We start from the raw sequence: 130,007 nt of genomic DNA, 5'->3' as shown, positions 1-130,007 counted from the left end.
TTTTTCTGTTTATAGATTTTGCCTAATTATATGACACTTTTTGTTAAAAGTTTTGCTTCTGCATTTTTGGGTCCACCTGCTCCTTAAAACCTGACAACAATGACGACAATAATGTCAACTATCGCAATTAATTGTAGGACAATATATCGTCCAACATAATTTGTTATTGTGAAGGCCTACCTTAATATTTTTAAGAATGCACCAGGTTAGAGGTTTCCTTTCACAGTTTACAGATTTCGTTCTCTAAGAATTTCTTTCATATCCAGGCAAAATTGTTATTGTACAATGAAATATCCCTAACTTAATCAATATTCGAACAAATCCAATGGAATCAAACCCAGCCCTAGTTAAGAAATAACCAAAGCATGTGGGAACTGTCAAGAAAAGGTTTAATAGGTGTATTACTCCGGTGTGGAAAGGCGCAGTGAAAGATTAAGGTGCACCTAAATGAAAAAGTCAGGTGCCCTGATACAAAAAACTATGAATAGGGCATAGGGCTATCTTAAAAAAGCCCACAATTAAAGACCCACCAGCTCACGTTTCAAACAGATTCTCTCCACTCAACGACTCACCCGTTGAGAAGCAAACTACAACTCGGCAGCAACAACTCCCGGCTTCGTATTTTGGAGGTCACTAAAGTTAATGTGGAGTCGGTGTGTGCTTTTGCAAAAACGATGTTGGACACTGTAGTTTTCTCTGGCCCTCTCCCTAACACAACAGGTGACGACATGTTTAGCCGCATGTTGTCTTTTAACCGCTGGCTGTCGAGGTGGTGTCCTGTAAACGGTGTGGGCTTTGTAGATAATTGGCAAATAATAATTGGAGGAAACCTGGTCTTGTTAGGAGAGACGGCGTTCATCCCACTTGGGATGGAGCAGCTCTCTTATCTAGGAATATTACCCAGTCTATTAAATGACAACCCAGAGTTGGGACCAGGACGCAGAGCTGCAGTGCTACACACTTCTCTGCGCTCCCTCTGGATCAGTCACACAACGACAACCCCATAGAGACGGTGTCTGCCCCCCGTCCCATTAATTATTTAAATCAAACAATAACAGAGGGACAATTCTACACAAAAAAATAATACAAATTAACACAACCTCTGCAACAACACAACAAACAAATACTTTTAAATGTGGACTTTTAAACATAAAATCACTAATATTGAAGGCTGTTTTAGTACATGAACTAGTCTCAAATCAAAAAATAGATTTATTGTCCCTCACTGAGACCTGGCTGCATCCCGATGAATATGTCAGCCTAAATGAATCTACTCCCCCCAGTCATATAAATTCACACATTCCCCGAGAATTTGGCCGAGGAGGTGGAGTTGCTGCTATTTTTAACTCCAGTCTATCAATTAATCCTAAACCTAAACTAAGCTACAACTCATTTGAAAGTCTTGTTCTTAGTCTTCCACACCCATCCAAGAAATACCAACAGCCAATCATATTTGCTGTGGTTGACCGTGCTCCTGGGGCTTATTCTGCATTGTTTTAGCTGAGAAAACTATCAATTATTTAGACAGCTTCTCTCTGATCACACTTGATCAGCTGACAAAAATAATCTCATGTTCTAAACCAACAACTTGTATCTTAGATCCCATTCCTCCAAAATTACTTAAAGAAATTCTGACTCTAATTGATAGTAAGTTACTGAACACAATCAATCTGTCATTATCATCAGGATATGTACCACAGTCCTTTAAACTAGCTGTAATCAAACCCCTTCTCAAAAAATCCACCCTGGAACCAGAGGTTTTAGCCAACTACAGACCAATATCCAACCTCCCCTTCCTGTCTTAAATCCTTGAAAAAGTTGTAGCCAATCAGCTGTGTGAGTTTCTCCAGGAAAGTAATGTATATGAAGACTTTCAGTCGGGGTTTAGAGCCAATCACAGGACGGAGACAGCCTTGGCAAAAGTCACTAATGACCTTCTAATAGCTTCAGATCAGGGATTTGTGTCTGTCTAAGATCTAACAGAAGTTAGATCTTAGTGCAGCATTCAACACTATTGACCATCAAATTTGATTACAGAGACTAGAACAGTTAATTAGCATTAAAGGAACCGCCCTAAACTGGTTTAAATCCTATTTTTCAGATCAATTCCAATTCGTGCAAATTAATGATGATTTATCTGTGCGCACCAAAGTTAATAAAAAGTTCAATAAAACCTGAAAAGTGTAATCAATTAACGAAACTCAAAGCCTGTCTCAAGGACATAAAAACCTGGATGATCTGCAATTTTCTCTTATTAAACTCAGATAAAACAGAGGTTCTAATACTTGGCCCTAAACAGCTTAGAGATACATTATCTAACGATATAGCTGCGCTAGACGACATTGCCCTTGCTTCCAATGAAACAGTCAGGAACTTGGGAGTGATCTTCGATCCCGATTTTTCCTTTAATTCTTATTTAAAATTAATTTCCAGGACCGCCTTCTTCCACTTGCCTAATATCTCAAAAATCAGACATGTCCTTTCTTAAAAAGATGCAGAAAAATGTGTCCATGCCTTTGTTACATCCAGACTTGATTATTGTAATTCCTTATTATCAGGCTCCAGCAGCAAGTCGTTAAAGACTCTGCAGCTTGTCCAAAATGCTGCAGCACGTGTCCTGACAAGAACCAAGAAAAGAGACCACATTTCTCCTGTGTTAGCTTCGCTACACTGGCTTCTGGTTAAATCTAGAATAGAATTTAAAATTGTCCTCCTCACCTTCAAGGCCCTTAATAATATATTATACCTCAAAGAGCTGATAGTACCATATCAACCCACTAGAGCACTGCGCTCCCAGAATTCAGGCTTCCTGTAACGTGTTGGCATCTGATCTTGATGGTGTATCCTGATCTTGCTGGCTGCTGACCATGGACTATGATTACAACAAGCTTGATATACAATATTTCTCCTCAGATACTCGACCATTACTGACAATAATCCATCAATTCATTGACCTTCCATTATGCTACAAAGTGTTTATTCTAATCAATGCTGCAAATACCCTTATGTTTCTGATGTTCTCCATTACACGTGGCATCTATTGCACTTCTGTCCGTCCTGGGAGAGGGATCCCTCACATGTGGCTCTCTCTGAGGTTTCTACGTTCTTTTTACCCTGTTAAAAGGTTTTTGTAATAGTTTAATTTCTTACTCTTGTTGATGGTTAAGGACAGAGGGTGTCACACCTTGTTAAAGCCCTATGAGACAAATTGTGATTTGTGAATATGGGCTATACAAATAAAATTTGATTGATTGATTGAAGTCTCCAAAGGTGAAGAAAAAGATCCAGCATGTAACATAGCCCTGACCTCTGACCCCTCTTCTCACAGACCTGATTAAAGCTCAGGCTCTGGAGGACAGATTGCTCCCCTCCCGTCACTCAACACCCAAATGAGGTTGCTCACTACCTTCTTGTTGCATGGTGTGGTGCAAGAAGCAGGTGGATGTTGGCGTGCAAAGATGTGGCTCTGATGTTGTAATGTAATGTTTTACACAATAAAACACTGGGTGCAAATAATTCAGCTCTAAATCAAGAAATGTACATTTCCTTCTCTCTACAGGGAACAGGGAGGAGTACACACAGCAGTCGTCAGAGGTTCTAATACTTGGCCCTAAACACCTTAGAGATACATTATCTAACGATATAGCTGCGCTAGACGACATTGCCCTTGCTTCCAATGAAACAGTCAGGAACTTGGGAGTGATCTTCGATCCCGATTTTTCCTTTAATTCTTATTTAAAATTAATTTCCAGGACCGCCTTCTTCCACTTGCCTAATATCTAAAAAATCAGACATGTCCTTTCTTAAAAAGATGCAGAAAAATGTGTCCATGCCTTTGTTACATCCAGACTTGATTATTGTAATTCCTTATTATCAGGCTCCAGCAGCAAGTCGTTAAAGACTCTGCAGCTTGTCCAAAATGCTGCAGCACGTGTCCTGACAAGAACCAAGAAAAGAGACCACATTTCTCCAGTATTAGCTTCACCACATTTCTCGCTACACTGGCTTCCGGTTAAATCTAGAATAGAATTTAAAATTCTCCTCCTCACCTTCAAGGCCCTTTAATAATATGGCACCATTATACCTCAAAGAGCTGATAGTACCTTATCAACCCACTAGAGCACTGCGCTCCCAGAATTCAGGCTTACTTGTCGTCCCTAAAGTCTCTAAAAGTAGAGTAGGAGCCAGAGCTTTCAGCTATCAAGCTCCTCTCCTGTGGAATCATCTCCCACTTTCAGTTCAGGAGGCAGACACCATCTGTACGTTTAAGAGTAGGCGTAAAACTTTCCTTTACGATAAAGCTTCTAGTTAGAGCCGGTCCAGGCTTGTCTTAGACCTGCTCTTAGTTATGCTGCTATAGGTCTAGAAGGTCGGGGGACACATGACACACGGAGCTTCTCTTCCCAGCTTCTCCTTCCTCTTCTCCCTCCTTATCACATCAAAGAAATTAATATCTCATCAATACATGTTACTGACTTGACTTCTTCCCTGGAGTCCCTTTGCCTTATCGTCCGCAGATCCAGGGCCGCGGCTGCGGCCCCATCGTGGATTATGATGGTGGATCATGAATCAGAGATCGTGATCGTAATGGCGGATCCTGTATCATGTTGGCATCTGATAAATGGTGGTGGACCACGATCGAGGTGGCAGCTGATGGTGGATCCTGATGGCGGCAGCTGACAATGACTGTGGACTATAGTGGCATCTGATCTTGATGGTGGATCATGATCGTGGTGGCTGCTGACCATAGACTATGATTACAACAAGACTGCTTGATATACAATATTTCTCCTCAGATACTCGACCATTACTGACAATAATCCATCAATTCATTTACCTTCCATTATGCTACAAAGTGTTTATTCTAATCAATGCTGCAAATACCCTTTCTGATGTTCTCCATTACACATGTCATCTATTCCACTTCTGTCCGTCCTGGGAGAGGGATCCCTCACATGTGGCTCTCTGAGGTTTCTACGTTCTTTTTACCCTGTTAAAAGGTTTTTTAGTAGTTTTTCCTTACTCTTGTTGAGGGTTAAGGGCAGAGGATGTCACACCTTGTTAAAGCCCTATGAGACAAATTGTGATTTGTAAATATGGGCTATACAAATAAAATTTGATTGATTGATTGATTGATTTTTAATGCACTAATTTCTTAATACAAAGGTAAATTCTTTACTCTAAAAAGCACCCTCAGGGAACCCCGATTTTTTGTCAGTTGGTCGGAATTATTAGTGTGTGACACATCGAAGACCTTGATTGACAACCAGTGTCAAAAGAGAGAAACGCAGGTGAAAATGGATGATAACAAGGGTTTTGCATGAATGAGAATACAGGTGTGCCTTGTGATTTTGGCTTGCCCTACGTTGTGCCTTAGGCAGAAAAAGTTTTAAAACCACTGATTTAGATGATGAGCTTGTATTGTTATAGAACCTAAAGTCTCCCTATTCTTTGTCAATGTCTGATTAGGCAGACAGATGAGGTCCTAGTGTGTCTTTAATTACATTTTGTTTTGTACTGTTGGGACCTGGTATTTGTGAACTACAGTTCGGCCTACATGTTTACTCAAATCCTGACCACATGTTCTTTGTTCTGGAGACAAACCAGAGCCTCCAGAACTCAGTCCCCCAGGGTGCTTCAACGTCACACAGAGGTGTGAAAACATGCCCTGAACACAACTTTCAACCACTATTGGTCACTCTGGGCCCCATGACCCATGAGGTCACCAGGCCAATATAAGCCAAGTCCCCCCCTGTCTTCTGTCTCGACTCCTCTTTCGACTCTTCTACTCAACTCTCCAAGAGGAGAAGTGTGGATTCTCCAGCTTACCTCTCTTTCTGCTCAACTTCAATGGAGGAGAGGTGCATCTTTCCACTCACCCAGCAAGGGAATCTTCCTCCCTACCCAAGCTCTACCAAACTTCAAGCAGGCCTGCCTGATGCAGACTGCAAAAACCTTCCAAAAGGCAGCGACGCGAGAGCCTGCCTAAGAACCAGCACAAGAGCTGCATCGCACAGCAGAACCACAAAGACAGGAGCCACAAACCAGCAAGACGACTTCACTGGACTTCGAACAGCACATCAACCTTTTTTCCCTTTTCATAGACGGGTAATACAACTGGGCTTAATAATTACACTAGGCTAAGCAAAGACTGTTTATTTGATTCCATGTGATGTTTATAAGTTTGATTTGTGTTGCTGTGATAATTTGGTTATAAGTTATTTGAAAGTTAATGTTAGTGATGTTATGCTCTTCACAGTCTTTCTTTGCATGCAACTAGCTGCTTTCTCTAACTTGGCACCAACACACACACACACACACATATCTCCCCACACATCTCTCTGACCCCCGCCACATGTCGTAAACATACCAGGGGGGATGGTTTATTGCCCTCATAGTGGCCAGCCGTCATTTTGAAAGCACACTCCATCACACAGACACACACGCATACTCACATACACATATTTATATAGTAAGTACACCTTTAATTTGTGTTTTTATACTTTATTATCTTCATAATAGATGTTTTTCTTTCACAAATGTTGTTTTCATTAATGTTGCATAAGTGTGAATTTTGCCAACCTCTACATTGTCAAGAACTCTGTATCCTTCAACTTTGCTAACTATCTATATGGTAATTTTGGTTATAGTTATTAATTGAATTGTTAATCAGAGTTCCAAATTTGTAGTTAGTACTTTCATGAGACTTAATCAATAAATTGGCTATCTTTTCCCTTCCTTTGAAGGGTGGTGCCCCGAGGTAACTTTAATCAATTCAAGTTATGATTTAATATTAATATTTTTAATATTAATATTCAATATTTTTTCTGATAACCAAATTTATTGAATTCTGAAAGGCACACCATTTAATGGTGTCACAGTTAATGTATCAATTGCACAACAGTACATTTGGATTTTATTTTCAAATACTGTCAGCGTCTGAGTTTAACAGCAAAACTTACAATAATCTGAAGCTATGCTAAGGACACAATGGCATATAAAGTACCCTGTGTTTTGTTTGGACAGTGTTGTTTGGGCTGTGAAAGTATAGTAACTGACAAGACGTTTTGAACAAGAAAATATATTTTTGTGTTTGGTTCGGTCATGTTTGTATTGGTTAATAAAAGCTGTCAATCAAATTGCTTTGCAGACTGAAGAAGTGGATGTAAATGCACCATTTGGTTTGGATGAGAAAACATTGTAACTATCACACCTGTAATATTACAATACAAGACATCATTCTGTTTCCTACTCTAAAATCATTTTCATGACTGATAAAAATAATAATATTGCGACACCAAAGCAAAATAAACACATAAGCAGCAGTGACGTCAAAAGAATTGAATGTCTTCACATGGCCCCAACTACGTGGTGCTGATGATACACGATGACATCACCCAAACAGTCCAACCAAATCAAGTGTAGTCTCAGTAAATCTGAGGCAATAAATAATTAATTCTTGTGTAAAATCTATGATGATGAATCAAATTAAATATGACTAGTAGTGATTCTTTGTGCTGAGATTTTGAACAATACAGCCTCCCCCAGGCCAGATGAATTAATGGAAGGAACATATAACTTCTGTGCCATCCTGTCATTTTCTGAAAAACAGAATGCGTTTGAAATTAATCATCACATTTTTTATCTTCTGCAGTATCTCATTCAGCCGAGCCTGCTCTTTCTACCTCTGACATCATGTGAAGACTGAGTCCCGGTCAGTGAGCCCCGAGGCCAGCAGAGATCCAGACTCGCAGTGTGACATAATACGACTTAATGACCACAGCCCACTCATGATGCTACGCAGGCATCACTGCTTTGCCATGTTCTCCTCCCGTTTCATCAGCCTGCCCTGACCCAGTTTGGGATGAACACTGTTAATGTGTCTCTGTGATTTGCTATGTGGACTCTGGCCCTGCAGAAGCTGAGGTGAATCCTCTGTCCTTGACTGGGACTGTTTCAGAGGATCTCCTGCCTCGTCCTTGTAGATTTGTGTGTCTCTCTGTTCGCTGCATGGATCCACAGTCAGGAGCGTTGCCATTTAACAAGATAAGTGAGTGTGTGTAGATTGGACGAGGATGAGTGCAACTGCTGCTCATTGAAATCGATACACAGCCAGTGACTCATCAGCCACAGAACTCTGGAGGCCAAAGGAGCTCACTGACAATTTAGATTAGCAGACAGAAAAAAAGGATTACATCAATCTTCTTCACAATGATACAGCCCTGTTAGGACAGTAATATTAAAACAGAGTTAGCTATATCCTTTCAAGGCTTTAGAATATTAATCAAACTAGTGCAGTGCCCATTCTGCACTTGCCTGTATGCCTGTGTTAAGTTATTCCTTGTCCTCCTCAGTTCTACAGTATACCATCACTTTTTATTGTCTGTGTGCTGGATGTTGTGTGAAGAGATTTTTATGTGCAGTCTATGGTGTAGATTCAATTTAGAAAACTTTGCGTTCATCATACATAATAAACTGTAATAAAATGAATTTATAGTCAACGTTTCTCATAAAGGAAACTATTAGTTTTATTATTGTTCATGTGTGTGGTTTATAAATAAGTATGGATGATTTACTGAGCAGGTATTATTTTTTCATACATTGCATGTCCTCTAATTCAGAGGTTTGTTACACAATCTTTAGACCCAACTTCACAACCTTTCAAAATTAAAACTTGAACATGACAGAGACAGCTGCTCTAGTCCGAGAGGGTAGAAGAAGGCATGATGCCTATCCCCCTCCCCCCTGAGGTAATAAAACAAATACAGTATATATAAGGAATCCTCTATCACCTCTATCATATTCACTTTTCCCAATCCTGGCAGCCTATTTAAGCTGCAAAGATTTGCCAACTTGGTTTGTCAATTTCTGTGCTGCCCTAAATCAGTGTTGCTGCCTGTTGATTTAGGCACCTCCACCTGCCCAGCATCCACCCATAGGCTCCGACAGGGAGGTTAAAGATATTTGCTCATCACTCCCTGATATTTTAATGTAATCACATCCCGGGAAGTGGTGAAGTCAGAGCCTTGTTTCCAAACACTAACAATATACTGCTGCAGCGATAAACATTTCAGACGTGAGTTCAAGAGAGGAAAGAGAGACCAGGAACACTTGTGCACCATCAGGTATCAGCTTTGACTAGTTATAATTAAAACAATAAGGGCTTTGTATGTGTGGAGCAGGATCTTAAATTCTATTCAGAATTTTACAGGGAGCCAATGCAGAAAAGCTAAGACAGGAGTAATCTGATCTCTTGTTTAGGGTTAAGGGCAGAGGATGTCCCACCTTGTTAAAGCCCTATGAGACAAATTGTGATTTGTGAATATGGGCTATACAAATAAAATTTGATTGATTGATTGATCTCTTCTTTTAGTTCCTGTCAGCACTCGTGCTGCAGCATGTTGGACCAACTGGAGGCTTTTCACAGACTTACTGGGACATCCTGATAATAAAGTTGTCTCACTGATCTATACGTATTATAAAGCGTGATGTATCAGATTTTGATGGAAGCTGATGTTGAGTAAACGGGTTGAAGTGAAGATTTGTCTGGGAGGATGCACTGGAATCTGGACAGAGGGAGGCTCAGCATGGGGGGTTCAGGCATCATTCCACCCAAGCTGATTATAACCCCCCAGGCAGTACCTAGAATGTAACGTAAGAGGTATCCATCAAAATGAATAAGAAGGGATGAGGGAGGGAGGAAAAGAGGATGAAAGAATATATAGGCAGGGGAGGAGGAAAGAGAAGATGAGGGTTTGTCTGAATCAGGAGAGTTGATTTCCTCTTTGGGATCCATGAGGAGTTTACTATTGTTTTAGGTGATTGGTATCGTTTTAGAATATACAAATGTGCATATATGTTTGAACCAGAGTTTGTCTGAGACAAACACAGCATGATGGGTTCAGCAGGTATGGGCTTCAGTGACGAGAGGTATGGTTGAGGTGTAGCCCTGCTCCTGAACTTAAGTTGACAATATATAGACTGAACACATATGACTCATCAAATTATATCTAAAAATAACAGTTAATGAATACAAAATTGTGGTGTTATTCCCTCATCATGTCAAGATATAGTACAAAAGTTGAAACTTGATAACTTGAAACAGTTATGGATGGTGTCGGTCTCCAATATGCACTCATGCTACTCACTCATCATATAGAAATAGTTTTTACAAAATTCTACTTGAATGCGACTTGCGTTTACTAGAATGATTTCAACCAAAGATTTGAACAGGATTTACCGAGCTGTGTCTTCAGATAATGCCACTGAGTGTATTGTCAACATGTGTCTGTGTCCTCTGAGAAGAGGGGCTTTTGATAATAATACTTGATTCTCTATGTATCACACCACAATTCCTGCTGTCATCATCTGACAAGAGCGACAAAACGTTTGCCTCATTAAAAGTGTCTCCACTGGGCTGCTTGTCAGTCATCTCCACCTGTTGCATTCAGCCTAACCCCCTGCAGATGCTGCTTTCACCATAATTGACAGGGCAGGGGATTTAGCCCACAGAAATGGGAATGCACACTTCTAAAGCCTAATTCCCAATCTTCATACCAACCCGCCAATACGCACACATCGCTCTAAGTCTCTCTTCATTCTCGGGGAAGAGAAAGGGATGAAAGTGGCAAACCTGGTCAGAGCCGGAAGGTCTCAGGAGGTAGATTACTGACACCGCAGTCAGTAATCAAGCTACCATTCAGCTTGGGAGCTGAAAAAGCTCCCTCGAATCTGCTGAAGGAAAAGAACACTGGGCAGCTGGATGGAAGGATGGTGAAAAAAATCATACACAATATGATTAAACCATTGACCTTGATTTGGGGCTCCGATGCAAATGACAATGAAAGTAATGTGAGACACACTGACAGACATGTCTTGTTCCTCTGCAGGTGTTTTTAAGTGCCTGAAATGAATGAATCCCTCTTGATGTCCTCTCAATTCTGCCATCCTCTCACAGTCATCCCCCATCCCGTATGAGAGAGAGGGCTGTGTGTGCAGATAGAAGAGTTGAGGGTGAACATCCTAAGTTAGTGCTGCTAACTAAAATGTGGGATACGCAGTTTAAAAACTGGAGAACAGAGCTCTTGGACTCACTCTCGCACACAATCACTATGACTATCTGTTACAGTCAGATTGACCACCAGCAACACTGGGAGAAATCATACCCATATCGTTGACTGTTAAAACATCCATGAGGATTTTACCATCTTTTGCAGATATAACTTTGGTAGATACTTCTTTCGATACTTCATACTTGACTGCAGGGAAGTCGTCCCTTACACCTCCACACTTCCGACCCATCAGCTGCAAAAGTCAATCATCTGGAGGTAACAAGTTCGGTGTAAATCCGTGCCTGAATTGTTGACTTATTTTTACCTGCACACGCACACAGGGTAATGAAGCAAAATAAGAAATATTTAGAATCAACAAACTATTATCCCAGTTTAAAAATGTATCCATAGATCTATTAGAATCCCATTACAATGGAAAATCATGACAACTGACTTAAACTTACTATTTAAGGCTATATATTCTCTGTTACTTTGCCCGATGTTCATTGTGTCAGAATTTATATGGCAACATATGGTAATGGAGTGGCGGTGGCTAAGGGGTAGAGCGGTCGTCCTCCATCCAAAAGGTCGGCAGTTCGATCCCAGTCTTCTCCATCTGCATGCAGAAGTGTCCTTGGGCAAGATGCTGAACCCTGAATTGCCCCTCTTAGAAAAAAAGTGCTGCTAACAGATGCACTGTATGAATGTGTGTGAATGGGTGAATGGCAAACTGTAATGTAAAGCGCTTTGAGTGGTCATTAAGACTAGAAAAGCTCTATATAAATACAGACCATTTACCATTTTACCATTTAAATTCATAAAACTAAAGATGTATTAAAAGGTCTAACTATTCTTTACTCTCACAAACAGATATATCAAAAAACACTAGTTCAGTTGGGAGGGAAGGGTTAAAATTGAATTATAAAATTTGAAATGTAACATTTCTGATGTTGTCCTGCAGTGTCCTGCATCCCTGTAGGTGTCCTTTGGGTGGCATGGATTTTACATTTGTGTTGGATGGTGTTGGTGGAGTGCCATCTTTACCACTGGTAAAAATTAACAAATCACCTACCTCCTACAAACCTAAACTGTGGAGTATACACTGTAGAATAGAGGCTAGTGGGACAGAAGAACAGAAAGTGGAACAGGACTATTTTTACTTTAATGCTCTCAAAAAAAGAAGGTGCTCGAAAATAACTTAAGTCATAAAATTCTTAAGTCTATATCACAAAAACAGAATTACCAAAAACTAAAAAGCCTCTTGAATTATATGACAGACACAAGTCAGGCCAGAAAGTCAGTCTGAATAGAAATCCAAGGCATCATCGCCATCAGACTCAAGCACAACATTAATTAAAAGTAAACATCAAACACTTTTATGAGGACATCATATTTTAATTTTAGTACTTCAGCTCATGCATTTGATTTGTGTTTTTGGTCACATTCATTAAATCAATTTTGGGGTTAAAAGCATGTTGGCGGACTGTTGGCAGTTGTGCTGATGAAGATGTAATTATGAATGAAAACATACATTGATGATGGAGGTGCAAGTGTGATGGCCTTGTAGTTCGATGTGGCTGTAACATCAACATCATCAACATCAATTCAAACCCTAAGTTATTTGGCCTTGACTAATTTGAGAATTGGCATTTGTAATCACTTAACTAAACTTCAAGCATGTTTCAAGGACATGAAACCAGCAGTTCTCCTTCATTAAACTCAGATAAAACAGTGGTTCTAATACTCGGCCCTAAACACCTCAGAGATGCAGTATCTAATGTTATACAGTAGCTGCTCTAGATGGCATAGCCCTGCTTCCAGAGAAACTATCAGGAATTCATCCATCGATGATCTTTGATCCTGATTCGTCCTTGGATTCTGTGGAATCATCTCTTTCAGTTCGAGAGGTAGACAACCCAGGTCTAGAATGTCAGGGATTGTGGGTTGTGACCATGGACCATGAACGGTGGATTGTGAATCAAAGATCGTGGTGGTGGATTGTGATGGTGCATCATGGATCGTGATTGTGGATCGTAAATAAAAAATCATGGTGTTGGATCATGATTGTAGATTGTGGTGGCAGTTGATTGTGGATTATGATTACAACTAGATTGCTTACATATACTCAGTTATACTACCATTACTGGCATGACTCTTCCATTACAATTGCTGCTCCCTTCATCCCTATCAGACATTTCTTACGGACAGAGGATGTTAAGCCCTTGAGACAAACTGTTATTTGTGAATATGGGCTATACAAATACAATTAGATTCAATAACTGACTAGTTTTAGAGGTCAAAACATCACATTAACTACCTAAACAATCAGGCCCACACAAATTTTGATATACTGTCTACTCTGTTGTCATTCCCAAGGTGCAATTTCCAAATTGGCTGTCATCACAAACTGTGTAGAGCTTGTTTTATATTACAGCAGTATTTTACATGTACTGTTGCCTTGACGAGTCATATTCTCTTTATTTTCCATTTCCATTCTTCTACCATATTTTTCTTCTTACTTTCTATTTATAGAAAGATGTACAAAGAATTCTGCATTGTGTCTTGTTGTCATGACTGCAGAGGATGCAGTTGCCTTGTATAACAGTGAATGGGATGGTTAGTGGACCAAAGTAACTATGGGTCAGATACGTCCATGTAGTGTGAGCTGATTAAAAGGTACGAGTTGATGTCAGAGTCATGACCACCCAGGAGGGTTACGAGCCTCCACACTATAATTTACTATGATCACTGTTATATGTGACATATGACATTTGAGTTAAAAATGTATTAGATCGTAAAGTTGCATCATTATCAATATTTTCAGATATTGACTTTCAGCAGAATCTCATCACATCAATATAATTATATTACTTGAAAACTGAACAATTTGCTTTAATAACTAAGGAGTCCAAGCAAATAGTCAAGGATTTGTATTAAATTAAATGGTCTGTATTTATATAGCACTTTAACCATTAACATACATATACACAAGACAGGTGGAGTGGGTTAACCACTAACCAGAAGGTCAGTGGTTCGATCCCGGTGTTGTGCAATTGATACATTAAACGTGACACCATTAAATGGTGTACCTTTTGGCATTCAATAAATTTGGTTATCAGAAAAAATATTGAATATTAATATTAAAAATTATGAATATTAAATAATAACTTTAATTGATTAAAGTTACCTCGGGGCACCACCCTTCAAAGGAAGGGAGAAGATAGCCAATTTATTTGTTAAGTCTCATGAAAGTACTAACTTCAAATTTGGAACTCTGATTAACAATTAAATTAATAACTATAACCAAAATTTCCATTTAGATAGTTAGCAAAGTTGAAGGATATAGAGTTCTTGACAGTGCAGAGGTTGGCAAAATTCACACATATGCAACATTAATGAAAACAACATTTATGAAAGAAAAACATTTATTATGAAGATAATAAAGTATAAAAACACAAATTACTAAAGGTGTACTATATACAGATGTGTGTGTGTGTCTGTGTGAGTGAGTGTGCTTTCAAAATGGCGGCTGGCCACCCACTCTGAAAATAACGGATTCCACCCACCTTTGGAATGTTTACGACATGTAGCGGGGGTCAGCGAGATGGGTGGGTAGATATGTGTGTGTGTGTGTGTTGGTGCCAGGTTAGAGAAAGCAGCTAGTTGCATGCACAGAAAGACTGTGAAGAGCATAACATAGCTAACATTAACTTTCAAATAACGTATAACCAAAATATCACAGCAACACAAATCAAACTTATAAACATCACACGGAATCAAATAAACAGTCTTTGCTTAGCCTAGTATAATTATTAAGCCCAGTTGTATTACCCGTCCATGAAAAGGGAAAAAAGGTTGATGTGCTGTTTGAAGTCCAGTGAAGTCGTCTTGCTGGTTTGTGGCTCCTGTCTTTGTGGTTCTGCTGTGCGATGCAGCTCTTGTGCTGGTTCTTAGGCAGGCTCTCGTGTCGCTGCCTTTTGGAAGGTTTTTGCAGTCTGCATCAGGCAGGCCTGCTTGAAGTTTGGTAGAGCTTGGATTGGGAGGAGGTTTCCCTGGTGAGGTGAGCTGCTGAGCTGCACCTCTCCTCCATTGAAGTTGAGCAGAAAGAGTGGGCTCCTCTCGGAGAGTTGAGTCGAAAGGATGAGTCGAAATAGAAAGAAGGAAGGGAGAACTGGGCTTATATTTGCCTGGTGATCTCATGGGTCATGGGGCCCAGAGTGACCAATAGTGGTTGAAACTTGTGTCCCCCGTCGGTTTTCACACCTCTGTGTGACGTTGAAGCACCCTGGGAGACTGAGTTCTGGAGGCACTGGTTTGTCTCCAGAACAAAGAACATGTGCACAGGATTTGACTACACATGTAGGCCGAACTGTAGTTCACAAATACCAGGTCCCAACACCGGGCTAGTCCATTCTGAGGTGCAAACACTAGGATGTGTGATAGAAAAAGCTCTGCATATAGAAGATCTGCTTGCCTGAATGAGTGAATGTAACTTGTGCTTTAAAAGACTAGAAAAGCACAACACAAATACAGTCCTTTAATCATACAGGATATGTCTGCAGAAAAATATTACATTTATAGTTCACAGCAAGTATTCACCTTGAATCTATTCTTGCACAATTACTGAGGCCACTGTGCTTCTGGGAACAATCAAAGTTTTTTGATTAGTTTATATCTACACTACACTACTAAATGGTATGTCTGAGGCCTATAACTCCAGAATTGTCCTGACCTTCAGTTTGACTCTTCCTCCTCACACACTTCTTCTGTTCACCTCTGCTTTCAGATTTCTATCTCTCACTTTTGGATTTCTGTGAAATTAAACTGCAACATCCCTAAACAATAGAACATGTCACTGTCTCGTTGCTAATGCCATGTTAGCTCAAGTTCTTACTGAATGTCCCAAAGGCAATAACTTATTAACCAGGTGCAGCCAATCACTGGCCAGCATGGATAGTGCTTTATTTGAAGGTCCATTTACCTTCTTCAGATTTAATTGGTAAAGTCTAGGAGGCTGTCTCAAAAGTATAACCATTTACAGAAGTGCATGGGTTGAGATCACCCTATAGTCACAGTCTCATTCTCATTGCACTGCATTTGTGAGATTGGAGCAGAAATGCTTCTCTGCTCGCAGATAATCTGTAGTCATATCACATGCTCATGCGATTTGTCCACATGCGAGAGATGACATATGTTGCTAATGTATGTGTTTCCATTTATATTCACGTGTGTTGGTCCATGTCCAGCCCAGCTGGACAGGGTGTAATTATATAGCGCTGGCACATGGCTATATAATGGTAATGTATCCAGAGACTTTCCATTATGTGACGTGGGAGGACAGGAAGAGAGTAAGGGCCTTTACTGACTTGAAATTACTGTAACAGCACACAAAGTGAAAAACAGATGTATGTTTCTATTTGTTGCTTCGTGTTAGGAATGTTTTTAGTATTTCAAGGAAATTAACATTTTTCTCATGACGGCTTTGTTGAATGAATGAATGAATCAAATTTTATTTGTATAGCCCATTATCACAAATCACAATTTGTCTCATAGGGCTTGGTGTAACAGAGCACATCAACAAAACAATATTTACAACATTCATGAGAAATGACAGTGTCTAGCATAAAGGTATAAGGTATTTATACAATACATAAGAAAGGTCTGACAGTGATGAAGGGAGCATCAATAGAGGTATAGCCAATAATGGTAGTACTGTATATGTGAGTAGGCATATTTTGTAAGAAAAGATAAGATAAAATTGTATTGATCCACACACAGGGGAAATTCAGTTATTACACTAGCAGACAGGTCAGAATTAGATAGACAAGAGACACAAATATGTCAAAAAAGGCGATAGAATAAAAGTAAATTAAATTAAAAAAAACTAAGTATGTACATTAGAAGAAGGGAATATCTAAGCTATCTAGCTGGAATCATAATCTACAATCAGCTGCCACAACGATCACAATCACGCTAAAAAAAAGAAAAATGATTGAAACTGAGATCAGTCTACCAGCTGGGAGGGAGCATGCTTCTCCTGCTACACTAACACACCTCAGGCAGTGAGTTTGACCATGTCCCCAGTTGGAGACAAGAGGCTGAGTCCAATCATCCATCAGGGGGTGGGTCAGCTGGACTTTGTTTATAGACCTGGCTGAGATGGAGAGCTCAGGCTCACAAGCTTATCCAACACAGATGTGGTGAGAGAGCTCTCTGCCCTGAGTGCAGGAGAGGAGGGGGAGAGCAGGACAGAAAACCCAGAAAGACCACCTCCTACAGATGGGAACAGTAATGTGAACAGTCAGTTCAAGCTGACTGATCTGAGATCCCTATACAGAGTCCTCCAATGTATAGTTTGAATTAATTTCATACTCTGACAAGGATAATTTATATTGAATATGTGAGGTCACCCTGAAATGTCATCATCATCGTCAAATTTTATTTGCACAGCCCATATTCACAAATCACAATTTGTCTCATCAGGCTTAACAATGTGCAACATCTTCTGCCCTTAACCCGCAACAAGAATCAGAAAAACCTATAAAAAAAATAAAAATCTTAACATTTAGAAGGGAAAAATCTGTACAAACCTCAGAGAGAGACGCGTGTGAGGGATCCCTCTCCAAGGACAGACAGAAGTGCAATAGATTATTCTGGTACCAGAGCACATCAACAAAATAACATTATTTATAACATTCATAAGAATAGACAGCGTCTAGCATAAATAGAGAGCTGTATCGATGTTTAAAAGAAAGAAGTCTGACAGAGATGAAGGGAGCAGCAATAGAGGTATAGCCAAGAGTGGCAGTGTGTGTTCGAAGGCATTTTGTGTATCTAGGCAATCTAGTTTTAATCATAATCCATTATCAGCTGCCAACACGATCCACGATTCACGTTGTGGCCGCAGCTGCGATCCTGAATCTGCAAAGACAAAGCGCAAGGACTCGGGGGAAGAAGTCAAGTCAGTAACACGTATTGATGAGACATTGATGTCACGTGTCCAGCGACAATCAAGGCCTATAGCAGCATGGTTCAAGACAAACCTGAACCAGCTCTATGAGCTTTATCAAAAGAGGAAGGTTTTAAGCCTACTCTTAAATGTAGAGAGGGTGTCTGCCTCCCGAACTCAAACTGGGAGATGATTCCACAGGAGAGGAGCTTGATAGCTGAAAGCTCTGGCTCCTCCTCTACTTTTAGAGACTTTAGGGACGACAAGTAAGCCTGAATTCTGGGAGCGCAGTGCTCTAGTGGGTTGATAAGGTACTATCAGCTCTTTGAGGTATAATGGTGCCATATTATTAAGGGCCTTGAAGGTGAGGAGGAGAATTTTAAATTCTATTCTAGATTTAACGGGAAGCCAGTGTAGTGAAGCTACTACAGGAGACATGTGGTCTCTTTCCCTGGTTCTTATGAGCACCTGTACTCTCTACAGACTCTAGTGTTGGAGCCTGCTAATATGGAATAACAATTGTGAAATCTAGTGGTAAACGAAGGCATGGATTTATTTTTCTGCATCTTTTTGAGACAGGAAGTGATACCTAGCGGTTTTAACTGGACTACTTGCTACTGTGGATCGCCCTTGCGATGCCATTCAGAATAGCTATATCATGAGATATCTCTGAGGTGTTCAGAAAAAGAAAACAAACTAACTGGAAGTCGGTTACAGACAAATTCATATTTAGTTTGGAAAGAGTAATAGGACTTCATTTACTAAACATTTTAAACACCACAGACCACTGAAATAGGAAAACATGTCTTCCAATCAATATTCCTTAAACCTCCCTCTCTTTAAAGCTGGAACAAAATGTTGTTAAGCTTCATGAATCAATACTGATATATTGCAGTTAGTCAAACAACAATGTGCAAATTGACGGGTGTCGTTTGTATTCAAGTGCTTTAAAGATGAAAAGTTCTTTCTTGGGAGCAGCAGCCCAGGAAATGGAAATGTACACATTTACAATTTTATGACAACTGACAAAGATGTTGTAACATACATATTTCAATGGATTATTCACCATGACAATAGAATTAGCTTTATTTATTAGTCTGTGCGGCAGGCAGGGTATTGTTTACATCTCTTGTGAGTGTGTGTGTGTGTGTGTGTGTGTGTGTGTGTGTGTGTGTGTGTGTGTGTGTGAGTGTGCGTGTGTGTGTGTGTGTGTGCGTGTGTGTGTGTTTGGACAAAATAACTGAACAATGCTGAGGAGCTTTTTCTCCTGGTAATTAACTTTTGGAACGGATGGGTCAAGATGGTCAGAAAAAATATATTTTCCAGAGGTATCTCCTGGTGTAACCATCTCCACCACTAGAATTATGAAGTTTTGCTTGTATATTTTCAACAAACTTGATTGCAGTCACTTGTTCTCATCTTCCATTCATCCACATATCTTCACACACATTCATTGTTGAGGACTAAGGAGAGGGTTCCTTTTTTGTGTTTACAAGATAATGGCTGCTAGTTGCCTGCTACCTTGCTGTTTTGGAACAGTTTTGCCTTTAAGTATTTCTGCATTGAATTGACAAAGCAACTGCATTCACATTTGTGTTCAATGTGGTCATATTGTGTCCCAAACCAGAGATGGTCTTTCCTCGATGCTTCTTGAATTAATTTGGTCAAGATCTGATTGTAATCTTATCAAAAACACTTTCAATAGCAGGTTTATATTGAGTTACTGGGTCTGGAGCATAGAGGCATATCACCTTGAAATATCTGGGTTCATTTGCTCCTACATTCTCCAGATGAAACAAAGGCCAGCCTGATTTACACATTACTGTGTACAAATACAGTAGCAGAGCTTCCAACATGACTGACTGTGCAGGGCCTAGTGAATCCCTACACTATGAGATGTATGATGAGCATCATAGGGTGCTCTTGAAATAATTAACTTCATAATGATAGCGTTTTCTCTGAGTAAATGATCCATTTTATCTTCTGTGCTGTTGGCTATGTAATGAAATGATTCCAGCATTCACACCCACAGATAAGAAGCGGGGCCAAGTCATTCATTTCACACTGCATTCTTGCATTACTCGCCCCCCTCCCTCTGATCTCCTCGCACATGGTGGTGATGAATTTCACAGGCGCCACTGGCTCAATGGATCTCAAATGTGGATGTTTGGGATTAACAAATATGGCAGAGTGGTGGCCTTCAAAGAGCTACGCTGGGTAGGTGTGGGGGCCGAGCTGGGTTTCAGTGTCATCGGCACTGCCTGTCAGTCCATTCCTGAAAAGAGAGCCTGCTAGGCCTCCATCAACCCCCTGCTAAGAGCAATTGAATGTGTCCATCCCCAGCTGCATCCCCCTCCGTAAAGCTTCAGAGGCTTTACAGAGCTGAGGTCCACAGTCTCTGCCAGCAAGCAGAATCCAGCATCATCCTCAGCCAGTCATTCCCTCTGTGTAGTCCCCTGATAACAGTGTGCATGCAGATGAGGATGATGATGATGATGATGATGATGATGATGATGATGATGATGAAGAGGTGGCCCAGTGGCACTCTACTCCAAGTATCAGTTCTGCAAACATGGCTCTAAGCAGCAGGAAAAAGACTGTCACCACTTGACCACAATACTGTAGAACAGTAAGCTGCCTTTTTCACATTCTTTCACACAATTCTACCAGTGTTTGCAACATATACCTGCTTATGGTCCTCAGGTGGGCCAGGAACACGCTCCACCTCCTTTTGAGAGAGATTCAGGAACCTCACAGTTCCCTCACATGATAACTGGTGGTTGTATAAGGGTGGAGACGGAAACTGGGTCTCAGAGAGCAAGTAGACGTGGAGTCCCACTGAGATGTACAGGTTGTCACATCATAGTGAGCTGCTGGAAGTAGGATTTGCAGATCAGAAGTTTCTTGATGATAACATTGTGTAATGTCACCCAATCTGAAGGCTATCCTTTATAAATATCCTCACATTGACGTTACAGTGTATAAAGATGGACGACATGACAGCGCCAAAATGTGAAGCGCGATAGCTAATACTGAGTCACGATTGGTTGAGTGCATATTTCGGCAGGACACTGGAGCTCCACTCAACAATCAACTCTGCCCAAACCCTGGCTCCCAATGACATCACCAACATAAAATCATAATACCTGTAAATATTTTGGCTCCATTATTGTACTCTGGGTGAGACGCACAATCCATCTTTGCATTCAATCCTAATATATTGAATGAAGCTATGCTACCACGCTGTAGACAGTAAAATATAGGTAAGTACACTTTTACAGTGAAGGAAATGAAAGAAAATTACTTATTTGTGTGCTCTTAACTGACAGTGGAAACAGAAGCTGCATGCATATCTATAAATTCAACTCTTCATTATGTAATTCAGTTATTTTTGTATTAAGATAGAATTGGGTCGAATAGATCACAGCTCGGAAAGGCATTTTTTCTCTATTTTGATTATCACCACCTTGTTTTATTACATGTTTCATGATCATTTGGTTCTCTGTTCCATCATAACTGCAGCTTTGCTTCAATTTTATTATCACTGCAACAAGCTGGAGCTCTGCTCATGTTTGTGCTCTGTTGATGAGCGTGTGTGTGGGAAGACAACCTCTAAGTTCATGCAGAGAATGGGGCTGTTTTATGTGCTATTTTTAATGTCACTGTCTTTGCTTATCCTTAGAGATTTGGAAGAGAATACTGAAGTCAGACCCTCCCGTGGAAATGATGGAGTTCAGTGACTAAAAAGGCTTCAGTAAACTTTGCTGTCAAACATACATGAAAGGCAAAAAGAAAACTCGAAGCATTACAACATTCCAGGCTTGTTGTCAGGGCAATGCTGCTTTGTACTGTTCTTAAGCTAAATGTTCAGTTCTAATACCATGTTACTTTGCTTGATCAGAAAAAAGAAAATATGTCTCATGACACCTATTTGACATTCAAACTGCAAGCTCATTACAATGATAATGAACAAAGATGATCAGTGAAATTTGTCTCACTGACACTTTGTTATAAAAGTACTGTGATCTTGTTTCATCTCAGGAACTCAGTCACATCATGTAGCACCTTCACTTTTCTGATTCAGAAAAATATGAGCAAACAAAACCAATTGCCTCTCTTTTGAGGCCAGATCTACTTCTAGCTAATCTACAGGTGGGATCAGTGCACAGATCATATCACTGACTAAGCTATTCTTGTTTAATGAAGCATATTGGCTGTGGGTTTACTCTTCAGTTGAGTATATGTTGTCTTCACATCAAGGAGCTGCAGACCTGCACATTACGTAAGTACATAGGTCACATAATAACAATTGAGCTAACTCTATGAGAAGTATAAGCTAACTCTACTTGCTGTTGAAAATCTTGGAAAATGGCTGAAAAGTCTGGAAAATAACAATAGCTGAACGGGGATTTGAAGTCATTTCCCCCCAATTAATTAACTTGATTTTGTATTGAATCTGGTGGTTTAAATTTAATCATAAATTTTATTACTTTTTTTTATTACTTCCCCCACTCCCTGGGCTGCACTGGGAACGTAACGGTATGGTCTGGATGTATCTATATGTTGTCTTATCTTGATGGCCACTCAAAGCAAAGCTGTATTTTTTTTCATTCTCCCTGACTTTACATTACAGATTGATGGGTTTGGTCAGTGATCTGCAAAGATCCTATAATCCTGTTGATCCTGCTAGTAGTTTTGAGCGGGAGCTCTTTAAAAAGCCCCAGAGGACACAGGTTATGTCATCCGGAGTCTTTTTAGCCATTACGGCCTGCCTCACTTCACTTCCACTGACTCATTAGTAAAGGTCACTTACAAATGAGTCTTCGTCTAAGCTCTCGTCATTGACTCCTGCACACATTTATGAGATTAAGGACCCTACACTCATGCAATATACCCATAAAGGTGTTTTCTTAATTTTTTGGTCTGGTGACATTTCTTTCAGAGGCTGTGAGCACTGCTGACATTTCCCTAATCTTCCATGGAGTTGTGTGACTAATAATTAAAGGATAGACCATACTAACCAGTCAGACTGATATATCCGTTATGCTGTTGTCTTACTATTCGATATGGAAGCTGCCAGTATCTCTTTTTTCTTATGTCAGCCAAAGAATCTTGTTGATTTCAGTGTTTGTTAGGGGTTCTTGTAATTTACTGAACAACACCAGGCACCAAGGCATCCAGTTCATTTTCCTGCCACAGTGAGTTGATGGCCCTGTTCTTCCAACCAGAAAAACTGTTGTCAATGAGCACAACACCACCCCTATTTGAACTGCTGAACACATGTAAGATATGTGCAACGATTCCAAGGCTTGGAATTAATCTAGGCGTAAGGATATTTTTGGTGTTCCCACTAATTTATGGCTCAAGCATTGCTTAAACACAGTTAATCAAACCACAATCCTTATGATCTTCTTCATCATCTTCTTAGCACAGCAGAAGTCCTTTCTAAAATATATACATTTTTTCATTGGGTTTACAAATTTTTACACCTTTTCAAAACAATCAATACAGATGTCATACAAATATGCAAAACTGATGGTTTAACTGTGCTAAACAAAATAACATCTGTTCACTGCTGGTTGCAGAGTAATGATTGTAATGCACCTGTGTGAAGCTCCTTTGCACAAATCATCAATCAGTAATCAGTCTTCATCCACCTTTAAAAAGTGTCACTTCTGTATATCTCTTTGCAAGCATCAAAGAGGCCAATGAAATGACAGTAACACAAGTAATACAAATTGCACTAATGCAGAACAAAAGATGAACCCAATTCAATGACCACTTTTGTCTAGTTTAGATGCTTACTGTAGGTCTTACAGTTCATAGACCCATAAGCACCGCACACAATCATCTAATGAATAAAACCTAATGAGAAAATGTCTCTTTTTACTGTATTTCAACAGTGCAATTAAGTGTAAAAACAGCATATGCAGGGAACAGCAGGGTTCTATCTCTAGTATAATTATCTTAAATCAAAAAGAATACATTTCATGCTGTGATATACTTGTTTGACTTTCTTGCACATATTAGTCCATTATGATGTAAGAAATGGCTTAGAGATACAGCACAAATGTAAAGTACACAGAAAGGTTGAACTGGTTCATTAAGATAGCTATATTAATATTTTGTTGTTTGTTGTGTTATGATGGATTGAAATATGTTCGTTTGCGCACAAGTTGTGGTGTTTGAGGGAAATATTTGTTTTTCCTACGTGTGTTTAATATTTTGTGAGTGTTGGAGCCTTTTCAAACAAAATGTGTCAATTTGGACAGTGCCCTTGTGTTGCAGCCTGTTTGTTGACTGTTTTGACAACGCGCTGTCCTAGTCAACAAAAGTGTCAAGCGATTGAGAGGTGGGAGTTTTAAATATTAAAAAGGATTTTTACAGTATTCTCATTTGGCTGACAGAATGTATTACATTCAGACACAGCCATGTGCTGTAACTCTGTTACAAAATAAAAACCTCATGCAGTCATTAATGCATAAATCCCAGGCCAACAGTAATAAACTCCACTATTGCTGCCAAGCCACGTTATGTGGGATTTGGACATGTGAGTGTCAGTGTGTGTGTGTGTGTGTGTGTGTGTGTGTGTGTGTGTGTGTGTGTGTGTGTGTGTGGGGGGGGGGGGGGGGGGGGGGTGGGTGGTATTCTTCTACTCTGATAAACTAAAGCAGGTCTGTACTTGGATCAAAGCATGACAAAGCACACAAACAATAAAACAGTGACAGTAGAATGTACAATGGTTTGTATGAGGACTCATGAATGACAAGGAAGAATTGTGAAGTAGCTCCAGAGCATTACCACAGGCCAAGAACACTGTAAGTTCAGAACAAGCACTGCACTAGTCTGTTTAAATTCAAGGAACAAACCCTGTAAAAGCTGATCAGGTGGAAAGGAGGTAATCAGTTGATGCTATTATCGCACAAGAAAGACCCAATAGGGAGGTCTGGGTGGAGAAGTAAGTCACGAACACACTGAAACAAGATTAACATGGGATACTGCTGCTTTTTTTCCATTTCAAACTATTTCCTACCCCATAAACATCACTTAACCATAACAAAATAATAATTTTAACATGGACCCCAGCGTTTCCCAACTAAGTTATTCCTGTCGCAGAACTTAACTTTGTCTATAGAACTGTCACATTCGCTGGTTTATTTAAAAGGATGACAAATGTTCAAGTCATTTCAATGTTTTTTATTCAAAGGCTGTAAATTCTGTATTTTACAGTGTAAAAGGTCACAGTTTGAACTTAAGTTGAAAAGAACATTTGTTTTTTAAAAGAAATATGCATAATATAAAAAGAACAGGGATAGAATGAGAGAAACAACATCCATACAAAATGATCCACTAGAAGCAAAAAAATATTTATAAATATATATATAAATCACATGACAAATCACATGACAGAGTAAAGGAAACAAAGATAAAAACCACCAGTTAAGAAACATCTGTGACTTATGTCTCAGAACAAAGTCATTTCAGGAAAAATGTGAAATGTTTGGTAGGGTAAGGAACAAAATAAGAACATAACAAACATGAATGTCACTACTCACAAAACACAGTATAAAAATGTCATTGTAACTTTGAACAGTAACATGAAATCTCATTTCAGTAAAATAACATGAAGTAATAACAGCTTAAAGATATTGTGATCACTCACACAGTGCACAGTCATACGAAAATAGACAGCATTAATGTAGAATATGACACACATAAACACACACGTTTGTCTGTGTGTGTAGCATGTGAGTGTGTATGTGTGTGTTGTGTGTTTGTTAGTGTATAGAGATAGTTATACTATATATATTTATAATTTGAACATATATATTTTTACAGTTCTCTTCTCCTTTAATTAAGCCAGGACGGCTGTTGCAATGCACATTTGAGCTGACAGTCCTGAATATTCAGTCTGATGTTTGTTTTCAAGCAGCAGAGACATTGGTGGCATTTCATTAGCAATGAGAGGATTTACAGCATGATTTAAAGTGCTGCTTTTTGCATGTTCCTGCCCGGAGTCCTTATTCATAAGTGCTTTAGTGATTATTACAAAAATAGAGATTTGAAGGGGTAACAGAATTAGACCTTTACTGTGTTCCTCTCCTCTCTGCCGATGGGAAAGCAAGTCTGACAAGTTATTGCTACAGGGAAAAATGATTAGGTTCACTGCATATATACAATGTGTGTACCATTATAAGCAACATTAATATTAGTTACTACTTAATATCAAATTTAATATGTTAATATTGATAGACAATAAATAAACCAGTTAAAGCTGCATTTATTCACTTTTGGCCACTAGGGGCAGAAAGATTCATCAAAACAATCTAAAAGAGAGACAAGATCTCTCTCTCTCTTTCTCGCTCTCTCTTTCTCTCTCTCTATATATATATATAAAGAGAGAGAGGTTTTCAAAAACAAGTGAAAAGATACAAAATGATGTGACTAAAAAGATGTTTGACCCGTTTTTCCACGTTTTGACACAGTGACACAGCTGGAAAAGTTCAATAAGCATTGATGCAAGCAAAAATACACATTGGTTTGTATGAAGTGTCCTGTACAATCTAAATAATAGATAAACCAGATGGCCGGGTCTTTGATGATTCTAGAACAATGTGTAATTGGTTTTCAAAGACAGATGGTTAGCTCTGTGATGATACAGAAATGGTAGTAAATACTATTCACAAACTGATGTTAGCAGCCAGGTAGTATCCCAAAGCTTAGCATTCTGTGGTTGTTGATGACAGACACTCAGTCACTTAAACTACAGTAAAATTAAACCAATGAGTTCAAAGAGGGCAAAGAGCAGAAAAAGCCTGTTAGTTGGGTGATAAGTCTCTGTAATTCCTGACATAAAAGCGACCTGTTCACTTTATTCAGAGTGGTTCTATTAATGTTGATAACAAAAACTCTGATAATTTTCAGGCTCAAGTCAAATCCAAAAGCTAAACATTAACTGTTTCCATGTTTAAAGTGTGAATTTCTTGTTGGCTCACTGTCCCTCACATTATCATATTGTTCTATAACCCTTACCCTGGGGTGGCTGAGGGGATCGAGCGGTCGTCTTCTAAACAGAAGGTTGATCCCAGTCTTCCTCATTCTCCATCCAGGATGTCCTTGGCCAAGATAGTGAACGGCAAACACTTCACTGTGAAGCGCTTTAACTGGTCATCAAGACTACATGAATACAGACCATTTACCATTCTCCCTGGAAATATTTTTGTTATTTTGTTAAATTTTGTTGCAAATGTGTTGCTCAGAGTAACATGAGAATGTAGATATCATTTGTGTCCACATAGTCCAGCACTATAGTCTAGAGAGAATACAACTTTCGACTCCACTCTGAACTAATTTATTTCATGTATCTTTTTATCTTATATTTGACACATTAAATATAACTATATATACTATTTTCTGGCATCCAGTTTATGTGCTAAACTAGGTCCTCTTTTTTGTATTATGTGCTCTGAGATTAATCATTCTCATCTGACTCTGGAGATTAGCAAAGAGTTTCTAAAATGTGGGATAAAACCAATAATTGTGGCCATTTTCATGTCTAAAAAACTGAAAAAACCACACAAATCAAGTCTTCTAACACAATGGGTATAACAGAAATATGGCTGAATTTTCAATTGTACAAAACATTTATACATTAAAAGAAAATGTATTATGTCCACTATTGATAGTTACAATAATCAATGTGTAAATCCAACTAGATGATTTTGTCATGTTAAAAGTTATACTGAGCTACATGAGAAAAAAATTGTGCAACACAAACATTTGCAGCCTTGCCGATGATCAGAGGCCTACATGACCCAAATTGCCGTGAGATGAAAGTGGAGACAGTGTGTTAGCTCAGTGTGAAGGCAGCTCAGCAGCTCAGCATGTCTTTATGTTGTGGTTTCAGGATGCAGGTCATGAATTAATACTATTTCTGACAAAATAGGGAGAACTCAATTGTCGATTTTCAAAGGAAGTTAAAGATGAAAGAGAAACAGAGAAAAAGAAAGAGAGGGCGAGGTTGTGATTGTCTGGTTTATCTGAGAAACCCTTGACAGTTTTGTTTGAATGCAGTTAGTGTTTTCATTGGTTGGACTTGCCTGCATAAAGTATACACTGTACACACACACACTCTAAAACCCTTATAGAGATGTTCAGGAAACAAAATGACAGATGAATACAAACACAGAGAGTTAGTTCCAAATTTGCTACTTTGTTCTGAACCCATATTTATCAAAGTACTGCACTTCAAAAACTTGGAAACTTGGAAAGATATTCAACAAGGGACCTTATTCACACATTTTTTCTTTACAAAGAAACACGTGCTGCAGGAAGCTTACTGCATGATGACTGCCTGCTAGCCGGGAAAATGCTAATAATAACCCGCTAAGCTGCAGTTAGCAGGCCAATCATCTCATTAGCTAACGAGAGAAAGAAAGATAAAATATTCACATTGGTCAACAATGTGATTTTTTGTTTTCTTTGCTTGTAAACCCTGCTCAGGTTTATTTAGCCTCCACAAGGTGAATGACTTAAGACCTTTGGAGCTCACTTACATTTAGGAGCATTTTAAGTAAAAATAAATTAAGCATGTAAGTAAGGGATCTTTTCTTTTATCTTTAATTTCACCTTAACTCATTTGATAAATATGGACCCAGCATTTAATGCAAATTTCTGATATCAGTCTATAAAAGTGATAACAGCAATGAAAAAAGCTCACAGAGATGAACTTCACTTAACTGAACATAATCAAGGGTTTTTCTCTCTGTCATTGAATTTACTGACAAGATAGTTTTCCTTATAGCCATCTTTTTGTAAACACAAATAAGCAATCTAAGAGAACATATTTGACCTAGGCAGAGTTGATATAGTGACTTTAGCTCCTCACTTGTTCTTCTAGTGTCCCACAATGTGCAACAAGTTCCAGGCTTTGCCTCGCTGCAAAGCTTGATTCTGTCAAGGATTCAGAGTAAGTGCATAGATGAAGAACACGAAGCGACGTGTCCTGCTGAGTAACTGACTCTTCTTTTTTTTCCTTAAATACGAGAAGCTGCAAATGACAACAGGGACCTGGTAAAGACAACATAGAACAACATGCCGCAGACCTGACACACACAGAGAATGGGTTTAGCGTTGCACTGCATTTAATTGGATTGGACGGTGAAGAGAGTGGATGTCCAATGGGTCTGCCACACGGCGGACTCCACGTCATGTGACCTCAGCGAAGGCGATGTGATTCTGTAGGGGGGGGGAGCATGAAAGCAAAACCAGAACAACAGAAAAAAGAAAGTTAGTAAGCACGCACTTAGTTTTGGTCCATCACAGCACTTTTAATTGGCTGCCATGTAGAAAGAGGTCTTTGTGACTCTGGGTCATCCTAACTTTGCAGCTGAAGAGATGTGTAACTCCAAAAACACACCATCAAAGAACTCCAATATATTCTGCCGAAATCCAGAACATATATATCAAAGCATTTCAAATAGAAAAAGACTCGGGCCTAATTAGTAATCACCACAGCATTTAAAACAAAGCCAGTGAGAATCGGAAGCAGGGGGATGGTTGTTCATGGAGACAAGAAGCTTTGATTCTCTAATCCCAACCTCAGATTGTGTTTGGTTGTGGAGCAAGAGAAGAGGAGAAGGGGAGAAGAGGAGGAGAGGAGAAGAGGAGGAGAGGAGGAGAGGAGAAGAGGAGGAGAGGAGAAGAGGAGGAGAGGAGAAGAGGAGAAGAGGAGGAGAGGAGAAGAGGAGAAGAGGAGGAGAGGAGGAGAGGGTGTAGTAGAGCAGAGGATGTCCTGTTTAGACTGTTCAAATTTGAAAAAGCACTGCCGTTCATTCGAATGCTAAAACAATATCACAAATGCACCAGTCCATTCTTGTTTTAGTATCATGCTAATGATTCCCCCCTCCATTCCCATTACAGTGAATGGGGAAGTGTTCTCAGACTCCCCACTGTGTGTCTGTGGATGTGTACAACTGTTCAAGCTGCAGTCACAAAACCAGTGTGTAGGTGAGATCAAAATGAAGGAGATGTTTGAAGATTGTTTTGGTCCAACCCATGAGCACAGTGTATGGATGTAGCAAAATCTACTGGGTACACATGGATTGGAACATCAACATGTTGTCAGGTGTGATCCCATCACAACACGGTTTCTAACATGATTATGAAATGTGTCTGATGCTACTGCAACAGCACATGTGTACATTTTGAAGTGTAGTTAATGTAAGTCATTTGTGTAGTTGATTATCAAGGACTTAACTACCTCTGTACTTATTGTCAACATTGACATCTGCAGTGCTTCTTTGGAACAACTGCGCAACATATGACACATTCTTAGCCAGACATACATAAAAGGAACTGATGTGGATTTCCTCATCCTTTACATTTATATTGGAGTTCATTACTACTGTACGTGGTAGTTTTTTCATGTTGTTTTTGTATAAAAACAAGAAATTATACACCCTGCAAATCAAGATGGTGCATTAAAGCCAACGAGTAATCTGTTCAATTTTCCACAAAGCAGATACGACGAATGTATACAAACATGACCTTGCTTTAAGCATTTATCTTTCAGGAGAATGATACTTTGCCAGTGATAACTATATGACTGTGACATCTCCCAGCATGTGGTCGGGACATAAAACCATAAGCGTTCACTTCACTAAACCTTCACTAAAGAAGGAAAATCAAGACAATAAAAGCGCAGGATTCATTTTTTTGCTGCTCTGAGGTTCCTTCCTGCCACGACATTTTGTTCACTGTGGCTTGTTTAGCTTCCAGGCGTCTTTAGGCTGAGCTATTTTTAGAGTGGGCAATTTTCCACCAAGCCTGTCGTCACTGAGGTGAGAGTGTGAGCTTTTCTGCTCTTTGTCAGACAACCGGGAGCAGGCTCTTTCAGCAGGAGGCTGCGAATTGAATCATCAGATAGAAGTTGTGTATTTTTTGCATCTCACTGCTAAATATGTATCTTGCGAGAGGATGAGAAACGACAACACAGCAATAGAAACAGAAATAGAAACACACCACTCTAGTAAAACGAAAGTTGTATAACTGATTTCACTCAGATACAAAAGAGAAAGCCGAAAGAGGCACTTCAACCAAACATGCCAAATACTCTGGACACTGCTCGGCGGAATCTATCTCATCCTTTTTTTTAGCTTCCCTGGCCAGTGCGCCTGTGGAAAAGATGGCCAAACCAAAAGAGGGGAACTCAGTAGACCAGCGTCTGAACAATCTACATACAAATGATGAAGGGAAATTTCACCTTATTACCGTTTTGCTCTCATTTTGGTAGTTGAGGTCATCATTGTTTGAAAACACTGTATTTGCTGACAACTGGGAACATGGTGACGTCATTAAAAATAGGTCCGGCAGAGCATGATCAGACATGTTGAAAACAAAACCTTCTATCCCCAGTGTCTTACGCCGAGTTCACACAGGGCGCGGCGCGCCGTGGCGCTGCACGCAGCCGCCTGGCGGTTCACACAAGACGCGCATTTTTCCGCGCCGGTCATCCTGCGATCCCTCTCCGTGATGGAAAACGCACTGCACTTAGGAGACCCTTTGACCCAGTAGTAAAACAGCAGGCGCCCTTGGCGCTGCGCGGCGCATCGCAGCCTATGTGAACGGCACAATTGAGTAACAGGGGGGCGGAAAGGAGGCGCCTGGCTTTCCTTGGCGCGGCGCGCCATGGCGCTGCGCTTCCGCGTCCTGCGTGAACCCGGCGTAAGCCACCTCATTTGGAGATCACTATTAAATGGGAATATCACAAGTTGGGAGAAAAATAAAAAATGTAACCATTGGATACAAATAACCATATTGTTCTGTTCTCTTTTTTGTTTAGCTTGGTGTGCATTTTGTCTTTTGTGTGATAATTGACAGGAAACGACCAGGAGAGGAAACCCCAGTAAAACCTCATCAGATGTTCTGTTTTATTGTCAGCTACAGTTAGGTAGTCATCTTTTGAGCCCATGTATACCAAATTAGCAATTAACAGCACCTATTTTGAAATGTTCCCATGCATGTAACCCTAACTATTACTCTGATGCTGAAGATAAATGATGAAACCCTGAGGTTCCAAAGCATCTATTTTGAATGATTTCTAGGTGGATTTAAGGTTGTTTATTTGTGATGGACATCAGAGATGATAAAATCCTCGGGGTGTGTAAGTCATATTGAATTATACGACTAGGGCTTTCCTGTCTCTGTGTTAATATTGACTGAATCATGACTCAGAAAGACGTGCCTCTCCTTCAACTACCCAGCAGTCCAACTTTTGTCTTTGGCTTTGTTCTGTTCAATGTTTTTACATATCCTGTAGTTTCCTGATGGTTAAAATGCTGACTGGAACAATTAGTTAAATTGCCGAGGAGTAAAGTGAGTATTCATTTTTACATTGACCCTGTTAAGTTTGAAAGAACACATAATGTATGAGAACTGTGTGAGCAAAACAACACAGATAGAAACAGAAAGTGGGTCTGTATACTGCAATCTGTTTTCAACCTGTCTGATCATCTGTTTCTGTGGCCATATAAAGCAATGAAAACAACTCAGTGATTACCTGCAGAAAAATAAGCGCCATGCTGTAATAAACCAGGCTGTAATAAACCAGGCTGTAATAAACCAGGCTGTTTTTGAATGATATCACCTCAGAGGACCTAACACATCAAATGGTAGAATTGCTGATGTTCTTACTGCTGATGTCGGTGTTCACTAATTCATGTCTGCTGTCATTTTAAAATTTTAAACCGTTTTTGCAGGAGGATGATTTGGTTTTCAGTCCGCTCTGGGATGGTGTGAGCACTCGTGTATTTTCTCATAGAATAAAGCTTTTTTACTTGTTGTGTAATATCTTTGCCATGTGGTATTTAATCTTCCCTGTTTTTGTTCCCACATGGTTGTAACAGTGTAAGACAACATCACCATAAGTCCCTCTAAATGACAGCATGTGTGTGAGAAGGATGTCTTCGGGGAAAAGAACAGATACAGTGAAGTCCACTGTACATCTGTCATCCTGTGCTGCTTTGTTTAGTACGTGAGTCAATATAAACAGCTGCTGTCGCACAATTCTATTACACAGGTTAATCCAGCTCTTCGAGGGTCCCTGTCGTATACATCAAGAGTACATTAAGATGAATGGGAAATAACAGTTTTGCCGCTAAAAAAAAAGCCACAATATGGCTCCAGTCGTTTGTCCAAATATCTACATTTATTAAGTAAAACATCAGTCTAATCCAGTATATGAAGAAGCCTCTTTTGCTCTTAAGCTCAACATCCATATAAGATAAGAGCTGTATCGAGTGACAAGAGCAAGAACATTTACACTGCGGAATGTATCTGAGAAGAGCCGAGCTGCTGGGATTTCAGTCTTGCGGTGTGCACGCCTGATAAACGCATGAAAAACACAGGACAGAGGCGAGACCAGACCCTACAGCACAATATCAGCCAGTTGATCCAGTCAGAACAGCACAGCACAGTTGTGTCCAGAGATATTTGGCAGAACTCAGGTGTTAAACCAACTCGTAGTCTGTTGCCTTTTGTTTCTGAGACGCTGGATCCAATCAAGACCCCGCAGCCAGCGCAAGAAGGCTGAGAGACGCTCCTTAATGTAGGAAGACTCCTCATCTTCATCATCTGTCTCCTGCAGCAGCACGTGTGTGTAATCAAACAATTGGTCACATCCAGCATTCATATTTAGGCACTGCTACCTTTAACCAGGGTTAGACCAATGTGTGTTAAGGAAGAATCTCAAATGAGTGGACAAACAGGATGACAATCCCACCATCCACATTTTGATGGTGTTTGCTATAACTTGAAAGAATGGCAACTGTGCTAACATATATCTGAATGCTGGAAAGGATGTTTTTTTTTATTTTTGTTACATTATATATGTTTGTATAATGTATAATTAAATAGACATAATTTGGAAAGACAAGTCTTGACACCAGCCCTGTCTTTATGACCAGTCGATGAAAACGCTCCCTGGTTATTATATGAATGTGATATCTCAGTTTTTCCTTATTAATACATTTGCCAAAAGATTCTAATATTGCACTTTCACTTTATCATTAGGAGGTACTGAATGTAAATTATTTTGCATTGTTGCAACCTGGGAAAAAATGGAAAGGTCTGAATACTGAATGCTGTTTATATGATTTTATTCAATAAGTGAAGCTTCACTCTGCTGCTACTGACACTAGCATCATGTCCCATACACTGCTGAGTCACAGGTTACATTTAACTTGACTTAAGCTTTGTTGCTACAACAAAGTTTGCTTTATATTGGAGAATTTATAATCCCATGTAACACTGTCATCATATACAATACATTTATTTTCTACTCATATGAGAAGTTATTACACGTAATCGCTGCTTGGACTTTGCTCCCTGGTCACATTTAGTTTTCTGTCTGTATATGTGACAGTTTTGTCAGCTGCATCAATCTCATAAATACTCGTCATTTTTTGTTTGGAAAAAAAAAATTCAGACACAGGAAGATGATTCACCCATTTCGAATTCCAAGCTCTAATTGTGTGTTTTTTTAAAGAGGGGAAAGAGCACACCAATGTGAGATGATGTAAACTGTTAATTATTGAGGCCAAACACAAGGTGTGTGTTGTGTTTGTACCGACCTGCGAGGCGATGTACTTCTCCAGAGGACTCTCCACCCGGCCCATGCTCAGCATGGCTGTGTTGGGCCGCTGCTCCATGGGGGACTCCTCGCTCAGCAGTAGCTTGCCTTTGAAGTTATGGACCACACACACCACCTGCAACACACACACAGCAAATATGATACACACACACACACACACACACTTACACGTGGCACACACACGTGACGCCGATATAACAGATAAGGGAGATGTGAGTGTAACTGAATTTAAAGCACTGACAGAGAAGAGTGGTTCAGTTGGTTTAACAGAGTAACCCAAGTATGTAGGTCACATATGTGTGTATTGGATTTGTCCTGAGGGTACTGCTGTAGCTATGATGGATGAGGGTGTTGCATCAGCTCCTCTAATAGGGACCAAAACTTGCCTTTGAGGTTCAAAATGAAATAAGCAATTTCAAGTTGGATGAGCACAGATGAGATACATAGAAACTGTGAGGGCTGGTACAATGGAGTCCTCTGCACTCTGCAGAGCATGGTGTCCTGGGAAGTTGTTTGGAGGTTATAAAACTCCCCAAAAGTGAATCACACAGCAACTCAAGGGAAGCAGATCTACTTGTATTCTTTTTATTTTATTTTACTTAATTTTGGAATTATCATTTGAATAACACAAATATGCAAACAAGCAGGACGTGAACACAAACTTAGACTCTCTGCCCTTATCATATAACTCCAAGAGGAATCCAGGAGGTGTGACTGGACAGAATCAATAGGGAAGAGGTCGGGGGGGCTGTGAGGTGTTCTTTATGCCCTGTGTCCCACATGTTGATGGTGTAAGGTCAGTATGACTAAAACTACTTGATAAATACCTTCAGAAGTGCTGTTGCAGCACTGTGGACCTGCAACACTTTTTATTGTAATTTAAAAAGCACATCCGTTTTTATGGAACAACTCCTCACAGGCAAAATCAAAAATATTTCTACTACATTCACATCAACAACAAACCGAACGATAAGTTTGTTTTGGCTGAACACTAATGGAGAGGGGGGGGGGGGGGAAGGGGTAGAAGATGTTGATGAAACAGCTGCTCCTGTGTGGGCTCCAACAGCTGCAACAGCACATCTGTTCAAAACAAATAAAACCAGTTCCCTCTTTTAATGACTTGGCAGATTGGTGTATATCTTATCTACTAAACTGTTTAACAGGCAGTGGCACTGTCACGGCACAGCAAGAATTAAGGGGGTGAACCTGACTGCGGCCGAGACCTTTCCCTCTATAATTGCCTGGTTGTTTCCCTTTCAAAATGTTGGCCCTGGAGTAGATGGCTGACCTGCCTCTTGCCCAATGTCAGATGGATTGGCTCCTACTCAATGTTACCCTCAAAAGATAAGCAATTTAGATAATGGATGGATGTTTCCCTGTAATAGTCCTGTGCTGTTCGGAACACAAATCCTGGTGCCGTCTTTTGTCAACACTATTTAGACTAATCTCTGTCAATCACACAATGAGATGCCCAGGAAGAGCAGGGTTCATTAACTGAACCTTCATCCCTGAGATAAAACGCTGCCTGGTAAACAAGGAAATCAAATTATTAAAAATATTGAAAGTATGACAAAGATTGTGAATCTCTTTATATGCCTAAAATGTTCTCATTTCAGTTTCCTGTACTGAATCTTGCAGAGGTTGTGGTGCTTCAAACAAACACATTTGTAGAGTGAGTCGTCTCAGTGTCTGCAGGTAAAGGGGTTTTTAACTATCATGAATGACTACACTTGTGGCAGGATGAAAAACCTGCAGTCAGAGAAAAGGGCAAAGTGCAATCATCGTACAGAGATACCGGCACCTTGTTCCAGTTGCTCCTTGAACACATTCATAACAATGCACTCAGATGTCCCCCTGAGAAGAGACACAAGTGCTCAGTGTGTGAAGAATGAAGACAGAAAGCTTTTAAACATCCTCACACCTGTCACATCACTTTGTGAAGTGGCCGACATTGTCAGACTGTGTTTTGGAAATTTAGAAGACCCCCCCCCCCCCGCTCCAAAAAAGCAGTCTCTCCCATTTCAATGGCAGCAACCTGTAATTAATGGAACAATGGACACATGGCATATGAGTGTACATTGTTGTTGTCATATGAGGCTGACTAGAAAAACTTCTGGTGATGATTGGACATATCTGCATGATGCTGTATTGCAGTAGACAATTGTAAATGGTAAATGGTTTTGTACTTATATAGCGCTTTTCTAGTCTTGATGACCACTCAAAGCTCTTTACAGTACAGTTTTACATTATTAGCAGCACTTTCTCGTTCTATGAGGGGCAATTCGGGGTTCATCTTGCTCAAGGACACTTCGACTGGGGATCGAACTGCCGACCTTCAGGTTGGAGGACGACCGCTCTACACCTCAGCCACAGCCGCCCGCTGTGTATACATACATTTTATGTGCTGTTAATCTAATCCCATCAGTGTTACCGATGCATATGCAACATTACTGATTCATTTTACTGTAACGCAGCAAAATCCATATCATGAACAGAGGTGTCATTCTTTTATTGCGGTTACTAAGTTACTGTTGGGAGAAAAGTGCTGTGTTCTGCTAAAAGACTTGATCCTGAGACCTGTGTGAAATGTTAGATAAACTTGTGATTAGCTCCATGTTCTTAAAGAGTCTGCACAGTTTTGAAGGCGTGAACTTAGTGTATAGAATATTCTGAATAAATACATCATACATTTTCTTCATTTGATGGCATGGAATTTTCTTTATTATTCTTTATCTTCATTTTAAGAAACTTCCTGCATCACAGCTGATAATAACATAACCCAGATTGCAAATATAATAGTTTAATTATTGGGGAAACAAAATAATATATATATTATATTGACTGTGGTGTGTTAGCAGTTTAAGGATCCTGCGATCACCAAAATGTTGCTATATTAATCTGCCTGAATATGTATTTTCTTTTCTTTTTACTATAAGAGGCCCAATTTTAAATAAACTCCCAAGAACTAAAACCAGAGTGTTAAGCACCATAACCGCCCCTTCAAAGGATTTATTGTTCACAATGTATCAGCTGTTTCTTGGAGTTTGTTCAAATATAAAAGCATTTCAATCTGCAGTTTGGTTTGATGACGTGAGCTTTTTTCCCTCAAAAGTTGAGGATAAGTGATGCTTGAGCCACATTGCATAGGAAAACCCCAATTAGAAACAAATCCCTATTAGTCTGACATCATTTTATAGTACGTGATCTTCTGCAGCCACCAGACTCTTAAATATGCATTCAACATCTACAGATCCTGCCTCCTTCCTTCTGTTTTCCCTAGTGAGCGATATGCTCATCTTAGCTTAACTAATCAAAAGGTTAACCAGACAGATATTCCTACCCCTTGCTGCAGAGTGTCTTGGACCAGAAATAAACAGTTTATCCTCTAAGACATAAGCCTAAACCAGCAGGACACAGTCTCAGCAAAAAGAAGATAGGAGCCAGTCTGGGATATCCTAGTCACAAAGGGTCTAAGGTTTCCTCAGTAGCCACGGCCCCATGCACCACCCTCCACTGGAAATCCACACTAATATTAATATTACTTAAACAAACATCATTAAACAAAGGTTCCTCAACAATGTTGCCATATATCTTATTATAGTCTCTCTCTCTCTTAGCCTTTTAAACAGTTCTCCAGGCTCGAATGACAACAACAGGGGCTTTGTGTCATTGGACAGATTCTTCACTCTGTAAAGAGGAGCGAAGAATTGCTGTAAAAACAGTAGTAATCGGGAAGTTCTGCAACAATGAACTGGTCCCAGAGCATGGACGCAGTCAGGTTGTTAATTATTAAGGTCCTTCCCCTGTAGGATAACTGGGGCTGGACCCACATCCATCAATCATCTAAAAATCATTACTCTGGAAGTCATTGTTCCCCAGAAAGACACCTAAATATTTGAAATCCTTTTTTGCTCCACTGCTGCCCTGCTAATAATAATAACAGAGGCTGATATATGACCATCACACTTCACAGAAGACGCCTGTTCATGTAATGGTGATTTCCGTTCAAGAATTTGAACATTACTCTGTTTGGTTATAAAAACAGTGATGTCATCTGCATACTATGACAAGCTGAGTGTATTTATCTTCTGAAAACCTCAAAACTTCCTGCATGCAATGGAAGCAGAGGATTATACAGTATTCACTACTAATGGCAGTGTAGTGTTGTTCAGCAGAGCCAAACATTAATGGAAGTCTGTGGGAAGAGGCTGAGTGAGGGGTTGTCACAGACCCACTCTCTCTCCAGAAGCCCTCTAGTCACAAAGAAAGTACTGACCTTTCTCTGTCAAATGCAAGAGAGCAAGAGCGAGGATAATACGAAAAAAAGAGGGGGAGATTATCTTTTGTTGCTGCTTTCTTTCAGCTGCTGTGAGGAAACATGCTGTATCTGGGGCCCAATAATCACCACTGTGTGTCTAGTACATGATGGTGTGCAGCACAGCTGTGAGGAAGAGACAAGCCTTGATACTGAAGTCTTAATGAAAGAACATAAGCTATAAAAAGCATTAACAGCCACACAACCAAGACAGGCAATTAGGTGTGAATGTAACTATCACACTGCAGTGCGGAGTGCAGCTGAACCCTGACCCTGCCAGATGTTGTTCTCTGATACCACTGGATCTTTTCTTCATCTCTGGCTAACATCTAACTTTATTGTCAGGCCAAGAATAATCTGACTTTTGTTTTGTTCTCAGAACATGTATGAAATAATCATATATATCTTTCTGTTATAATTATCTTTAATCATTAATTTTAACTTTAAATATTAAGCTAAAACAATAGCCTCCGATTTATTTATAATAATAGCCTGGTGGTGGTCAGCATGAAGAATAATGGCTAATAAAGGCCATGCAGGTAAAAACCTGTATCTGTACTGTAACAGCCCACATTTACCAAGTGGAAGACATTTTCTAAAAATGATGCCTTGAACAATGCTGAGAAATGGTTATCTTTAACTTGCCCCAAATTTGCTTTGCTGTCTCTCCTTATGCTAATGTCTATGAATTACATTGTTACTCTTCACGATTATTTTTAAAACACAAAAATGATTCAAATCGTTATTGAGCCATGCTAACAGCATGACTGTCAGGGTAGCAATGTCTCGCAGAGTGTCTGGGCTGAAATGTTGGTTTTCTCAGTAATATTGTCATATTGGTTTTTCTGGAGCATACTCTGTTAAGGGCCGTGAGATAAGGCATGCTGTGTTGTACATGGGTGTGTTTTTTGCTTGGCAGCCACTTCAACAGCTGCCAGGAAAATATTTCATAATAATTCATTACTTGTGTTTATAAAGTGCAGCTTGGAAAAGATAGTCATGTTGCATGTGCACATGTGTCTATTGAACGAAATGAAACCTGCAAGCTGCAAAAACATTGGGGACCAGTCCAGACTATATTTAGGCATAATAACACTCCTCATCTTCTTCTTTCAGTTAAGGAGTTTTAAGATAAAAAAGCAATGGATTGGCATTGAGTCTATTAAACATTAAATTTTAAATGTTGATTGGGCATACTGTATAAGCCAGTATGGACACATACCTCTCTGTAAATAACATCATAACATCACATCACCAGAATATTCACCCGAGCCACAGGATAAAGTGTCATTTTAAAAAGGGTTTAAAGTATCTCTAAAAATATAATTTTTATATTCTGTGATTTGCAGAAACAAATAAAGATTCTTGTTAAAATCAAATTTCCCCCTGACTCCCATTAACAGCTTGGGGAGAGAAAAGAGCAATATAAAAATGAAGGAAACAATTATTGGGGGTGTCTGGAGTCCTCTTCTGGAAAGAAAATGTAATTTAACAGCCACCTGCAATAGTCTAGATGACTTAGAATGGGGCTAATATGAAAACCAAGAATGCATAAACAAATTATTAAAACCGGGAAAGGGGAGATAATCAGGAAAGACAATTATTATTATTAGAAGAATAATTTTCATATCTGAAATTATATCCATAAACAATTTGTTAGCTAAAATGGTAAACTATATGCTGCTAGGATAAGGATAAAGAAGTTACATAAATAAAATAGCCTCAGATCACATCACAATATGATTTGGATAATCAAACCTGGTTTAACTATGTTAGACCCGAGGGCTGCTTTTCTCTATTCTCACAAGACATCCTCAAATGCAACAAAATACAAAGTGTTTGGATGAATGAAATGAAAACTACAGCAATAACTGCTCTAGTTGTACAATTACACAGGAATGAATCATCATAACTTGATATGATTAAACTGATCATTTTAGCTGCATTATCTCAAATTAAAGACAAATGGAATGCGGTATCAGAAGTTCACTTTTGCTCAAGACTTAAAGGGAAAGACAGCAGCCCTTACAAGGTGCAGAGGGCTGGATGAAAGGAGAGATCATTATTGTATTCAAAGTCTTCAAGTATAAATAAGCAATTTTCATTTTCAAGATACTTTCACTATGAGTAAAAGCCCTTCTATTTGCTTCTGTGCTTAGTTGAGTCTACTTAATCAATAATGGGTTGGACGGAACTGCCTCAAAGAGAAGACTAAAACCGTGAAGTTGACATCATTTGTAATATGAATATCAAAGTATAGTAATCATTTGTTTTGCAACCAGTAAGATTGGAGACATGATCCACAGTCATCATGGTCATCATATGGTAAATCATCACATGATCATCATTAAATGGCATTATTACCAATTAATAATAATTTATTATATAATAATGCCTGATTGGGGTATATGCAGCGTGCAGGGTATACATTGTAGGGTGTTGACTAAAACTCGGTTCCAAATTAGACCCGAATCCAAAATGCCAAGTACCGGGTACCCGTAAAATAGAGTTTCAGTTCTGCTTATCGGTTCCTAAACTGCAAGGACGCTGTATGTATCTGCCAGGACCTGTCTACGTGATTACGTTCATGGCTAACGTGGCTAAGATGAGCCACGATAAACGGTCAAATGTCAGGTTGCACATCGAAGCTCACCAAACATTTAAGGCATGTCGATGTGAAAGACTGTACAGCGTTTAATGTCCTGCTGTCTCCGAGCCAGTGTGTCATCTTCAGCTAGCGCTAGTAGCACCTCGCTAGCACCTCCAGTTGAGCTAGGGAGAGCGAGCCGTGATGGCAGCAGCACACCGTTCTCGCTGACATTCAAAGGAAAGCTAACTAACATGACTTGTGTGAATTATGTCAGTAGGTTTCCTATAAAGAAGACGTACAAAAAGTAGCTCAAAACAGTATTATCCACAAATGGTTCAACTGCTACTGATTTCCACTGTGTTGTTATGGAATATATGAGAGATTCATATTCATCACAGATCTTAAACTTTCTCAGTTACTAGTGATACACAGTTGGGTTAAAGACATTGAGCATGTCTGATAAGGCTCTGAGAAGAGTTGTGTGGGTTTTCTTTTGTAATGTTGCCTGTCTACCACAAGGCGTTACCACTGCTGCTGCCCCGGTGGAACATGAAGAACAGCTACTGTGCATCGGTCCAGTTCAATAAAGAGAGTTTTGTTATCTAAACATTTGGTCTCTTTTTTTTCCATTTTGGAATCGAAATGGGGAATCGATAAGAACCGGAATCGATGAACAGAATCAGAATGGGAATCGATCAAATTGAAACGATAGCTAACCCTAATAGATTGTCCCTCTGATTTGTTACTTGTATTTGTCAGTTGCTGAACATAGTAATCATTGATACAATCCTCTGATTGTGGGGACTGTAGGATGACATACATTCAATTTTAGAAAGAAAGAAGTAGGGTGGCAAAACCATGACTTGGCTGCCCCGAATTGAATAATGGTCATTTGCTCCACTTGCTCTATGATTATTAGGTTAAATAATTTGCCAGCTACCATGTGAGAATTTGTATTATCACAGTGTTATAATTAAAATACCATCAACACAGCAACTGATGATGTCTCATATGTCTAATATCACACCATCACCGCTCAATGTTTGTGGATGCGAGGCTCACCAGGAATGCGGCAATGGCTGTGCCGATGATAAAGCCAGCGATGACGTCCGACCAGTGGTTGCGGTATTCAGCCACGCGGTTCAGACCGGTGAGGAAAGCCAGGCACATGAGCCCGAGAGACAGCACCGGTTTGGCCAGGCGAGTGCCCTTCGCCTGCACCGTACAGGTCACGTACATCTGCCAGGAGAGAGAGAAGCAGGGATTACATCACCTGAATGGTTTGAACAGTCACCTTGTGTCAGGAGCAAAGGTTGAGTCAGCATAGTGCTCTTTTAGAACATCTCCGAAGGAGGTGGATGGATGGGCAAACAAACCATGTGACTTTGACACAGGTATTTTCTTTAAACCATGACATCTATTATTTATAAACCGTAACTAGTTTTTTACCTTAAATCAAACCAAATCTTATCAATGGCAGATTAAAAAAACAGCGATCACGTAAAGGAGCAGAAGTTTAGTAAAGTAGTTCAGATCCCACAGAGCAGCAGCACCAAACTTTGCTAAAATAATAACAGCACCTCAAATTGTTTCTATCAAATGACCTTAATCTAAAATGGTAATAAATACAGATCAAGTGACTGCATCACATCTACCATCTACAATGCATTCCGTAACTCACCAAGGGAAACATTAAGTCTCTTCAGGTGGAATAACCCATCCTGTGTCTGAAACGTAACGGTTCAATGCTTTGTGAGGAGAGTGATGTATACTATCTGTGTCAGCGTGCAGACTGAGACATATTGATGAAAATAAAAGCTTCCCTACACTCATAGTGTTCCTCTGAAAATCTACTTTATTTTTACTTTGACTTTCAAGTATTCTGAATTTACCTCCTTAGCACCTAATGTTTTATTAAAAACTCTGGTGAAATGCCACCAGACAGCTGTGTCTGTGTGTAAATATGAGCCGATATGTTAAGGCTCTCCTCAGGGCATCTTTCGATTTTCTCCCCTGTATTTACAGAAGTGCTGGCAGATCTGCCACTGGAAGTACAGAATGAAAAAAACCTCTGAGGGTGAGAAAAACAAAACAACAAGAACGAAGCAGATGGAGAGTAATAGACAGACTGAATACAGATGAGTAGAGGAGACAGAGTAGAAAGACAGAAAGAAAGAAAGAAAGAAAGAAGATGGTGCCTAAAGGGAGACAGACACAATAAATAAGTTCAGTGAGGTTGAGAGAAGAAGGGAAAAGGTGACAAGCACAAAGAGGAGGTGAAAGGATAAAGCAGGTAAGAGAGGGGCAGGAGAACTGGAGAGAGAAAATTTGAGTAATTGTAAAAGAGGAGAGGAGAGGAAGCAAAAGATGAAGAGAGAGCAGAGAGCAGAGCAAAAGGGGAAACAGGAAAGATAAGACAACTTCCCCTAATCTTAACTAAGTAGTGTGAGTGCAAATATTGATTTTGTATTTTGGACACAGATACACTGTGACCGAACAATTTGTTCTTTGTCTTTTTCATTATCAAAGATCGATGAAGAAAACATTTTTTTATCTCATCCTGACTGTTTAACAGGTCATACCGGCTGTTGGTGACTAATAAACATACATGGCAAAAGACCATTTGTGAGGGAAGAAGCTCCACTCTACACCACTGTCCACCCATAGTGAACTAAGATTTTCTGTGGATCCGACACACTGAGGAGTCTTCTCTTCTAGATATCGTCAATGTCCAGATATTGGAATTGATATCGGGAAGGGAAAATGGTATCGCAACCTCTCTACTAGTGAAAAATGAGTTCAAAGTAGGACACCCTTTCATAATCATAAGAAGTGTCAATTTAGAGTCTCTATGTCTTCTCTAATGTCTAACTCAGTCTATCACTGTTTGTTTCTCAACAGACAAGAACATTGAAATTTGATGTTTCTGCTGAAACCCAGGATTACTGTACATGCCCTTGTATTTAGGGATGTCACGATATTAAATTTTGATTCCACAATTGTTGTCAGAGGAAATATCACAGTTTCACATTTTTTACGATTGTCGATACTTTAGAAGGAAAAAGACACACAACAAGCAACATATAGCTAATAATATAGCTTATGAACTAAAATATTTATTATTATCCTCAACTATATCGACTTAGATTTAATAGTGTAACGTTTGGCTATTTAAAGGTAATTTATATAAATGTTAATATTAAGAGAGAGAGTGAGCGACAGTGTGTTAGCCGCTGCTTCGGAGCTGGTCAGAAACTGAAAGTAAACAAGGATTTCTCCTCTCTCTGTGATGTCCTCCGATGGAGTTTTCTGGCCAGCGTTGGTGGAAATAAGGCTGTTACGCCAGTTCCCTCTTCTCAACTAATGTTTCAGTTAAGTGGCTCGCACACACAAACAAGCGCACCACAAACCCACAAGAAACCGTGACGTTATGAAACCGCGGTAAAATCGGTTAATCCTTACATCCCTTCTTGCAATTGCACATTTGTCAGGACAAATTCTCATAGTTATGTACCACTACCTCACTCCATAAAGAATACACTAAACACTGGCAAAGGACTTTAATCATTAGGAAACAGAATCACACAACATGGATGTGATTTGTAGGGACTCTGCACTGAAACGTCACAGGATAGAGAAGAGGAAAGAAAATGAAGGGGACAGAGAGGACGGGGCGATGATTGTAGGGTAAAGAGAGGACAAAATAGGAGGGGGTGGGGGGAGTCCACATCTGGTTCTATCTCGTCCCTAATAAAGGGAGGGGGGAGAGAGAGAGAGAGAGAGAGAGAGAGAGAGAGAGAGAGAGAGAGAGAGAGAGAGAGAGAGAGAGGGAGAGAGAGCCTGCAAGCATCATCCTCCTCTCCTGCTCCTGCTATTTCCTTCTCCTCCTCTGACCATCTGGGCCTCAGTTGAGCTGCTGTAAATAATATATCCTCATCATAAACACAACCAGAAAGCACGCCGTGAAATCACTTCATTATTTATCATTGCATCAATGTCAATTGATGAGTCTGTCATTTTCAAGTTGTCAGATTAAAAGAGTTAAAACAATCTCGCAGATAAAATTCACTGATTTTCTTTTCTTTTGTTTCTCTCTTCTTCGTTGATCTCCACTTCCCGTGCACTCGCTCACAGTATACACTGTATATAAAGATTGAAGTAGCATCTCCGCTCACTCCCACTGTCCAGAAATGACGGCAAACTCATCATCACCATCTTGTACCAAATACCTCAGGGGATCGAATGGAGCCGCGATATAAATGTAAAAAATCACTGTTACATTTCACCCAATATTGAACAAAAAATTAAGCACTTGAGCATGCATTCATTTATTTTACACATATTTAGACTTTTGTCCCATCCAGTATCATGGGGGGGGGGGGGGGGGGGGTTTATGAACTATAGTGGCAATCGGGTGGAAATCATGGCGCTTTGGCTTCGCTTTTGGTGAGCTGTCATTGTCCTTGTAAAGTCTCATGACTTGCAATGTGTTGCTTAATATTCTATATGAAAAATAGAAACAAATTATAAACAGCCACATCTTATTTGACTGACAAAATTCTTAGTCTTAGTTTTATAAAGTGTGTCACGAAAGACTTCACAAAATGTAATGGTTTGATTTCAAGTTTAAGGCTTGTTATGTGTCTTTTACTGCAAACATCTCTGATGGGTTCTTGGATAGAAACTGAAAACATTGTGCAATAAAGACTCATTATTGTCCAAGAACACAATCAGCCACACTGAAACACTGGACTCAATGCACCACACTGTGGTTTACTTTAAGCAATGCTTGCAGGCTCTCTCTCTCTCTCTCTCTCTCTCTCTCTCTCTCTCTCTCTCTCTCTCTCTCTCTCTCTCACACACACACACACACACACGTTTGTACTTCTATCTTAGTAAGGCCACTCATAGGCATAATGCATTCCCTAGCCCCTTACCCTAACCTTAACCATCCAAACTAAATGCTTAACCCTAACCCTTACCACAACCTAATTCTAACCCTAACCCTAAAAGCAAGTCTTAACCCTCAAACAGCCCATTGAAAAAGTGAAGACCAGTCAAAATGTCCTCATTTTCCAAAAATATCCTCACTCTGTAAGGTCTATGCTGAAAATGGTCCTCACAAAGAATTAAGAACAGAACACACACACACACAGTCCCGCTGCCAGATATATTCATTGTGGATTAATCCTTCTTTTTACAATAGTCCCCAGCAAATCTGAATAAAGGTCTTATAGAAGTCAAACATGAACAAATATCACACAGCCTTAACCTCCACTGGTGAGCAGTTTTTTGAACAATAACTATAATGTGATACATGCATCCTAATATCACATCTAGCCTTGTTGTAGTGTTGAGATATAAACCCCCAGAGTAATTGGAAGAAGGGGGGGCAGAGAGCGAGAGAGAGAGAGAGACAAATATAGACCAGAGAAAACATCTATGTTTGGGTCTAATCAGTAATGCGGCTTGTTAAGGCAGCAGACAGCCTCTAGGGCCTAATTGTATCTTTTCATTAATTCACAATCTCCTTTTAGGCCAGATCAAATGTTTCCATTTCTATCCCGACACTTAATTTATTCCTCATTTCTTTTGATTACTAAAAATATCATGCCACTTGCAGAGATGTATGAGAGGTGCTGTCAATGGTTAAGGGTCTGTATTTTCATATCACTTTTCTAGTCTTGATGACCAATCAAAGCGCTTTACAGTGCAGTTTTTGCCTTTCACCCAATGTGCAGCACTTTCTCCGTCATACATCACACAGCCATCAGGGGCAATCTGGGGTTCAACATCTTGCCCAAGTACATATCAGGGGGAACAGGGGGATCACACCGCCGACCTTCTCGATGATGGATGACCCACCTCCTGAGCCACAGTGTGAGACCTGCTTATGAATATACTCAGTTATTAGTTCATGACTTCAGTTTTTATTCAAACTGTTTCAAAGAGGTTAAATACCAATGTAAAGAGAAAAAAATGGATCAAAAAGATCTAGTGTTTAGTAATTATTATTATTTTGATTCTGCTCCATCTCATTTACACTTCAGCTTTTCTTTACATCCCAGAATACTGTCAATTTAGGATTTCTGGGGGAATTTCCGGGGACAAAACTGCAGAACTTAACCTGAACAAACATGTGTCTGAAAGAAATTAAAAGTACAGATTTCCAGGCAGTACAGGCTTGGAAGGGATGGATGGTCCAGTTTGACGGTGCACAATTAATCGTGTAGGTGTTGATCTGTTATCAGTACATTTAGGGGGTCAGGGGTCCATATATCGATGTAGTCACATCTGTCATATTAAAGTGATATTCTTTATAATATCATAATGACAAAATCGGCCCAGCGATTTCATCAGTTTCAGTTGAAGAATAGCATTTTGTGTAGGTGTGTGTGTACATGTGTGTGTGTGCATGTTGTATGTTGATCTTCTCAGTAGTCACTGGTTTACATGTGTGGATACACTGTACACTACAGGTACTGGCAGTACCCTACGAGATGTTAGATCTGTATTATAGTGGTCAGTGTGTATCTGTGGCCTTTGGCTTTCAAAATATATTCTGTGCATGTCCCTGCTCTGCGGCCATGATTCACATTATTCTCACAACTGTCAGGTCTGACTGGTCATACTGTGTGTGTGTGTGTGTGTGTGTGTGTGTGTGTGTGTGTGTGTGTGTGTGTGTGTGTGTGTGTGTGTGTGTGCACCCTTCCTTCCACGGGTCAAGGTGATATCTCCCTGTGAAGCTTGTGGCTTGTAAGAGCTGTCACATACTATCAATGTAATACTTTGATGCACAGAACAACCACAACTAGTTGACCTCTGTAACACACACACACACACACACACACACACACACACACACACACACACACACACACACACACACACACACACCCCCCCCCCACCATTAATAGTATATATTAATGTTTCTCGATTGGACCTCATTTCACCTGAGACTGCTCTGGTCAACTTCATTTGTCTTAACAGCCTTTGCCGGCGTCACAGGACGCGTGCTCGAACCTATATTTCCCATTTAATGTCAGACATTAGCAGCTGTTGGCATGCCCACTATATCAGAGGCTTGTCAGCCAAATGGAGAGTGTGACATGAAAAATTCAATCTGGGGAGATGGGGCCGAGCAGCTCGTCCTCCGCTCTGCCATGTGTCAGGCATCAATCTTTGCATCTTGCCAAGTTCAAACAGTGTCCTGGGGGGGGGGGTCTGCTCATACAGACACACAGCCGCTGAGCTGTGGAACCAGTTGTGGCTGCTGTGTTAATATACTTAGGCTGATATAAAGAGATATTTCACTCAGAGCTTTTTTAAGTTAATTTTGACACAGATCTCTTGGCAAGATATAATGTTGTTTTTTCAAAAGAAGCCATTCAGAGAGGTAAAACTCTGACATGTTGGATGTACATATTTATTATAGCCTTATACTGCACCCATATCTATCAATAACATATATTTATAGTATTCATGTTAGTCGGGAGTCAACAGAAAATCAGCAGGGTTCAGCCAGAGAAAGACTGATACATGTATGTTATTATTTGTGTTTTTTGTGCTAAATGATGAACAAGGCATTGAGGATATATTTTATAGAAGTAGAACTTGTACAACTTAAAGAAAATGTTTTGTGTTTTAGCAAGAATGCAAGTTTATTTTACAACTGCATGTGCTTTACTTTGTGAGCTTTAAAGCAGATGTAGGGATACATGTGCACTTTGTTCTTACTATTCAATATCTCTATGCAGAATTTTATAATAAGGTGAAAACACTGTGGGAGCCAGGGCTGCTGTGTAGCTTGTGATGCTGGAGCACACAGTTAAGATTGTGCTGGCTACAGTGCAATACATTTTGTAACTTTGCTCATGATATTTCACCAGCATGGAGAGCATTTATGTTAATGCCTTCACGACTGTCTTATCTTTCCTGGTGTGCACAGGATGATATGTTTCTGGCTCATTTTGAATAAGAAGAAGGAAAGCTGAGTAGTGATAGCAGCATACAGAACAATCTGACAGGCCTTCAAAAAAATGATTATGTTAAGAGATGATGTCACAGAGCAGCAGTGCTCGCTCTGAGTAGAAATACCATGGCAACAAACTAACTAAAGCCGGGACAACAAAACAAGCTGAGACCATCACAGCTGGATGGAACGCCTACGGTGAAACACGGTCCTATCACTCACACACACACACACACACACACACACACACACACACACACACACACACACACACACACACACACACACACACACACACACACACACACACACACACACACAGAGTCCCTGTCAGTCTATAGATGCTACTCTGTATAATCCATACCTGACAACAAGCTTTGCCATGCACCCTCTCTGCACGCTACCATCACTGGTATCCACACAAAACGCAACAGTTTTGGACATGTTATGGGGAATGCCGACATGTTTGTCCAGGTTCTTTTAAGATCAATATTTAAAAAAAAAGTATCTATATATCTATCTAAACATGGCTGCCTGGACTAGGCTGTTTGCTTGGCCTGTGCTGATGCTGGTTGCAGCTTTCTTTCTGTAACTGTAAAGGTGACCTGCAGTAATTGAGCCGCAGCAAGTAAAGTGCACAGGACCATGAAACTGCTGCTGCTGTTCACCCTGTTAATTGGTGAAGCTCGACAGATCCCCAAACTGGAAAATCAGTTGTCATGCTGTTGTCATCACATACGTTGATGAGTCCCAGTCACTGCTGCAACAGAGCGCTGGTCACCTGTTTATTCAAAGTTTTTTAATAAAACATTACTGTCATGCAGGGACATTGTTTTGGACCCAATGATTTATACCTGCTCTTGGTTGAAGTTAGAACATGACACAACCTTACAGCCTCCATTCGGGCCAGAATCTTCTAATAAGCAGCCTAATTTTGAGTCTCCACATTACTGTTACATTCCCATTTGAATGGAGTAATTACAACCTCATTTCGATAAATCCTCGGGTTCAGCAAATGTTGTACGGCCCTGGAATTGCTGTTAGGACCGAGCCAATGAGAGTTCGAAGAGGGGTAATCTTCATCTTCTTTGTCCATGTGTGCCTCTCTCTCTGTGTGTGTGTGTGTGTGTGTGTGTGTGTGTGTGTGTGTGTGTGTGTGTGTGTATGAGATTCTATGTGTGCAAACTGCATGTATGCCCTCAATGCAGAGCTTACACACACAATGGCCTTTGCTAAATGACCTAGATAACGGAAGCAATCTGCTCCCCCCATCATGCAGGGAGTCACTGATGGTCCAAATCTGTCCATCGCTCATGGGCACTCAGGCAGACGCTCTCTGGCTCTCTGACACAGAAAATCAAAGCAATAAGACCATAAGCAAGAATCAGCGTCTTTCTGGACAACGTTTGATTTGTGTGCTTTCAGAAAATATCTGCTGCTGCTCTGCTCTCTGTGGGCTCAAACTTACAAGCATGTTGGATTTGTGGTCAAAGTGTGATGTGAACAGTTCCACAAAGGACTCTCTAGTCTCTGCAGAGAACATCTGAAGATCTGGATGGATCTACAAGTCCACTTCTGCTGGTTCAGAAGTCCTTCCATTTCAAAATTATTGAGGTCACTTTGCTCCTGGGTGGGGACGCCATGTTGTGAAAACCGTCCCACTGGATAATAAAGTCATGACAACGCTGGTATTACTGATTACACCAGACAAGAAAAGTTTTGACTCACTTTGATCTGATTGTTTGTGTGTGTGTGGATTAGAATGTTACCTCCACCTTCATTTGACAGAATTTGAAGATTGACTCATTAATGATGTCAGGTTCCCTTTTGGGCAAATGGCTGCAAAATAGGTGTTTCTGTTTTTAGCTTTGACACCAACTTAATAACAAGTGTTTCACAAATTTGACTTTTTATTGTATTTGACGAGTGTGGGCGTTAATGCGGGTACATGAAAATGAACCAAATAGGTTTATGCATACAAAAACCTCAAGCAGACAGTGGGGCTGGTGGGCATGTTATGTAACTAGTGTGTGTCTGAACACTGTGTAACACTGGTAACACTGGCTCCCGTGGCAACCCCACTCCTGGGAACACTCAAAGGTCTAGAAACAGATTCCTACCCTGGCCATGATCTGCACCACACGTTTATGCCTGAGGCCTACAGGCAGCACCTTCGAGTTCATGGCTTAGTTTTTGTCCATGCAGTGTGAATGTTAGGACCTTAAATACAGGCATAGAGGTCCATCTCACAATAAGGGGGGATATTTGGGAAATAAAAGAGAAGAAGAAAACTAAGATTGTGGGTATTTTTCAATTAAGTGGCACTTATTCTACTTCTACCAAGCAATAAACTTGCATTTGGAAGGAATTGATTTTTTTAACTACCAGGTACCTAATATTGGAACAGTTATCCTTTAGTAGTAAAAAATGCTCAACTTTTAAGGTCTAGTTCCGAGATTGTTACTCTCGTATTCCCTACCTATATACTGCAAGTACAGTATATATGTGTGGGCCAAAGGTATGGGAGAAATGATGAACCCATAATGTTTTGGTTTTCAACAAATCACCGTGAGTAAGAGTTCCTTTATTCTAACCCACAGTATATATGTAGAAGAAGAGCAGAGTCACTTACAGCCAGGTAGAGTGCAGCGTACACACTGAGCGCGGCCTCCTTGGACGGGAAGGTTTTACGGGCTCGTAGGATGTCGTCCTGGTTTCCCGTGCAGGCCTCCTGGTGGCTGATGTAGCGCAGAGCCTGCTGGCAGCCCAGTGCTGTGTAGTTTGGCTTACAGATCGTCAGGAAGTAGGGGGCCAGGTTTCCCGTCACTACCTGGCCTGCATTGACAAAGATGTCAACGGTGAAGAGGCCAAAGGTGTAGACTCCTGAGAAAGAAAAGAAGATGCTAAGCGGATGGACTCATGTGTTCCCATCAAAAAGGTGAATTATTATTTTATTATGAATTAAAAATAAGGAGCTGTGTTAGCTGTCCCAACATCAGAATCTTCCAGTCTATAATCCCCCATATATTACACATTCTCTCTATGAAAGGGTACTTTTTATATCTGCCTCAACTGTGGCTGTTCAGCTATATTCAGGAACAACACATCAATAGAACATTAATTCCCAGCCCTTAATATTGATGGTCAACTGAGAAACTTGGAGTCTATTTATAGTGTCTGTTAGAACTAAAAGTGTTTCCTTAGCACTTGTGTTGTGCTGCCACGATGGAAATAGGTCCTCAGTCCAAAGCATTTACTGATGACATTACTGTGGAAAGTGAGCAAGGGCAGAAATGATCTGTCAAATAGCAGACTGCTGTCACATACCACAGAAAACACAAAAAGACAGTTTGAGAAATGCCCATCAAATAATTGTATATAGTATATGACAGTAACAATAATTTTACCCATGCAGCATCTTTTGAAAACAAAGTTGCTAACACTTATAAGAACAAATAAAAGAAAATATGAACCAGGACTTGAGATGGAGTTTTTTTGAACAGTGAATAATTTTAAGAAGACATCAAAAGCAGGAAACTCAGTTTGCCTGCTTGTCTCCAAGGAAGTTCCACAAGCTACACCCTCTGTTGAAGTCCTTCACTTTCATGACAAAAAAGCTTCTCATGTGGAGTCCTTTCTCACACTCTCAATCTGTATGCTAAAGAACATCGAGGGTTGTGTGTGTTTGTGTGTCAGCTAGACTGTGTCTCATTTAATCTATTTCTATGTAAATTTAAAAATTACAGTTTTGCACATTTTTGTTTATATACAATGCTCTTCTTATGTACCAACAATTTTTTTTATGCACAAAACAGATTTAACTTGCTCGCACAATCATCCTGTGCCACTGCGCTTTACTTGTAACGTTTCATACAAACCACTACAGTGAAAAGGTGTATTTAATGCACATACTCATTAAAGTACATTTTTTATTCTATTGCCTTTTATATTTCTTTATTCTCTTGTCTACCTCATTCTGACGTGCCTGCTGCTGTAACAACAATAAAGTTTGATCTTATCTTATCTTAAATGAAATCAGCTCCACTGCACTGAGGCGCATTACTCCGCTGGTCAACAAGTGACTCTGCTCCTCTGATGCTTTCTAATCGCTCACACTTAGAACTGATCATTATAAAAACCTGATGAATTTATATTTATGTCCCTGGATAAACGGGGCATCGCTTCTTCTGCAACAAAGAAGTTAAAACACAGCGTTACGTCGTAATCTGCGGGAGGAACTTCTGTCTGCAGGAGTGTGTGTGTGTGTGTGTGTGTGTGTGTGTCAAAACATGCATGGAATGAGTTCTATGGAAATTACTATCAAGGAAAACTTATATTGCGATAATTATCTATACCATTTTATCGCCCAGCCCTATGCTAATGTGGAGATTTTTTAAATGAAACACTCAGTTTTGCTGGTTTGGTTTCAGTGTTTACCATTATCACACACCCAGCCGTGTTAAACTGAGGCTGGGATGTCAAATAAGCTGTGTGTGTTTATGAGAGGAGCAGCCATCCTCGCTCTGCCTGCTAGTTGCCATGGACCTCACCTGCTGTCATGTTTACACCGGGGACATGGAAGTAAGATGCAGCAAACTCTCTCTAGCTCGCACTCTTATATTGCCGTGTAGACTGCAGGTCTGTGAATCCCAGAGCCAGAGAAAAGAATATTCACAACACACCCACATCAGGAAAACTACACCATGCCTGGTGGTGTGGAGCAGTGCAAACTATAGAATACATGTCTTTACCAACTGTTAACTTCTACACCATTTGGTTTATTCTTTCTCATATTGTAAAGGTATATATATATATGAGGCAGATGGCCACCCACAATGGGTCTGGTTCTGCTAAAGGTTTCTTCCTGTTAACGAGGGAGTTTTTTCTCTCCACAGTCGTGTGTCGTCGCTCATTGTGGGAACCGCTGGGTTTCTGTAAATTTTTTATAGTCTTGACCTTGATATATAAAGAGCCTTAAGCTAAGTATGTTACAATTTGGCATTGTACAAATAAAATTGAATTGAATTGAAAGTGTGTTACGAGTAATGCTGAGGCAGCAATTATTTTTTCCCTCAAAACGGTTGTGTACAGAAGCATCTGAATCAGTGTGACGTCTGTCTGAAGCTTGGCTGTCTCCCCTCTTCCTGATCTAAAAAAGACACACTGTGTTGAGACAAAGCAAAGTGCTTCGCAAAAAACAAGCATGGGACATAAATCATTTAACCTACTTGTATTTTCAGTGTAAATGTTTCCCTCCAACACCGCACACAGTCTGTCTAACCCACAGGAGAGACTTGCTGTTCCTCACAATATGTGACACTGTCTATAGAGACACAAAAACTATCCCCTGCTGCTCTCCCAAACCAAACACACGCACACGCACACACACACACACACACACACACACACACACACACACACACACACACACGTCACCTAGTTGCCAACATCCTGTCATTCTGTTCTTAACTAAACCAGTCAGGCTTTACGTCTCAGTGATTGAAAGCCTTTAATAGGAAAAATTACTTCCCTCCTACAAGAGCCCAGCCCTCTGTCACACTAAATTACCAATCCCCATGCTTAGTCACACAACTCTCCCGCACACTCTGAGAGAGGTGTTCACGTTGCCACAAAGACACACTCTTTCCAGGACGCATTATTTGCTGGGGCAACAACAGCAGCTTTTCTAGTCACTGTCAAGGGTTGGTGCTGCTGCAAACTAATTCAGCCCAGGCTTCGAAGCTTAAAGAGATTCACGGAAACAGGCAGCGAGGCGCTCTCTCACCACTGAGCGAGGTGCGTCTCTTCTTTCACAGAAGTTCTTGTTTTAAATGTCACTGTCTCAGTCATTCGCTTCCCTCCCTCAGTCCTAATCAGCCACACAGAGGAGCGGTGTGAGCCTCCAGATTCTGACAGGTCAGTTTCCTAACAAGCATCAAATAGATGTTGTCAAGCGTCGTGTGATTCAGTCGCCACGCATGGTTCCAACGCTGTCCCAGTTCTGCCGTCACGAACGTGGAAGTGTGGGCATTTCGCATGTTACGGACGGCTTACACTTGCTAGCTGACGCCCCCTCTCTCATCCCTGTTGATTTTGGGAACACAGATAGGGAAAAAACGAAAATTGCTTATTAGGGCATGAATCTAACTCAGTTTGCTTGCTTCAAACAGAGTCATTATCGGCTGCAGAGCCACTGTAGCTTTACATGCCCTTGTGCTCTGTGTGTGTTTGAGAGTGAGCAGGGTTGAAGCAATGCACCTCTACTTTGATCTGTTGCCAGCGTCGCCACAATACTGCAGCGTGATGCACACCCCCAGTCCCCCTCAAAGTTATCACAGTTTTCCAGGCTCAAACATGACATAGGCAGACACCTCACAGCACGAATCAGAGGGTTGAAGACAGACACGTGACAGGAAAAGACAGGATGTTTGTTGTAAATAAGGACTCAGATCACAGTTATTCATCTGAAAAACATTGAGTTGGAATTTCAAGACAGACAGAACTGATCAGAAGAGCTGTTTGTATAAGTTAGTCACTTAGTCTGAAGTCAGGCTGAAAACACTGTTATGATGTTTTGGTCCGATCATTCACTCCATCCTGACAGATGGAGCACTGAGTGGAGAGGATTCAACACCAACACGTCGCTCTTACCCAGAGTGGAGGCTGGTGCTAAGGATGCTGTAACATCGCCCACACCCAGGAGGGCTGAGGCTTGTCGTGTTTTCTTTTTCTTTCTTCTTTTCCTACATATATATATTGACTTAGTTGTCTGTTGACCTATTGAACTGTTGTTGCAGGAAGCAGGAAGGTAGGATGAACCAAATACATGTTAATTGTAATGTTCAAACAACAGCAACACTTTCTGTGTACTTCTCCTGATCACTCATTAAATATGTGAATCAGCCTCACACAATTTAAAAGTCCTAATATGAATTCTGAAAGAAAGACTGACAATGTGTCTATAATTCCCCATACAATTTTTTCATTATGAATGATTAATGATTAACTCTTATATTGACACTCAGTGTAAACAGCTAGCATTTAACTCTACAAAATATTAAAACGGTTTCACTCTACACTTCAACAAGAAATTGGTCTGACAATTCCAGTTGATTAAACAATTTATAGTTATCAAGTAAAGATGACATTTAGTGCAGTTTTAACAGTTTCACTGCTTTTCTGTTTCATGCTGCATCTGTTCATTCATTGTAGTCCTTGGTCCAACTAAACCAAACTGCAGACATGAAAGAGATCTAAGATAAACACTTGCAATGCCTTTTTTTTGTTTGTTTGTTTGCTTTGATATATCATATTCCTAAATTAAATGATGTTTAAGCAATAAGCACACAGCAAACCCCGAGTCATATATAAACAATGTACAATGGGTAAAAAGATGTCCCATAATGTTCCTAAATAAAACCCACAGTTTTCAGATTTTTTCAGAAGGTACATTTGATCAGTATGTAACAATCTTCAAATACTTTTTTCAACTGCATATGAAACCAGGGTCTAAGATCTTTATGATATTTTAGGTACATTTTATTGTCCTCACAGCTCTTTTGTAGTGTGCCAGCATATGTGCTTCACAACAGCACCATCATGAGAACAGCCATTTTCCTGTTCACAGTTAAAACTGCCAAAAGCTTTGCCAATGGGCATCATTACAGAACTTAGTCTTTGAGTACTGATATGAGCACAATTATTTTGCACTGGCAACAAAAAAGAAAGTGGAGAGGTACAGCAGTGACTAAAACATCAAGCACCCAAAAAATGCCTGTCACTCACGAGTTGCTCAGTGAAAAATTCATGATACCTTTCTACTAATTCCAGCAATCTCTGTCTGCCTGGGTCTTGTATATCTCGACAACCCGTCATCTTATCGGCTTCACACTTTCCATGTGTATGTTAAGGGCCCAATTAGGAAGTGCGAATTTGGTGCGATTGGGAGACGAGATATGTTGAAGCCGGTGATCCAATCGAGCCAAATCGAGCATGTCGCGCCATCTCCTCTGGCTTTCCACACATTCTCCAAGTTTACAAATTCTGTTGTTTTTAGCCAGTTTGAGTTTACACGTGTCAGATCACACTGTTTGTGTGAGAGTCGAGCTGAATGTGCACAGCTATGAAGAAAGATATCGATCATTAAGTGTTGACAGTGGTGGTCATTTCAAACAAATTGACGTTTAAAGTGTAGTGGGTCAGAGACGTTAGCTGAGTTGGTGTGTGTCTGTGTGTGTGTCTCTGTGTGTGTGTGTGTGTGTGTGTGTGTGTGTGTGTGTGTGTGTGTGTGTGTGTGTGTGTGTGTGTGTGTCTCTGTGTGTGTGTGTGTGTTCGCGAGTAAGCACAAAAGAGAGAGAGAAAAGTGAGCAGCGGAGTGTGTGTGTGTGTGTGTGTGTGTGTGTGTGTGTGTGTGTGTACATTTCCACTGTATTATTCAACGATGAATGAACAGACGAACAGCGCCTTCAGTCAGTGGGGGTGGGGCAGCGTGCTAACAGGCTGACATGAAGTCTGCAGACTGAGTTGAAAATGTCTTCTTCTTGGTCCTCACATAATCAGCACAGGACAACAGTTGGTAGCTTGTGGGCCGAAATTCCTACCACATCATTTTAGTCATTTTATATTTTGCAATAGACACTGAGACACAGATATTTGTTTTAGAATATATTTTCAAGGAATTTTCAATGGTGAAATTTCCTATCTAAATATGTGACAATGAAGTTAGGGTACGAGTTACAAGCACAGATTTGACCTTGTCAACTGAGCGGACTAGCAAATCAGTCCGCTGACAATCCAGACAGATGAAGACGCACACCTACACTTCCTCTGATTGACAAATTCTTTCCAGGCGTCTGCCAACTGCTAACATTAGCCTATGATGCTACAAACTTGACATGAGGAGTGTGATATATGAACAACATGGGCCTCCAGTGAATTATATATAAATTGACATTTAAGATATTGAATTAGCCAAAAAAACGTTTAATATGTGTTTTGAGAGGTCAGACCATTTCCCATTTAAAAGTCCACTTACAAAACATGGACTCCTGTTCACTGCTTCTGTCGGCATTGGCACTGGTGCACATTTTAAGGACAGACTTAATTTCTAGGAATACTGCACTGGAGTGTGACATCACACTCTACACACACATGTTTGTGGCTCACATGCAGGCTTACCCTCTTTCTACTGACTGGGAAGGAATCACATGGAGCCACCGACACCTCCCTGACACCTCCCTGACACCTCCCTCATGAAAAAGGTGTCAAACAGTCATTTGGGATTGTATGGTGTCCAACGATCGTCTAGCTATCTCTTGGCAAACCTATGATCACCTAATCGATCCATCTCAACAGACAATATAGTTAAGTAGTATGTGTGGTCTGAATATTAGTTTATACAAATTCTGTCCGCAATAAACAGCTAACTTATGAAAACTTGAGAAAGATTTGTGTGAGGATGTACACGGAGGGAGTGCTGTTGAAGGGAAAAGGTCTTTACTAATAGAGCTGGTGCACTTTTTAACTTTAAACTAACTGATGCGTGTTCCCGAGGGGCTGGCCTCACGTCTCTCTGAATGTTTGTGTTACGTAAACTCTTTTACATAATGTCACTGACAGAGGGACATGAACTTCCCAAATCTAAAGTTCAATAAGCAAAGCCTTAAAATGCATAAAGGTAAAAAGCACACAGCTGATGTTGAGTGTGTGAGCGCACCACGACCCTCGGCTGTGTTCTAAATTTAATCTTTCTCAAACAGCGCATCCCCGTGAGTCATTATGCAAAACGACGTCAGGCCTGAGTGAGAGGGGAGTAGAGATGGGAGATGGCCGGGCTCACATGATGCTGCGCTGCTCTCCAGCAGATGTAAAATCTGGCAACAAGCGTGTGCAAGAGTACATAGTGATGTGCATGAATGCACACATTCGGGCACACAAACACAGGAACACACAACGCTCAAGCATGCACACAAGACGTGTCACGTGTGAACACTGGCACACTAGACGCACTGAGATGTTCAGTCAAAATTTTGGACCACACACTTTTTATTTTATCATTATTCCTGATTAACCTTTTATCAAATCTTCTCAAATATGTCACCCATATATTCACTGCACACATATGTCCTGACATTTAACTCAGAAACACAACCTTTCGCCTTGAGATGGGCGGTGACGTCATGTGTAACACATATCTGTTCTGTCTCCCATCTGCTTCCCCATCTGTTTGGATGTGATGTTTCATCCTCGAATTTGTAACTTATCTCACTCTGCAACTCATCCGCTTCAAGTATAGATCTTTATCCATTCTTCATCGTTGTGTTTGTGATGGAGCAGCGCAAGATGTAATTTATTATCTATGTTCAAATACTGTCCAGGAACACAGCAAACTTCTCACAGCCTAAGGCACTGGTTATTAATAATGAATCATTAATTAAGAGGAATGATGTGCAATAACTACAATCAGAAATCATGGCTTTAAAAGATGCATGCAAAGTCACACACTGGATCTACAGAGGCTATAATATGATGCTGCCTTCAAGTCAGTTCTCATCTAAACAGTACACACATAGAGGAAGGTTTTCAGATACACACCCAACAATTTATACATATCACAATTAATCGGTAAATGGTCTAATCAAATTTCTTATCAAACACTCAAAGTCACATTCACTCAAACATTCACTTGAATACACAGTGTTTGTTCTATGTTTACAGACATGTTCCTGCTGTATTCTCACATGGGGTCACTTGAACGTTCCTGGGAACATTTTACTTGGGGGCTGGTAGAAAGTCAGTCACTGACTCAAACATTAGCTTTCTTACATTCAGCTCCTCTGGAAAATGTCAGGACGAGTTCAGTGCATGTCTGAAAGCAGCTTCAGTTTATCCTTAATCCAGTGCCTCATTTAACGTCAATCGTCCAAGAACTTTGAGTGTGGGTTCAGATGCCATGCGACTTTCTAGACGTTTAACATATATACATTTACACAAAATAAGAGCATATTCACAAGAGACCTGCTAATATAGTCCCACTCACACTCGCACTGCAATTTAACATTCGGGGCCTGAGCACAGTTGTGGAATCGAAACACTCTGGGATCGTTGGTTGAGAGTGGTGATGCCATGTTGTGGTCCACTTCTCAAATAAAAACATCTTTTGATACTGCTGTGCCATTGCTTGATTGAAGAGCTGTGTGCAGCACTTTGCACGGCTGGTGCTCACTGTCTCCAGAGTAGCCAGCAAGTTATGTAATCGTCAGCTGCCTGAACACATGTAACACAGACAACTGCAGCTACCCTAGGTAGGAGAGCATCTTTGTTACAATAACTTGTGTTAATCTAGACTTAATCAAGCTTGGATGGTTTTGATAGTGACCGCAACACCAATAATTTCGCCAACAAGAAATTATTAGGACCAGTTTTACTCCACAGTGCATATTGGTCATACTCGGAATCAACCAGAAGTTTCTCCACTGCTAAATTCTCTATTTTGTTAATTATTATGGATAAGAACAGCTCTCACTCCAGTTTTTACAGAGACAGCTGCTGAAGACAACTCTAGTGGAAACACTGGCGATAGTGATTTATATGGTGAAAAACAGGTTCAATCAGGCCTCCCATGTGCTATTTTGTAATGAACTGAGCCTTTAATCTTGAGCTCCGTCAAGCCGGACCTTGAAGTTTTTACTCTTTTTTGAATCTTGTTTAAGCAGCAGTGGCATTACACTGACTGCGACAAAGCTGACATTATAATGCACCATACACACAGAGGCAGAGGGATGCTCTCTGTTGCAAAATTCATTTCAAACCAAAGTGGTGGACTCACCAAAGTAAGTGATTGAATTGTGAAGATTATTGTTAATATACACTTTTACTAAGAATGTTAAAAGCAAACAGTAGGGTAAATAAATCAAATCTTAGTGTGTGTTAGTTTCATCTATATTGCTGGACTGTTTGGTCGGTTTGTCTATCTGTCGGTCTGAGCCAACTGTGGTAATTGCCCCGAGTTAAGGAAGAAAACAATAGTGTGTGGGGTCAACAACAATAAGAGTGGAGACAAAGATTAATGCAGAGAAAGGACAGATACGAGAGAAGAGAAAGAAACAGAGAGCCAAAGAAATGCTGAGATAGGCTAGTGTAAATAGCCAGAGAGTGTTTGAGTATCAGAAGACAACAGTAGCTGTGGACATAACACACTTTTCTTGCCTAATCACAGTGATTAAGGGAAACTGTTGTGCTAGTGTGCTTGTGCGAACTCATGGAAACGATGGTGTCACTAGACGAGAGGACGCCTTTGCTGACTGGAGAGGACCCTGCTTCTACGAGGACTGTTCTGCCATTTCTGACGGGGATTTCCTCGCTGCTGCTGACTGGTTTCATCGTCATCTTTTCCTTTCATGCTTCTTCTCCAGGACCAGGACTATTGCAGAATAAGGATTCAATCGGCCGCACACCCAAGCAACACACAGATCTGCATTCGTTTTGTTTAGGTGTGTGAGCCCACATTGGTGTTGGTAGTAAACTAAACATTTGTTTTGAGTTTGCTAATGTAGAAAGTAATGTTAAGGGAGTGAGAATTAAGGTTATTACTTGCTTTGCTAATTTTGGCAATGGTCATTTAGTTTATTCTTTTTTCCTAAAAGGTTGTTTTCTATGTATAAGGGGGCTAATTTGAGTTTTTTAGATTTTTGCTGTTTTCAACATTGGAACTAATTAAAATGTTACAGCATGTTATGCATAAATGTTGTGCGAGGTCAGTGAGGGAGGTTAGGGACTACACACAGGCGTTCTAATTAAACATATATTGCACTGATTAATAACGCTAGTTAGACTAAATGAGGTTCAAACCTTTTGGAAGAAAACTTTGGGGAAATATTCTCTATCTGGACTCTGGACTCTATCTCTGACGTTTAGTTATATATCCCTGCTAGAAAGTTGAGTATCTACATAGATGCATCCATACTTGGCTCAAAGGCTTTTAAATGAATTCAAAGGCTTTCAAAGACATTTAAATGAATGTAAAAATCATATTTTCTGTCTCGTCATCCCATATCAACCAAATTCTGAGCCTATCGGACATTTTAGAATGATGTAAGTGCAGGCCAACTTCAAGTTTTTAAAATCTTAATTTTCTGCATTTGACACTTTTTCAGGTTGAAGAGATCAGCCCTGAATAAGCAAACATTAGGTTTACAATCAATCCCTTAGGTTGCCTCATTCCATCGGTCTTCTGTTGTACAGGGGGAGCAGGCAGGTTCAATATAACTTTGCCCGCAGTTCGAGCCCTGCAGAGTCCTGTACTCCTGTTACTGTATTGCTGTACGATCCTCTGGCTCTAAGACCTTTGAAATAATGCCCTCTGATCCCACACGCACACAAATCCCTCCACACATAATTTAGATCAACTCAGGAAGCCTGGCTCCAAGGCTCCGAGAGAAGCATGCAAGTATCAGCCCTCAGCCTCAGAAAGGAGCTTGGCAGCACAAGGAGAACCGATTGCTCAACACAGCGCAGCAGAGTAGCTGCTGTATTAATTCATCGGCTTACTGTGCCAACAAGCCTGCCAGAAGTAGTTATCAATAGCCATGGATCAAATGCACCATAAAACACACAGGCAGACATACTGTATGTAATTGGATTTCCAGATTGTGTATGTTAAATAGCGCTTTGTAATTTGGCATAACCACTGTTGCTAATGCTGCTGTAAAGAGGCACTGACAGCTCACCACAGACCCATTAGCTGATGTTCGTAAAGAGAGGCAAATCCTGCATCTCTTATGCAGTTTGCTTCAGTGAGCTGTGAGCTTTGATTTGAGACAGAAGCACTTCTCTGCATCCCCTCCCCAAACATTAAAAGGACAACTCGCTGCATCTCTAAAATAGAGATTTGCAGCACAAATTCTGAGGTTAAGTGCCTCAGATGCGAAAGGTACCACATCAGCGCCTAATGCAAAAATGCTTTTAAAGGACATTTTCAGATTCAAAGCTTAAATCTTGTAAGTATGGTTTACTCCATCATTCCTGGCATTTTACTCACCAACATAATTGCTCAGATTAGCACCATCACAACAACAACATTCAATATTTCATGAAACATGAGCAGACTGATAATCAGACAGGTTAAATACAAACCATTGAACCTTTGGCACCAATAATGTAGCTAATGATTCCTCATTGCACAGTAAGATTGCATGTGTCTTGCTTTGATAAATGTCTGACGGTAGCCGAAGGGTCTGAGATACAAACCAAAGAAACCATTAAAATCCATCCACATGGATTTTGCATAGTGAAATAAGCATTAATATAGAAAGTCAAGGGAAAGAATGAGAGTAAGCTTGATTTTGTCTGTAATTAGTCAGGTTGCACCTTTCCTCTTTTACATAACTTTCCTTTGCTTGAGTATGTCCAAAGAGAAAGTTAAACAACCACTGGAGCCCAGCCACCGTAAGGAAGAAACTCACTTTGGTTTCATCAATCTCATTCCTTCACTAACTATACACTTGCATTTACCACAGGGGTGAACTGAAGGGTAAAGCGAAATAATAAGGATGGCTACTTTATACTCTTTGTGACTCTGACTATTCTTTTCTTTAATTATGGTTTCCCTGCAGCAGGAAAGGTGGGATTATGAATTTCCTTTGGGGAGGGTCAATAAAGGTACATTTTATCGTATCTCATTCTTACTGTGTTTCTCTATCACTGTTGAGGAAATAAAGATACAAATAAAACAGGTTAAGGTGTCTATTTTCCTTCCTTCTGCTTTGCAGGAAAAACTGGAGGACTCTTTAAAACTGACATCAATTACCGCTGAGACATAAGCCTTATTCAGATATAACAGTGTGCCAGTGTTTAATACATGATAGCCAATTCCAGTCTCTTAGGGATGTAAGGAGCTTTAGCCTGGAATGAGAGGCCTGCGAACGTTAACGAGCAGTGGGGATGACATGCTGGATGTGTAAATGCGAGGGTAAGGCCAGGCCACCAAGTGGATTCCCCCTTAGGGATCTAGGTAATAATCCTCTTCCACAGCTTTATCTGTTGCGCTCACTTCAGGATAAGAGAGGAAGAGGAGAGGCTGATATTCTGTTGTAGGGTCTCACACACTGAGAGGCTGGGTGTGTTTCTTATGCTGTTGTACCTGCTGGACCAATCGCCAAGCACACAAATGTGCCTGCATTGTGCATATGGAAATGTTTGTTTTAAAAGCGCCATGGTTTCCCTCCGTGTCTGTGGCTGGTTAATGGACCAAACGAAAAAGTAAAAATACATGTCAAATGAACTTTCCCCAAAGATGTTTTTTTGTCATTTTCGTTAGTTTTTATTATACTAATGTATGTTCAAGTGTTACATTTATCAGGCAAGTTTGGTTTGAATTAGTTATTTGATGCTGTAAAATGGTGTGAAGCGTCACGATTGACACCTGAGACTGACACAATTTAGTGCATGTATCGGAGGCACATCGCTACCACAGCTCCATCCCTGATGGCTACTGAGCAGAATCTGGCTCCAAATGATGTCTTGGGCGCAGGATGGCAGTGTATGTGTCTGGAATATTTTTGCTTTATTTCTAGATAGTGGGAAGAACATGCTTGCTAAGTCAAATAATGGACTTTTAAAACTATTGCCATGAATGGTATAGAAAATAGGAGCAAAATGAACATCGCCATCATATTAATTTTGTGTTTAAAGTATTATTCAGCAGAACCTCTTAACTTCACACACTTATTAATTGCTTATGTCAATTTGATGAATACCGGTTCACATGAAAAGGTGTGGGTTCAAGAGATTGAATCATTAACATAACAGATTCCACCAAATTGCTTTATAAGGATGCCTTGTGTTTCCCCAATAGTGAGCAGATTTAATTCACAAAAATGTCACCCAAATTAAAAAGCAGTGCTTAAAGTCAGCATTTTGGAAAACAGCGGATAACCTCATCACATTTTAACAGTGTCAGTGACATAAGCTGTGCCACTATATAGCTGAACTGTGACAGTGATGAAGACGGATAGAGAAACAATAAGACAAAATGTGTTGTGAAAGCAAACTGGTCTGTGACTAATATGGGAGGTGGTCAGGAAAATGTGACAGATAATTCTAAATATGAGACAAGATGTCTTAATGTGAATGCAACTAAAGAACACATTTTAAATTAAAACTAAGAGCAGTTAAGTTGCAATAATGCAATAAATCCAGAACACAGTAAATAAAGTGTGAAATAATGAAAAGTTAAGTAAATATATGATAGCAAAGTGAATAAATGATCCAAAAAGGATTAAAGGCCTTAGAAATAACCCCATTCACCATAGAACACAGGTTTCTGCTGCCTGTCAGGAAGTGATGCATATCTGCTTACTGGTCTGATCAGAAACACGGTCAGACTCCATGATAACTAAGCAAGTAAGGTCATGAATAAACCTGCAAGACCGTGGGAGGAAAAACCAGTCTGAGAATCATTGGAAATTGTTCCCATCCCACGTAGCTTTTGAAAGGTGGTTGAGTGGTTGTCCGTGAGTGCAGACATTCACAAAAAGGCTTCAGTTAAACTCAACTATGTGTCCAAAAACAGATGCAGTTTGCAGTAATCACAAACAATACAGAAGCCTGAGACTTACCAAGGAAGCGGAAGGTCCTGCGCACTAGTGGGTTGAGGTAACAGCAGTCCCCCGTGGCCACCGTCTTCTCTGAGCGGTCAAACTCTTTGGATGTGTACTGGACCAGGAACAGCACTGTCTCTGTTATTGTGATCTGGTAGGAACAAGGGCCAGAGACACAGGGAAAGTAATCAGATGGGCTGAGTTGCCTTTGTTTCTCACACTCTGTCACACAGCTTAGAGCTTGAGTGACTTGTTTTGTCAGCGGACTGTAATAGAACTGACGACAATTAAATTTGTGTGCTCCATTAAATTAATATGTGAGTTAGATTTATTCTTGTGTCATTCATGACAATTTGAACCTAATTTTCTTTCAGCTGCAAAACTGCTGGTATCAAAGGTAGAAATTATTTGAAATGACATAAAAGCACAATACAAATTGATAAGTGGTCTTACTTAATATCCGACCTAAATTCAAAAAGTACACGGTTTAGCACTTCAATAACGCTTTGCTGAGCACAATGGAATGGCTTTGACATCGCTTGTAGCCACCAAGGAAAAAAAATGAGAGGTCACAAGAGCTGAGGAGCTGCCACTGTCCAATAATGAAGGTCACTGATGATAACAATCCTCAGGGAAGGCCAAAGGGATTCGCCATGCTCTGACCCCTCTTGCTCTCTCATGATCCACACTCTGAGCTCCTGCAAACGGTGATACCATTTTCTAAGAGGACCGATTGGTCAGAAGTTGGTGCTTTTATACATGCTGATCGTATCTACAACATAACATCCATCAAGGTAGGTGTGCAGCATAACTTAGCATGGTGATATACAGAGCTGCGAAGTGCACCACGAAAACTAAGGGTTGAACCGGAATTACCTAGACGTGCAGTCTGTAGGAGCCGGGGAACCCCCAACCTTCTGGTTAGTACACAATCCTCTCAACCTCCTGAGTCACCCAGGCCAGGCTTGATAGAAACCAATTACTGACTGACTGTTGGTGTAAAAAAGGGAAGGTGCAGTGATCTCCTGCTTTCACCCATTTATCCAACCTAGCTGTGCTTTGTTTAAAGACAGACAGTCTCATATGCATATGCATGTTGAACTCAATTTACTTTGCATGTTTCCAAAAAAGATGAGATCATGAAATGCAGTCTGCATTAGTGCTTCATCTTCAGCCGGCATATAATTGTCTGTGTTACCAAAAGTCAGTGCCGTGTCAATATGGGACAGCTGCTGCACTTTGCTGCCAACAGCTCCGTGACTTGCCGACCACATGACACCCTCCACTGTTGTCCTTCAGACTGCAGCCACCAGTGATCTCACACAGAATGACATTCACCAGTACAAGATTTACTGCATCACCAGCGGCTCCAAGATCCCAATTGCTCATTATTACCAGAGCCAATGTCTTTAAGCAGTCGAAATGTGAGAGACCAGCACTGAAAGCTACTGCTGATGGGAGTTCAGCCCAGCCCCCAACCGTCACACAACCTTACCAACACAAAGTAACTACCTACTTATATCCAACAGCCCTGGGATGCCCTGATCACAACTTGTGAGAAAACAAATAACAAATTCTACACATAAGTATCTGTGTAATTTACCTTTAACAAATCAACAGTCCTACTAATGATTATATCTTTTTTCTTTCGTAGGAATTACAGCTTAAGTTGAAGCACTCAAGAACCTTTGCTCCAGAGAGCAAGACCCATGAAAGCTCATGGACGTTGTACATTTTGAACTCTGTTTTAAATTCACTCCATTTGTTCAGTTGCCAGTCACAGTCTCTCAGTCAAAAGTGGGAAACAACATCCCTCTAGCTTGACTGTGATTATCGACTCAAAACAGAACATAGCAGAAGATAATCTTGAGTATGTTAAATTAACCCGTTTTGGACCACTGACTACTGCCAAACCTCTAATGTCAACATAAAGTGAGACAACTTTTCCTAACTTTATCAGCCTGCTGGCACAAAGCTAACATGCTGAACTGACTGGAGTCAGCTATGGAGATAGGGCGTTCGCAAAGAGGCCAAATCAGAGTTGGCTCCTTTAAGCTGTTAAAATGGATGCCGACTCGCACACATCTCACACTCTCTTATGCCACGTGTACGTTTTTCTAACACTGTGAAATATGAAACCATAACTGATAATGTCGCTGCATGAAAAGAGGGCATTGACAGCACACAGCAGACAACAGTTATTCAGACCGTCTGGGGTGAGATACATTCTCGTATCCTCTGTAATATTATCACTAATGACCAGAGAATCAGAGGTTCCTTTGCAGCAGGTTCCCTTCTTCTCCTCTTCCATTGTGCACACACAGGCGGGTATGATGTGTGAGTCAGTTACTATGGTAACATGGATGCTCTGTGTCTCTGTTGCTCTGAAACTTTCGTATGATTCTCAAGAACAGGTTATTGGGTTAGAATGCCTTTGCAAAATCATAAATGTATTAGCATCTTAGGACTGAATCCATTCTTGGCTTTCATGACAGCCTCTATCCAACGTCTCTTAAATCTTAAAGGGGATCCTTTTTTTATCCTTTTCTGCCCACGATCTTTGGAACAGTCTCCCATACCACATCAATTCTTGTCACACTATCAATAATTAAAAATCTCATTTAAAGTTCTATCTTTTTAATGTTGCTTTTCATTCAGAATGATTCTGTTAATGTCTATTTTTATTTTATTACCTCCAGGTTATGTCTTAACCCCTGCCCATTGCAGGAAGGATGGAAAAGGGACCAAGTAACCCATTTCATTTGGGCATGGATTGATACAAAATGGAAGATGCAGGATTTCCCCCCCCCACTTTTACATTCTGAGATAGGGTATTCTTTGAGGTTTTTACCAGTAATCCATTGATCTTGATGAAAAAAAACCAACATGATATTGTATTATAAGGTGCAGTGTGATCGGATTTAAAAACCCTACAAGGAACTTTTATTTTTATTTCGGTGCCTCTGAGGACAGAAGCTGTAGTGTTTCCACTGTCTCCTGTCGTAACAACCTTGGTCTAGCCAGCTTGTGCATTTGTTTTGGAAGAAGTGAAAAAAAGACACACAGCTGATTGCAGGATGCATAGCGATGAGGTCATGTATTTTTTTTTTGCTATATGATGATGATCTGGGAAATTAAAATTGTTTGGACTTTTGGGCATGAGCAGTTTGAGATCTGCTTGATTGAAGTCTGCTGCTACGATAGTCACACCTTCTGGGTGAGTCGTCAGCTGTTAGTTGATGACGTCATGCAGCTTCTCAAGAGCTACCTGAGCCTTAGCTTGTGGGGGAATGCATAGTGCCATAATTCTTATTATGGTGAATTTCCTTGAAAGAAAGAACGGCCTGCTCTCACTGTGAGGAGCTCTAGGTCTGGGCATCAGTGTTTGTAAACATTGAACACGCCTGTGCACCAGCTGTTGTTCACATGAACACACACAGCTCCTCCTCTGCTCTTATGCTCCCTCGTTATATCTGCTTGGGCTAATAGTTTATAGAAAAGGCACATTTTCTTTGTCTCATTTGCTGTTTTAGGTTATAAAGCAGCAGCAATATTAAAATTAGACTGTTTCATAACCAGTAAAAAACGTTAGACTTTAGAAACTTCATTTCTTTTTTTTCTTATTTTCTGTCTCTTTTAGCTGATTTGTCTTTAGCATTGATTTTGTTTGCAAAGCTAATTATTATCCATACTAGTTTAGTATGAGTAGTTTAGTACGAATTTACTGACTGGAGTTAACTAACTCATCTAGACTAGTGCAGGTGTTGGGTTTTTAACCCTGAATTAGCTGGAGTAGCCTATGTGTATCAAACTGGGCTCCTATCAGAGGGCACTTATAGTCACCAGGTGGAGTTCAACTTCTTTTAGTGGTTCATACATACAGGCAGTCACAGGCTGTACATATCATTTTCTGAGCAAAGAAATAGCAAATTAATTTAGTTGGTCTCTTAATTCCAATGCTGACACGGCAAAAAAGTGTAAACTTTCTGGACATCTGAAATCAGGACTTCAATCTCCGAACTCATAAAGTTCTTCTTTTTACGCTTTCATGACCTTTTCATGAATGTGTAATGATCCCCTGCCTTCCCTAATTTACACCGAATGCTACAATAATCATATTGTTTGTTTGATTGTTTTTTTTACATTTGAAGAATGTATAGAAAGGATTTTTTAGAGATCTGTTGCCATATGAAAAGAGGTGTAACAAGGACTACTGAACAGGGAAGAACTGAACAGGGAAGAAGTCGGTCTTTTGTTCAGGGGGATACCGCAGGTTTCAAAACGTGGGACTACATCCAAGGGATCTTGCATTCGTCTGCAGATTATAAGTAATTGGATTACTTCCACAGGATTACCAGATCGTGGATCCCTAATGCCGAACCGACTGTGGTGAGACTTTTCCCCCTGTTAATATTATTTCACCTTAGTTTGGACAATCATTCAGTGGACTACTTCGTTTGTAAATGTTGTTTGTGTACTTTCTATTAACCCGGGGAACTATTGTGCTTTTTTTGTGACCTGCTTTGTTTTGAATAAATGTATTGCCGCCCGACCTTGGTGTTAAAGTGCCGCCCGGCCCTGAGTTTGATTTAATGTGTTTGGGCCTTATTATACGATGTTTACCTTTGAAACTGTGTTTTTCCGTTAATTGATCATTTTACCGTAGTTACTGTGGGGCAAACCCAGATGTTTTCTCCATACTTTATGATTTTCTAACCATTTTGTGTTACCAGGTATCAGACATTGACTCAACAGGAATCAGATCCGCCCGCACCTATACATTTAGCATATGTACATTTGCCTTAGAGTTTTTTTAAATAAGGTGAATTGTTACAAATGAACACTTCTGACATGGGGCAGCTAGTTCAGCATTATGTGGTATTAGTGGGGTGTTAATTATGCTAATTTTCGATCCTCTACCATGCTCTCTCAAAGCTGCACACTCATCATGTTTATCCACATCATTTACACACCTTTCTAAAGATCCATCATTGGATCTGACATTTCATGTTCAGGTGAACAACACAAACAAAGTAAGAGAAATTCAGGATAAGAATATAACACATATTGACAAATCACAGTTTGTCTGATAGGGCTTAACAAGGTGTGACATCCAGTGTCCTTAACCCTCAACAAGAGTAAAGAAAAACTACAAAAAAAAAACTATTAACAGGGGAAAAAACACGTAGAAACCTCAGAGAGAGCCACATGTGATACCTCGCTCCCAGGATGTACAATAGATGCCGTGTGTAACTGATAACTTATATTAATCCTGTACAAATGCCACTTAATTTTCAGTTGAGGTGGAAGAGCTGAAAACAAGTGTACTGAGGTGTATTCATTGATAACAGACTAACTTTCATTTAAACACTATGGGATAAAAGATGTTGCAATGTTGAGGAGTGACAGATGAAAGCAGTTGAAAAGTTCTTTGACCTGACAACTGACAGCCACTGAAGTGTCAGTTTGGTCGGAGATTAAAGCTATTGACATGTAAGAAGAGTGAGAGATGGCTGCAGTTGCACAAATGTCAGTCGAAGTGAGAGCCCTGCTTTCTCCTCCGAAAGTGCAACATCTTACTCTAAAGTTAATCTTCCCAAATCTTCTCTTGTGATAAAATTTGATTGGTTGCTAATCTCCGTCATGTCAACAACATTAATAGATTCACTTCCTGTTTGGCAATTTGTCTTTAAAGTAAAACCATGCTTGTTTTGTCTGTTTGCTTAACAGACCTCTTGATATCGTCAATCATTCAAACTTACATAAAAGCCACACACGGGAGTTGTCTAACTTCACTCTGCCCCACAGACTGTTTACACAAAGCTCTGCAAATAACATCCAACATGCAATCAATAAAAAGGTAACAGTTTATTGTAGGCCTGTTTGCGGAGGACTCACTAATGATGAGTAATAATTGTAAAGTAGAGTCCAGAGGGATTAAAAGAAGCTGTCGTTCTAAAAATGATAACAGACATGTATTTTTAAGATTAAAGGGGGAGATAAAACAGAGATCGTAAAAGAGCATTTCATCCATCTAATAACTCCAGAAATATCTGTCTGTCTATATCTATCTGGTGATTACTTAGTGACATGACTTTTCCTTTTCTCCAAGCACAATAACATTTGCATCACTAACAATATTTGAAATGAAATGTGATAGTGTCCCTGCTCCTAGGCTGAGATTGTGATATACGTGTAACACAGTTGACAAACATAACTATTGGAATAATGTTGTTATTTTAATTTATAGTAGCGACCCCAAATCCATAGCAATAACCATTTGAAAACATATGTGCTGCCTTTAATAGGAATGTAATTTAATACTAATAACCCCCAAAAAAGAAAGGTGTATTAAGTGCCATAAACAGGTGGCTCCTGCTCTTTAGAATATTGTTTTCTAAGCCCACATGTTTGCAGCACTTGGCTGATTTCACACTGGTTGTACTGAGGGATTAATATTTAATTTACAGGTTGCCCCTGCTGGAATTTGCACCAGCAGCCTCCTGACCTTGTGTAGTCGAAATGTTTCCACTTGGCAGAACACCTAGATGCACCAGGTCTTGTCACAGAGTACCGCTTAGCGTACCCAAGTATGCATGTGATTGTGCACGTGCGCATGTCGGTGTGCGATGGGTACTGGAGGCCTGGAGCTGCAACCTACAGAGCTGCCACATATTTAGGGAGTGAAGCATTGAGAGTAGATGAAGTAGAGGAGAACTGAAAAAACAACCTAAATTGCATATCTATTTATCTATCTATCTGTCTGTCTGTATATCTATATACAGTATATATATATATATATATATATATATATATATATATATATAAAATGGAGGATACTTTCACAAAGACTCTGCAACAAATTTATGTGACATTGAAATGACCTAATGAAACATTAAAGCCCACGTTGTCTTGTTTGTTTTTGGCTTGACTCTAACCTTCATAAACCCAACCCAGAGTGTGTTTCCAGGACCACATTTTGCAAGGAGGAAACAATATTTACCGTGCTGTTGTGACTGGTAATTAGTTTGTGGTAACTTGTAAGTAAATGTAAATTTGATTCTCTGTCTGTATTTAAAATTTACATTTGCTCATTTGACACTTTTATCGAAAGCAACTTACAACTGAGTGATAATTCTAAATATATGTGAAGATTCTCAGTCATCCAGGTCATGGTATCTTCAGAAGTTGTACAAGTGTACATAGAGGCAACTGGACAACACAAGGAAGTCCAGTTGCCTCTATGTACACTTGTACAACTTCTGAAGACAATTCTAAATTCCCAGTACATAGGGAGAGCTTAAAGTAAGAGCTAAATCTTTTCGATAAGAGAAAGTTTAGGATATCAGGTAGATAATTTGCATATTATGTATGTATGTATGTATGTATGAGTAAAGCAAGTTGAAGTAGAAAAGGTGGTACAGAGAGCTTGAGTCTTCAAGAAATTCTTAAAGATAGAAAGGGATACCCCTGATCTTATGGCATTTGGAAGCTTGTTTCACCATCAGGGAACAAGAAACAAGAACAGTACGGACTGTGATTGCCTTGTGTGCAAGGATGGCAATGCCAGAGGACATTCCATGGAGAACAATGTCCAAGAAGAAGCATGAGCACATGCGATGGAGTTCAGGAAGTTTTGAGAAGAAGAATTGATGCAGGCCAAGCGATCAGCCGCTAACCACAAGTACATTTTGAACAAGTTAAACATCACTGAACAACTAAAGTAACAATATGCAGTGTGCGAAATACCCTGTGGCAATCAGTGGGTCCCCCTACCTAGTGCTATGTTGAAGTACCCCCCCCCCCCCCCAGTTATTTATAAGTAAATAAATAAATACAATAATAACATCAATTGTGATGATTATAGCCTTTACACTGCAAGTCAACAAGTGACTCAGCTTCTCTGCTCTTTTCTAATCACTCACACGTAGAACTGATCTTTATAAAAACCTTCTGAATTCATATTTATGTTCCTGGCTACAGGGCGTCGCTTCTTCTGCAACAATGAAGTTACATTTATGAGGCGTTTGCGGGATGACCATCTCACCAGTCTGCAGGAGTGTGTGTGTGTGTGTGTGTGTGTGTGTGTGTGTGTCTTGTGTTGTGTGTGTCAGATGGCTTTTTTTCATTGGGTTTAAATACGGGTCTCATAAACTCTAGAGTGAATCAAGCAATCACAAAATAAACTTCAACTCCATCCACTAAGGAAGACTGGGAAATGTTGCTGAACCCTCTGGAAAAAAGACCTACATCTTAGAAAAACAAGGATGCTACAGCAAAGGGTTTGATATTACTTTGCATTATCTGCTTGTCTGTGACAGTAAAAGACTCTTGACTGGTATTCCAGTCTATTGAGGCCACAACAGCATAGTCTCCTCTAGCATGCCTTCCATGGAACAGCAGCCCTCAGAATCTAGCTTACTCTAGATAGACTTCTGACCATGTAAGCTTCTATAGAAACAGAAACAAAGATAAAGATAAAACAGAGTGTGTTCAAGTTTAACCTGCATAAATAGAATAGACTGACTTTCAAATAATAGCCTTGTGTTCATGATTGCATAATTGTAAATTACAATGATACCTAAATCTCTCAAAATTAAGCCTCTCGAGCCACTGGGGAGCTTTTAATCTGAAATATCTATCTAAAATATTATTAAAGATATATTAAAGCAGTACCAGATGAGGAGACATATATAGTCAAATGTACTTGAAAACAAGAAATTTGAGACCTATCTCATATATGACCCTTGTTCTCTATGCAGCTGCTGGAAATAAAGGTTACTTTTAGAATTGTGCAATGGTAAAAAATTGACACATCCATTAAAGTATGGAAACAATTTATACAGAATGATGACAATTGCTATGAGCTTCCAATGTGACTGCGTAAAGCTAAACATTGAAGCATGTGAGAGATCACAGATGAGGGATGGCCTGCCCCAGGACGCAGAATGGTTGTCTAGTAATCAGAAGGGTCCTGTTTGAACACTGGTTCCTCCAGAGAGCGAGCCGAAGTGTCCTTGAGCAAACCACTTAACAGCTCCAGATGCCACATCGTCAGTGTGTGAATGGGTAAATGAGAAGTACGTGGTTAAGTGCTTTGAGTGCTCAACAGAAAAGGGAAGTGCTATATAAATGCATTTTGTTTACCATACATACATAAATGCTTTCATGTTAATCCTCTTTCTCCGCCACTCAAACTGGAAGTGAAAATTATATTCATTTGTTTTTTGCTGTTTTATAATGACTCGTGACATCCTTTGTGACATTATTGTATCTAAATCTTTAAAGTGGCCAATGGCATTAGTGGCTAAAGGTTTAAGTGTACAGTGTAAAACTGAAATCATGAATACGGTGTGTGTATTAACATGACTGCTGGTTAAGCTTTGTTGTGTCATGTAATGACAACATTGTAGAGGCTTATCAGGGGAGAAATCTATGTCCCAGTACAATTAAAACAGTTTACATTCAAACTGGGTTATCATAAAGGAATACATGATACAAAGTGCGAAAGAGGAGATTTAGCGCGGAATATAATACAATTTAACATGCAGATCATATTTAGGGGAATGGCAGTGTGCATTGTCCTGTTGATTATATCATAATGGTTCAGACAAAAGAAGCTGATATCTACTAGACTTTTCCAAAGGTTTTAAAGGGGTAGTTTTGACTGTTCAGTTTGTACCTAATGGTAAATGGTCTGTGTATATGTATATATATACACAGAGCATTTACCATTAGGTACAAATGATACTTATAGCCTACTTGAATATCTCATTCCACCGGTCGTCTTAAACTTATAAATTCAAATCTTTTTCATCTTAAAATGATTATCATGTTCCTAAGGTATTGTGTTATAGCATCACAGCATTACATTTTTTAAGATATAAAAAGATATATAAACAATAACATTCATATCCAATAATCCACTGAGAAAAGAGGCTATTGATTTGAAAAATGTCACAAATCTTTTTTCCACTTGTCTAAACTGTAAATTTAACTAAATACACTTCAGCACTCATATTTTGTATTCTAAATAATTATTTAAATTAATTATAATTTTCCCTAACTCTCACTAACACTGCATTTGAATTTGTTCTGATTTTGCTTTTGTATGCTTTTGTTTATTTGTCTCTCAGTCAGGTCCAATACAAAAAAGATGTTGGACTCAATGTGATGACCTGCAGCATCTTCAGCACACAGCTTTGCAACATTAAACTAAACAAAGTAAATTCAAACATATGGTGACACTGTGACAAATTTTTTTACAATGATGTTTGGTGGGGAAACATGAGCAGTACCTCAGACAGTTTGTAGACAGTTTATAATAGTTTACATCTGTATAGAGTATTTTGCGATAAAAAAAACGACCCTGTTGACTGACAATCCAGCATGGCTGTGAATAGGGCACTAAAGGGCAGCTGCGTCACTGGAAGGTCAGTGGTCCCAGTTTGCACATTAAAATGTCATTAGTCAAAACACAGTGTGTGACTGTATGAGCGATAAAAAAGTAGAAAGCTGTATGAATGGGTGAACGTGACTCAGTGGAAAGTACTTTGGGTGCTCATTAAGTAAATTTCCATTGCAAAGACAAGAAAAGTGCAATATAAATACAGTCCGTTTAATATTTGGACTGCCTATCGAGGTACACTGGTTAAAGATAAACTACTACATTTATTTGAAAAAAATCCCACTGCTGATATCCAGCAAACAATATGCTGAGCCAGAAGTGAGCAGGACATCTTGTCTCCCCAACATCCTACTCTCCAGAAACCCCCCAACCCAACGGTGTAAAACATCCTTTAAAAGGATCTATCTCATACATCTCAAAGATGGAGTGTCTGAGAGCTAGAGTGGCTGATTTCATTAAAATGGGAATTGCTGCTGATATTTTTTTTTGCTTCCCTGAAATATTACAAGCATTGCAACATGATGTATTGTCTCATCCAAAGCATCTCTATCGGCAGCCACTAAGTTTTACATTAATAGTCAATCTGATTAGCATTGTAAAAGACCTATTAATTACAGCCACAAACGTGAGGGGCCACAGTGATGGGACTGGAAAGTCTGCTGTAACAAACCAAGCAGCACAGCAGATTATGGACTAAAATCACCTTTGCAATTGAAGGGTAAAAAATGTGTAATATTGTCCAGGATAAATAAACACATTTATCTGGACAAATGAATACATTTATCTGCGTAGTTTTCAGTTCCTTTGAGCAAACAGCATGGCTGAATTTCCCTTTCTGTCGTTCTATTTATAGATGTCTGTGGGCAGTAGAAAACATAACATGAGGAAAAGGGAAAATGTCAAATGCCACTTTTTTGACAAGTCAAATATGGCTTTCTTGTCTTCATTCTTTGAAACAGCTTTCCGCTTAGATAACAACTGAAACTGTCGTATAATATCAAACTGCTTTCTAACATTGTTACATCATCTTAATGCCTCTCTACTTCTTTTTAATTTCTCCCATTTGTCAATGAGAAATTAGTGGATACAGCACATAGTGTACTATGTCCACCTTTAGGTAACCTGGCAACACATCCATAAAAGTCAGAGAAGGGAGACCCTGGCAAATAAAACTTCTGGTTGTATGATCCCTGCCCACATCGAGAATACACCATAATAGGATACATAGGATCTTGTGTCATGACAATGTAATTCATATATGGTGCACAGTGGTCTTAGATTAGCTGCAGTGTTTAATTTTATGAAAAACACTTCTCTGTGTGCATCTTGTGTTTTGTTTTTAATGTACTTCTAATGCATGTTTCATGTTGTATTTTATCCATGTTAGTTTCTCTTCCTTTTTATTTTTCAGAATATTTGGTTTTTATGACAAACATCCACCAAACCATGACTGAACAGGATGACATAGCACTGCATTTACCATAGTCCATACCAGCACAGCTGCTGTGCCAAGTTGCATGACTGGGCTATGATTTTTCATTTAGGGAAATGTTGATTTAAACATGGACTTGTATCCACTATTACACTGTAACAAACCTTAAAACTAAATTATAACATCACTTTACACCAGCCTGATATCAATTTAATAGGTGGCTGACAGGTTCACCAGCCCGATGGTCAGCTTGCACTAAGGTGGCACAACAGACTAGCTTTTGTCACTGCAAAAGCTTTATTTAAACATTATGTCTGAATATGACCATTTGTCCCTTATGGACAAACTACCATTGAAACCGTATTTGCAGGATCTCTTTCTATGGCTGGCATTTCTTTTGAGTTATAATACAGGCAACCAACCTGGAGATCAGGGTTTAACATTCAAGTGTTAAGCAGGTAGCTGTGTGGAAAAGGGGTCAGAATGAATTAATCAACTGATTGACTGGCAAACCACAGAGGAGACACACTCTGTGAACCGCACCTGCCCCCTGAGTAAATGGATTGACTGGGGATCCTGGTGCATGAGATTTGGTATTTAAAAGGTGCCACAGAGGTCACACCATGTTGGATAACACAGGCTGAGCTCAAGTTCTTGGTGATCCAAATTGTGATTAAATGAAAAGTCTGTCAGTACTGAGATCAGCTGTAATAAACTGCCTCATCAATTGTGTGTTTTGACAAGGCAGAGCACAAATTTGAAGGATTTCCACAACTATGTGTATCTTTCTGAAAGTGGTAAACCTCCATAGTATAAGTGATGAGCATTTTACAAGACAGAGCACTTACATTTAAATGCATTTAAATGCAGAGAAGCTCTGGCAGCACAAACTGATTTAGCTGAGCCGTTACATTCTGCACATGAGATGCATGAGAAGTATTAGCAGGGCTGCAGCTCGAAGCTACACACTGGTCTCTGAGTCTCTTTAGTGTCTCATCTGTGTGATGAAGTGATGTTGCCATGGCGAGGTGATTTTAACACCCATCACCAGGCAACAATGTTGGCCTGCTAGCAGCTGCTGTGTTCAGTAACCTCGCACCTCTCTGCACTGTGTGAATATGATTGTCTGCCACAGCCACAGAGTTTTGAGAAAAGCTAACAACACAATTTACCTCTTACAACATGGAATCTATTGTTACTTGGTCTGACATGATCGGTAGCTTATTATGGCTAATGTTAGAAGGCTTAAATAAGAGATGTGAAATCTGTAACACTGCTGGCATCATCTACTGTGATTGTTAAAATAATTTTCTTTTAGTATTGAAACACTGATATTAAAATATTTCCTTACCAGAGAGCTACAATACTCACATTTTGGCACCTGGTGCATGATATGGAGTGCAACTGCTACACAAGAGCACTGAGTTATTGAGTAAGATTATTCCTCTTGCTGATGGTTTACTTACTTTGACTTCTTATTTTGGGTCATGTCCACACTGACTTATTACAAACAATCCAAGAGCTTTTGACGAAACCAAGACCAAGACTGTCCAGCTACAGAGGTGGTTTGGTAGAGCAGATCAAAATCCGTCCTCAATGTTTCTTTAACACCTGAACAGTCATGTGATCCAGCTCTAGAATGGATTTTCTACTTCTTGATGTGTTAAATTCAAAAAGGTGCATGATCTGGACTTGTTTTTAAGGCACCTTTGACTGCGCTGATAGCTGAATAATGAAAGTAAATGAGAAATTTAGTAACACCTTTGCAGCTGAATAACTAACAATGTTATTACTTTTCAACAGGTGTTATGTAATAAGTCGTCGATTGCAGGTTTAAAGGAACTAGTGCAACACTGCTTTTTAATGAACTAGAATTATCGCTCTGCGGTGCAGTGCAGTTTCTGTGTGCATATTTGTACATACTTTTTTTCCCAGAATTATATAAGGCCACCATGACCTTTGACATTTGGCTACCAAAATCAAGCAAGTTAATCCTAGAGTCCAAGCGAATGGTTGTGCCAAAATGTGAAAGGATTCCTTCTCGGTGTTCCAAAGATAAAGCATTCACAAGCAAAAAATGTTATTTGTGAGGTCACCATGACCTTGACCTTTGACCACCAAAATCTATTCATCCCTGAGTCCAAGTGAATATAAAACCGCTGAAACAAAAGTTTAACACGAATAATTGTCCAATCAATCACTCAAATTATATTTGTATAGCTCATATTCACAAATGAAAATTCGCTTCATTGGGCTAGATGAAGTGCAACATCCTCTGCCCTTACACTGCATGAAAAGTGGGATCTTCGTCAGTAAACGGCACTGTTACTTGCTGTGGTAGTTCAGGTTCACGACTGTTCATTGGAATCTGCAGGCAGCACAGAAAACTCCCAGGAACTTCCGGGAATTGACGTGGAGTTCCAGGTTCTGGCAGTTCTAGAAGCCTGAGAAGCTTGGCAAGTGACCCCCAATAAGGATTGATTCACTCAGTGGTGCAGAGGTTACACCTTTTTCTAAAAGGTACTAACTCCCTTTTAAGAAAATCTCTCGTATAAATACATCTGGCTTAGTATAACTATAGATTTGCCTTACATAAGTAAGTATGCTATAAGTTCAGGGTACACCTGGTAATACATTGTTAACATTGCATGTCTGTCAAGCTCAACCAAGATAATCTGTTGGAATGGAGAGAGTGGCATCGCTGTACAGTTCTAAGAGAAGTCTTTCTGCTGACACCAACACACTGTGCTTCACATAAAGCATATCAGCAAACATTTGTCCTCCCAAATTACTGGCAAACTCAGCCCCATATTACATGGCATACTGAGCTGTTGACTCTGCTGAAATTGCCTCATAATTTGGACTTCAATTGTCCTATTGTTGTTATTAAACTTTCCCAGTATTCCATTAAAAACGTTCAAATGAAAAACACCATTTTACATTAAATTTCATTTAGCTGACGCTGTTATCCAAAGCGACTTACAATAAGTGCATTCAACTGTGAGGGTACAAACCCAGAACAGCAAGAATCATGTAAGTTCATTAACTTAACACCAGAAAGAATAAACTGGTCCTCAGTCACATACTCATCCTAAAGTACAATTTAAAAACTGCTATAACCGCTGCTTCAAAAGTGACACGGTCATATGTGAAGTTTTACTCTGAAAACGTCACACTCAGCTCGTGAATCCGTCCATTCCTGAAGATGCTACGTCAGTCATCAACATCATCACGTTAGAGGGCTCGTCCAATCACAGCCTCATGAATCAAGCATCTGTCTACCGCAAACAAGAAACTACCGGCTGCTGTTTAGAGTGGGTCAATGAATGACTCTGTTTTCGGTATAAAAAACTTGTCAACTAGTCTCTAGTCAACACCACACTGTTTCCCTGGAGGAGAGGCTGACTGCGTTGGTAAGTACAGCTGCGGGCCCAGTGTGGACGAGTCGAAGCGGAAAAGACGGGCGCACAGTCCGAAAATTACGGTAAGAGCTTAGCTAAAGAGAGATGCCATTGCTAAGCTAAGTAACTCACAGATCTGTATAGCGTGTAAACAACTGGTGGATTAGCGAGAAAGTTGCTAAAAGAAGAAGAGAGCATCGAGTGCTTGAGCAGAACTAGTTTATGTTTAAATATGTACGAACTGCTTAAACTTAAGAGTTTATTCTCATGTTTTTTCATGAGCGTGACTTTTTGTCCTGTTGTATTTTATAGGAAACTGTCCATCGTCTTCACAGCTCTGAGGCAAATGGACGGCGCCACGAGCCGGAGCAAGGATAAGATTAAAGAAGAGACGCGCTGTGCTGTATAAAATACATTCTCTAAGTTTACTTTAACTGATCTATTTCATCATTGTGTTTTCACAGCCTGAGCCCCCCCCCCCCCCCCATTTCATGACATTTCAAGCTTCACCTGATTTCTTTTCACTGGCTAGGCCAGTTGTGTTTTTACAATATTTGTGCTGTAAGTAAATAAAGCTTTGACTCAACATGTACATTGTAAATGTTTTTTTCCCCTACAATATATACAACATATAACATCAAGCATCACATGAATATATGTATAGTCTTCAGTAACTGCAGTGCTTTTGGTATAGGCTTACTAATAATGAATTAGTAATAAATGTATTAATCATGTTTTTGGTTATCATTATTATTATTATTATCGTGTGGGAGGGGGAAGTGTCCAATGGGGAAGTGAGATAAGTTCTCGCCAGGGGTTTCACTGCGACTCATATGCTAATTAGATCACACCCCCCCCCCCCTTCTCCGTCTCTCTTTCTCTCACTGTGGAGCTACTCCCACACCAAGTCAAGATGACAGAGCCAGGGCGACCCGTGTTGCTTATTTACTCTACTTTTTGTGAAAAGCTGTTAATTCCTGTCACTCTCTTTCTCCACCCCTCTCCCTTAGGCCCTCATTTATTTAATTTCACACCTATCTATGTGACAACACTAATCTGTCTGCGTCAGTGTGCCGAGGCAGAGTGCAGCCAACAGGAAGAGACACTGACATTGAACCAATATTTGGGCAAGGCTCTCCTGGTCAGTGTGCCTGCTTCCATATACAGTTTTGACAATAAAGCTCGATGTCTCAATATGTCTCCATTCACAAGTTAATTGCGCTTGCAACACGTTTCAACAGAATGAGTGAGGTGAGACAGAGCCTGACGTGATAAAAGAGGCCTCTGAGCACACTGATACAGAAAGACTCTGGAGACGGAAGGGGAGCAGAGCATTGTAATTCAGCCACACATAACACATGAATGAAGCCTCTGTAGTACATGTAGCTTGTTTTGGAAAAGCAATGACCAGCACCCAAACAAATATTTTAAAATATCCATTGATGATAATCATTTCCAACTCTGCTTGAACTTTTGTCTTCAACTTTTTTGGGGTGCTACCTAGGTTTGATAGACCACATGGGCTACTGACATGTAAAAAGTAATTCAGCCTTTGAATTTGTGCCAGAACCACGTAGCTACCATCACACAACATTTTTGTTACCCCTTTACTCAACAAGTCCAGCAGGAAGTAGCCTTTTTGAGTTATCTCAGACAGACCTGAAAGCTTTGCCACACCACAAAACACACTCTAAATGAACAATTACACCAATCTAAATAGATGTTGTTTGTCTCTACCTTGGATATGACCCATGAGGGCATATCGGACCATCATCATCATGGTTATGATAATAAAGTCACAGTTAAAGTGGAATGGTCATAGTTCACAGAAACAAAACAAAACAGAAACAAAGTTGACTATCTGTGTAACATAATCTCTTGGGTGAAGTTCGGTGTGTTGTTAGCCATTTGTTCAGTGATTCAGTAGGTCTACTAAGAGTGGGCAAGCAGATGATTTTGACATGGGGATTCTTTCATGCATGACATGTTTGAAAGACATCTCAACCTGATCAAGATAGCATGACAGATGAGGAGCTGGTGCCAAGGACTTGATGTCAATACAACCCCACTGATCTAGACTGACACTAGACACTGATGCACAGTTAAGATGTACAGTATGATCTACCGATGTCTTTAATGCAACATTGTGTTTGAAATGGTCCATAGAGGCAAGTTCAAGTCTATATTCCCAACAGCACATTTTACAACTTCAAAGATATCGCATATCAGATCGTGGATCAAGGGACTTTTGTAAGATCATTATTGGGCTTATGCTGGTCAAAAACTCACCAAAGTTCACATCATACTGTCCTCATCAAAGAAAAGTTAATTTTTTTGCTGGACACGAAGTCTGCCATTTTGAATATCCTGAATTCTCTTTTCATTAACACATTTTTGGGGCTTTTATTGTGCATAAGAAATCATAAAACCAATGATCAAAAAGTACTTAAATTTGATATTTGCAATTTGTGTAGCGCATCAGCTTAATAGCGCCTCTGAAATACTTGTTGCATTTTTGAATGGCTAAGAGTGCTCAAGCTAGAAACTTTGCACATTTAAGTACATATTCAAAAGTGCTTACCAGGAAATTTCAACAAAGTAGTTCTCGTGGTAGCTTTCTTCTGAATCCCATATGCACATGGAGAATCCCAGTTTAGTGTACAACTTACTGCTTATTAACAGCATATTATTGCTGCTAAATAGTGTGTTATTAGCCATTTTTCTCTTAAAACGATGCTATGGAATCAGTCAATGATAAGGCAGTATCAAACAGAAGCAAATGCAAAATATTTATCATAAGTATCAGCTGATGAAAACTTTAAAGCGATATTAATAGTACCATAATGTACATGTATGTTATTAGACTACTATCATTTTGGAAAACCCCAAAACAAAAATAACAATGTAACTGAACAATAGAACTGATATATCCATCTTCCAAAACCACTGCAGCTGCATCAGAATCAACAAAAACTAAAATGCTGAAAGAAAAGCAACTGTGACATCTGTCCTGTGAGGTCTTTTCTGCTATCTCATAGGTGAGATCTATGACTAACTTCTTTAGAGAGGTTCACTGGGCTATTACAAATGAGGAGGATAATCACTGTGTGGTTATAATGCAGAGGTTACCATGGAGCTTGTCTCTCTTGGCTGTCCACTCATCACTTTTTAAGCACTGCAACATGCAGCAATACTTTAGATTCCCCTACAGCCATTGAGTGGACTGAAATGGTAATTATGGTGGTGATCAGAGATGGGGGGCATTTATATGAGGTCATACATTAATGAAGTTGGCATAAATGGAAGGGTCAGGGGACTTGACCACAAGCTTCACCTCTGGGCTGATGAGAGATGATTACCAGCCTAATATAACTAATGTTACGATTGTCCTTATTCAAATGCACAATGTCAGAGGACACAGACACCACAATTTGTCACAAAACAGGATGAGGCAGATTTATTTTCTTTTTTTAATCACCATTTAGTTTCTAATACATTTTACATTCCTTCTGCAACCGTTGGTGTTTAGGCAAGTTTAAACTCTCAAACTATTTCAATGTTGACCATCCTAACTTATTCAAACCTAACCAGGTTGTTGTTTATGGCTAACAAAAGTAAATGAACCAAAGTATTTTCCCATCGTGAAACAGATTCACTCATTTACGTTTCACTTGTACACTGTCAGATGTTCATGCAACTCCACATATTACTCTGTAACATAACAAAATGCAGTGATATGTGACATGATTGTAAAAACTGAGGCCTGTGTCACAGAGGCGTAACAGATTAAACATGAATTTCAGAGCAATTTCCCTGTAACCAACTGAGTGATATCATAATCACACCTCACCTTGTTTCTTCAGGACAGGGGATATGAACTGCCGTTAGAACAGTTTATTGAGGAAATTCTCTTTTAACACTTAATAGCACTTTGGAGCATATTGTCAATCCATTAGTTGGAAAGTTATATTTCCAGATGGAAGAAATGCACTGATATTTGTGAGACTTTATGAGAAATTTACTGAATTCCAATACACTGTGAGTCACTCTCATGTTTACTCTGGTTTACAGTGTCTCACAATACCTGTCTATTTTTACAGCGCTGAGGTGATTTCCTTCATGGTCCTCACTGACCTTAAACACTTAGTCACAACATAACCCGTAATGACAGCACTGCGGTTTCTCATCTGAATTCAGCTCTTGTCTCTGGCAGTGTCTGTGGGCGGAGAAGTGAGTGAGTTCTCTGCCTCTTGTACTAAAGATTTTTCATGTCATGGTTGTTTTATGTTGGCCTCTTTTATTTTGAAATAAACCTCAAATCTGAGGTTTTTATGCCTCAGCAATGGCAAAAGTTATGTTTCAGGGGCTGTCCAACCAATTCTCATAAAAGAGTTATCTCAGTAAAACGAAGAGGAAATTCCATCAGATTTGTTTCAGACTTTCACATGGAAGAAATGTATGAGCTGATTAGATATTAGTCAAGGTCACTGTGACCTTGCAAAACAATTTTGGCCTCTTGAATGTGATATCTCAAGCCGGTATACAACAGATGTACCTAATAGACTTTATGAATCAACAAATAGAATGTCAACAGAAAAACAAATCAACTCATGATCAGCAGCATACACACCATGATAAGAGGAAAGCAGCAATGAAATGCCAAAGTTCCTCAGAGATTCATCTTTTCAAGTCAGTATTTTAACGATCTGTTGGATTCAGTCACAGTGGGTCACTGACTCTTCTCACAAACTGTCATTAATTCCAGCACATAGTTCTCAATAAATGCATATGAATGTGAAGTCACAGATACGTCTGTACCACACTTACATTGCTTTCTGATATTTTTGTAAGTAGAAAGAAAAGAAAAATCGCCGAAGCCTTGTCTTCTACTTCTCCCTAAGTAATGTAAAGCTGGAGCCTTGTTAAATATGGGGTAACTAAGAGGGAAAAAGATCAAGGCAAAATCATCAAACAGAAACAATGACATCGAGCCTCAAGAAAGAAACAACTTTGTATTCTGTTCTTCTGTGAGGTTTGTTAGAGTTTGCTGCCAAAACAAACCATCAAAAAATACCAAATGTACTGTATACTGTGATTAGTTGCATACTAAAACCCTGTCAAAGTGTTTCAGATGGTTTCCCCTCTCACTAGCTGCATGCTGCAGGCTGAGGCTCTGGCAAACTCTGTGCTGCACAGACGCACATCCATCTTTATGACACTTTTATTCTTGAAAAGAAAACGATCTACTGAAAGGTGGGAGCCAATGAACTGCAACACGTTTGTTTGCCTTTTTTGTCTTCACATTATGGAGCTGGAAAAATTAACAACCTGTGGTCCTCTACACAACTCAAATGCTAGATTTCTTTTGCTATATTTGGGGATATGTTTGTTTGTTTCTACATCATTCAGTCTATCCTGGAAGATGCTGATGAAGTCACTATGACTTAAAGGAAATGCATCATGCAATTTTCAAGAATAAGACTGGATGTGAATTCTATTTATTAACATCTTACATTGATTATGAAACAGTCAGGAATTTGGGAGTCATCTTTGATCCCAATTTGTCAAGTTGTGACGTAACATCTAAAAAATCATGTCCTGTCTTTGATGCAGAAAAATTAGTCCACGCCTTTGTTACATCCAGACTTGATTATTGTAATTCCTTATTATAAAGCTTAAGCAGTAAGTCTTTAAAGACTCTGCAGCTTGTCCAAAATGCTGCAGCACGTGTCCTGACAAGAACCAGGAAAAGAGACCACATTTCTCCTGTGTTAGCTTCACTACACTGGCTTCTGGTTAAATCTGAAATAGATTTTAAAATTCTCCTCCTCACCTTCAAGGCCCTTAATAATATGGCACCATTATACCACAAAGAGCTGATAGTACCTTATCAACCCACTAGAGCACTGCGCTCCCAGAATTCAGGCTTACTTGTCGTCCCTAAAGTCTCTAAAAGTAGAATAGGAGCCAGAGCTTTCAGCTATCAAGCTCCTCTCCTGTGGAATCATCTCCCATTTTCAGTTCGGGAGGCAGACACCATCTGTACGTTTAAGAGTAGGGTTAAGAAGAAGAAATGAATGTCAATATGGCTGCGGCCACATCGTGGATTATGATGATGGATCGCGAATCAGAGATCGTGATAGTAATGGCAGATCCTGTATCGTGCTGGCATCCGATCGTGGTGGTGGACCACGATCGAGGTGGCAGCTGATGGTGGACTATGATTACAACAGGACTGCTTGATCTAATATGTCTACTCAGATACTCGACCATTACTGACAATTTCTCAATTAATTTACCTTCCATTATGTTACAAACTGTTTATTCTAATCAATGCTGTAAATACTGTAGATCCCTCACACGTGGCTCTCTCTGAGGTTTCTATGTTCTTTTTATCCTGTTAAAATGTTTTTTTTTTTAGTTTTTCCTTACTCTTGTTGAGGGTTAAGGGCAGAGGATGTCACACCTTGTTAAAGCCCTATGAGACAAATTGTGATTTGTGAATATGGGCTATACAAATACATTTTGATTGATTGATTGATTAATGATAATGTGTAATTACAGTTTGACTGTTTTGCAGTCCCTTGGGTATTGTGTTACATTGTTAACAGTGAATACTTGTTTAGAATGAATGTCTGTGAAATCTTTATGTCCACACTGACTCCAGGGCAATGTTATGCTGCCAAAGCCTCCAAATTGAGGGATATGCAGTTGCAGCAGTTGTCTCAGTTTTGTCTGATGGATGGCCCACACTGTCACCTTTGAAAACACAGCAGTAAGGCACTCAGCTGCGGAGCAACAAATCAGAATGAAGTTGTTCTCAACATCATTTCAGTCTAAAGTCCAACTGTAGAGAAAAAGCTGGAAATGGCCAGTGCCTGAAAATGAGGTTTTGTGGCATTCTGAATTTTGAAAGCAAAACTTGTTTATTCCTACCAAACAAATGCTAATGGAACAAAAACCCACCTATGCCAACTAAATAAGTCAGGCGTGAATAAGACTGATTGAGTTGATCAGTTATCCGGACAAATCTGTGTGATTGTGTCACACCATACACTGTTAATCAGATCTCAGATAAATATCAGTGTCCTATCCTATCTTGCAAAATCACCATCTATGTTCCCTCCACTTCTATGCAGACAGCATGCAATGGCTTCAAAATGCACACATTTAATCCACCAACTGAACAATTATTTTAAGCAATCAACTGGGTTTCATGCACAATCTGCATGATGTGACTCTTCACGCCTCCCTCTGAAACAGCCTGACCGCACCTGGGAGAGCTGCTGGTTACACAGAATATTCAACAATTTTCAAGCTGCTAGTCACGTGTATCACTCATCTGCATGTGGATTCCCTCTGAGCCGAGGGGAACGTGCAGGAACAAAGATGTGAAGTGTCAAAAAAAAAAGCTTCTTACACTGGGGGACAATGGTGAGAACCATGTTGAGAGTAAAGTAGAAATGAAACTTTGCAAAATTTGCAAATGCATATGAAGAACTTTGGATCACTGGGTGACTTTATTGGGTTTTTGCATAAGCTGATGTAAAATCTTGACAGGCGGTGTGTGAACTGAGTGTAAACTCACAGAGACAAAACCGAACTTAGGGTGAGAACATGATCATGACCTGATTATTTTGGTGTCAGCTGCTCCACTGAGAAAACTTTGCATGGTATTCAACAGTTATGGACGTCACAATGAATCAGTGGAAGACAGTAATTCACTGTTGTACTGTTACATGTTTTAGGGTTGTATACTGAACTGTACATATTTTAAGGTACTGAGCAAATAAGGGGGAAATATTAGCGGATGCACAATGAAAGAATATAATACACTTACAGGGGGAGTAAAGGACCAAAAAAGTTATTGTCACAAATGTGCTTTTATTGAATTCAAGGTACCACTACTGGTACCATATCAGTTCAAATATAAACTGTAAATATCCACATTTTATAGCGCAAAATGCTATACTTAACCAATTTAACTTGTTCAAAAAATCGGAAAAAAAGGAGCAACAGTAGATGGAGAGCTATATAAATGGACAGACAAAACCATTAATATTGGACATTGCCAATCCTGGATTACATTCAGTGACAGCATCTTTAAATTTCCTGTTTTCCACAATATCTGTGCATGTCCAGCATGGGAGAAAAATTCTGTGGATTTTTTGATTCTCTGCAGCAGATGGTAAAGTCTGCTTAAGTAAACTAGATTGTTAAAACCTCTCATGTTGAGAGAGGCACTGACCTATCCATGCTTTAAAGGCAATGCCCTGCTCCTGGCCAGGAGTGTCACAAGGGACTTTGGGGTCCCAAAGCAAAAGGGATCAGGGGGGGCCCTACATCTAGCCAAACCAAACCCAAGAAACACATAATACCAAACCCCACCATTCCAATCGTCAAATAAAGCTTTTATTTTCAAAAAGTAGTGAATTTCAAATACAAACCCTCATCACCAGGATCATCATCGAAATCTCTAAAATTGTGAAGCTTTTGGCCCAAAGTTAGTTTCATGAGACCTCGTTTGGGGGTTTCTAACCATGGAATCGATGCAGTCTCCTGTACATAACTGATCACATAATTCAATGAGCTTTTCACAAAATTGTCATTACTGTGGACTAACGTAATTAACCATTCACAGGGGCCCCCTCTCAGCTCAGGGGCCCTGACAATTGCTTGCTTTTCCTGATCTGTTGCAATGCCCCTGCTCCTAGCTATGGCAGCTCATGTCATTATATCGACATGTCTTAAATATCTATGGAGGAAAAGTTATGCGATAATTATCGATATCACGTTTTTTTTGTCCGCTGTATGGATCAGACGCCAAAGAACCACCGAATCCTACACTTCCAACAATGCAGCTCCATGTTGTCTTTTCATCAGACCCTCCTTGGTTGGTAAATGGCAATACAACATCGTCCGAACTTCACTTCTCCAGTTTTTAAAAAAGGCATTTCCCTGACCTGACAAACCAGTCAGTCAAGAAAAAAGGGCTTCCTAAGAACATGACACTTTTTCTTACAAGATGCCTTCTGTTGTGTCTTGCTTATCAATTCAAATTTTCAGCAGGGAGACAAAAGTGAAGCAGCTGTCCTCTCTGTACCGATTGCAATCATTTATACTTGGTCTACATGTCTGCCACTGGTACACTGAAGCTGCACGCAAGTATATTACATGTTGCTCAGTCTGAATGAGAACATCTCAACTTAATTACATCAAAACGTAATATTTAGTGCAAAGGGCAGCAGAGGAGATAGAAGCAAACCTATGTTTCTAAATCTGGTTCAATGCAATATTGCTGCTATGAGACGGAGACTGAGAGTGTGCTGCAGGATGCTTGGGCTGTATTCACTTATTCGGCTCTGTGCGTGTGTGTGTGTGTGTGTGTGTGTGTGTGTGTGTGTGTGTGTGTGTGTGTGTGTACAGAGGCAGGCAGGCAAGTAGCTGCAGAGTCAGACACCCCTGTTGGCTGCATTTTATAAGTTCATTGCACAATCAGCTTGTAATTGGCAGAGCTAATGAAAGAGCACGGCAAAGCAAAGCTCAAGCGTCATACATTAGAGGCTATGCAGTTAATATAATGAGGACAGGAAGTCAGCGCAGTCTACTGTATATCTAACACCGTTATTTTTAGATTATTCAATTCAATTGTATTTGTATAGCGCCATGTATAATGTATAATGGAAGGCAAAGATCAGGCAGAAATCAGCAGGAATCTTAACAAAGATAATCGCATTAGCATGCAAGACCCAGAGTGCATCTGAGATGACAGCTTGGCTGACTAATAACTCCTCAGAATAATCCAATTAACAACATCTGTCACTGCTCCACTCTTTGGAGATCAAATCAGATTATGGATCAACAGGTAGGTTTCTGACTGAGCTCCGACACAACATCATTCTAAAGGTGATGTTGCCATTTTGGGCATTATATCAAAGCTCAGGGAAAGATGTCGGAGAAAAAAGTGTGTTACAGCTGCAATAATCAATGCATTTGGACTGTGAAATATGTCACTCCCAGTGCTGAGCCTCTTGCAACTCATTGCTTTGGCCTTTTGACCTCCAAACTCTCTCCTTCCAGCAGCAAGCAGCTGTTTTCAGTGAAAAACTCAGGGAGAACCCACTGTTCACTACATGCCCAGCACCATACAGCACACAGTGCGTTAGAGGTAGACAGTGTCTGGTAGACATAGTGGGATGTTTAGAGGCTAAGAAGAGAAACATTTTTCTCAGGAGTTGGTAGAGACTAAAAACTGAGCTGGACGAAAGTGAATATTTGACTAATCAGTTCATCAGGTGGACACAAACATGATCATATGTTCAGCAGCAGGTGGTGGTGCTGTGCACTCTAAGCCCATTCTACACATAGATGTGTTTATTACAGTAGCACTGAGACATTATTTAAGCAAAGGTGTTCTAAACATTAGCAATCTCTACAAAAAACAATATCACTTAAAATGAAGTCATCTGCTCATGAGTCATCTTCGGTTTATTTTGAAGAGATCAAGTCAATACAGATAAACAGGAAGGTAGCTGGGTTATGGGAGATCAGTCTTTATCACATGGCATTGTAAATTTGGTCTTTTCTCATTACATTGGAGACCGAAGACCAAGCATAAGTCAGCAGTAATCAATGTGGGAAATGTGATCTGTAGAAAAACCTATCAAGTACGGACCAACATCACCTCAAGATTAACAGTTGAACCATTCTGACCAAAATGAGATTCTGTGGGTTTTTTATCAACAAGAAAATGTAGGGTGGTAAACGCCAAATATTGATACCGTCATTATCAGATTATCTGTCATGTCATTTATTTATCTGCTTTTTATTGTTAAACAATATCATAAGATTAAACAAACAAAAAAAATCCCATCACAAGCTTGTGGAGCCCAAGGTGACATCCCAATCTGTCTGATTCTGTCAGATTTTCATCTCAGTTCTACACGAGAGAATCAGCAGAGCTCCCGTTGGAGAGGCTGCAGCAGGGGATGCTGATAAATGACCTGAATCATTCGCCAATCATTCACACCACTGGACATCTATCGGCTGACAGATGAATGAACTAATGTGTCAGAGTTACAGTAATAAATAGAATGTATGTAAAAGCGGGCTGATCTCACGGCTCATCTAGACATAACACCGCTGAAGCTGCGGGTCCACTGGTCCAAGTTCACTCACCAGCAGCGTGGGCAGTCCGGCCACCACAGCGTAGAGGAGCACGGGCGGGACGGCGCTGCTGTCCTCCGGTCCCAGGTACGGTTTGGTGTAGGTGGTGTCGTAGCAGAAGAAGCCCTGCACGTGCACGCTGAAGGTGTCGGTGTACTCGAAGTAGTAGGCCAGCATGACGGTCCCGGCCATGATCACCAGCTGGAAGTACAGCATGATGCAGACGAAGAGCGAGAGACATTTAATTAGAACAATTGCTTTTTTTCTTCCTCCCCGTCCGTCTCTCTCCTACCCAGCCTCCTCCTCCTCCCCCCCGGTACCGACTCCCGCTGACCGCCTCATGTCGGCTCGGCTGCACGCGAGGAGCCGCTCTGTGATCACGGCGGAGGCTCGCTCGCTCTGGATCCCTCTGCTCTACTGCTGCTGAGACTCAGGACTGTGTGTGTGTGTGTGTGTGTGTGTGTGTGTGTATGTGTAAGAGAGAGAAGAGAGGGGAGCGAGAGAGAGGAATGAGGGGTGTGTGTGTGTGTGTGTAAGAGAGAGAAGAGAGGGGAGCGAGAGAGAGGAATGAGGGGTGTGTGTGTGTGTGTAAGAGAGAGAAGGGAGGGGAGAGAGAGAGAGAGAGAGAGAGAGAGAGAGAGAGAGAGAGAGAGAGAGAGAGAGAGTCAGGTGCATGTGTGTAAGAGAGAGAGAGAGGGAGGGAGAGAGAGGGGGGAGTGAGGTGTGTGTGTGTATGAGAGAGAGAGAGGGGGGGGGGGGGGAGTGAGTGGTGTGTGTGGGTGTATGAGAGGGGGGGGGAGAAAAGGAAGGGTAGAGTGGTGTGTGTATGAGAGAGAGGGGGGAGAAAAGGAAGGGTAGAGTGGTGTGTGTATGAGAGAGAGGGGGGTGAAAAGGAAGGGTAGAGTGGTGTGTGTATGAGAGAGAGGGGGGAGAAAAGGAAGGGTAGAGTGGTGTGTGTATGAGAGAGAGGGGGGAGAAAAGGAAGGGTAGAGTGGTGTGTGTATGAGAGAGAGGGGGGTGAAAAGGAAGGGTAGAGTGGTGTGTGTATGAGAGAGATACTCTCAACTATAAATTTAGCCCACATTTAATCATTGAATAAAATAAAATGAATGAGATGAGCAGAAGCTGCATGAACCGATGAGGATGAATTGAAGTATAGGTTCTCTCTGTATATTGTTGCACGTTATTGCTTTTAAGCAACGATGAAAGAAGTGTCTACAAGAGCAAACAGGATCAACCACAATATAATAAATACATTATACAATTTAACCCTTGTAACCATAAATGTAGTTAGAATTTTTTACCATTCACTTTTAAATGTGTTTACGTCCAGTAATTGCCTTTATGTGTACGTTTTCATTCCTGCACAGGATTTAAACTGCATACTTGCACACAAAGAATTCACAGATGAGAATGTACTACACCGTTACTGCTTGTAATTTCATCTCATGGACTGAAGCCTCCCTGTGCACTAATAAGTACATGTGGTGTACCCCTGTAACCATAAATGCAAGTTAGTGTTTTTTCTCCATTAACTTTTAAATGTGTTTACGTCCAGTAATTGCCTTTATGTGTAAGTTTTCATCCCTGCACCGAAATTAAACTGCATACTTGCACACAAAGATAAGAATGCATGCAAGTACTACTCATGGACTGAAGCCTCCCTGTACACTAATCAGTGCATGTGGTCATGTGCATTCATTAAACTGGGTCTACACAAACTACTCTATCTGTGTGTGTATGGCTCAGTCCATGTCTACAGTCATCCAGAACTGGAGACCAAATCACTAGGTTTGTTTATTCCACACTCATTTCAGGTGCTGCATTTTATACATGACACCAGTCTAGGATCCCAGAGTAACTAAGGAACCATCTCATTGAGAATTCTCCCATCATCCACTGTAACATACTCTCAAATTAATGTTTATTATTGGCATGTTTTTAAAAAGGTGCTTATCTTGTTTCCCAGCAGTGTTGCAGACCTGCTGTTTCCACTCCATAATTCTGTCAAAGCACTTCACACATGTATCCTTCTTGCCAAGCTAGAATGGTTGTGTTGTGTTCATTACCCGCCACTGGGTCTAGTTATTTTTATTTTATCTATTTATTTATTTTTCTTGTGTTGCTGCAGTGACCCCATTTCCCCAAATGGATCATTGAAGCCTCATCTTATTTTATACTCTACGCACTCTTCGTCTCTTTTTCTGCCACCAGAAACACGTTATTCTGCTCTACTTGCACGTTCAAATCCATAAATGAAGGTGGAGGAGACAGAGGGACAGATGGACACGGACAGACAGAGGTGAGGATGCAGAAATGCCGGGAGTCAGGTGGGTGACAGCACTGAGTAATGGCTGCCATTAATGTGTCATTCCATCATTACTCCCCATTTTATGACTAACTAGGCCAAATCTATATACTCCTAGCTTCATGCTCGAAGATGCCAGAGAGATGTAATGATGCATTTTTCCCTAAATTATACTATCATCAAAAATGGTTAATTACATCATGCATACATAAAGAATCTGCTGTTATTAGACTTACAACTGTCTAATAAACTATAAATCCCGGTCATCATGACTTTACGAGGAAACGTTGACAGATTGTTTCATTGAGAGGATCGAGAGGAAAAGAGATTAAATGAAGCTAAGACTTCTTGTGCATGCCTCCTAAGTCAGTTATTCTGTTTTCATCCTGTTTTCATTATTCTTGTCTCATCTCACTCTGAGACAATCACTTTTGAGATGTCAAACTTGAACATGTTCTCCCTCTCCTGTCATTGAGTTTTCATTTCAGTACGGTGAACGCTGCGTTAACCGCCTCCACTACTTTACCACATCTACTCAGGGTGCCTGGTAATCTCCCATCAAACCCTCCAACCAGAAGCCCTTTATGAGACCTCCAAACCTGACGCTTCAATATTCATCTAGGCCCTGGGGGAGCCTGGACACTCTTTTGGAATAACCAAATTCATAGTTCTACCTCCTGCTCGGATCTAAGCCCCAAAGTCTAATCATTCTGTTCACAATGAATCCAATTTTAATCTAATTTACTTTTTCCCATTTGTCCAGAAATTGAATGACCACGTGAAAGCAGAATGTTATTGGTGTCGCAAGGTGGAATTGTGAAAAAAGGGAAATGGATTTTAGGCTTTGATGAGCAAAAAACTAAAATCCATATCATGCACCCCCCTTTGGACATCATGTTTGTTTGCGGTCTTGTCCCCTGAAGTCAGTCATAAACACTTCCTTTATGGTTTACTTCATGCTCATGGTAAAAGACTGCAAAAGGTGATTGGTTGGGGAGCATGTAGTCTGTCATGTCTCATGGCCATGACACAGCAAGGAAAAACACAGTTACCATTTTAATAGATAAACTATTGTGTAGTCTGAGCCCAGGATTTGGATGCTTGTATTTGCTCCTTAGTACTAAACACAAAATACAGCTCAGGCTGGAAGGATTGATTAGTTTCTAAAGCATGAACCAAATTCACATTTGAACGTGGTGATGGTGCCAGATGAAATGTCAGGGGATCATCACAGGGGCTAGAATTCATCCTGAGGGGAACATTTAAGTCTGAAACACATTTTATTGTACTCCATTCAATAGGTGAGGACACAATTTCAGACATTGTTCAACCTACTATGGCTGAGAACCTCGAGAACAGAGACATTTGAATGTGTCACAAGAAAAAATAATACATGCATTAAGCTACCACGTAGAGTGAATAGTGCCTGGGAACCCATTATTATCATGGAGGAGATGTGTGGAGTGTGAAGAAAATGGTAAGTATAGTATTTACTGGCTGAGGAGCTGCAGTTGCTCAGGAACTAAACACTACAGGTAAAGTTGATACAATCAAATGAATTCAGTGTTGCTGTTGCTGAACAGAGCTTTCTATTCAGTTGCAGCAGTTTGGGGAATGTTGGCTACAGACATTTACAGCCAGTGACACCTGTGACACTTCACACATCCGCCTGATGGTAATCATGCTGCACATTCAACACAGCTCCAGGACAGTTCATTGCTTTCCAAGACATTCAGGTTAAATTTGTGATTTCAACCCAGCAATCTCCCAGCAGCTGCAGGATTTCCTGGATGTGGGAGAGTGCTGACATTTAGGTTTTCACATAGCCAGCAGTACACAGGAACCCACTACTTAGAACATCATACTAATTCTGATAGTTTACTCCTTGTTCTCTAAGAACAACCTCAGTTCTCCGTGGATTTAATTCGACAAGATATTGGAAATTTTCCTTTGAAATTCTGCTCCATGTTTATCTCTAAAAACTGATTTTTCATGTGAATATATAGAAACTGGAGGCGAGTGACAAGATTTTGGGGCCGGAGGCATTCTGGTTTCCCTTTCAAGTTTGACCAATCACATTTGAGTAGGATTTGGTTGCCTGCAGGTAAACAGTTTGTGTGGAGAGCAAAAGAGCTGGACCTCATGGAATGAAATGCATTGGCGATCAGTTTTTAAATTTATCTGCATTCATATACAGATAGCTGTAACTGGAGATTAGGCAAAATGCTATGTGGACATAAATATCTACAAAAAGTAGTACAGTATGTTTTGTGTGGAGAAATGTTAAACGTGTGGGATAAAATAAACTATTCTGACTGTAAACAGTTTACAACCAACAGACGACTTGGCCCAGATTTCCGCTGTCTACATCGGAAGCCCCAAAATATTGTCCGTTGCCCCAAGAGGCTGATTCATTGTCAGACGATAGCCAATGGGCTCCGAGATAGGCTCCATGTTGGCATGACTGGATCACATTATGTCTGCAGATTAGTCAGCTGCACTCTCAAGTTGCACATTCAAGTTGCCAATCTCCTGTTCTACCACATCCAAAATGAGTTCTACTGGATCATCTGGGGAGGTAACTGAAGTTCAGTGAACTCACTGTCATGTTCATGAAACCAGTTTGAGATGAGCTTTATACAGCCAAAGAGGGAGGAACATGCTCAGAAAATACTCAGACAGGGTTTCAAAAGGCGATATATTGGTATGAAGTGGGTCAAAGTGTGCAAAGAATAACACCAGCACTAGCATCCTGGACTGTTGACCTAAGGCAGGTTATGTCCGTGGATTCATGCTGTCGTCTTCAAATTCTGATCCGACCATCCTCTCAGCAGAAACCCAGATTCATCAGACAGGCCTCGTTTTTCAGTCTTCATCTGTCCAGTGTTGCAGCCTCAGATTTCTGTTCTTGGCTGACAGGAGCGGAACCCTGCTGTTGTGGCCCATCTGCCTCCAGGTTGGACATATTTTCCATTCTGAGATGATTTTCTGCTCACCAGATTTCAAAAGACTGGTTATAGCTAAGTCCCAGTTTTCTGTCAAGTCGAACCAGTCTCACCACACCACTCAGACCCCTCTCATCAACAAAGTGTCTCCATCTGCAGAACTGCTGCTCACTACAGGTTTTATTTCTTTGTATGCCGTGGCTCCATTCTGATTTAAAACTGCAGAGACTTTTTTAAGTGAAAGAATTCAGTTTCAGAATCACTCACTCCAGCTTGTTTGACACCAACCATCATATCACAGCAGTCACATTTTCCTCAATATAATGTGAATAAGAACTGATCTGGGTTTATCTGTATCTGCACGATTGCACTATATGTGAGCTGCTGATAGGATAGTTGCATAAATAAGCAGGTATATCAAATGTAATAAAGTTATTGGTGAGTCTAAATAATATTCTATATCAGATGTGAAATAAAATAAGATTTGTTTGTAAGCCTGCAAGTAAATTATGTAAAAACAAGGGTAATCATTTCTATACATTACTATATCCTGATTGAAACGTTGGTTTTAACAGAGTATCTAATAAAAGTGAAAAAGATAAATTCCACACACAAACACAAATCAAGCAGAAAGTAGACTCCAAATACAGCCAATCAGAGCACAGTTCATGTAAACAGTGGTGAGCCCACTGTAGACCTGTGTGTCCATCTGTCACCATCCCACAATCTCTGCTCTACTGCTAAGGTGCTGAATAGGTCTCACACACACACACACACACACACACACACACACACACACACACACACACACACACACACACAAATCAAGCAGAAGAAGAAAGGCTCCACACGCCTGCACACACATTCATATACGCATACAGGATGTATCTCGGCTCACAATAAGAATAAATGTACTGTGTCAGAATGGTTTTCAGATTTCTGTTCAACAAAATCAAACCAGCATGTCTGTCAGCACCTCTTGTCTGTTTGTACATCCACCTGACTGAGCACTTGACTGTTGGCAGCCTGGGAGAAAGTCAAACAGTAATGATAGTAGTGACACTGTATTGGCTTTATGCCAACTGTTTTTGGTTGTTTTATGAAAGAAGAGCGAATATTTATAACCCCCCTGACGGAGCCTAGGTGGATGCTGGGACGGTGGAGGGGCTGAATCTACCGGCAGCAATACTGACGCAACAGCAGCGGGTGGCAAGCAAAAAAGGAAATGATGGGACATTTATTTGTGTTTAAATAGATTGCATAATTGGGACGATGTGTCTTGTAGAGGATGTGGAGAATGAGGCATATCACATGATTGGAGCAGCGCAGCTTGAGTTGGCTGCCATAACTAGCTCACAAGCTTTGCTCCATTCTCAGTCTTTTAGGCGCACTTGTAATCAAAATTATTGTACGCCGTCATTTGAGCAACACAAGTCTGACGTACTAAACCGTCCTGGTTGAGTAATACGTTTAAAAGCTGAAATAAATCACTGTCATTGCTAAGCAGGAAAGAAAGGGGGGAGACTAGCATTCCATGACAGCTACAGGAAAGCAGAGAAGAGGACAGATCATCTTAGAATCTCACTGGCACAACTTCAGGAATTTCTGAGCACTAGAGACAAAAAAACATTCACCTGTCACAATACTGTTTGTATTTGTTGGAAGCTTTAAAGCTCAGACAGACTTTGCAAAATGCCAAAAATATATATATAAGGTTATTAGAGGATTCGTTTTCAAAACTAACCCACAACAAATATATAATGTAACCAGCTGCCGATCCTCACACACAGTAACACTACGTGGGCCGCCATAGTAATTATGACATCAGAACCAATGATGACAGGCATATTTTACTTGTCTCACTCTCATCAGGAGTAGTAGACTTTTCCATCTCCTCCCGGAGGAGCAACTAATGAGCTTTGTTGCCTGGTGAATACAGGTGTCCCACTGCACAGCAGCTGCACTAAAGCGTGACAAGAACCTGACACACACACACACACACACACACACACACACACACACACACACACACACACACACACACACACACACACACACACACACACTTGATCATGAAAGCAAGCAAAATCACACACATTTGTGATTTAACGCAGTATGTAGTTAAAATGAGATCAAAGTACAATTCAGATCACTCATACAACAAAATGAACCCTGATGATTTGTTTTAAACTTTGACTACAGTCATTGTCAGTTGAACACAAACTGTGAATGCAGTTCCATTTTGATATGGAAAAAGACCTTTTTAAAACTCTTCATAACAATGCATTGTGTGGGTTTGATAAATGTGCTATTTTTCAGCATCACCCATGACAAACTTTATCGTGGTACCTTGATATCGTGTGACAACAGTGTGATATCACAGCCGCCAGGACAAGCTGATATATCAGGCTGTTAGGGTGTTGATATCACGCCACTTCTCCCTGAATGTAAATGAGATTTTAACAAGTTAAAATGTCACCTCCTCACTCCTGACACTAACACGGTCACAGAGAAGAAAATGAGCATAGAAAATGAGTCAGAGAAGATTCAAGGATACCTTTTGTCTTACATTTGCAGTTTTCTTCTAAGATAATCTTGTAATCACTTGGTTCGCTAAACTCTGGAAGACTCAAAAACTGTTCCAACAAACTCTGACAGAGCAAGAAACAGTCAGACAACAGGCAACGGTTTATTTGGAAATCATGTTATTACTACCCTTACTACAACAGTAAGTACAGAGAGGTCTACATCTTCAACCAACCACACACTGAAGAATTGCATTTTGTCCAAACTCAAGTCCGTTGTATCACAACCTGATTAGATGATAACTAGCGGTTCTATATTATGTAGGTCGCTTAGGTCTTCGGATCAGGGCCTACTGGTTTTACCTCGCACTCGCCTGAGAACAAAAAGGTGATCATGCCTTTGAGGTGGTTCAAACTTTTACCCCAATTACGATTAATTAACCATTATTCTGTGACCAACAGAGAATCTATAAATAGGCGTGTTGTGGTTGAAATATGAGAAATGCTTACATTGTGTTTTATTACACCATTATGCCAAAGGCAGCACCGTGACCTAGATATAGTCAATATATCACAGAAGTAAGCATGCAAAAATACCTTAGCTAACAGGGTTCGAGTCAAGTGTAGCACACCAGATTTGATTTCATCATCGCGTGTGAATAAACAGCTCGTATTAAAAAGGCAAAGCGGCAGAGGAGAAAACTTCAAAGTAACATGCTTCAAGCCGCCCAGGCTTATCTGGCATGTCACACTTCATAAGAAATTCATGCAGTGTCTTTCTTGCGACCCACTGATGTGAAGGCAGTTCCTGCAGGCCCCTGTTCATGAATGAAAATAATTGTGGCAGGCATGGGTGGAAGTGGAGACTGAATGCTGGGGCAGCCAGTGCAGCGGCGTGTTCTCCACATACACTGGGTCACATTAAAGAGGACACACAATGTACTATAGCCTATATACACGATTTGTGTGCTAATCCTGTACCTGATTTAACAGTGGTCTGCATTTACAACTCTTAGGAAATGTAATTGTGGAAGGAATTCATAATTCACAATGCCAGTTTTAAAAAAATAATTCAACACATGGTTCTATTCTTTAATCACGCAGTCTACAAACATGCAAGCAACTATGTGAGGCTGTGCTCGTGCACTCTGGGGCTTTTGGGAAAAAAACACTGTGGCTCTAAACACATTTCAGCTGAGGTCGACGGCAATGTCTTTATTTTAGCAGTTTTTATTTGATTGTAATTCATTTACTCTTGGCAAAATGCAATGAAATTTTGAGCTTTTGATAGTGCTACATGAAAAATCATTCAGTCATCATCAGTTTTTGTATTTATGAACCAAATTTCATGTCAGTCTATCCAATAGCAAACAATGTTGACCTCATGTGGAGCTTTAAAGTTAGGGAATCACTAAATAATCACTAAATACCCAGATAACTATATAACTTTAAAAACTTTAGAAACTAAATTCATTCATATTTATCCTCTGGGAACCACACGTCTGAACAATTTTTTTTCTCAGTCCATCAGGTAGATGTTGAGATAGGTCATCATTACAACTCCGGGACATGAATCTGAAGTAAATTTGAACTAAGTTGTAAAGATATTCCAGTCTTGACCATACTGGTGGACTGAGTATGATTGACCAATGCTGTGATTCCTATTAGAGCAACTTCACACCACAAGTCACAGCATACACCTCTATTTGCCTTTTCCAAAAAGATCCCACATTCATCAACATGCTGCCAGACATAATAACTAGAGCACAAACAATAGTGCCAATCAAACCTAAGAAGAAGATGACTTTAAACTGTTGACAGTTAACGATATGGAAATGATGACTTTTTAAATCTGGATATTTAATTATGAATTAAGTCAGCTTCCGCTCACAATCAATACTACAGCTTCCAAAGAAGCTGAAAAATATTTGGATGGGGACGTGACGTGTTGTTCACTACTCATCAGTCAGAGCAAAACAACAAAAATCTGTCACCCAAACAGAAAACGGCTAGGTTTAACATTATTCCAAACCCAGAAATTACATAAATGAAATGTAAAGTCTTCATTCTCTGAGAGTTAAGAGAGCAACTGCAGTTCTGTTAGTAGTAGAAACTCCAACACTACTCCATGCTAATGTTTCTCTATAACTGCTGGAGGTGGAAGTGAGCAACTGTTTTAGAACAAATTCAACATAACTTAAATCAGTGATTGCAGGTTTAAGTGAAGGTTCTGTTTCCACAGCTTAGTACATCATCCATAATCACTTGTTGCAAATTACACTGGTTACTTTTATATTGGACATATTAAAAAGGAAAAAACTAAAAGCCGATATGTCCTTGTCCTACTGATGGCTGTGCCGGCAGTGTATGAATGTTGTATGATAGAGAAAGTGCTGCACATAGACGCACTGAATGGATGTGCGTGTGAAGCGTTTTGAATGGTCATCAAGACTACAAAAGGTCTATACAAAATACAGACCATTTAAAGAGGATTTAAAGGGGATTTAAAAGGCAACCATAGAGAGAGCTTTATTACTTGGAGCTAAATTAATCAAGACAGAAGGTAAAGATGGATCTCCATATTGAATTGGATGTGATGTTGCATTAGCATAAACAACAAATAGTGTCATTGGCAAATTAAAATAGGAGCAGATCAGAAAACGGGTCGGCTTCAGTACCAAACATTATTTGATTTAATACTATACTAGTTCAATAGACTAAGAATAACATTTGAGATGAGATGAGCCTATTAACCACAAAAACTCTGTTGGACAAAGTCTGAGTATTTGAGGTGAGTCACCACTCATCAAGGATTTAAGCTTCAGTATTGCTGTTAAAACTGCAGCCGTTTTCTGTGGATTTGTTTTCTTTTGGGGGTTTTCTCCTGGTACAAGTTGACCTGCATGTGATTGAGTGATATATGCAAACAGGTATGTGCCAGAACAAGGCCGTGATTGGTGGACTACAGGGAGGCCTTGCAGCTTATTGGTTTGCGGCTCCCAATAAGAAGACCAAAGATGGTGTGGTGGAGCAAAAAGGGGACACACGTCCCCCTCCTCTCCAATCTGTAACATCACCAGCACTTTGTTCTGTTAACCTGTAAGCTCTTAGTATTTGTTTGACAGTAGGAGTGGACTGACAGATTATTTTTACCACGTTTCCTCCTGCTTTTGGTTAAATAGGAAGTTTAGCTATCATAATTTTGTTTTATTGATATTTGGATAGATTATTTTGTTGTTTGATTTCTAGATAGCTATGTTTGTTTGTTGTTTTGGCCTTTTGTCCACTCTGAAGTTAAAGATTATTCTACTCTGATTATAAACACACTGTTTATTAAGTCAATAAATGTTAGTGTTGAGAGTGGATAAGTGTATGAATGCATGTAACTATATTTGCTCAGGAGGAGGCGCTGTTGCGCCTCATATGGCATGGAGTCACATGTGACTGATGACACCACTACCTTATAAGGGGGATGTTTACCCTCTCTCACCCTGTACCTGACTCCCACTGAGAGCAGCAGGTTGTGCACAGTTCTGCAATAAACAATGCCACGAGATTGATGGCTGAAGAGACAAACGTCTGAACGTCTGTTCATCCCTTAGAATTATTATTTCGCTGTGCAGGTAGGCAGAAGGAATAAGCCTAACTGTTAACAGTTAGGCTGGCTACTTGGGAATTGAGAAGATAGCTATGTCAGTTGCAATGTTGATTTATAAAGCAATTAATACTATATCAAACTCAGATGTGATTGTTTTTGTTGTGTGCTATGCTCTCTGACCATCTGATAAAACTGAGACCGAATGCAACTCCATTAATACTGCTCTCTCTCTCTCTCTCTCTTTCTTGTGATGGAAGTTTTTTGGAAGCTGGTGAAAGTAGAACTCGGGCAGCAGCTGATGTCTTATGCAGAAGAGTTTAATGTAGACTTGATCCATCAAGGAGACCAGAAGGTGCAACAATATACTAACGCCAACAGAGTAACATGAGCAATTGAAGATGTCTCCCACAGCCTCCCCATATATCTCCCTCTACTTGCGTCACCCATTCCAACAGCACATCCATGAAAGGCTAGAATTGCTGTCACTCTCCATGTTACATGTAGGTGTTCGCATCCTATTGGATAGTTAAGCCTAAAGTATGCATTCCTAAATCACATTGTGTCCTTACGTCTTGCCACTGGTGAAATATGGAAAAGAGTTGAAGTTGGTGCCTTTCTGTCTGGGGCATCTGAATTGGGTAAGAAAGTCCTTTAACGTAGCCACTACAATGTACTGCTGGTTGGCACATCTATAACCTGACGTTGGAAATTGCTTGGAGAGAAGGGAGTATGTGTGGTGTGAGCTCTATTCTCCTCATGGTGAACGGATGTAATGTGTGAAGATTCTCTCACATCTCTCTCTCTCTCTCTCTCTCATTACAAAGTAGATCAAAACTCTCTAGGGTTGTTAGTGTTTCAATTAATGACGTATCCCAATACAGCCTTCATGCTTCCGAGGCTTGCTTAGGCTGTTTTCCTCCTCACACCATCTCAAATACACAGTCTAGTTCTGATGCCTTGTTATTGACATTTTGCTTTACACCAGTTTTAAAGGAGATAGCTGAATCTTACAAGATGCCAGTCTGTCAGTTACAATATTTAAAGGCGTCAAACTAAAATTCTCAGGAAGTGATTTTATAGAAGGTAAAGCCAACAGGATTTAGCTCTGCCTATACTGGACATTATGCGTGTGTAAAAACAACTATCACATGCTATAATACTATGATATGCAGCTGTTTTCCTGACCTGAAATAGTTCGACCTGTTAGTGTGATATTTTTGGGAAAAGCACAGAGCACATCACACACAAGTGGGAGGAGAGATGGGACCAGATGGTCTATGCAAATACAGCAGCACACGGCAGGTGTTAGTGTTTTAATGTCTGTTTTCATCAGTCACTCCGTTAATGTTTTGCTGATTCTGTTCAAATTGGATTAAAATTATGATATTTCACCATCACTCATTTACCAAATCCTTAGAATGGCATCGTTCACTGTTGGGGATTTTAAGTAAGGTATTATTTCCATTCTCAAGTTTTCATAACTATGGTTATGTTAAAAAAGTTATTTTTCCACAACATGTTTCAAATACAACTCTTGTCATCAGGTGACAATCCCTAATGGCAATTCTTGATCCCCCTAATCAATCAACAGGGTAAAACAATATCATGATACAATAAGAGTAAGTTAACTATCATATTAATGTCAGGTTTGGTGGGACATTTTGACTGTGTCTGGCAAAGATTTTCCTATGACTTATTAACATTGTCTTTTTTTTTTTACTTGTGTTTCTTTTAGTAGAATAGCACAATGTAAAGTTCTAAACAGAATTAGATTATATGCAACTGATTTCTGGTAAATTCTAAGAACCAAGGGGAAACCTGCTTTTATTTAAGAATACAACATACAGTACAAAAGAACAGAACAGGTGGATTGATATTGTCACAATAAGTCAATTCCAGTCTACGGTTAACATCTCAGGTGCCATTGTTGTTTATTAAAGGGGACATATCATGCAAATTCCACTTTGTTAGTGCTTCTACACGTTAATGTGGGTATCTGGCATGTCTACCAACCCAAAAACTCTGGGGAAAAAACACTTGCGCGTTTTGTTATGGTTCCTCTAAGTCAGAAACGTCATGCTTGAGTGACTCGATTGAGCTTCCTGGGTTTTGTGTCGTAACAAGGAACTGGAAGTCTCCCTACATGGTCTTGGCCCACCCCCCCCCCGTCCCCCCACACTTGTTACGCCGGGTTTACACCGGAGGCAGCGAGGCTGCGAGGCAGCGCAGCGCCGTTCCCAAGCGCGCAGCCGCCTGGCTGTTCACACGGGACGAGCATTTCTCCGCGCTGGTCAGCCCGCGATTCACTCACATGTGGCATTTGTCTGGATCGTTGGGACTGGGAGGCTGCAGCAGTTGCTCGGGAGCGACCGCTCGCTCTCCCATGCGTGAGCTGGAAGTTGTGTCAACGCCACACAGCCAGCAGTGTGGAAGACTTCCGCAGTGTTCAGCATTACTGTAACACTGGCACAAACACACAGAGCCCCCCCACTCGTTACGCCGGGTTTACACCGGACGCGGAAGTGCCGCAGCGAGGCAGCGCAGCGCCGTTCTCCAGCACGCAGCCGCCTGGCTGTTCACACGGGACGAGCATCTCTCCGCTGGTCAGCCCCATAGACTGTATATATAAGGTCAGCCCGCGATTCTGCTTTCTCCGCTTGTTGTTGTACCCGTTGAATGTCGGGTTCGGGGGTAAATGATGGTCTTCATAGCCCCCCCACCACCCCTCTCTTTCTCTCTCTGTCTGTCTGCTTGTGTGCTTGTAGTGGATGGGCAGAGGGGGACATTTAATTATGTGATTGGGAAAATTAAAACTCCAGGACAACAGAAGGGGAATACAAAGTATGGGATGCATATTTGATAATTTATATCGTTTAAAATCATGGGGGGAGAGGGGGGAGGGGGGAGCTGGCTCATTAGCATTTAAAGGAACAGGCACTCAAAACAGGTCACTCTGTGGAGGGCTGTTTTATACAGGGTAAAAAGGGTGCTGTTTTATATGATCCTTGTGGTATTTTGACCAAAGTATGTTACAGACATTTCATTAAGACCCCAAGGAACCATATCAACTTGTGGTAAAATGGGCATGCTATGTCCCCTTTAAAGCAATGGAAGGACAGATTTGTGGGAGAACCATCTAACATGTTGCTAATGACTTGCATCCAAACGGGTGACAAAGGGAAGTAGGTGTCTCAATTATTGAAGGTGATCTGCTCATCACATCAATTTATTACAAAGACACTAATAAACAAAGTGTAATCTCTCTAAAGATTTTATTCAAAATTAGGCCGTCTATTTAATACAGCACTTCAGAAGCTGAGGGCAACCACAGCTCTCTTTTTTAATAATTCCATTATTCTCATCCATCCATCCATCCATCTACAAAACTTTTGATCACACTCATTGTTGTGTGGGCCTCGAGCCAAGTGGCAGACTTCTCCCAGGTCATGCCCTTTCCATGGCAGAGGCTTCCATTCACTCACTACAGATATTCACTTGATTACTTTTGTAGCTGACTGCATCATTATATTCCTGATGTTGGGATTTCCACCCACTCTTCTTTGCAGATCACTTTGGGTTCTTATATTGTTTCAGGTGGCCTTGAGATCAAATTGAAAAACAAAATCGACAACATTTCAATGATTTCAGGGGACTGTGACAGCTGATCCAAGAGCTAAAGCTTGTGATTGTTGATGTGGATTTTGAGGTCTGCTTTGGATCATTGTCCCGGGGCCTGAACTACCAAGCAAGGCTACTGGCTAATCAAGGTAACTTCAGGGTTGACTTTGTGATTTCGAGAGTAACTTTAAGGTTAACCGGTACTACAGGTTAGGTTTAACCATGCTGCAATGGAAACATGTGCTGCTAATCAAAACACGCGTTTGTGGTTAACTTGGTGTTGCCCTACACAAGCACACACCTCCCCCCCCCCTTGTACTCTTTGATCTATGTTTGCAAAGCCAACAATGAGGTGTCTGATTACTTAAAAAGGCACTTCTGTATGTCGTCCAAAATATGATAAAAAAGTCATTCGTCGGTATGTCGTTCGAATTCACCTAAAAACTCATAGTTTTGTATGTCGTCCAAAATATGATAAAAAAGTCATAGGTTAGCATGTCGTTCGAAATCACCTAAAAATGTCATAGTTTAGTATGTCATTCGAAATCACCTAAAAAGTCAGTTTTGTATGTCGTCCAAAATATGATAAAAAAGTAATTATTCTGTATGTCGTTCGAAATCACCTAAAAACTCATAGTTTTGTAGGTCGTCCAAAATATGATAAAAAAAGTCATACGTCGGTATGTCGTTCGAAATCACCTTTCTTTCTTTGCCGTGAAGTTGCTTAGCTCTTAACTTTATAACTGATGAGCCAACACACATCTGTTGGCTGTCTTCTATTCTGTTCCTAGAAAGGAGGCGGCAGCAGGCTAGCACAAGCTTCGTCCTCTATCAGATTACTCAAAGCATTAGCGTTCTAATCCAATCTAATTGATTCCTTGTCCTCTCAGGAAAAAAACAAAACCATTTGTTAATAAGTAAATCTGTATACATTCAACAGATGTCCTGCTGGAAACGGGCAGTGAGAGGAGGGAGGGGTGTGACTGTGCATAGTCCTGCTTTATATTCCAGTCTGTATGAGGAGATCAGCAAAAACAGTTTTATATCTTCTTTATTCAAGAGCCTTGTCTTTCATTTGAGAGCATTATTTCTTCATTTCATGTTCAGATTTTGCTCTTTCTCAAATGATCCCTTCTAGAGGACAAACTTGCTCTGTTCCTGCTCAAAACTGTCTGCTCTCAGATACACCCTAATATTAAAGAAATCTCACTCTAACCCCGACATTGGGGTTTTTCCTCAAGCTTGGGTCCTTTGCAAAAGGTCAAGGAGTTTAAGGGTTCTGCACAGCATCTTAGCTGAACCTAGTACTGCACTCTTCTGGACAGATGATGGACCAGAAATCTGTTGGCACCATCAGTTTAAAGTCACAGCCCCTGATGCTCCTATAGGGATACACAGGGACCACTCTGGACCTTCTACAACTGTTCCATTCATTCTTTTAGCCAATAATACATCCAACGGAGGGACTTGGTCGTCCACAATATGTTCTCTTCCTCCTCATCATCCACTCTCATGCATACTGAGGTACTCTCTTAGCAGTTCATCCCAGGGGCCATCCCAGAGGGCCTCTCCCTGATGTCTTTGTGGATACACCACGTTTCATCTTGGATCATGGCCCATTAATCCTTACCCTCCCTCTTTTCTTTGCTTGTAGAGTCTCAGTTAGCTGGGCTTTGGGTGGAACCTTCCGTTCTTTGTTTCGAGTTTTTGTGTCTTGACTCATTATCTCGTTCAAGAGGTATGAGGTATGTATGAGAGGTGACTGATAGTCACTCCACTTCTGAATCTGTATTCATTTTCATTCTTTGCAATGATCTGGCTGAGGGGGTTCAGGCATATGTGCAACAGAGTTGGCCTCCAGTGTTGCACTGTTAGCCTTGTAGTCCAAGGTACTAGGTAATTGTGGATGTTGGTCTTCTGCTTGTCCATAGTTCCATGTTGCATGCAACCTATTATCATAGCTTTCCATCAATTCAATATTTTCAGTTCTTGTCCATCTTGCACTAGCCCAATCTTATCAACATGTCCTGGTCCATCAACATCTGACTTGGACCTTGTTGATCTGGGCTGGTATAGCTGGTATAAATATATATCTCTCTCATACTGTGTAGCATTAAGGCAAGTTTTGGTGCCATGCAGAAGCCTAAGGACCTTCACTGTAGACCTGATCTGGATTTGAACCAACCCCAATCACCCACCTTTAAAAAAATCTCAAGCAATAGAATGCCAGGTATGGTATTGATCAGGGGAAAGTGTCATTGCCTCGTACTCTTCACTTTACTTGTTACAACATCCCATACGGTCGGTTGCTATCTAACCGGATTAGTTACTTTAATTATGCAAACAATTTTGCTAGGCAACAAACAAAGAAACATGCCAGCATGTTTATGGCGTCAATGTTATCTGCAATTCAGTGTATGGGAAAAGTACCAAGAACAACACATGTGCTAGTTAACACATTAACACTGTAGAAAACAAAAGTAACTTTCGGGAAAACCCAACTAGTGGGCAGTGTTCTTTTTTACTTTTGTCAGCTACTTTTAGAGTTAGACCAAGTCTTAGCATTAGCAATTAGTATTTTGTCATATTCAGTCAATCTCATCTTCAGCAAACTGCTTTTACATAGATTTCATCCAACTGATTTGAACTATTAAATCTGAACAACAACAATGTTAGTAAATCTGATGCCATATATGTCTTGAGGAGAAAGAGATGGTTAAATCACAAAGTAACCAGAAAAAAAGAACCTTGTGCAACAGAGCTGCAAAAATTATGCAGAGTTTTGTCAGGACAGTGCAAGAAAGGTGTGGATTTTATTCAGTAATTGTGTAGTCCTTTGTAGTCGCATTGTACTAGTCTGTGTGTTTATATAAGTTGTGCATTACCATTGAAATTTATTTGTAAGGAAATATTTATAAACTCTGCACACAAAGGAAGCTGGCTGCTGCCCAATAGACTTAGTTAAAGAACAGTAACTTACATTAAGTTCTGTACATTTTAAAAACAAACAGTTGTGAGCTCCATTCCTGAAATGTGTATTGCCATTAAGTTGAGGGTCCATTAGCGTAGATAGCATTTTTAATACACAAAAACAAGGCAACTAACTTTCAGTAAGACTTCATAAGCAAGCAAAGCAGCAGCATCTAATTTTTTAGATACTAATAGATAAGTGCATATAGCTGGGTCTAGTGTAGTGCTACTGACAGTGCTTATATTAGATTGTGCTGCTGGTGTGCAGAAGCGCCAGAAAGCTTTTAGTCTGCACGAAGAGTAATGTGTACCACAGTCAACGAAATATACTTAACATAGTACTACACACATACCACTACATTATGTAATTGAGTTATTTGGTATCAATGTATGGTCACAGTAGTGCAGGTCTATACCAGAAGAAATGTGCGACAGAAAAGGAAAAACATACTCTCTCCTATCCCTGCCTTTTCTGAGTGTACAGGCTGTGCCCTCCAGTGGCAAATCCCGGAACAACACGCCTCAACCGCATTCCTTTAAATAACAAAATAAAATATACAACATACACACTGTTTATGAAAGTTTTTTGTGAAATATAATGATGATCATCCCAAATGTAATGTGCATTCTAAATGCTCTTTTGCAAGATATGGCCAGAGCTGTCTCTGATAATCAATGACAGACAATGGACAACACAATTATTAACCCCCACCTTCCCTGCTGTCCATACATAATTCCAACCAAAGCCTTGATTCAGTTTATAAATGACATGAGCTGAATGACAATTAGCCCCGATGCTAATGGCTTCATAATCAGTCCTACTGCTGCATCAATTTTCTAAATATAAATGTATCTCTCATAGAAGAGAGGAAAATGAGGCAGAAAGAACAAAGGTTGGATTTTCCATTACAAACCGTTTTGCATAGGCTACAGTCCATGTTACAGACACACCAAATATAAGTAGTGTGTGAGATATTACTAGATACATTTTCTACACTTTGATTAGATTTTGAGATACAGGTTAGAACAGCTGAGAAAACACCAAATATGTAGCAGATAAAAATAGACTAAAGTGTCACAGGAGACACTGAAATGGGACATAGTTATTGTTTACCTCATATTAGACATATGTAAATGTTTCTCTTTAAGACTTTTATTAAAGAAAAGTGATTTTACTGATTCATATATTGTAAATAAAGTTGAGTCTATAGAGATGAAAAATAAGTCAGAGACCAGTATAAGTCAAGCTCCAAAAACACTGAATCCCACACATCCCACACAGAATGACCTGATTGCATCTGTCATTAGATCCTCCAAGCCTGAACTCCTATGTCTGCCATGTCCCACACATTGTACACATGCAGGTTTGCCGTTGTAAATCCAATCTCAAAAGCTGAAATCAGAGGCCTTTAAGTAGCCAGGAATATTTTATCGGACTTGACTCTAAGGGATAGTTCACCCAAAAAGGAAAATTCACTCATTATCTACTCACCACTTTGCCGATGGCGGGGTGGGTGAAGTGTTTGAGTCCACAAAACACTTCTGGAGTTTCAGGGGTAAACAGTGTTGCAACCAAATCCAATAAATATTTGAAGTAAAGGGTCGACCGATTCTTCAAATGTAAAAAAACAACAGAAAAAACCTAACATGCCTCCAATACTGCTCCTGTGGTTTGAACCAAGTGTCTTTAAGCCCCGACATTCAAATTGTACTCGAAACAGTGGCATTTACACCATGTTTTAGTATAAAAGTACGCTGTGATGCACGAACGCAGCTCCAGAGGAGGACATCCGAGGACATTTAGGCTAAAAACATTATATAAATAACAGTGATCCAAAAACAGTGACGGTATATTGTAGAACTGTTGGAAAGTAGCTCCAGAGTATTAACACAGACCAAGCGAACAGGCAGGTTTAGAACGGGCACTGCACTAGTTATTCAAATTAAGGATAAATTATATATTTTTTCAACTATGAACTACTCCTACCATCAAGTGTTGTCTGTGACCTACTGTAGATCTTATCACTCTGTGGGAGCTCACCAAAATGATGAGGATACAATGTCTGAACATATTTCAATCTGGACCACATGCTGGATATCAAACTATACATTTATCAAGGATGTAGGTCGTCACTATGAACCAATGAAAGAAATGAGTATTATATAAAAAAAATTATATAGAAAGAAGTCATTCTTGTTTTTCAACATATTCTGAGATTTATTAGCATTCAGTCAATGGAGAGTTGGTAAATGGCACCAATCAGTTAAACAGCAATGCAACCACTTGAACATTTTGTGGCTACAATCTACACAATGCGAACAGGGTGAGAGGCTGTGTGTCGGTTGTTGTTTTTCACACGGCAGACTGTCCGCTGCTGGTTTATCTCCTGCATTGCCTTCAAAACAAGTCAGTTTATGTACTAAACTAAACACCAGGACACTACGGTATGAAGATGCGCTTCTTCCGGTCTGTCTATAACAATCAAAGCCCCGTTAGAACAAATGAATGGATTCAGAAAGTGAAACGCTGGAGTGCTTTTACTTTGAAACGGGTTCGGGAAGTGTTGTAAATATGTTTGTGTCATTATTTTGCGAAATTATGTCACAAACCTGCATTTTAAAATGTTCAAACCACTTTCTGTATGCGTTTCAAAGTAAAAGCACTCCAGCATTTCTATTGACGGAATCCATTCTTTTGTTTAAAAAGTTTATTTTTTTTGTGAAATATTTGCAGGAGCGGAAGACACACATCTTCATACTGTATAGTACTTGTATATATATGAGTATAAGGGACTACTTTCATACAAGGAAATAGTCACATTTATGGCCATATTCAAGGCAACGCCTATGTAAAAAAACATTGTGCTGCAGTAGCAGCTCCTCTGCAGAACTTATTGTTGAACTGAAGCTAAATATTGTGCACTGAACAGATGCTGTAAATATGAATTAATATTAATGTGAATATTGTGCATTGAATAGATAAAGTTGCACAACTGCCTTTCTTTGTATATATTTATGCTCGTACATTCAGCCTTTAACATAAATTGCAAAAACTAATCAATATGACCCTCCTAAGTGGGTTTCTTAGAAGATATCAGGGTGGTAGATCTCGGCTTAAGTTTGGAATTAAACGTCTTGGGCTCGAAAAGGTTGGTGATCACTGCTCTAACATTTATAGATAATTATAGTAATGAAGTACTGTGTGGACCCTGATTGGTTTGTTCTGGAACTAGAGACACAGTTCTACCTACTGGTTCTCTGCTGATCATTTGATGCTGTTTGTCTCACAAAGTGTACTTTCTGCTGTCTACGTGTCTTTTCTCTGCTGAGCAGAAACTATACATTAATAATGGGCTGTTTATGGTTAAAGGTAAACAAGAAGAATTTGTTTGTATTTGGGACTCATTTATGTCCTTTCTGGCAAACAAAACATGTATCACTTACTGAAAAAGGAAATGGGTAACTTGGAATTATTGATCCTGCCCCTTATATATATATATATATACTGTATTATTTTTTTTATTTTGTTTTGTATTTGTGTGTGTGTGAACCTGTGACTGTATGAGGAATTATGGGCTGTGTTCAAATGTGGAGATTTATAAAGTAGAGAAGTAAGGAGTGATTCTCCTCTATAAAAATCATAATATTCTACAGCAATACTTGGTAACATTTTTGAAGAAGTACCACAAAGAAAGAGTGAGTAACGTTTCATTCGACCTTCAACATTTGTTATCCTCAACACATACAGATAAAATAGAAGATTTTATAAAATGGCAGGTAAATGATTACCTGAATCCACAATCTGAAATCAACAACTCTAGATTTCACATTTGTTTATTCAGCAAATCAAGTAAATTAACCTAAATACAGCTTAAAATATTCATCTGATATAAATTAAACTTTTACTTGGAGAATGCAACTCATAAATCGGACATGGCACTAACCGTAGATGGCTCTTCTAGAGCACAGGTCTCACTCTCTTGGATTTGTTGAAAATAAAAAATAATAATTGATTATTTGAGTCGAGTGCAGTCACCGGAACCCCAAAGCAGACGATTCATTTTGTTCTGTCATCAAATTATTCACTGAAATATCTTCAACAGAGGTAGCTAAAACAGAAAAGAGGACCTGCCACTGCAGTATTTGTTATTTTAACTAGTGAACATGAAGGTCAACAACAGCTAAAAATGCTGCGTCCTGATTGTTTTCAGAAAAACAATTTAATAAAAAATCCATAAGGAACTGAGCTTAATGAATCCATGTATTTCACCAGTCCAGGTGCCTCATTTGTAACCGCAACTTTCAGACCCCCTTTTGTGCGTACGCCACTTCTCACGCATACATTGGGATATATAATCACAAACTTCATGGGAGAATGAAACTTTAAGCCATGAATATGAACATTTTGGAGACAGGAAAGTGGCGAGGCAGACTTGAGGAGTCCAATTGAAGCGAGATTATTGATCCACTTCATTGTTCACATTAAAACCAGCAGTGTTATTTGTGCTCGCGCAGCATTATTGTTTCATAAAAACCTTCTTCTACAGAACCAAGTGATTAATACTTTTTAATAAAAATGTTACGCACGCACATCCAATTTTGTGTGTGTGAAATCGCTGCAGTGAACATGACTGTACTGTCAGGCAAGTAGAGCACACAGAGTGTACAGAGCAGCGCACTGGAGACCACTTACGTAAAATGAAAAAACTGTGTTCACTTTTAATGGTTCGGTGTGTAGAATTTAGTGCCATCTAGTGGTGAAGTTGCATGTTGCAGCTGAATGCCCCTCACCTCACCCTCCCCTTTGTTGGGCCATGGTTTTTTGTGAAACCACAATTCGGCCTACATGTGCCATCAAAGCCTGAAGCCGCATGTTCCGCCAGGACTCTGTCTCCCAGGGGCCATCAAAAACCAGAGCAAGGAACTCAGTCTGCCAGGAGGCATCAGAGGTGTGAAAACCCCCCCAGGGACACAGGTTTCAACTCCCATTGGTCACTCTGGACCCCATGACCTGTGAGGTCACCGGGCCAATATAAAGCCAGGTTCTCCCCCTCTTCTGCCTCTTCTGCTCTCTTTCTACACTCCCTCAACGGAGAGAAGGCTGTCGAGCCTCTTCCTGCCTCTTCCCACAATCCTTCCAATCCTTCCACAGGAGTGCACGGCAACTTCCTTTTTCCCCTTTCTACGGACTGGTAACACAACTGGGCTCAATAATTATACTAGGCTAAGCAAGACTGTTTATTCGATTCTGTGTGAGGTTTATAAGTTTGATTTGTGGTGTTGTGATATTTTGGGTACAAGTTATTGAGAAAGTAATGTTAGTCTGTTATGCTCTTCACAGTCTTTCGTTGCATCCAATCTAGTAACTTTCTCTAATTTGGCACACACAGACACACGCATAACTCTTAACTTATATTCATAATAAATGTTTTTCTTTCACCAATGTTTTTTCATTAATGTTGCATAAGTGAATTTTGCCAACCTCTACACTGTCAAGAACTCCATATCCTTCAACTTATCTAACTATCTATATGGTAATTTTGGTTATAGTTATTAATTTAATTGTTAATCAGAGTTCCAAATTTGTAGTTAGAACCTTTATGAGACTTTATTCAATAAATTGGCTATCTTTTCCCTTCCTTTGAAGGGTGGTGCCCCGAGGTAACTTTAATCAATTAAAGTTATTATTTAATATTAACAATAAAATATTTATATTTTATATTTTATTTTGATAACCAAATTTATTGAATGCCGAAAGGCACACCATTTTATGGTATCACGTTTAATGCATTATGGCACAACACCTTCCAAACATTAAAGACAACCTGTAGCCTTCAGTTGTCATAAAAACTTAAAAAGTGTTTAGTTTGTCCAGTTTTTACTACTGTAAAAAACATGGCGGCCTCTGTAGAGAGGACCCACTCTGATGTTAATATAAAGTATTTAAATATAAAGGGCCCATTCTGGTTTTAGTGCCTATCTATTTAAGGCCCCCCTCTGAATAAAGCCCAGTCTACTCTGACGGGCCAGCTGGCTTAATCTGTTGTGATTGGTCTACTCCTTCCAGCGTTTTACCCGGTTTTGAAAGGGGAAATGCCAGACTAGCCACCAGTCAAGCTGACACTTATGGGGCAATACATAGTGTAGAACTACTGACAAAGCTCTGACCTTTGACCACCAAATTCTTTTGGCCAGATGTAAAGAAATTCCCTATGGGCAGTCCTGATATATCATTCACAGTGACGTGAGGTCACTGTGACCTTGACCTTTGAATGTTTGTGCCGAATGTGAAAGGATTCCCTCAAGGAGTTCCAGAGATATCACTTTCACAAGGCAAAAAATGGGCTTTGAGAGGTCACTGTGACCTTGTGCATAATATATCTTCTTTAACTGGAATAGGAGGAAATGTATACGCTGTAAATGTAAACTTTACGGTAAAACACAGCATATATGAGAACTTAGAACCATAAAAGAATGGAGATATCAATCTAACTTTTCTGTCTTTAGGAGTGAGAACTTACCTCTCCGGCCAGTGAGGTGTAGAGCATCCTTCGCTCTTTTCTACTGAGTTGCTTTGAAGGCATTTTGACTTGTTCTTCGTATAAGCATCCACTGCAGAGAGAAAAACACAAGTTGTTGGAGACAGTATTGATTTAACCAGAATGTAATTTGACAGCCGGGAACGATTTGAGAGGGAATAACAACAATGTTTCTAGATTGAATTGAAATCCAGGACATTGTATTAACTAGGGTTGAGCCAAATAATCGGATGAAACGAGTATCTGGTACGAATAATGTACTTTTACGGAGCACGAGTACCATCCGAGTAAAATGTGTCAATATCCGTACTCGTGATTAATGAAAATCCCCATTGGATAGCTGTGTTCACATCATTCCTTGATAGGCCAGCCACACACAGAGCTCTTCCCCTACACAGAGCATAGCCTGTATGACACAGAGCCTATAAAACGCCACACATTGCAATCATGTTGTTGTCACAGCCACTCTGTCCACAGGGATACTAACGTGTAATATCGTTATGATCATATATTCTCAGCATCCACTGGCCGAGTCAGAGTGTCCCACGCCCGGCTAGACGCACATGGAGCGAGCGCTCCTCTCTCTCACACACAATGTAATTTTTAAAAAGTAAAAACTCGTTGAGTATGTTGAGTATGAAAACCTGCATTTTACTTAATACCTGTTAATACGGCATGTGTTGTGTTCATTGATTCACTGAAGTTTATTCCCTGAAGTTTATAAATAGTTGTTCTGAATAGTTATCTTAATGTTGTGATCAAAAACCTGATCTGAAGCTCAATTCTAAGGCTGTTCTGTAAATAGTTTACTAATAAACAATAAATATAGCAACTTCTGACCCATATCCATGTCCAGCTTAAAATATCAACTTCCGCCCACTTCCGGTTCAAGACGGATACGGATACGGAATATGGATACTTTTGTTGGTTAAACAGATACAGATAATGGTGTTCTCGCTCATCCCTAATATTAACCCATGACACCAGCTGGTCTGATATGTATCGTGTTTTTTTGATTATCAACACACTATATTTAGTCTATTTTGTATTTGAATGAGTCTATTACTATTAAACATATTAACAGAAGCACTGCTATTGCAGAGACCATGTTAGTGGCCTTGCTGATTAAAGAGATGTATCATCACGGTAATGTTCTTTTTGTTTGATGAAATTTGTCGAAAACGTTTTTTTAAATCGATGATGAAGTGATGTGCACAAGACGAAGATGATGTAGGTCGATGAGAAATTGCTGGGAAAAGTACATGATGGCAACATGGTGACACACAATTAAAAAAACGTAATACCACTCAGAGCAAAGAGTAACCCAGTGGCTACAAAATAGCTGGAAGAATATATAGGACATATAGGAATGCTCTAATGATTTGATATTTGCTAATGTTACATTCCTTTTCAATTTATATTAACAAGACAACTGAGGCAGGGATCTCACATAACAATGGGACATTATATTGTTCCATACAGCCAAGTATAGTGCATTGGCTATTAAAACATATCATTGAAATTCTAAATAGATTTTAGGCATGAATAGAACACACTGAGCAGTAGCCAGCTGCATGCAATTATTTCCAAATAGATGTGGGTAATGTACAAACTACTGTAAATGTATTAATATATCACAGTCTAATGCACTAAATCACAACCAGTTAGGCACAGGACTGACATTACAGAACTGGATGAGGTTTACTAAATATAAATAAAACTAACTTTACTATAGATAACTACTATAGTGGGCTTCTGATCTCAGAACTGAGATATAGATTATATCTAAACTACACTTTGATGCACTACATCAAAGCACACAACAGTTCAGTCTGCTCTGCTGAACTCTGCTGAGCTAATATGACAATAACTACTGCAGTCCCATACTTTCCACTGGGTGTCACTAGAAGATAACTAAACACAAACCAGAAAATTGACCTTCACTGGTCTAATTTTGTACAAAGTAAAAAAAATATATATATACAAAATATCATTGATTATCCAAACTGTCATGCATATTCAAATATGAAGTGACATTTAATATTGACCACACTGTCTCTGTTCATTTCCATTTATACATGTTCATTTTTAGTTAATGTTTTGGTATATCTTTAAATGTAAATCCACAGATCCACTCTTGTTTATTTGTTCCATACAAATGTATTTATTATGTATATTAAGATTTATCTCCACACAAACTAGCAACAGCAAATATACAATTTTAACACTAAGACAAGGTTTTATCTTCAACATTTTATAACAATAGATTAAAATGATATATGGACAACAGAGCCAGCAGTACATTACCAAGGGTAATGCTCGACGAACATAATCTGAATAAACGGAATAAATAAAGTATTCATAACCTATTCAAAATCAAGTATTAGGTTAGGGTAGGTAACCCTATTGAAATGGCTGACGCAAGTAGAGGAAGACATATGGGGATGCTGTGGGAGACATCTTCAGACTTGGGGGGTGACAATTGCTCATGTTACTCTGTTGGCGTTAGTATATTATTCCACCTTCTGGTCTCATTGATGCATCAAGTCTACATTAAAATCTTCTGCATAAGACATCAGCTGCTGCCTGAGTTCTCCTTTCACCAGCGTCACGGAAACTTCCATAACAAATATGATTCTGTATTTGTTGTACTTCTAAAATTGGAGTTTCAGTAAGTTTTTGTCCTTTCTCTCTTGCATGTGCTTTGTACTTATATCATCATATTCCCATCAGCATTCATTGTACTTGAATAGTAATATGCTGACATCAGTATTTAATTGAAAGCACTGCTGTACCTTAGAGAGGTCAAAGCTGTAGACTCTTAGCTTTCCTTATTTACGATGACACTTTTGACCGGTGAGGATACTTCAAAGTTAGTGCTTTGTCTGTTCTAAATTTCCTTTGGAATCAATTAAGTATATATGTGTCTGTCTGTCTATCTGTCTGTCTGTCTGTCTGTCTGTTCTTGGCACATGTGTAATACTAGCTGTAGATGTACATCAAGTGCTGTTCTGGCTTCATCAGAGAAGGATGGAAATTACGTATTTATGTTAATTGTTCTAAAACTATTAATTGTCATTACACTGAATTGGATGTAAATCACAAAGCACTATTGTTATCGTTGGAATGTGACTCCTATGAACATTAAAATATGAGAAACCTTGAAATTAGATACTTTGTCCGATGTAAAAAAGTGTAGAATGATTCCCTTGTATTTCAGCCTGTCATTCAATGAGTCACTTCTCAATGAGTGAACCAAAATAAGATACCAGAGCACATGCATCACTTAAAAGATCTACATACAGTGCCTACACATTAAGGAGCAAAGTACTGGTTAAGACATGAGATGAGTTGAGGACATCAGGCCATGCTCATTTGGATGCATATTTTTGAGATGCACACCCATATTTCTAGTGCTGGTATGGTAGCTTACATAGCCTGCGTACAACTCTATCTGAAGGTCTCCTGACCAATAATGTTTCCAAATGGTGCTTAGATTGATTGGAGTGCAAATGACTCTCTACAGCCAAGTTGTGTTGTGACTTTTATGCCATCATGTACCACACAGTTGATCTTGAATTATTAACCAATATCAGCTGGACCTACATTTCATTTTCAATTAATGAAAGTGACGTAGTGTGATGTAGTATCATCATCATCTGTCTGCCTGTCTGTCTTTCTCTTTCACTACAAGTCACGCATTCACAATCATACAGGGCTACTCTGCTGCTTCTCTATGCAGACTGAACAAGCTGGGGGTTAACCATTGACCTTCTCCCAGCGGACAATTCATTCATATCACATCAATAATGTGGGATGGAAAACAAGCCCTTCAAACAAAATGACAAAGTGTGCCCTTTGTATAAACCTTGCAATACAAGTCCTACAATCCACCCTGAATGGACACACGCACACAGTGCAGTATTTACAGAGCAGCACAGCATGCACACCCAGCTTGAACTCCAGTGACCTTTATCAAGCTGAGAAGCAGTCTGCCTGCCCTCATTACACACAGCACCACCGCAAAATTAGTGAAAGTGGCATGAATGTTATTCTAGTTGAACACTTCTGCATGGATTTATTACCTGGTATCCCACGGGGGCTTTGCTGAAGGCTAATACAACTGCAACAAACCCTTTAAAATACTTGATACTGCAAGGTTTCATTTCTGATGGGAAATCTGCATTCAGCAGCAAAAACACTCAACAATAACTTCAGGTCAACAACATCCTGTCACTGTTTAAAAGACCTGCTGTTCTTCGCACAGTGAGAAGTAGTTCATAGAAAATGTCACTGTAATTTAATGAAATGAACTCCACGGATCATTTTTTACTGAAATGAATTCAGTAGAAATGATCCTCTCTGGCCTCTCTGTTAGCATTATGATGCGATGCACTGTAACAGCCTGCGGGCACCAGTGTGTTTCAAAGACACTTCCCCCCCACACCTTTCCCACATCTGAATTGGCTCCTCTGTACAACTCCAGTCACGGAGTTGAGTTGATTGAACGTTGTTGCTTGGTTGTTAAGCATTTGCCTTGGCATGGTCCCAGTGCAACAGTGCAGAAAGGACAACACTAAAACAAACAGTATAATAATAAGCATTTATACGATAACATGATGTAACATTTATGCATAACATACATATATGCATATATAATAACAAAAACAATTTTAAAGTGCCATGTATAGTACTTTTAGATGTGGTCAGAACACATTCCATATGGACTACATTTTGTCAGCCTTTAACCCCAACTTTCACACAGATATCAGCAGTGTGTAAATGCTACTGAAGCACTAATGTGTTCAATCCATATTCAATCTCACCTCTGATTTGGTTTCAATATCCCCAGTAGCAGCTCTCCTGCCAGCTAACTGTCTTTATGAGTCAACAAGAAAAAAAACAGCATTCTGTTATCAGTTTGAATTCACTGTAGCCAGAGCTTTCAGCTATCAAGCTCCTCTCCTGTGGAATCATCTCCCACTTTCAGTTCGGGAGGCAGACACCATCTGTACGTTTAAGAGTAGGCTTAAAACCTTCCTTTACGATAAAGCTTCTAGTTAGAGCCGGTCCAGGCTTGTCTTAGACCTGCTCTTAGTTATGCTGCTATAGGTCTAGAAGGTCGGGGGACACATGACACACGGAGCTTCTCTTCCCAGCTTCTCCTTCCTCTTCTCCCTCCTTATCACATCAAAGAAATTAATATCTCATCAATACATGTTACTGACTTGACTTATTCCCGGAGTCCCTTTGCCTTATCGTCCGCAGATCCAGGGCCGCGGCTGCAGCCACATCGTGGATTATGATGGGGGATCGCGTATCAGAGATCGTGATCGTAATGGTGGATCCTGAATGGCGGATTCTGTATCGTGCTGGATGATCGTGATAATAATGGTGAGCTGCGATCATGGCCCATAGATCATGACGGTGGATTGCGAAATCAATCAAATCAATCAATCAATCAAATTTTATTTGTATAGCCCATATTCACAAATCACAATTTGTCTCATAGGGCTTTAACAAGGTGTGACATCCTCTGCCCTTAACCCTCAACAAGAGTAAGGAAAAAACCCTTTTAACAGGGTAAAAAGAACGTAGAAACCTCAGAGAGAGCCACATGTGAGGGATCCCTCTCCCAGGACGGACAGAAGTGCAGTAGATGTCACGTGTAATGGAGAACATCAGAAAGGGTATTTGCAGCATTGATTAGAATAATCAGTTTGTAGCATAATGGAAGGTCAATGAATTGATGGATCATTGACAGTAATGGTCGAGTATCTGAGTAGACATATTGTATATCAAGCAGTCTTGTTGTAATCATATTCCATGGTCATCAGCCACCACGATCAGGATCCACCATCACGATGGGATGCCACCATAGTCCACATTGATTGTGATAGTGCAGGGATTCCCAAAGTGTGGTGCGTGCGCGAGCTGCCTCTAGGGGGTGCGCGAGAGGAAAAATGTAATGGTGCTCACTCCCCCTCCCTTTCACTCTCTCTCTCTCTCTCTCTTGCTGCATGCTGAGCCACCTGCGCTGCTCTTGAAAATCCTCAAATAGATCATCTTTTTTATCCATATCTGTTTCTGAGCCTATGCACGTGCCACTCTTTGTCATTTACGGGGTGGGTCGTGTGTAACTTTATTGTAATTTGATTCAGATTAATGGTGTTCTAATTTTCGTAACCGCTGTTATGTATGGTTCATTGACAGCATTTTTCCCCATGTTCTCTCATGATGGGCCTCTTTGCTCTTTAAAAGTGACGGCTTGTGTAACTTTGTTGAAATTTATTGAAACTTTGTTGCAGTGTTTCAGTTTCATTCGAATGTGAGAGCGCATTGTTGCGATCTCTTGATTCTTTTGTTACGTGTGTACTGATCATGTGTTCATGATTAAAGATGATGCATTTAATGCGGCTATAAATAGACTCTGTTGCGTTTTTATTTTTTGAAGGTGTTGGGGATTGGGGGTGCGTGAAACCGGTCGGGATGTAGAAGGGGGTGCGTGGCCTAAAAAGGTTGGGAACCGATAGTGGATCGTAATCGTGGTGGCACCTGATCGTGGATAGTGGTGGTGGATCGTGATCATGGTGGCAGCTGATGGTGGATCAAAATGGTGGATTGCAGATCGTGATGGTGGATCCTGACTGTGGATCGTGGTGGTGGATTGTGATCCTGGTGGCAGCTGACCGTGGACTATAATTACAACATGACTGCTTGATATACAACATGCCTACTCACATACTCTACCATTACTGGCAATAACTCCTCCATTTCAATTGTCATTGCTGCTCCCTTCATTTCTATCAGACATTTTCTTCTGTATAAATACTTTAAACATTGACACACCTTACCATTATGTTAAAAAAAATGTATTCTAATTAAGGCTGTAAATACCCTTATCTTTCTGATGTTCTCCATTACACATGTCATCTATTGCACTTCTGTCCGTCCTGGGAGAGGGATCCCTCACATGTGGCTCTCTCTGAGGTTTCTACGTTCTTTTTACCCTGTTAAAGTTTTTTTTTAGTAGTTTTTCCTTACTCTTGTTGAGGGTTAAGGGCAGAGGATGTCACACCTTGTTAAAGCCCTATGAGACAAATTGTGATTTGTGAATATGGGCTATACAAATAAAATTTGATTGTGTCTGTGTTGCAGTTCAATACAACGGTGTTTCTATATACAGTATGTACAGGGCAATCACGGTACCGTCGATGGTCAAGTCGGTCAGTCAGTCAGGCGTACGGCATTGGCCTTTAACTTAGCCAAGGCCGCTAGCTCCGGGAGAACTCTACAGGGAATAAACAATCCACCAGATGATTTCCTCCTGACTTCGACTTTAGAGACGCGGCGTCTGCTCCAGAGCGGCGACAACAGACTGACTGTTACAACACGCTTTTATAAAAGGTAAAACAGACGATCCTCTCAGATCCCTACACTCATCAGCCTGCAGCCACTTCCATGCGTGTTTCAAAACACGCTGGGTTGCGATTGGATTATTGACTGATTGAATGAACTCTGATAGGTGGCCGGTGACACGATCCAACAATGGTCGCTACAGTTAACAAAGGGGCAATATCGAGGTCGGCAAAAATGATCATGGTCATGCCAATATATTGTACAATAAGTCGATAATGTAATTATCCTGACAGGCCTAGTTGTGATGTTAAATTGATTTATGTTTGACTAAATGGTCATTCTCGGTCTGAACTAAAAGTAAAGTGTTTTGAATTAATATGATTTAATATGACCAAGACAATAAATGGTTTGTAAATGGTTTTGTATTTATATAGTGCTTTTCTAGTCTTGATGACCACTCAAAGCTCTTTACAGTACAGTTTCACATTCACCCATTCACACACACATTCATACAGTGCATCTATTAGCAGCACTTGTTTTTCTATGAGGGGCAATTCAGGGTTCAGCATCTTGCCCAAGGACGCATCGGCATGCAGATGGGGAACACTGGGATCAAACTGCCGAACTTCTGGTTGGAGGACGACCGCTCTACCCCTCAGCCACAGCCACCACAATACTAAAAGTTTGAAGGACAAGGTTCATTAAATATGAATAAAACTCACATGACCTCACACGACTAACATCAGTGACACAGCAAACACTGTTTATCAGTTAACATTAAAGTGAGCTGAGGAGAGAATGACAACCTCCCAAAACCAGTGACATATTAGTGGGGTCACAGGCCTCAGTCCCCATCTTAGTGTGCACTGTGGCATCCAGTCCACTTCCTGTTTTATTTGGAAGATTACTAACATTTCCTGTTCTTGGAGCTTCTTCTTCCTGGTTACTATAGCCATCACACACCTGCACCGGATTAGACTCCTGTCCCTGCTTTTCCCACCAAGAAACCCTTTTAAAATGTCCTTCGTTCCCTGCCAGCTTGTCTTGTGTGTGTTTGGAGTCCAGTGCTTCTCCTATGCTGTGTCTGAAATCACCCTCTCACTCACTCACTCCTACGTCATAGTGACTTCTATGTAGAGAACTATATACTGAGATCATCGGCAAAAGTAAAAAAAAAATGTTTACTGTTAGGGTAAAAACATGTCGAATGACTATGTTTAAAGGTAGAAATATAGTTGTTTGCTGCAGCTTGTACTGTGCCACTCATATTTGCATTTGTACGACAGGTCAGCTTTTCAATCTGCCTTCTCTCCTCTTGGCCAGGAGCGCAGTGCATGATGGTATATATTGCTCGGTTATTGAGCGGGGGTTGTCCACTACTTTTCCAGATCATTGTGGGGAACAATGACTGAAAGAAATTCACTACATTCAGACAGCACTACAAAATGGCAAACTCACTATGTAGTGGATTATATAGTGATCAGTGAGGACAAAGGCCTCGTGCTGCTTCCCTGTTTATAACTTCTTGTGTATGATCATTGGACTGTAAGTAAAGTCTATTTCTAACTTGATAATAATCTTCTTTGTGGTTCATCTCTAGGGTTATGTACCGAACTCTGTACCTTTAAGGGTACCGACCGAATTACGTCGGTAATCAGTCCCAAATTTTGGTACCTGTGAGTGCAGTATCTGGGTGAGAGGGTATATATACATGAGTGAGAGTGAAAGAGAGAGTATACGTAAGATAAAGAGCAAGAGAGCAAATTAATGTGACTCACCCCTGGAACGTGATCAAGCCAAGCTCATTTCTGATCAGTCCACACAGTCAGAACGATGGCGAGTCAATGTGCAGGCACCCAGGGAGCCATGCACAGCTCCACTATGTTCGTTTACAGTGTTCATTTGGGTCTCTTTTTTTTACGATGCCTCGTTATTCTCTATGCAGGAAAAACATTTTTTTCTTGAACAGAGAGAGTAAAGTATCGGAAAAGAAGTACCGTTGCGTACCCAACCCTTCTCATCTGCAGGACCTGCAGAATCCAGATCTGACACTCCTCATCAACAATAACAATTGTAATGATAGTAAGGATAAGAATAATTCACCCCCACTGTCCCATCTCTCTCTTCCTTCCCTTCTCCACCCACCTCTCCTCTCCTCCCCATTTTTCTCCGCTCACCACAACCTGTCGAGGCAGACGGCCGCTCACACTGAGTCCAGTTCTGCTAAAAGTGTCTTCCTGTTAAAAGGGAGATTTGGGGGGGGGGTTTCTCTTTAATTTTCTAAGGTCTCGACCTTACTATGTAAAGTGCCTTGAGATAATGTAGGTTAGGTCCCTGCAACATCTTCTAATGGGCTGTGACAACTACACAATCAAGAAAGAGCCAGACTGCATGTATTGTAAGGAACATGTTAAAGAACCTGCTCAATCCCACTGAGATCCAACCAGTAAAACCGTCCTACACATTGTTACTAACAAAGGCTTGTGGACCTAAATATCCATTAGAACTTGGCATCACTGGGCCACAAGGCCGAAGAAAACAGTCAAGATGGAGGGGCGTCTTTGTCGTTGTGTGCATGCGATCATGACCAAAGATAAACACTCAAGTTCTCTTCATTAGCTGTTTGCATGTTTTTTTCTTTTCATTTTTCCCCATGCATTAGTCAGATTTTTTAAATACGGGCTCATACACTTTAGATGCAACTTAAAGCACCTTTCCATTAGACTTTCTGTGCTTGTTAAATATCTTCCAATGCCCCACAGAGCTATTCTGTAAACATGGATATATTAACCCGAATCCAAGTCTGAGCATAGAAGCAGCTTTCACTGAAGCAAACTCAGCCCCTCTGCTCCACAGGCTACTGCCCTGTGTCCGGCTACAACATTCAGCATTCAAACTTCCTGACGGTGCGAAGTTCAATGACTGGACTTTAGGTGGCCACAGATGCAATGTGTCACGTTATTGCAGCTGTAGAGAAAATAGTTTCTTCCCTCGTCGAGGTTCAGTTTACAGATCAGACAAGCAGGCAGAAGAGGAAAAGCTGTGTTCGTTCAGTTATTCCTATAATGGTCACTAACCTGACGACAGCCAGTGGGTACTGGAAGCTGTGTGGCTTCAGAGAGGGACACACTGCTGCACTCCCTGCCGGTGGCGGAGGAGATGAGCGGCTGCAGCTCGGATGAAGGACACCGGGGGAGAGACTCCTACCTCGGACAGCTCCTGGAGTTAGTGCCGCCTCTCTGGACTCTCAGCGGGGGGAACAGCGGCATCAGCAGCCAAAGTTCAACCCGAGTGACAGCCACACTGTCCGCCGGGTGCAGGTCTCCCGCGATTGTCCGGCAGCTCCAGCTTTCAGCCCGCAACACTTTTCCGCATCTTCGTTATTTTAATGAGGCTACAGGATACCGTGGTGCTGCGTGCACGAGGGTTCCGCTGCTACCACGCATGCGCCTGCTCAGGTCAGTCTCTGCTGGACAGAGGTGAGTGCTGCATTCAAATAATGTCGGAGACAAGGTAACTCATCCAAACTAAACACATACAAGACCAAATACAACTCACCACTTTGAACACACCAGTATGTGTTGGTGTGAGCTTGAGGGAGGAGCCACAGTATTATGTTAAAACATAGAAATTACAAATTATTTGCAAAATATAGAATTGCTGCTATTATTTGAATGTACAGACAACTGGTTTGTAGCCTACCCCGACTGACACAGTTGTCATGAAGTTTAAACAGCATCTCTCTATAAGAGTTTCAACCACAACAGATGATTATAACCTCCATGGATTTCTTGCTTGACTGATGTATTGGACTGTGTTAGTCTTAGCCAGGTAACTGCAAAGTATAGATTGTAAAGACTAAACATGACAACTCTCCAAAGTGAAACAAAAACATTTTTATAGGCACTGGTGGCTGGCTGCATCACTGGTCCAAATCCCCACTCCCCAGAGGCCTCTGCTGCATTTCAATCTGATTATTAGTTCTTATCACACAAATGAATGTTCAAGTGTTTATTTTTTGCGATTTAGTTTAAATTACATATTTACAAATGGGCTGAGACATCCTGATTGACAGCCAAGCCTGAGATTGGTCAGGCAAGTGTGCAAGTGTGCAGGGAGTCATTTCAACGGTTCTACTCCACGATCACTACTACATAGACTCTGGCTCTAAGTGATGTCATCAACACAAGATAGCAGAGGCTTCATTTTTTTTACAGTGGAAAAAAAAGTGGAGATGCGTCATGCATTTGTATTCATGCCAGCAAATGACTGTGTGTGTGTGTGTGTGTGTGTGTGTGTGTGTGTGTGTGTGTGTGTGTGTGTGTGTGTGTGTGTGTGTGTGTGTGTGTGTTTTCTTACCAAGCAACTCAGTCCTCATTGTTTTACATGTGTCTGACAAATATTCTACTACAGACAAGTATTGCTATATTTTTATGTTTTATAAGATATTTTGTTTACTCTTTTCCTAACAAGGTGAATATTTACATCAAAGCATTTTACTAAACATGTCAAATAGAGAGCACAGGATACTTTTCCTTTCTGATTCGCTGTATGTCAGACACATGTTTCTGACCTGAACACTGTGATATGTAACATCATGTTTTTGGACTCTGTATCTGTTCCACTAGTAGTAATAAGAGTCCTATTACACACACTGGGACTTACTGTGCACGTGGTGTCCACTTACCGTCATGGAGCAGTGGGAAGAAACCTTGGCAAGCAGCTAGTGTGTCAGAGCTCAGCGGTTACACCTCTGTAACTCTGTGATGACAGCGTCCTCCATCACAGCAACACACACTGAAATGTTGACAGTGACACACATTAATTAGCACTCGACCGTATGGTGTTATGAACACAGATGCAGCTATATACTTTGCATATTCATGAGCACTTGTGTAAAATATAAACAGAATTATCAATTGGGGTTAATATAACTACCCCAGATCTGTTCTATATTGCAGGACACGTCAATAAAACCACATCATATGTATCAAGCCAGGGGTCAATGATACTCAATGTCTACTGAAACATCTCTTATCTGCCATATATTGACATGGGCATGTGAGTGTATATCTTTTGGCCAACACTGTTTTACTTGGTCTGCTTTGTATGGCTTGGGTAAATATTAACATATAGATTAATATTTTTTACAATGTGGTGGTAATAATTTTTACAATTCTATCCCATGTCTTTGCGGTGCAGTGTGTGTTCTCTCAATTTAATATAATAAATCTAAATAACTAATTTCAAATTGACAAACTCAATATGTGCTCTCTGTGTCCCTGCATGATCAATGCTTAACAACAGTATAGTTTATTGTGGTTTTGTGGTTTATTCAGAAGTTTTGCATCAATGTTTTGCTTCCCCCTGTTGCTCTGCGTGATTTGTATAACTTCCATGTTGATCTCGTGGATTTCAGCTTCTTACTATTCAATGTTAACCGGTCACTTTATTGGTTTTAGACACATCCTGCAATCCTCATCAGAAGACTACAGGCAGAAAAACACTTTACATTTACAGAGCTCATGATTAATGTTGTCCTCATCAATAAAGATATGAAACAAATTTTTTGACGGACTAAATTGGGTTATAGGCTGTGTGTGTGTCTATGT

The 130,007-nt window shown here is 40.1% G+C and overlaps 1 protein-coding gene and 1 long non-coding RNA gene across 3 annotated transcripts; both read right to left on the bottom strand.

The window, feature by feature from the left end:
* Positions 1 to 28,311: 28,311 nt before the first annotated feature.
* On the bottom strand, positions 28,312 to 127,838 carry LOC117753632 (phospholipid phosphatase-related protein type 5-like). 2 transcript variants are annotated; one of them, XM_034571834.1, is made up of 8 exons: positions 127,473 to 127,838; positions 117,019 to 117,109; positions 92,546 to 92,734; positions 66,145 to 66,277; positions 52,161 to 52,411; positions 42,619 to 42,795; positions 34,632 to 34,766; positions 28,312 to 29,238 (listed from the first exon to the last, which is right to left on the bottom strand). In XM_034571834.1, the coding sequence occupies exons 2-8, from the start codon at positions 117,079 to 117,081 to the stop codon at positions 29,209 to 29,211; spliced, it is 978 nt and encodes a 325-aa protein (XP_034427725.1). In that variant the 5' UTR covers positions 117,082 to 117,109; positions 127,473 to 127,838; the 3' UTR covers positions 28,312 to 29,208. The 2 variants fall into 2 exon arrangements, with proteins under 2 accessions (XP_034427725.1, XP_034427726.1); XM_034571835.1 differs by lacking the exons at positions 28,312 to 29,238; positions 117,019 to 117,109; positions 127,473 to 127,838 and adding an exon at positions 33,393 to 33,640 and having other exon boundaries at positions 92,546 to 93,012.
* LOC117753647 lies at positions 32,738 to 33,394 on the bottom strand. The gene is made up of 2 exons (XR_004612285.1): positions 33,325 to 33,394; positions 32,738 to 33,005 (listed from the first exon to the last, which is right to left on the bottom strand). It is a non-coding gene; the product is annotated as an uncharacterized LOC117753647 (long non-coding RNA).
* Positions 127,839 to 130,007: the final 2,169 nt, after the last annotated feature.

Source organism: Hippoglossus hippoglossus, chromosome 20 (assembly GCF_009819705.1).
Source record: "Hippoglossus hippoglossus isolate fHipHip1 chromosome 20, fHipHip1.pri, whole genome shotgun sequence".
Taxonomy (NCBI): domain Eukaryota; kingdom Metazoa; phylum Chordata; class Actinopteri; order Pleuronectiformes; family Pleuronectidae; genus Hippoglossus; species Hippoglossus hippoglossus.
Note: the sequence above shows the minus strand (reverse complement) of the source record. Positions and strands in the feature narration are given on the sequence as shown.

Excerpts from the sequence above, each read along its gene's own strand:
- LOC117753632 (XM_034571835.1), bottom strand. The coding sequence starts at position 92,749 with ATGCTGTACTTCCAGCTGGTGATCATGGCCGGGACCGTCATGCTGGCC. Across the intron at positions 34,767-42,618 it reads CAGCCATTGCCGCATTCCTG|GTGGTGTGTGTGGTCCATAA; the intron begins GTGAGCCTCGCA and ends TGTGTGTTGCAG. Across the intron at positions 33,641-34,631 it reads AGAAGTACATCGCCTCGCAG|GAGACAGATGATGAAGATGA; the intron begins GTCGGTACAAAC and ends GTGCTGCTGCAG.